The sequence below is a fragment of the Protopterus annectens genome, chromosome 10.part0, assembly GCF_019279795.1.
Source record: "Protopterus annectens isolate FY-2018-M chromosome 10.part0, PAN1.0, whole genome shotgun sequence".
Lineage (NCBI taxonomy): Eukaryota > Metazoa > Chordata > Ceratodontiformes > Protopteridae > Protopterus > Protopterus annectens.
In genome coordinates, this window is record NC_056744.1 from 1,804,186,205 (window position 1) to 1,804,320,545 (window position 134,341).

At 40.0% G+C, this 134,341-nt stretch overlaps 1 protein-coding gene across 3 annotated transcripts; it reads right to left on the minus strand.

Moving 5' to 3' along the window:
• Nucleotides 1–10,625: 10,625 nt before the first annotated feature.
• Nucleotides 10,626–121,677, minus strand: LOC122814047 (zinc-binding protein A33-like). Of its 3 annotated transcripts, none has more exons than XM_044086650.1 (3): nt 121,215–121,677; nt 10,973–11,068; nt 10,626–10,828 (listed from the first exon to the last, which is right to left on the minus strand). In XM_044086650.1, exons 1-3 carry the CDS (start codon nt 121,635–121,637, stop codon nt 10,784–10,786), a joined length of 564 nt encoding a protein of 187 aa, XP_043942585.1. In that variant the 5' UTR covers nt 121,638–121,677; the 3' UTR covers nt 10,626–10,783. The 3 variants fall into 3 exon arrangements, with proteins under 3 accessions (XP_043942585.1, XP_043942584.1, XP_043942586.1); XM_044086649.1 differs by lacking the exon at nt 121,215–121,677 and adding an exon at nt 56,725–57,167; XM_044086651.1 differs by lacking the exon at nt 121,215–121,677 and adding an exon at nt 56,725–57,167 and having other exon boundaries at nt 10,626–10,886.
• Between the last annotated feature and the right edge of the window lie 12,664 nt (nt 121,678–134,341).

Here is a 134,341-nt window from a genome sequence, read left to right on the forward strand (position 1 = left end):
TTCCTGTTGACTTCCATCTTCCAACTCTAGTCTCTGGTTCATTTCCAACGTACTCCCCATACTTCTAGTCAACACTTGTGTTTTCTGTCTCTCGAGCATTTGCTACTGGAAGTTTGGAAAGGACCAGGTTTGAAGCCTACACACAATGTACCCTTTCAATTAACTCCTGCTGTGGAATACCATTCCAGTTGCTTATTTGTACTTTCATAAAATGAATATACTATACTTTCTTTACATGTTCTGTCCTATAATTATACCATTTTTTGAAACATCTCTTTTTCAGCAATCTAGTACTCCAGCCAGCTTTTTCTTAACTTTGACCTCTGATTGTTGCAGTTTTATGAATATCTGTTTAAAGCTTCTTCCACTTTGCCAGCCTTTTGTTATTTGAGTTGATATACACATTCAGGGATTCATTTATTTTAATCAGCTCTGAGCACCTTTGACTTATTTTTGTTTTCCTCTAGATAACTGGAAGCCATATCTTGCCCTAAAGCTGGAGCCTGATGTGCTTTTTTGCTGAACAGGATTTTTCCCAGCCAGTGTTTTCTGCTCATCTTTTGTGGTGATTTTCTTTCAGATTCTCTAAACATCTTCTTTGCTGGCATCCAGGCAGTGTGCTTACTAGCCAGCAACTGAAATTTACCCAAAAAGATAAATTCATGGCTCTCTTTTCTTCATTTCTGTTTCACAGTGGGAGGGATGAAAGTAAGCTGTTACTCAGTGTGCAGCCATCTTGGAAGTCACTAACTTCAGTTGTATCTTATCAGAGACAGGGATATTTTTTTACTTTTATTATGTATACCATTTCCAGAAATGTTTGCCCTTATAGCCCATATATGGTCAGGATTGCTCCATCCTTCCATGCCTACAATGCCTACAACAGCTCCTGCCCTTTTCATAGACTCCAGGCAAGGGAGCCTGCAGGATTTTTTGCAGGGGGGTGCAAACCCAGAGCCCCACCCACACAGTCACACCCCCTCACCCCCTCAGCCCCGCCCCTACTCCACACCCCCTGCAGCCATTCCAGTGTCTTATTACTTGGATATTTCTCACCATTTGTCATAGACACTGTTCAAATCTCTCAGTGTGCATACTGTTTTATGCTTTACTTGTACAATGATTACAGATATTTGGATTTCATTTACAACTTTTATTTCAAATTTTATAGCACAAACACTGATAGACATTTACTAAACCTAAACAAAGCAATAGTCTTGCAATGAAACAGACTTGGTATTAAAACTTCTCTACCTTTGAAACCCACATTCACTGAAACAGCACTGAAACGCACATTCAAAGAAAATGCTTCTGGCCAGTGGCAGGGTAAGTTTACCTTTGGACCGTTTTCAAATCATAGGCTCCTTGCACACATTATTAGAACCATGCAAAAGTTCTTTGATTCACCTTCCTGACTGTGTTAATTATACTATATAATAACTGAATTATACCCCTTGTATAATACAGCACCACTTGTTAGAGTGTGTTTTAAATTTATAGTTCTGAACAGTTTTCCTTTAAGCAATGAAACAAATCATATGAACCAATAATGACAACCTGTCCAATTCAGAACATTTCACCATAAAGGGCCACTCAAACATCTGTCATACAATCAACCAATATCAATCAATATGCAGTATCTCTGCAGAAGTAAAAGTCATCTGAATAATTCCACTTTAAAGAGATCTGAAACCAATGAAGAGGTTGCTAGAAAACAACTTTATATTTCAGTGTTTCATTTACAAATTCAGTGCCTGTTGCCCTTGAAGAATAAATTGCCTATGTTACATTAAAAGAAATGGCAAGCTGGTATATTGCAATAGGGAGTGGGGGGCAAGAAAAACAGGTTCATAGTTATTAGGTGTCTCATCCAAAGGAGGACATACTAAGGACTGCAGTACCATACCCCCTTAAAATACAAATGTATATGCTGTAGGAATAGAACCTACAGCTCTTTGCAACAAGATGCAAGTATGCTACCTGCTGTGCTAACACTGCTTTAAAATTATATACCACAATAATGATACCAGTTGCTAAACAATCTCTCTTTCTCTGACTCTGTCTGTCACACACACACACACACACACACACACACACACACACACACACACACACACACACACACACACACACACACACACATGCACACACCTCAATTTCTTAGTGCAAGAAATCTGGACAAAGCCAAAATTAAACAGGGACAGATTATAAATATTGCTTTTATGAACTTATAAAATTGCTAGAATGACAGGATTTGTGTTGGTACGCATTTTTCTAAAGGATATGATTTCTAAAACTATTTAGCAACTTCCATCTTTTTTAGGAGGAATATGGGGCAAAAATCTGGACATTCTGCAAAAACCTGGACAGCTGAGGGGTATGATACCTCCCTTTTATACACGCACATGCATATATAGTTATCTACATATATAGATATATAAATAGAAATATAAGAATACACACTACATAATCTGGATAATCTATGTGCAACATAAACAAAAAGCTCAGAATCTTCTCTTGAAGTGATGCTCTGTTTGCCTTTATATTTCAGATCTCTTGAACATGCAGGTGGCAAATAACAGAATTCATTAGGCAACCCTTGGTCTCTCTCTTTATCTCTCTCTCCTTCTTCTCCACCCCTGCTCTTCCGTAACCCTTCCTGACTTGCAAAGGTTTATAGTACTGTTGTTTTCTCAGTTTCATAAAGTTTTATTTTAGAAGAAACTGAAGGCAGCATTTTTAGTATCTTTAGCTTAAACCTACAGTTTAAACATTGCACAGAAGAATGCATAGGCTTTCCTCCTCTATGCAGTTCTTATTATCCTTTCTAAATATTCTTTTTTCTTTTAAATGGGAAGGGGTATGTTTTATGTTATTAGTGTCATTGCTGCATGAAACAGATTTGCGTATTGCATTACCTAGTTGAGGTACGTGATTATTGTGTGTGTGTGAGATTTGTTTTTTAAGTGAGATTTATTTTTTTAAGTGAATGAAAGCAGTGCTGAAAACACACCAGTTTTTGTAAGTGGCATAGACACATGTGCTGATCCTTTGGCTTCATCTTCAGGTGGTCATTCCTTTTCCCATAAAAGTTATTCCCTTAAGCAGTAACCTAAGGAGCTGTTTACTATTGCAGAACTGCTTGTTCCTGATTTGCTCCACTTAATCAGTGGTGTGGTAGTCTGTTGCTGTTTTATTTACATAGAAACAGCCAAAATGTATCCTACATCTGATTGTCCAAAACATGAGCATCTGCAGTAAACCATAGCCAACCATGTAATGATTTCATTGCCTTACAAAGAAGGTGGTGGCACAGAGTTCCAAAAAAAATAATGTTTACTAATTTTTTTTTTAATTTTAAATACAAATGTTTCCAGCTCTTGAACTCTAGGTTTTCTTAGCTGGGAAGTACTATGATCAAACAGTGAGATTAAATGTATATTATTGTTTAAAGTCTCTCTCTCTTTTGTGGTTTTGGATACATGAAAGCAAAAATAAATGAATACAAAGCATATAAAATAATAAAAAGTGATAGATACAACAACATGGCCTGGCAAGCATGTCACTTTTAGGCTTTTATAATAATGGTTCCACTGTTAGCCCCTTTGTCTCTGATTAGGTCTCAGTTTGGCTATATATTGGGGGGTTGCTTCAAAAATTCAATGAGCATTTAGAATTTAGACTAAATTATTGGAACTGCATTAATATTCTCCAGACTTCAGTTTAACTAGGCATACAGTGTCTTTTTCTGACCCATTTGCACACTAACCTTCTTGCTGCCACATTTTGATTTTTTTTCTTGTTGCATATATATACAGTCAGATCATTACCTAGTTAACACAAATCAGATCCTTCTGTCACTTTTCTCTCTAAGTAGTTTAGAAGAAAAAAGAAATCAAAACTAATCAATTAAGAACCATGTTGACTTAAATGGAATATTTTCAGTGATTTTTAAGTTCTTAAATGCATTCATCAGTTGTTGGTTTTGGATATTTGTGCAACATTTCATAGGTAGGTACTAGGCTATCGGCCCAAGGGCCTACATAAGCCTAGCCAGCAAGGTTCAATGGCTTACGCCACCCAAGAAAGTTATTTTCCTGTGCCACTGTTGAGCAGAGACACAGAAGTGATCCCCGGGGTGTATTTCCTATTTCCTATCCACTCATCAAGATTTTTCTTGAAGAGTGCTAATGAAGAACTTTGCTTGACATAGATGGGTAGCTTGTTCCAGAGTATAGGAAGTCTCTAGGACAGGAATCTATCCTTCCAGTGTGTCCTGTTTATTGTGGTGACAAGGTTTAGGTCCCTAGAGTGTGTAGCTCGGAGGGATTGGGATTTCTTTAGGTGTAGCATGTCCAACAGCTCTGGGTTTGACATAGCTTTATATGTTAGGCAGAGATCACCTCAGAGTAGGCAATATGCTATGGAGTAAAGCTGGAGTTTTTTGAGGCGGTCAGTGTAGGGCATTTGTTTGAGGCCAGTAATCCTCTTTGTGAGGTACTTCTGTGGCCTTTCCAGCTGCTGCAGATGTCTTGTGAGGTACATTCCAAAAGGGGCGTTGTACTCTATAATGGGTCTAATGAGTGTCGAGTAGAGGGGAACAATGACCTCTTTTTTCCTGGATGAGAACCCTTTTATGATGAGGTGTGAAACGTAGAAGGACTTCCTGACTACTGTGGCGATGTGACTATCAAAGGAGAGACTACTGTCCACCTGGGTCCCAATCTTATCACGCATTTGGTGTTAAGTAGATTGCTGCCTATGTGGTAGTTCATGGGTACAGAGTTTTTACCAAAGGGGATGGCACTGCACTTTTTGTCATTGAGCTTGAGGCCATGGCTCTGACACCAGGCATCAGTCTCAGTGAGGCCCTTCTGTAGGATGTCCACGTCATTTGGGGACTTGACTATGGCTCCTAGTTTGCAGTCATCTGCGAACTTTATTAGCCAGAGGCCTTCTGTGTTAGCCTGTACTTCATTGAAGTAGATACCAAACAGGAGAAGTCCTAGGATGGAACCCTATGGTACTCCACTTGTCACTGCTTTGAGATCAGATTTGGAGTCTGCAACTTTTACAGTGTGGGTTCTGTCAGTGAGCCAGTTGACAACCCATCTTGTGACATAGGGATTTATACCTAGTTTAGTGAGTTTAGCTATAATTCCAGAATGGGGGATGATGTCGAAAGGCTTGGCGAGGTCAAGATAGGCTGTGTGAACCACCTTACCCTCATCCACGGCTTTGGTGACTGCCTCAAAGAAGTCGATCAGGTTCAGGAGGCATGATCTGCGTTTCACAAACCTGAACTGGGTGGGATCCAGAGTTTGGAGGTTACCAATGTCTTTGTTTATGAGTTCCATGATGATACTTTGGTAATTGTGAAACTAACATTATGCAGTCTAGAATAATAGTAATTGGTAAAATTAACTTATTATATATCTCTGCGATATTTTAAAAAATGTGATCCAATAATCTTTGAATTGCTTATGGTAATTCTTTATTAACATAAATCACATCTTATAATCATAAGCTATGTTTTTTGTAATAAAGTATACCTTAAATGATAAATAGGTATATGTTATAATGAGCGTCTGTATGTTTAAATATGGATAGCTACTGTTTTAAAATGAATGTACTTTTGCAATCTCTTTGGAAGAGGTTGCACCTGCCTTCATAATAAATATTGCGTAATAAAATAATAATTATACTAATAGAAATATCTTTAATGATTACATTATATAGTTTTAGCAGTACAAAAAAATGTATTCACTAGCCACTGCACTGTCATTTTTTAAAGCTATTTGATATGCATTTTGTATCTGTATAATACACAAATCTTATAAATGAAGCATAAAACATGCATACAACCCATCTTCTATCACTTTCTGTTGTTGCAGGAAACAGGTTTACATAGCATGCTTTAATTTCAGATCCTGCAGTTGTTTCCTGTCTAAGAAATGTGTAACCATAACATTTAAACTGCGGGAACAGACATACACACACATATATATATATATATATATATATATATATATATATATATATATATATATACATACACATATACACATACACACACACACTGTACACCTCTTAAACACTTAAAAACACACATGCACACACGGGATATTGTAAGGACCAACATGCCTTGGAGGTCACACAACTATTTCAACTGATTTACATATTATTTTGAGAGTAAACACCTGCCATGTTATTTTCCAGTTATGTTACTTCAAATTAATGCCATGCCATCTAAACATGGAAATTAAGTACAGAGGTTTGTTCTGTTAATGCTGATTTTTGCTTCTGCTAGGACATCTTTAGCCTTCCTAGAAATACCATTATCTTGTTACACATCCTCGGCCAGTTATGTAATACCAGTTGATGTGATCACAGAATATTCCATTCCAGAATCAGTCATCTTGGACAAAAAAAAAATGACTTCACTTATAGCCAGTGGATGAAAACATTCACAGATATTCTGGCTAGCATTCTGTTTCCCCACAGAATGTATCTCAAGAGTTCTACAAAAACATTTTGTTAAATGATACATGAAATAATGGCCTGCCACATGTTCACTTATTTTGCAATGAGCCAGGCACTACTCCCTAACGTAGTGCATATAAGCAGCATTAAGTAAAAATGTTTCCTCCTCCATCTCTGTCCTCTGCCTTTTGTTTAATACAAACAACCATTGTTAACTGCAGTAGTATAGCATGCTTCCATATGGATTCAAAGTAACTCATCAAGTTGTCTTTATTCAACTTGTCAACCCAGCACCATGGTGAAGAGGGAAAACACCCTGAATGAGAGACAGACAACCCTCATTTGAATGGTGGCTCGAGCGCTGGAACAGCCAGGGAGATGAGGATGAGAAATGAGTGGCTACTGCTCACTCATCCCTGGGTGTGGAGACTATGGTGGTTTGTTTTGATTTTCAGCTGCTCTAGAGCTACGTGCAAAGGCTCAGTAGCATGGAAAATAGGAAGCAATTGTAAGACAAATGTGTGATGTGTCTACTGTGATAGTAGCCCTTGTCTGAACAGGCAAGGAAGTGCAACTGTACAGAGGGCAGGGTATTGCTGGTCACTAACTTCATCATGGGCATGGTTGGGGTTTACATACATAAAAATTGCTCACATTCAATCCGAATACAAACAGACACAAACTAGCCTCATGGCTGTCTGGATAAAGGATTCCTTTGGATGGCTCATGGTGAGAAATGGCCTGAGTCTCATTAGTAGAGGTTTGTGTTGGCAGGCATGGGGCAAAAAGCATAGACATTTACTGTATTTAATTAACTTGACTTCAGCTCAAACACAACAAAATTTTATTGTAGACTGGTAAACTCCTCTGCACACCCACACATCTCCATCTTTAAATGTAATAATTTATAGATTGTGCAAACCTGGATAAGGAACCCCCCCCTCCTTCCCCAGCACTTCCAGATCCAGATCTCTGTAATGTCAATATACACTATGTGATTAAGCAGGGATTTGGGTAAACATTGTAAACAAATACTGTTATGAGAAGCATTAGCTCACTATAAGTTATCCACCCCATTCTGCAGAGTCACAAATGGATAATACTTGGTTAATCTGCATTATATCTCAATTTTTTTATTGACAATTTATTACATGGTTAAATATGCGAGTTGCATTGTTTTATTTCTGATGCCTTTGGGTGAATACACATAGAGGATCACATAGCAGAGCATGATTATAAGTCTGAACAAGTCAATCAAGACTGGTGGTACTATAATAATGGAGATGGTCCTGCAAAATTGGAATTAAAAACTTAAGGAAAAATTGATCTGATGTATGATCAAATGAATGGGTAGCAGTGGAAACAACCTGAGTGAACCTGAATTTTTTCATAATGTGGAGGAATTCTTTGACAAAAGTCACTGACCTGTCATTGATCCATGAACTGAAGTCCCCAAAGATGAGCCATTGGGAGTATATCAACCCAGATGAGATGAGGAAGTCTGTAAACTTCTAAAGGAATGCCCCAACACTAGTGGATGGATCGTAGATGATGGCACAATTAGAGGTTGCTGGTGTCCAAATGAAAAACTAAAGTGTTGTGTTGCAATTGTCAACCTTGATGTGCTTCAACCCAGTGGCCAACTGATGGAAAATAATTCCACTACCAAAGCAATCAAGCCTCAGATGCTGTACAGCTAAGAAACTGGGAGATATTAAGGCAGCCAGGGTAGGGCCAACATTCCCATCTAACCAGGTCTTAGTGATAAAAGTCTCGTCTTCATCATGCAACAGGTAAGACAAGATAATAGTCTGTTTGCAAGCAGATCTGCTATTATATTACAACAACTAGCTAAAATCTGCAAGAAAGAAAGTCCCACATATCTATCCCTGATGGTTAAGGAGGATGCAATGAGTACCATATGCACCACGGTGCCATATGAGCCACATGTGGTTCTGTCCCATTAGGAGAGCAAAGATATACTAGTATAGGTCGAGTATCAGAGATCTGATGCACCTGACTCTTGCTGTGCATGCTGCCTGCTCTGTGTCTCTTTGAAATACCCAGGCTCTGCCAAGTTATTATAATGGGCCTCAGAAACTTCATCAGTAAAAGAAGGAAAATAATTAGTCTCTGTGATAAATGAACCCCCACAATGTAACAACATACAGTGGGACAAAATAAAACCCAGTACAATTCAAGTGCAAGAAATATTAAAACTTGATATAATCTATACGAATAGATCACTTTCTAAAACTTGACTATTAATTGAATTGTATTAACCATGACATGGTTGAAATCAAGCTAAAAACAATGGGATGTATACTAAGACAATCTAAATAAAATATGAATTAAAACTTGCAAAAAGCTAGAACTGGTCAAAATAAAATTTCTATAAAGTGTAACTGTTGAAAAAGTAACCAGTTAAGTAAAAGTTCAACAATTAAAAGCCAAATTTGCAAAATGCTAATATAGAAGAGAATATATAGTAACAGGTTAAAAAAATCTAACCAATAAACTATATATGTGTACAACGCAATGAACAAATGCCCAAAAAGTCCTATTTTACAGAATGTATGGTAAAATATGCATTAAAATTAGAGTCCAAGTACAGACCTGAACTGAAGAAGAGGATAAAAATAGCATTGCTGTCCCAGTAAGAAAAAAACTTGGTAATTAAGTCCATAATAATGAGTTCTAAATATTCTACAGAAACTTAAAAACTGGCATGTCTAATCTGTAACAGAGTAATTAGAATTGAAAAGCAAACCAAAACAAGCAATGTTAACATATTTAAGTATATAGTAGCAACAGACATATAGGAATACTCCAACAGTTGTTAAAGTCTAAGTCGCTTTAATGGGGCTTAAGGAAATCCAGGCAGCTAATTACACAAACATTTAAAAGGTAGAATGTGGAAGATGGAAGGAAAGGCCACTCCAAATGGCAGAAAAATGGCCAGGACAAACGTAACTAGGGCAGGCCAGTATCACACACCTCCAAGAATAAAAACCCCACAACACGTGCAATAGAGTTACAATAATAAGCTCAGTGCTTTGTAGTAACAGGACGTTATGATGATAAAGTGGGGCAGAGAAGCAGATCCCGGTCAGAGCTTGTGCGGTATAACTACACCAGAGAATATCCAGCTGATGGCTGTAGTCCTTCAACAATAAGATTTACCATATCTAGCAGCAGTGGCTTATTACAGGCAAAGGGACTATTCTTCACACATAAACAAGTACCGACAGCTTCAGCTGAAGCCCCCACACAAGATTAAAGACACACCTACCTCTCCCTTGTACGCTCGGCTCGTCCCAAGTCCAGATGGCTGCTGGAATTCAAATTCTGCACGCGAATGCAGAAGATGAAGACGTAAACCATCGGTCGCATCACACCATGTATGGAGAAGATGAAAACAGGTCGCAAGCACCTGTTCCATTTGTACGACTGGATGCATAGGGCGTTCTTAAAGAAGAACGCCCTTAAAATTTTTTTTTTTAAATTATATGTAAATTTAACTTCTTGCCCACCGATTCCAGGGGGGTGCAAGTGCACCCCCTTGCACCTGCCTGCAGGCGCCCTTGACTCCAGGCCCTCATTCTCATCTTCAAGGTCCTTGGACAGTATGTCTTTTTTTTACCCCCACTCAGCCTGTGGCACCTGTCTTTTAAACAATCCTGTGACCTGTGTAACTGGTGGCATAAGCAAACATCCTATCCCATGGAACCGTGTGGCAGATGGGTCCTCATATGTTTATATACATTCGTTACCATTCTTAATATATTATTTTAGATATTTTATTCTTGTGATTTTGAATCTAAATTATGTAACTACATCCATTTTCCTCGTAAAATATTTTTTGGAACTATTAGCTTCTGACATAAATAAATAAAATTGCTTATTTATTGGCATTTGTTTACATGGTTAGTCTGAATTTGCTTCAAAAGACCCTTTTCAGAGGAGGCCCAGGGAGAAAATTTCCAGAACAAAAAATACAATTTACAATTAATGATTGCATGTGTTAATAGTTATAAAACAATATAGAATCATGAAAGATAACAGTACAAAGTGTAAATGAAAGAAAAATGTATTATATAATGCTGTACAATGCAATTTTAAAGAAACAATGCCACACAATATAATTTTGTGATAATATCTTTTTAATTTAACAGGTTATTGTTGCTCTTCATTATTTTTAATATATTAAAAAGATGCTTATGGTGCATATTTTCTTTTACCGTCATCTGTTTCCTTTCAATTATATTTCAAATTCTTGGCCAGTGAAATGTCATTGGGTTCAGCTGCAGTCTGCAATATCCCAAGCAGGAAACTGGATAAAGCTCTACACCAAAATGTGAACAGTATTACATTATTAGAAAGAAAAATTATCATAAAATTACCTGAAACAGACAGAGAAATATTTTAGTAGCATATTTTGATGTCTTATTCTGACTACAGCTGTTGAGTTAATTGTTAATATACTCACTGAAATTTCAAACATCATCTGCTTTTGTTGGGAGTGAAGTTTGTAGAGCTCTTTAAGTCGTGATTCCAATGGAGTTAAGAGTTCTTTCAGTCTGTCCTGTGAAAATAAATACACCATCAGAAATTAGTTTTGAAATGAAGTAATATGTTCACATTCTGAGTATATCACATATTGATCATCACAATGTCTTTGTTTCTGAGTCATTGAATTGATAGTTTTATATTAGGATACAGACATGTTAAATATAAGAATAATTTACTATTAAAGTGTCACTGCATTAAGATGGCTGCTCCATTAAGTGTGATTAACCCTTTAACGATTGGTACTTAGTATAACAGGATGAATTTCCGAGTCACACCACTGTGGACAAAGTGTGGTCAGTCTGTATGAGCACTTTTGTTATTCAAAAAGACCTTTCTAAGCAGCACTGAGGTGACATAAACATATGTGGCCCTGTGTCAGCTGATGTAACAGTTAGCTTCTTATGATGTCACTGCTCAGTTTCTACCATTTTAGATGTGGCCACGATGACATCACCCAGCATGTAGGTGATGGCGCTAGTCAGGATCTGCTTAGTGAAATATGTAAAATACTGTACCTGGTCATGCATGCTGTTGGTTCATGCATGATAATCTGGCATCATTGTACTTTAATGACACCTGTCAATCATTACTACAGGGGGACCACTACAGCTCCTTTACCTCACTGGTTGAATAGATTTATTTGTCAGCTAACATGCTGCCAATGAGGGACGTTGTTTCATTCTATTACATGTTTCTGTGTAACTCGAGGTTATAACAGCAGCTCTTGTTTAAAATAAAAAAGTCTTTTGGCTTTTCCCGGTTAGGGGTTGGCATAGCAGAACTCTGGTCCGCTCATGATTGGCAGTGGATTTTTACGGTGCCAAGTTGCCAGCCTGACACCCAACCTTTAAAGGAGGCATGCCCATTCACGCTCACACCTACCTGCATGTGTTTAGCATCACTCGACCGCGGTGGGGATATGCAGACTCCACACAGAAGGCGCTCCAGCCGAGAATCGAATGGGAGAACCTCTTCCTGTGAGGTGACAATGCCAACCACTGCACCACCATGGCCATTCTAGCAGCTCTTATTTAAAATCATAGTCTGAAATTAAATACCAAAAAATGCATTATTTTATCCTTTGGGAAGTCATCTACCCAAGGGAACTACCACATTGACAATACTCCCCTAGCAGCTCTTGTTTAAAATCATGGTCTGAAATTAAATGCCAAAAAAATATATTATTTATTCCTTTGGGAAGTCATCTACCCAAAGGAATTACCACATTGACAATACTCCCCTAAGAGTTGACCCAGTTGTTCAGGACTTGGGAACATACGCAGATAGTGACCTAACTTTTGGCCAACTTGTGTCTGTTATTGTAAGAAAGTCTTTCTATATTGCACAGCTTATAAACAAAGGGATTGTGTCTAGATATAGGGATGTCATTGTCCCACTTCACTCAGTCCTCATTAGGCCAGTCATTGAATATAAAGTCCCTTTTGTCATATATCTGTCCAGACACATTTAACAACTGGAATGCCCACAGAGATGTTGTTGTTCTTCTTTCGGCTTTTCCCAGTTAGGGGTCACCACAGCAGAACTCCAGTCTGCTAATGATTGGCAGTAGATTTTTATGGTGCCGCGGTGCCAGCCCAACGCCCAACCTTCAAAGAAGGCACGCCCATTTATGCATGTCTTTCAGATGCCACTCGACCGCGGTGAGGACATGCAGACTCTACACAGAAGGCGGTCCAGCCGAGAATCGAATGAGAGAACCTCTTGCTGTGAGGCGACAATGCTACTGCTGCACTACCACGGCTTCTATGGACTGACATAAAGCCCTGTCACTGTGCTCTGTATCCTACAGACTGGTAAGAGATGACCTGTGTCTGGCATACAAGGTATCCTCTGAGCCATTACTGATGGATTTACTGCACATCAGCAAGTCAAATGACATCCAAAAGACTCAATCTAGGGATCAAGATCTCTTCTGTAACATCAACAGAACTGTTTGGAGGGACAGGTATATCTCACAGAGGATACTACTGCTGTGGGACAGACTTCCCCTCCACATAAAACAAAATTCATCTTTTTCCATTTTCAAACGCAACTTATATCTATGAATGGGAAACAGAAAATGTATCCCATGGCTATCCCCTGTACTACTAATGGACAGAGGCAGCTCCTGAATGCTTTATCCCATGCATGGGTCTGCTCAAATTATCTGTGATATGAACCTAGTTATTCTCATTAGGAGTAATATATAATTATTGACTGTGAAATGGGTAAGGTCATTCTATGACCTAAAGGACGGGTTATTTTAAGCAGGAAAAGGGAAATTGGCTAGGCTTAAAATGGCCCACAAGGGCAGCTAGCCTACTACTTAGCTGTGAATCTATAGCTCCAGGACTTTGCAGCAGGTAGAACATAAAAATATGAAACTGATATAATGCATACTACCTTAAAGTGAACATTGGATAAAATGCTACCCCCTGAAATAAATATTTACGTTTCAGCTTATTAATGCTGGTGTAATAGGTGCTATCAGTGCTCTGTGATTAAATAACATTACTTTTTCAACCAAGGTAAAATCAACCATATACTTCCATTAGTCGCATAATTATACCTCACAACAGTATTGTAGTCTAGAGTTAATAAGGGCATTTACTGTCATTCAGCCTCTGACTGCTGTCAACAGCTCCGTAGGCAAAACTTGCCTTTGTTTCTAAAGGATCTAAAGGTTGTGGGTTTTAGTCCCACACCAGGTGCTTGGATTTATTTCTGGTAGCAACACTGACACAGCAAGAAGAGGGTGGTGCCTTCTTGAGTTGCTATTCCAGATGTTAAATTGAGGTCCCATATGCCTTACAAAAAGAGTAGGGTAATATTTATTTAGTGTGGCACAAACACAAACAGTGCAAGTTGCATCTTCTTTACATTACAGCATTTTATCACAACTTATACAACACAGAGTCTCTAATATCATGTCATGACTAAACCAAACACACCACAAGAGGAACCACAGCCAGGATATGTGGAGCACTTTAGTATGTTTATTAAAAACTTCTGCAGAACAAAAAATGTGAAGCTTACAACAGATAAAAAAAAACCCTCCAGAGATCAAGTCACACCACTACTAATCACATCAAAAACTATAAAATATGTTACAGTGTATTACAATATGTACAAAAATAAAAAAGAATGGAACAGAATTACAGTTTGGCAGTCGTCATTTTCAGGATACACTTAATATTGATGGACTTATTTAATCCAGGTGCAATGTTTGCTTTCAAGTGTAATGGCCAACAGAGTTCTTTAATGTCCAAAAGTGTGTCCAAATCAACTCCCCAAGCATTGTTTTACCCGATCCCAAACAAGAAAGAAAGACTTCTCGACATTATTGCTAATTACAGGATGTTTAAAAAGAGCATTACTGCTTTCTTTATTCTTGACAGAGTGCGTATGTTCATACACCCTGAGCGCCAGCTTATGAGATATTTTACCAGCACAGAACTCCTTGCACCTGTCCCTGCAGGTGAGGTGCGCAACACATATATGAGTTGTAATCTGTTCTGGCCACCCATAACCTATCTAAAGTAGAAAGTGTAATGTATGGGTTGACAATTATGTATCCCACACGTCTTATGAATCCCATGAGCATACGTTATTTTAACTTTGCAAGTATCTTAGGTTGTTTTTGAGTTAGTATTTTTCTTGCACACAACTCTAGGGTTATCCCTTAAGGATATTCCAGTTGCTACTGACAATTTGCTTAATGGCCACAATGTGAACAGTGAAATAGAGTGCCAGTGCCCTATAGAAAACTGAGCCTGCAGAACAATTCCTGCCCCATTTGACAATGGGGGCACACTCATCTTTGCTAACCACCTCAATATCTTTAAAGATGTTACCCCTTTTTGACTACTGTACCCTGTTGCTATAAACATATATTTTAGTACTCTTTGTTTGTATGAGTATCATTCACCTGTAGACGTCATTCTAGAAATCTGGACAGCCTGTCCCTTAATGACACTAACCTTAATGAAGTTAACGTGACTACAGGATACAGGTATATGCATGCTACTGAAAGTGGGTTTTCTATTAACATTCGAGCTTATGGTACCATCCATGGCATCTACATTTAAGATGGTATCCAAGAAATTAATGATTGTTTTCAGACCAGCTGGCCATAAGGAAAAGAAAACTGGTAGTTATTAACACAATTAATACTATACAGGTACTCCCTCACCATTTTAATACCCACATCCTGTGGTATCACTCCATTAAGGTCCTTAACATCAAGGGTGGCTAACAAAATTCCATTGCCAAAATCTACATTCCTAGTAAGCTCCAAAAAGTGCCGGAAATCTCTCACATGACCTACTATTCTGCACTAACCAAAACAAAATATTATCCATTAATCCAGTTAAAGGTTTGGTTTTAGCACATAAGGTTGGAATTCTAAAACAAAAAGAGTGGGAATCAGTGATGGTTTTATGCATTTTTTGAATTCCAAAAATGTTGAAAATTTTAGGGAATTCCAAATACTTAAAATGTGAAATCAGTGTGTATTAATTCCAGCAAGGTTGAATCTGTGTATCTATAGACCTTATTGATATCCGAAGGTGTACTGTTTCATAAGAGTTCTGATCACTTAACATTTCCTCAACTTTGCAAATGTGAGTGTTCGTATTCACTAGTACCCACCCTGCTTTCATGATCCTGATGTCCTTGTTGTGACCTACAAGTTTCTGTTTGTTACTGAGTCTGACAAACGTTTTACTTGTGGGTTTTCTAATAAAGCTTTGATATTGTTCTCTCAGCCTGATTCAAATACTTCTACAGTCTGTTGTAATGAGGGGTTAAAGGAACTGGCACACTTAAATCGACAACAATCGGTTATACTCCCAGCGAAATCAGTCAACACCTGGAGCAGATTTAAATTCCAAAAATACTGTTTCAATTTCATCCAAAACGTGCACTCAAATTAGTAATCTCAAAAACAGAAGGGCAAGAACTAAAAGGATAATACTTCATAATATTACACAATTGGTAACTTCTATAAATTTTTATTTAAATGCAAAGAATTAGTGCTTTGGCAGACTGCCTTTCAAGGTTCTAAAATACATACAAATTCTCCTGTTTATAAAGGAGTAAAAGGAAACACAAAGTCAATGGGAGAGCACTGCAAGTTAATAAATCAACATGAATTACTTCTTTAAAGATGCAATTCCAGAGAACTTGTAGACTAAATAATTAATAATTTATTATTAAGACCTTCAGGAGTAAGAGTATTATACGAGAAAATGTATCATGCCTCTTTTCTCAGAAGAATCTCAGATATGGTGAGAGATAAATCTTGATTTTCATAGTAATACATAATTAAATAAAGTGACCTTTGTTACATCCAGACTGACGTTTAGGGTATCTGAATCCACGTTGTTTAAAGACAATTTGTGCAAATACAAGAATAAGAACTGTATGGTTATATTGCAAGTTGCATATTTGGATCAGACTATGAATTAACCAAATTTATTTGGACATTCACCATGAGAGAAGCTTACCATGCCTATCTCTCAGCTGTACAGATTTTCACAGAATGTCCAGATTTTTGCCTAATATTTTTGGTCTGTTTTTCATAAAATTGTGATTTTCTGACAAATTAGTGGCAAATCATTACATACTGAAGTTTGAAAATAATGACAGACAGTTGAGTTTTAGACTTCATACCCTTCAGAAAATTCATGCTAATAGGTTCATAGGTAGGTACTAGGCTATCTGCCTGAGGGCATTTATAAGCCTAGCCAGAGTGTCGGCTTTTGCCGCCCCATTGATTAATTAACTGATCCTCTGTCAAGCAGAGCCAATTAAGTGATCCCAGGCATGTATTTTCTGTTACCCATCCACTCGTCAATGTTTCTCTTAAAGAGTGTTAGTGAGGGGCTCTGCCTGATGTAATTTGGAATTTTGTTCCAAAGCATGGGGAGTCTCTGTGACAGGAATCTATCCCTCCAGCATGTTCTATTTATTGTTGTGGCAAGGTTTAGCTCACTAGAGCATGTGGCTCGCAGTGACTTGGATTTCTTTAGGTGGAGCATGCCCATCAATTCTGAGTTCGACATGGTTTTGTAATTCAGGCAGAGATCACCTCTGAGTAAGCGATATGCCACTGAGTAGAGACGGAGTTTTTTCAGAAGGGCTGCATTGGACATATGTTTGAGACCAGTAATCCTCTTGGTGAGGTACTTTTGTGGTCTTTCCAGCTGTTGGAAGTGCCTTGTGAGGTACATCCCAAATGGGGCATTGTACTCTATAATGGGTCTAATGAGTGATGAGTAGAGGGGCACTATGACCTCTTTATTTCTAGATGCGAACCCTTTAGTAATTAGATGGGCCACATAGAAGGATTTCCTAATTACTTTGGCATTATGATTGTCAAAGGAGAGATTACTATCTACCTGGGTCCCCAGATCTCTTATTACCTCTTCTGTATTAAGGGGGCTGCCACCTATGTGGTAATTCGTGGGTGTTTTGTTTTTCCCAAATGGGATGACTATGCATTTTTTGACAATTGGCTTGAGGCCATGACTTTGACACCAGGTGTCTATCTCAGTAAGGCCCTTTTGGAGGATGTCCGTGTCAGCCGGAGAGTCAATTATGGCTCCCAGTTTGCAGCCATCAGCGAACTTGGTTAGCCATAGTCCTCCTGTGTTTACCTGTACTTCTGAAAAGTATATGCCGAACAGTAGGGGTCCCAGGACCGAGACTTGTGGGACACCACTTGTGACTGGTTTAGAGTCAGAGCTGGAGCCCGCTATTCTTACTGTGTGAGTCCTGTCTGTAAGCCAGTTGGCAACCCATCTTGTGACGTAGGGGTTTATGTTCAGGCTGGTGAGTTTTTCTGTAATACCCAAGTGGGGAATGGTGTTGAAAGCCTTGGCAAGGTCAAGGTAGGCTGTGTGAACCACCTTTCCTCGTCTATGGCCTTGGTGACTGTCTCAAAGAAGTCAACCAGGTTTAGTAGGCATGATCTGCCCTTAACAAAGCCGATCTGAGATGGGTCAAGTGTTTGGAGGTTCCCAATGTCTTTGTTATTGAGTTCCATGATGATGCGCTCCATAGCCTTGCAGACCAGGCTAGTCAGGCTTATGGGGCAATAGTTACCAGGGTCATTTGTGGCCGCTCCTTTGTGGAGAGGAATAACCATTGCTGTGTGCCATTCTATGGGCATGTAGCCTGTGGAGAGGCTGAGGTGGAACAGCGTATTTAGGTGGGGGGGTTAGTTCATTCTGTAGTTCGTGCAAGACGCAGTCTGGGACACCATCTGGTCCCACTGATGCTGTGTTTTTGGCTTTTGAAAGGGCTGTTTTCACCTGTGCGTCTGTGATTTTTGCGACACTACACTTTTCCGGTATTGTTGTGGGCCCTTTTGGAGGTGAGGGGGGTGAAGTTTGCACTGAATCTATCTGCCAGGATGTAGGCAATATCAGTAGGTTCAGTATATTTTGTGCTATTTTGTACTAGCTCAGAGCATATCTGTGAGTTGCCACTTCGATTCTTAACATAGCTAAAGAAGGCTTTGTGGTTATCTTTTGAATCCTTGGCTATTTTTCTTTCAAAGTTAGCCTTGGATGATTTCATGAGGGACCTCAGTTTCTTACTGATACTGATCAGGGATGTCTTTCCTTCTTGGGATTTGCTTTTTTTCTGAACTAGTTTCCTCCTTCTATTGTATAGCCTGTTTATTGCAGGGTTCCACCAGACTGCTTTCCTTCTCTTAGATGAGTGAGTCTTGGTTTTGCTAGGGATGGCATGATCCATGCACCCTTGTAGGTGCTCATAGAGTGCATTTGTAAAGGTTTCTGCATCTTGGGCAGCGTTATCCTTTGGCGTGGGGGCTGTGAAACTTACCACCTCTGTCTTAAGTAAGGTGAAGTTGCTTTAGAAAAGTTTTTTTACTGTGGTTTCCTTAGTTGGGGGTGGTGGTGGGGTGTGGACAGCCAGAATGATTAGTCTATGGTCTGATCTAACCAGTGATGGGTTGACCTCTGGTGTGGAACACCTGTCGCCCATGTTAGTGATGACCAGGTCCAATATGTTTTCACCTCTGGTAGGGGAGTTTACCAGCTGATCCAGGGCATTTGAGTTGATGAATTCCAGGAAGCACTGGGCCTGGGAATTTGTACTTGAGTAGTTTTCCCAGTGAATGGTAGGGTAATTGAAATTGCCCAATTTCAGGGTATTTGGTAGGACCTTCATATTTTCCAGTGTCTCCAGAAAGGTGGAGTGGTGGTCCTGGGTCATGGAGGGTGATCTGTAGCAGGCCACAATTTGCATTGCAGATTTGCCCAATGTTAGTTGCACATGGATGATCTCAGAGGTATCATGCTGCGTCACTAACCTGGAGGTGTAGGTATATATGGATACTCCCCTCCTTTTGTGTTTCGGTCCGTGTTCTGTGGCCGAAACATGCGGTATGAGTTGTAGCCCAGTAGTGCTGGGGTGCTCTCTGGAGCCTTGAACCAGGTTTCAGTTACTGCACAGATGTCGACGTTCTCCTTACTGAGGAGTGCTTGAGCGCATGTATTTTGAGATTTAAACTCCTGGCATTGAGTAGCATAACCCTCAGTTTTTTGTAACTCATTCCCACCAGTAGAGCTCTTTTAAGTGTGTACCTTTAACTCCCAGTGGGTGTGGCTTCAGTCATTAAAAAATTAAGTTATCACCTCACAGTTCTACTAAATACTAATTGACAGAGCTCATATATGAATACAGTTGTGCTTGCCATCATGTATACTTCAAGATAAAATATTCTGATACCTTGTGTGTAGCATGGTTTTAGAATTATTAATGCAAGTATGAACAAGTAATATATGACGCCTAAAGGAGCAGTAGGAGGTAACTGCAGAAACACCTGGAGACGTCACTCGGCTTTGTGCTGTTTACAGAGGTAGGTTTGACTTTTGAGCCTTGCCTAAAAAAGGCACTATGGGGGCAGCAAGAACCTTGGCCAGTATTCGAAACCCTAGGGGTGACAGGTGCAAGCCATCTCTTGCGAAGCAATGCAGCTTGTTGAGCATGTCGTCCCAGGCTGACAGACACTGGATCCCCTTTGAATGACACCAGAAGCTTAGCTAATTGTTGAAATTGATCATTTTTTCTTTATACTGATGTATCATTCTTGGTGAGGGCAAGATGCTACTCAGGATCAGGGTCATGCCAGCCTGGGCTACATGATCAGAGAGCTCTTCCATGTCTCTTTTCATGTAGTCCAGGGAGATACATCTCAGGTCATTCACACCAACATGAACAATGACAGAGTCATATTTGTACTTGCTCTGGAGTGACCTGAGTGCTTGTGTTATGTGGCGGATTCTGGCTCCCTACAGGCAGCTAACAGTAACCTTCTGCTTGTCCAGCCTAGTGAGTGGGACGTCAGTGTGCCTGACTAAAGAATCACCTATTATTAGTGTGTTGGGTATGTTATTTCGCCTTAAGGGCTGTGACTGTGCAGCACACTGATTTTGTGTTTTATGTGTTGTCTGGTTTGTGACGGGAAGTGCAGGTTGTTTGGGTGTCTGCTTTGGAGGTCTCTGATGCTTTTGCAGGTTTTTATTTAGAGCCTCTGAGTATGATTTTGTGTATTTATGTGTATTTTTTGCCAGTGCTGTTTTAGTAGGTCTGTGTGCGGCTGGAGTTGTGGTGCAGGTGATAACCTTCTCCTCTTGACTGTCTGTTCCAGTCTTGGGTGGAGACAGCTTAGCTTCCAGTTTGGCTGTATAATTGCATCTCTCGCATATGTTAGTGTTTTATGGTAGGAGGAGAGGGTTGTCTGTGTACATCAGGCAGTTGTAACATTGCCTCAGGATACCCGGATTCACCAGCTGGACTGGAAAGTGCACCTGAAGTTGCCCTTTGGTCATGCCTGAATAGTAGGGTGAGCTGCTTAGTTGCTTGGTTGGTGAGGGGTGAATAAAGAGCCTTGCCCTGCTGGGCAATCAGTGTCAGGGTATATTAGTGCTTGCTATTAGGTCTGAGCAAGTGCTGGGCTGTAAGATGCTTTTTGAGTGTTTAGGTTGAGAGTTAGACTAGTTTCAAGGGAAAAACTAAAGAGGAGACTTAGTGGAGCCGGGAATAATTTAACCATAGCTAACTGGCACTGCCCGGTCTGCAAAACCGTGCAAACGCAGTTTTTATAGTAGGGAAATGAAAGAGATGGAAATTAGCCCAAAATGGCCAATAAACTACTAACTTCTGGGCTGGAACCACTCCTCCAGGGACAGATAGGTTGCTCAAAGCTCCCCTCTCTCACAGGTGAACACAGAAACTTCCTTCTATTCAAGTAAGGTATGGGCAACTCAGAAACTAGTATCACAGCCCTGAATTCAGCACTAGCCTGAAAACTGGACTATACTAGCTTAGAAAGGCGGGAAACAAGGACATTTTTTTTTTGTTTTTTTGAAAAGATAAGGCAAAAACAGTAAAAAAAATACACTCAAAACAGCTTTAAACAACTACAAACAATCAGAAAAGGCTATCGCACTTTAGTGTGTAGCCTACAACAGTTAAACAAATTATTTAAACAAAAAACAACTTTTTAAAAGTGCAGGCAGTCAAATAAGTACAATGTGTGAAAAAAAAACAAGCTTTTAAATCACAATAAATGTTGCAAAATCTGCGTTTAGGGTGGAAAACAATCAAGTACAGCAAGAAAGTACAGAAAACTGATACTTAATCACTCCAAAGTCTCTCTCCTAAGCTAGAAGGCTTGTATCAGTTTAAGGCTTTCTAGTGCTACCCAGTAGGTTAGTTACAGGAAAGATGGGAAACAAGTGCAGATGTGGTCTTTTAAACCAGAAAGTTAAAAGAGAAGGACATACTGTCCAAATGGTCAATAAACTACAATTTCTGGGCCAAGAACCTCTCCTCTCATGGTAGACAGGCTACCTAGTGCTTACCACTCCCACTGATAGGCTAAAAGGCTTTCCTCCAACACAGAAAGGCTTGCGGGGCTCAGAAGCTTACCAACAGTCATGGATACAGCAACTCTGTATCTGGACTAGGCTACTTACAGGAAAGGTGGGAAACAAGTGCAAGTGTGGCTTTTAAACCATAACGTAGAAATAGATGGAAAAAAAAACTGCCCAAACGGCCAATAGCTACAATGCACAACCTTTTATTCTATCGACTGTCTAAGTTTGTAAGAGCAGTATTTAAAAAGTGTCCCTATTTTTTGGCCTTAGTCCCACTTTTATTGATGGCTTTGTCCAGATTTCCTGCTCTAAGAGGTTGAGAGGTATGTGCCATGACAAAATGAATACATAGCACACAAGCGCAGAGACAGTCACATGTTAGAGGAGCTCCACTTTGAATGCTTCTTTGACATTCACACGTTTAAAGGGGGCACCATTTTGAAAATCTATTTGCAATTCACGTGTTTGAGGGCACACTGTTTCACATTTGATGGAGGCACCATTTTGAATATCTGTATGACATTCACATGTTTGAGGGGGCTCCATTTTGAATGTTTCTTTGACATTCACATGTTTGAAGGGGTTGCTTTTTGACTGTTTCATTAAATACTGTTCATGAAGCCTACAGTAAATAAAATGCTGGACATGCAGACAGCATGTGTGTTACCAAAGCATGAAGGAAAAGTGCATTGTACAAACTGATAGTCATTTGAGTTTGAGTAGCACATTCATCATTCCATGCAGTGGCATTAAAAATGCAGCCTAGAATACTAACGTTATTACTTCCTGTGTGTGGTTTTAACTCCAAACAGACAGAACTGCCACGAATCTGGAATCTCACTCTTGAATTATATATCACCCCAGATTCTGCTAGCATTTCCCATAGCTGTTTAATTTCCTCACATACTCAATTCATAAGTAATTGGTGTGAATTTGCATTGTCACACCTTTAGAAGCATGACATCTTAGCCCTCCTTTTTTGTACACTTAGCAGAGTTCTGTATCATCTGTGCACTAATCTAGCATAAGCTTACATTTTTTTAAAACTATAAACAATTTAGTGATTTCTGTCCTGCGACATGTTGTCACCCCTAACCAGCTGATGCCCGGGGCAGGCACCACATTTACCCCACCTCTCCTACAGCTCTTCTCCCATGAGATTAAGACAACAGTTTGCTATTTCTCTGTGCTGTTTATTCTAATTTTTATGCTAAACTTTTGTATCATTCTAAATTATTTTTAAAAGCCATTTTGAACATAAGGCACCAATGAGTGTAGTTTTTATACTGCCCTCTCACATTCAGACACCAGTGAGTGTAGTTTTTATACTGCCCTCTCACATTCAGGCACCAATGAGTGTAGTTTTTATACTGCCCTCTCACATTCAGGCACCAATGAGTGTAGTTGTTATACTGCCCTCTCACATTCAGGCACCAATGAGTGTAGTTTTTATACTGTCCTCTCACATTCAGGCACCAATTAGTGTAGTTTTTATACTGCCCTCTCACATTCAGGCACCAATGAGTGTAGTTGTTATACTGCCCTCTCACATTCAGGCACCAATGAGTGTAGTTTTTATACTGCCCTCTCACATTCAGGCACCAATTAGTATAGTTTTTATACTGCCTTCTCACATTCTTGTCCTTGTTGTTTCTAAGGATTCATTTTCTATAAAAGGTCTGTTGGGTCATTTTATTCCCATCTGCCTTTCATCTGTGCCTCTCCCAAACATAGTCAGACTTGTAACATGTCCCATTTATCGTTTAACACTGGTGTCACATTCAGTTTCTTCTAATGTTCTAGAAATCACAAAAACAATATATTTTTGTGGACAATGATCATCTCATATGTGTACGATCTTTCATTTCCAGCAGTTGTAACTACCACATAGGTGGTAGTCTACTTAACACTGAAAGTATGATAAGAGACCTTGGGACACAGGTGGACAGCAGTCTCTCCTTTGATAATCACATCACCACAGTAGTCAGAAAATTCTTCTATGTGGCACACCTCATCACAAATGGTTTCTCATCCAGGAAAAAAGAGGTCATTGTTCCCCTCTACACGTCACTCATTAGACCCATTATAGAGTAAAACGCCCTTTTTGGTATGTACCTCACAAGACATCTACAACAACTGGAAAGGCTGCAGAAATACCTCACAAAGAGGATTACCGGCCTCAAGCAGATGCCCAATGCAGACCGTCTCAAAAAACTTCAGCTTTACTCCGTCGCATATCACCTACTCAGAGGCGATCTCTGCCTAACATACAAAGCTATGTCAAACCCAGAGCTGTTGGACATGCTCCACTTAAATAAATCCCAATCGGTTTACTATCATAATATCTAAAGTTATAATAAAATGTGTACGTAATTGTTTCGCCGAACGTACACATTTTCATATGGCCCTAATGTCGAAAACTTTTAGTTATGTACTCACCATAACTTCAGATGTTTGGGATCCATCTCGCCTACATTCTGAATGATGGGTTCGGAGCCGATCCCTCGGCTCTCCGACTGCACGCTTTATGCCAAAGAGCGAAGTCTCTTATTGGCTGAGCTTACTATATCCCAGGATGCACCACCATCAGTCCCCCAGATCTAGTTTGTCCGCATACATGCACACATGCATACCCTGCTTATATAACATCGTCAGATGAAACAAGATAAAAACAGTGGAACTCAAACCGTCTATCTCTTCTGATCTGCAAGGCAGGGGAAGGAGGAGATGGATCCCAAACATCTGAAGTTATGGTGAGTACATAACTAAAAGATGTTATGTGATCCTATCACATTCTGAATGATGGGACAGCGCCCTAGCACCTGAATCCTGGGTGGCTCACTGGAAAACACTCCTGAGTACCGTGGAACCAAATGAAGCTCGCCCTTTAGATGCCACATCCAATTTGTAGTGGGAAATGAAAGTGTGCGGGTTGGACCAAGTAGCCGCAGCACAAATTTCCGAAATAGCGAGCTTGGAATGAAAAGCTATAGAAGTAGCCATAGCTCTGGTAGAATGAGCTTTGATAGATGATGCAAGTTGCTTATTTGAAGAAGAATAGGCCTGAGTTATGCAATCTCTGATCCATTTTGAGATTGTAGCTTTTGTGATGGTTTGGCCCAATTTATTATCTGAGAAGGACACAAACAACTGGTCTGACTTACGGTTGCTGAGTCCTGTCTAAATAGAAGCGTAATTGCCTGTGAACATCCAATTTATGGAGAGTGTATTCTGCTTCATTAGAGAATTTTGGAAAAAAAACTGGTAGTTCTAGAGATTGTTGAAGACAGAAACTAGAGCAGACCTTCGGGACAAAGGATGGATTAGGCCTAAGAGATACTCTATCTTTGTGGAAAATCAGATATGGTGGTTTAATAGACAGGGCTTGAAGCTCTGAGACTCTTCTAAGTAATAGCCACTAAGAATGCCGTTTTCCATGACAGATATTTTAATTCGCATGTAGCCCCGGTTCAAAAGGGGGATGTTAATGCACTAAATCAAGATCCCACGGAGGTGCAGGATGAAAAACTGGTGGCCTTAACAGACTCGCACCTTTAATGAATGTTTTGCATAGCCTGCTGCTCATCAAAGGAGGATCCGTGGATTCATGGAATTTAGAGATAGCAGCTAGTTGAACTTTAATAGTTGAGACAGAAGATCCCTGATTAAATAGGGATGTTAAGAATTTCAAAACCTCTGGGACCGAGCAGTGATAGGGTCTAAGCCCTTGAGTTGAGCCCAGATAGCAAACCTCTTCCACTTACTGAGGTACAATTTGTTAGTGGTGGGTTTGTGGGTCAAGACAAAATGTGAACAACTTCCGGTCTAGTGTGTGTCTTCTAACTAAGGTCGGAAGTGGAGGAGCCAAGCTGTCAATTTCAGAGATTGAAGGGACTGATGCCAATGTCCCGACTGATGGATTAGCAAATCCGGATCAGGTCTAATGTCCACGGATCGTCCACTGCATGCTTTTTCAGGTAAGGAAACCATATCTGACGAGGCCAGTATGGGGCAATCAGAATCATTGAAGACCTTAGCTGAGAAGCTTTTGAATGACTTTGGGAAGGAGTGGAATTGGAGGAAAAGCATAAAGCAACCCTGTTGGCCAGGGTTGTGCTAGAGCATCCATGGCCGGTACTTCCTGATGTGGAATCAAGGAGAAGAACCTTTGGCACTTGGTGTTTTGTGGAGTCGCAAATAGGTCCCCCATCTCTTGAAAACCTGGGCTGCTACTGCGGTTTAGAGACCATTCGTGAGGAGAGAGAATTGTCCTGCTTAATTTGTCCGCCAATACATTTGACTTTCCCGGGATGTGGGTAGCTACCAAGAAGCGGTTGGTAGCTACAGCCCATTCCCACACTCTCATGGCCTCTCTGCAAAGGGGATACGATCTGGTCCCTCCTTGTTTGTTCAGATACCAAACCACCGACATGTTGTCTGTGTGGATGGCGATGATGCCCTGAGGAAGGAACTTGTGTAAGGCCTGTAGGGATAGAAGTACAGCCCTCATCTCCAAGACGCTGATGTGGAGAAGAGCATCCGGAAGCCAGGAGCCCTGAACTAGCCTGCCCAGACAATGCCCCCACCCTATCTGGGAGGCATCTGTCGTCAGGGTAACCACTGGAGGGGGGAGAACAAAGGGTTTTCCCTGATCCAAGTTGGATGTCTGAAGCCACCAGCGAGGTCCCTTTGCATGTTTCCGTAATCATGATGTGATGATTGAGGGAAGATCTTGAAAGGACCATTGAGTTGATAAGAGCCACTGGAGAATCCTCATGTGTAACCTTGCTAGAGGAACTAAAAGTACCGTGGCAGACATTGAGCCTAGAACCTGTAGGACCATCCTGGCTGGGGCTTTGGATCTCGAGATCAGAGCTTGAACTTGGCCGTGTAAGGTTGGATCCTTTCGGCAGGAAGAAAGACACGCATCAATCTTGAGTCTATCTCTGCTCCTATAAACTTTATGCGCTGAGAGGGCAGCAAGACAGACTTTGACCAATTGAATGTAATCCCCAGGGAAACACCCAGGAGATGGTGGCTTTGAGGTTGTCCATAAGTAGATGCCTGGTGGTGGCAGTCAGGAGCCAGTCGTCGAGATAGGGAAACACTTGGAATCCAAGGCTCCTCAGGTGGGCCGTGACTACTGCCAAACACTTGGTGAACACCCTGGGGCTGTGGTGAGACCAAAGGGCAGAGCACAAAATTGGTAATGACTGGCTCCCAGGCTGAAGCGCAGATACCTTCTGGACGCCTGATGTATCGGTATGTGATAATAGGCGTCCTTGAGGTCTATGGAGCACATCCAAACATCCTTCTCCAACAACGGGAGAATGGATTGCAACGTGACCATTCGAATTTGGATTTCGGATAGGTTCAGTCTGCTGAGATCCAATATTGGTCTCAGGTCCCCTGTCTTTTGGCACTAAAAGAACCTTGAGTAAATTCCTGATCCGATTTGGTCTGTGGGGACCAGTTGGATGACTCCTTTTGTAGCAGCTTTGAAGCTTCTGCGGCTGCAATTTCCCTTTGACTGGGTGGTGGGTCCGGGATTCTCTTGGACGGAGGGGTGAGCAATTGAATGGGATGATGTAACCTCCGCAATTATCCGCACCCATCTGTCCTGAGTGATTGACTCCCAGGCTTTTAGGTGCTTGGCGAACGACACCCGACTGGCTCCGGAGCAGCACAGCCGGGCAATCCCTCATGTCGTGGGAGGCTGAAGAGCCACGAAAGGACTCGCGGTCTCCAGAATTGTGGGGCCCTCTGCCGCCTCTGGGACGGCCTCCCTGAAAAATTTCCCGCCTCTGCCTCTGGACGGGAATCTTCCTGCTGTTGGGAGAAAACTTCATACTGAGATTTTCGAACCACATTTTCCCTCCTTTGGCCTTGGGGTAAGGCGAAAGGGGTGGAATAACGGGCCCCTACGGCAGATAGCGTTTTCCCTCTTGCTCACAGCGGTAAGGGTGTCTTTCACCTTGGGTCCAAACAATGAGGACCCATCAAAGGGAAGACTTGAAGGCCTCCGAACTGACACAAGCGAGCCAGGCCTGTCTAGAGCCACGCCTGTGCCATAGGATATGAGCCTCATGGACGAGTTAGCAATTGACGTAAGGATAGCCAACTGAGAGCTAACGGACTGGGCTAGCTGCTCAGGTAGGTTACCCGAGAGGAGTCTGACAACTCCTTGACCAGATCCCTCTGAAGCCTGGTAAAATGTGCCAAATAATTCAGAGACCTTAAGGTAAAGGCCGCTGAAGTCAGGGTGCCTTCCGTACCTATCCATACTCCTAGACTCCTTATTAGGAGGATGGATGGACGTTGAAGCCTCTGCCACGCCTTGCTGTGTAGCAGATGCCACCACCATGGCATCTACAGCCACGCCTTTAGTAAGGAACTCCTTCGGGGAGCAGATAAGAATTTATTTGGACGAGAAGGGACTGGTTCCACAGTATCGACAAACTAAATCCAGAAGCTAGATACCCAGGAGGCGGAGGGCTGAGCCCCAAAGGCCTTGAGGAGCACTGATAGAGGGGGTTTGGACATCCAGCTTGTTTGAGGATCTCTAAGATGTCTGCAAAGGAGACATCATCCGAGGACGACTTAGGGGACCCTCTGCATCATCCATATCCGTGTCCGATGATAGACTCGGGGAGTCCACGCCTCTCTTGCGCTTCTTGCACCATCTCTTCCTTGGGGTTCCTCTGAGATGACTCGAAGAACCCTCAGGAAGAGGGGAACCCCACTGGGGTAACCTCAGGCCTCGGGGCTGGCTACGGACAGGAACTGCCAAAGACCCAGTCTCCCAGGGATCCCAGGAAGGTGCTGGTAAAACCGGAGAGATGGCGAAGAGGATTTGGCCAAGGCACTCCTCATGGCTCTGAAAGCCGGACCTCCAGAATCCTGGGAGCGCCCAGTCTCCGGGCCATGATAGTAGACGGAAGTCCGCACCGAGAGGGAGGCTCGAGCATCGGTCCCAAACATCACCCTCGGGTCCAGCCAAGAAGTCCGTACCACTAAACTCGGACCCGAGGCCCGGGTTGGAGTAAGGGTCGGAGCCGACCCTGAGATCTCCACCGCCCAAGAGCACCTGCTCACGGAGCCAAGCAGTCGGAGGAGGAATAGCAATGGGGTGGGTCATGGCCATGCCAACTGGGTCGGAGCGAAACAAATTTTTGGAAGACTGGGGACTGGAAAAGTCTTTGGAGCACCCTGTCTATATCAGAATCCGACATTCTCAAGACCGAGAGGAAACAGAACGGGTTCGAAGACCTCTCCCTCGGCCCCAAGAGACTAGGGCGATGAGAATCGGCCGAGGAAACGACACACCAGATTCCATCGGTGCCGAGGTAGACTTCGCCGAGGAGGAAGTGTCTGCCGAGAGCAGTGGAGCCGACGCCTCCGGTGCCCCAGCCATCGAGTCGATACTGGAGGCATCGAGGCAGACCGTTCGACCTCGGCTCCAAGTCTTTGGAGCCGAAGGAGAGGCCTGCCTAGGTCTCTTGGCAGTCGGATCCGACGGACTGGTCGGAGCCAAGCCCTTTTCTTTTGGCAGGAGTCGGAGGAAGACAAGGCTTCTTCAAAAGAAGGTTTAATCAACCCTTTAAGAATTAATTTATTTTTCCTCTCCTGGAGGACCCTAGAGGAAAAAGCGTGACATACGCTGCATGACTCCTGCAAGTGCTTTGCCCCTAAACAATAAACACAAAGCAGATGGTCATCAGTAACAGACATCTTAAAAGCACATTTAGTACATTTTTTAAAGCCCGAAGGCCTAGGGGCTTGAGACATAATGTTAAACAATTTCTGACAGGAAATTTAGCAACTGTAGAATCGCTTATAACAAAAAACCGAAGGCTTGCAGAAACAGTGTAAAAACACAACCTTGGGTGTAATAACCGGGAACTTTAAAACACTAAAAAGTTCAGTTATACAGTTTGACCGAAAAGGCCCTGGATTGAAAGGGGGGCGAAACAAACTCTACTCAATCACCCACAAGAAATACCACTACTCAATCGTACACAACAGGCAGCAAAAGGCAGCAATAGCCGTTAAAACGGCTTTTGTGAAATACAAGCACAAAAACTGACAGAAAAAGTAGTTAATAAAAGCTACTCAGCCCAGCCAGCTCGAGACCACGTCCTTGCAGTTAAGCGGCAAACGAGATCTGGGGGACTGATGGTGGTGCATCCTGGGATATAGTAAGCTCAGCCAATAAGAGACTTCTCTTTGGCATAAGCCGAGGGATCGGCTCCGAACCCATCATTCAGAATGTAGGCGAGATAGGATCACATAACATCAAGTGTTAATTGTCGAAAATGTCACTCGCGACATTTCCGACAATCTGCAGCACTCCCACCCGTCCCATAACTCCCTATCTAACTAGCCTAAACTCACAGTTATGCAGGGGAGCAAGCCCCCCTGCATCCCCCTGTGGGGGGCTGCGTCCCCACACACCCCCAACTTAATATTCCAACTCCGAGATTGCACTACAGTGAGGAAAGGGATGTATTTCCCTAACCACTGTACCACGATCCCCTCACATGAGCGAATGTTATAATTGCGAATGCACAGTCCATTCGCAATGATAACGTTTGCTCACATAACCTGCCAAACTATGAAGTATTCAAACATATGTTGTTCGAATACTTCATAGCCGTGCAATTGCACATTGGCATTTTGATAGTAAACCATCCCAATCCCTCTGAGCTACATGCTCTAGGGACCTAAACCTTGTCACCACAATAAACAGAACATGCTAGAGGGATAGATTCCTGTCCCAGAGACTTCCCATACTCTGGAACAAAGTACCTATCTATATCAAACAAAGCCCCTCATTAGCACTCTTCAAGAACAATCTTGATGATTGGATGGGAAATAGGAAATTCATCCCGGGGATCACTTCTGTGGCTCTGCTCAATAGTGGCACAGGAAAATAATTTTCTTGGGTGGCGAAAGCTAGGGTACCTTTTTGGCTAGGCTTATATAGGCTCTAGGGCCAATAGCCTAGTACCTACCTATGAACTTATGAACCTATTTAACTATTTCCATAACTTATTTTATATACGCTCCTCCCATGTCTTTTTACTTCTGAAATCTCCTACCCACGGCAGGCCTTAGGCATAGGAAAACTAGGCAACTGCCTAGGTTGCCGTACAGTCCAACTTCATAAAGGGCACAATTTTTAGTTATTTATTTTAATGAATATTTTTTTTTTCTGGTCCAACAGTCTATAAAAGTTTGTGGTCTTCTCATTGAGATACTGTCTGGAAAACAGAGACTGTCTGTTACAGCTGAGAAATTAATTTTTCAATTAAAAAAAAAAACAGTAAATTTTTTAAGGACATTCTTCTTTAAGAGCACCCTTTACGGCCGGTCGCACAGATGCAGAAGATGAAAACAGGTCGCAAACACCTACTGTGCCTGTGCAACCAATTTGTTTACATCTTTCTTTTTCGCGCGTGAAATTTAAATTGCGGAAGACGATTAAACTGCACAGTTGACCATAAATGAACAAGTGAGAGCTAAGTGTGTGTGGCAGCAGTGTATGTAATTAATGTTATATGTTTAGCGTTTTTTGCAGAAGTGCATTCCCTTTGCAAGTGTTTACGTATTTTGTTAAGTTTTACTTCTAAACGCTTAAGCCTGCTACATCGTTATGACTCCTTTCATTATGCTTCAGTGTTTCACTCTGCAATTGTTAGCTTTTACTGGTGCTCCTAGGTTGCTATTAGGATTCCCCAGTCCACTCATTTTGTTAGCAAGGCTCACTGTGGAACTGTAAGTTTATTTTATTAGTTGTACTGTTGCCTCCTCGAAGTAAACCCATCAGTTGGGGGGGAGGCAAGGACAACTTTACTGTCCTAAGTTATTTAGTCTGCCCAGATGTTTACCAAGAGAGGCAGCTGTCCCAAGTTATTTAGTCTGCCCAGATGTTTACTCAGAGAGGCAGCTGTCCCAAGTTATTTAGTCTGCCCAGATATTTACCCAGAGAGGCAGCTGTCCCAAGTTATTTAGTCTGCCCAGATGTTTACCCAGAGAGGCAGTTGTCCCAAGTTATTTAGTCTTCCCAGATGTTTACCCAGAGAGGCAGCTGTCCCGTGTTATTTAGTCTGCCCAGATATTTACCCAGAGAGGCAGTTCTCCCAAGTTGTTTAGTCTGCCCAGATGTTTACCCAGAGAGGCAGTGGTCACAAGTTATTTAGTCTGCCCATATGTTTACCCAGAGTGGCAGTTGTCCCAAGTTGTTTAGTCTGCCCAGATGTTTACCCAGAGAGGCAATCAGCAAGTGGTTGCTCATGAGCAGTCTTGAAGTAGGGTGGAGACGGGAAAACACCAGGACTTGAGAAGTGATTGTTGAACATCTTGTTTCATATGAATAAACTGCCTTTAAGTTTGTCCAAGCAAGCACTGAAGATACTTCTGCCTGGTGTCAAGTATGGAAATGTAGTATTTATCACAAAATAAGGACTGATTGGCCCATCTGGTTGTGCCTATTGTTGCTATTAGCAGAATATTATTGTTGTTAGCAGAAAATGCTTGTTAAGTAATGAAAATTGATAAAGTCATGGTGACTTCAGAAGCCCTGATTGGGAGTAAAAGGAACATGAGATTTTGTAAGGCAGTGTTAATCCAATAAGTGAAAATTACTGCATTTGGCATTATTCCCTTAAACAAAAGCTCAGTGTTGCATACTTTAACCTGTGTATATAGTTTCATACCCTGTTAAGGTGTTTGCAATAATTTCTTTCTTCTCACTGCTGCAGAAAACGTTTCTTGTCTTAAAGGTTGACGTAGCAGTTTGAAGCAGCAACAGTCACAGTGGCTTTTGTGGCAACTAACTATGCAAACTTTGTGTGTGTGTATATGTGTGTGTGTGTGTGTGTGTGTGTGTGTGTGTGTGTGTGTGTGTGTCTGTCTGTGTGCATGTGTGTGCATGTTTGTGTGTAGGTTTGCAGTCACTGATGATTTCAAGAGGAGATAGTAACTTAAGTACTACGTTAAGCATAGAGGCTATAAAGATAAGCCTGCCCAGGCTGCCTTGACTGATAGGTCAACAAATCACTTCTGGTTCTGATAACTGTATCAGACAAACCATACTGACAGATTTGATAGAGACCAGATTAGGTTGGTTACTGCTTATGTTGCCAATACATTTAAAATCATTCAAATGAGTGATGAATACTGGCATCCTTTCTGAATTGAATGTCTTTTATATTGTAGTCTTTAATTCTTGCAGGTTTAGTTTTCATAGTGAGATCAAGTTTGGTTCAACAGCTTCTTACATTTTAAGATCCAAACAGAGGTAGTTAGAAATTGTCAGCTTCAACTACCAAACCATGGAGCTATTTCCCTTGAGGTCTCTGAACTTCATGTAAATAAGTGTCTAAATCCAAAATGTTCACATTGGTTAATACTTGTAAAACTTAACAGATTAGACATCTCATTTACTGTACAGTCTAGTGAGTGGTTACCAAGGAAGTTTGCATCTGCAGTGCATTCTATGTTTGAAATGAGAAGGCACTCTTGTAGCCATAACCATCGCACATGATATGATGCAAAAGTAACTGCAGCATCCTTTAATAGCATAGTTTGTAAAGCATGGTTTACTTTTATTTATTTATCTATTTATTTATTTATTTCAGTTTGATTACCGGGGAGGTCCACTGGGCTTGTGGGCCCATTTTCAGTGAAGGCCCGGGGAGAAAAGCTCCAGAAGTTTAATTACAATAAAAAATTACAAAAAGAAATTACATAGAAAATTACATAAAAAAAATTCAGAGGCAATTGTATTTCAAATAACAGTTGTCAATAAAAGAATAACAAGTAACAATTTCAATAGTTCAAGAGGAAATATTGGCTTATGGTTTGAAATCAGGATGTACTAATTAGGAATCTAAGTAGGGAAATTTAAGGAGGTTAGGTAGGAAAATGAGGTTAGCCAGGAGAGAAATGGGTTGATAACTTGAGAGGAATGGGCTTGAGAGTGCAATTGCATTTCCAGTTTTGACGGAGGTAAGAATGAAGATGGTTTTTGAAGATGTTAAGGTTGGTGTAGGACCTAAGTATGTAGGGCAGAGCATTCCATTTTTTGGCTAGGGTAAAGGATAGGAGCAGTTGACCTGCTGGTTGCTTAGGTTTTTGTATGGTGATTAGGTTTTGGTGAGAAGATCTAAGGGAGGTATAAGGCTGTAGAATGTTTGAAAGAGCAGGGCAGTTTGTGGGGTGGAAGAATAATTTGTGGGCTGTTGTGATTTGGTGAAAGTCAAGGTGATTGGGTAGTTCAAGCCATTTTAGGGAGAGGAGGGAGGTGCAGTGATGAGAGGAGGATTTGGCATTTGTGGCAAATCTTGAGATTTTGTTGTAGCATTGTTCCAGTTTGGAGGTAAGTGTGGAAGATAAATTAGTGAGGAGGGGAGCACCATACAGAAAGGAGGGAAGAAGGAAGGTAGAGGCAAGGGTAAGTCTAGTGTGAGGAGAGAGGAAGTGGTTGTTTCTATATAGTAAGCCAAGTTTTATGTGTGTTTTTTGATGTTTAGCTGGATATGGTCATTAAATTTTAGTTGGTTTTTAGTTGGTCATCAATTATAATGCCGAGAAGCTTGGTGGAGGAGACAATCTCAATGGTGGAGGTGTTGTGGCTGGTGACTAAAAATGAGTCCTTATTTGGAGAGGATGATTTAGATGGGGTGAAAAGGAGGATCTTTGTTTTGTTTGCATTTAGGGCGAGATGATTTTGGAGCATCCAGTTTTCAGTGGTTGAGAAGGCAGTCTGTGTTATGGCTTTTAGTTCTGCTAGATTAGGGGCACAACAGATTAAAGTGGAATCATCTGCATACTGCACAATTTTGGTGCTGGGAATGGCTTTGTGGAAGTCATTAATAAAGCTGTTGAATAGTAATGGGCCGAGAATGGAGCCTTGGGGTACTCCAGTAGGTGTAGGAAGGAAGGAAGAGGTAGCTTGGCCCCATTTCACAGCTTGGGACCTATTTGAAAGGTAACTGGAGAAACAAGAAAGAGTTGTTTGGCAGAGGTTGAGATTAGATAGGTGGTTTAGACGGTGGGAATGAGAGATGGTATCAAAGGCTTTGGATAAGTCAAGAAGAAGAGAGGAGACTATGTTACCAGAGTCACGTGCTGAGTTGACAGAGTGCAAGAAGGAAAGAAGGGCGGTGTTAGTACTGTGTCCAGGGCGGAAGCCATGTTGAGTAGGAGAGAGAAGTTGGTGTTTGGTAAGGAATGGCAAGAGCTGCAGGTGGATACATTTTTCAAGAATTTTGGATAAAGGAGAGAGGATGGCTATGGGACAGAAGTTGGAGACAAAACAATTTATGCCACCCTTGTGAAGAGGCAGAATGAAGGCAGAGCGCCATAGTTTGGGTACATAGCCTTTGAGTAAAGACCTATTAATTAGGATGCTGACGTGAATGGCAATAGCGTCAGAAGAAGTTTTAAGGAAGGAGGATGGAATGCTGTCAGGGGCATTGGAACAAGGCTTTAGTTTTTGGAGAAGTTTCTTTATTAGGTTGGTGGATACAGATTTGAGTTCAAAAGAGGGGGCAAGGGATATGGGGACTGAAGCTTGAGCAGGGAGGGGGGGGAGAGTTATTGTTGGTGAAAGTCATGGTTAGATCAGTGATAGAAGAGGTGAAAAATGAATTGAAAAGGGAGGCTATTTGAAGGTCAGATTTGCTGGTATCAGGAGAGGGGTTGTTTTTAGTACCTGGTCTAAGGAGGTAATTAATAGAGTCCCAGAATTGTTTAGGATTTCTTGCATAGTTCTCTTGAAGTTTGATATAGTAAGACTTTTTATCTTTAATGACTTGCTTTTTGACTAGGTTTCTTAACTGTTTATATTTAAGGAGAATTTGTGGATCCTTATGTTTAAGGTGGGATTTCCAGGGTTTATCTCTTTGAAGCGTTATCTTTTTAGTTTCATTAGTGAGCCAGGGGGAGTTCTTTGTTTTGACTCTTTTAGTTCTAATAGGGGCTTGAGAGCTGAGGATAGTTAAGAATGTGGAATTGAAGTAGTCAACGGCTTTGTCTAATGGTAGTATTTTTAGGGGGTTCCAGTTGGTTAGCTTAAGAGAGTCAGAGAAGGAAGTAGGGAGTAGGGTTAAAGTTCGATAAGTTACGAGTATGAATGTAGTAGTGAGAGTGGGGGGATGAGGGAGTAGCACAAATGGCAAAGGCAGGGAAATGGTCTCCGAGTGGGTCAGGAGAGACTCCTGATTTTATAACTTTGTTTGGATGAGATACTAGGATCCAGTCGAGTATTGTGCCAGGGGGGTTGGTTTTGTTGGGTCGAGTAATGGAATTAGTAAGTTGAGTGTATTTGAATAGGTTGATGGCTATTGTGGGATTGGTGTTATTGATTATTCCCCAGTCAATATTTACGTCACCCTGAAGGACGGTTTCCAGGTTAATATTGGATTTTTATTTGGACTGATAAAGTCAAATTAAACCATTTTGACTAGGCTGGGTAGCATGATAATTTAAAAAAAGAAAAGAAGATGTATGTATAAAAAATATCGGGGTTCTATTTCTGATATATTTCAGTGAATATCCAAAAGTCATCTTTTTTTGATAGAAATGTATGGTTGCTTTTTGTTCTGAATACATTTTGCATACCAGATGGCACTGTGGTATTTTTTACATGTTTACAAGCCACTAAAATACTTGCAGTCTTTAGGAATTTTGTATTAGCTCTAGAAAAGTAATCTTTAACACAGACTTTACATTAGAATTTATGACAACAGTCTACTTCAGCAAATGTTATGCCAGTATTGTTCCTGTACAGCTAGTTTTCCTGTTGTGGTTTGAACATGGAATATATTATTCATCCTGGTTACCATCATTATTTTTAGATAAAATTCTATTTTAAGTGTATTTTTCATATGCAGTCTCACCATTTACTGCATTTTATTTACTTATGACCATTTTGGCTTTAAAACTTCATTGATTTGCAAACATAACGTGGTTGGTGAGTAAAATGTTACTTATATTATGCATTTGTTCATGGGTAAGCCCACTGTACACAACTGTCTTATTTCAGGGTGACCGGGAAAAACTGTCTAGTTCAGTGGCTTGCTCAACATAACACATTAGGTAAATGAAGGTGGAATGAATGAACCCTGCACCCTGAGGGTGAAGGTGGAGGGAATGAACCCTGCACCCTGAGGGTGAAGGTGGAGGGAATGAACCCTGCACCCTGAGGGTGAAGGTGGAGGGAATGAACCCTGCATCCTGAGGGTGAAGGTGGAGGGAATGAACCCTGCACCCTGAGGGTGAAGGTGGAAGGAATGAACCCTGCATCCTGAGGGTGAAGGTGGAAGGCATGAACCCTGCACCCTGAGGGTGAAGGTGGAGGGAATGAACCCTGCACCCTGAGGGTGAAGGTGGAGGGAATGAACCCTGCACCCCGAGGGTGAAGGTGGAAGGAATGAACCCTGCACCCTGAGGGTGAAGGTGGAAGGAATGAACCCTGCACCCTGAGGGTGAAGGTGGAGGGAATGAACCCTGCACCCTGAGGTTGAAGGTGGAAGGAATTAACCCTGCACCCTGAGGGTGAAGGTGGAAGGAATTAACCCTGCACCCTGAGGGTGAAGGTGGAAGGAATGAACCCTGCCCCCTGAGGGTGAAGGTGGAAGGAATGAACCCTGCATCCTGAGGGTGAAGGTGGAGGAAATGAACTCTGCACCCTGAGGGTGAAGGTGGAGGGAATGAACCCTGCACCCTGAGGGTGAAGGTGGAAGGAATGAACCCTGCACCCCGAGGGTGAAGGTGGAGGGAATGAACCCTGAACTCTGAGGGTGAAAGTGGAGGGAATGAGCCCTGCACCCTGAGGGTGAAGGTGGAGGGAATGAACCCTGCACCCTGAGGGTGAAAGTGGAGGGAATGAACCCTGCACACTGAGGGTGAAGGTGCAGGGAATGAACCCTGCACCCTGAGGGTGAAGGTGGAGGGAATGAGCCCTGCACCCTGAGGGTGAAGGTGGAGGGAATGAACCCTGCACCCTGAGGGTGAAGGTGGAGGGAATGAACCCTGCACCCTGAGGTTGAAGGTGGAAGGAATGAACCCTGCACCCTGAGGGTGAAGGTGGAAGGAATGAACCCTGCATCCTGAGGGTGAAGGTGGAAGGCATGAACCCTGCACCCTGAGGATGAAGGTGGAGGGAATGAACCCTGCACCCTGAGGGTGAAGGTGGAGGGAATGAACCCTGAACCCCGAGGGTGAAGGTGGAAGGAATGAACCCTGCACCCTGAGGGTGAAGGTGGAAGGAATGAACCCTGCACCCTGAGGGTGAAGGTGGAGGGAATGAACCCTGCACCCTGAGGTTGAAGGTGGAAGGAATTAAGCCTGCACCCTGAGGGTGAAGGTGGAAGGAATGAACCCTGCCCCCTGAGGGTGAAGGTGGAAGGAATGAACCCTGCATCCTGAGGGTGAAGGTGGAGGAAATGAACTCTGCACCCTGAGGGTGAAGGTGGAGGGAATGAACCCTGCACCCTGAGGGTGAAGGTGGAAGGAATGAACCCTGCACCCCGAGGGTGAAGGTGGAGGGAATGAACCCTGAACTCTGAGGGTGAAAGTGGAGGGAATGAGCCCTGCACCCTGAGGGTGAAGGTGGAGGGAATGAACCCTGCACCCTGAGGGTGAAGTTGGAGGGAATGAACCCTGCACACTGAGGGTGAAGGTGCAGGGAATGAACCCTGCACCCTGAGGGTAGGAAGCAGATTATTAACAACTCAGAGCTTTATTCCTCTGAGATAACTGACTTACTCTCAACCTTACTTAATTATCACAAAGGAGTCTTTTCAGTTCATTAAATGCTGTATCTCCCTCAAGAGACCAGGGCATGTTGCAAAAGTAGATGCAAGTGTTCTGCAATATTCATCTAGTCCCAGAAATGCCTTCCCCCTTCTCTCTTTGTGAATCGACAGGGCAGTATTTACGGTTTCTGTCTATTATTACCATCCCTCTTCCTATTAGGTACCCCAAGCACTTAAATTCCACCACACCCAGGTTAATTTTAGTAGCATTTACAATTCTGCCTGTCTTATAGATTCTAAAGGAACCTGCATGTTAGGTAAATGAGCCTCTCAGTATTTTGATTGAAATTTGTTTTTAGATTACTAAACAAATCTGGGTTTTTACATGTTGTGCATGACTTTTTGGAATGTATAGCTGTCCCTTTATTGATCACACACCCACGCACAAGCAGACTCACCCATTTACCCACACATTATTTTCTGCCTTACAGCATTTTAAGAAGAGAAACTGAAAATGAGACAGAAATACGACTGAGGTTACCTCTTATTGTAAACAGTCATGCCTCTCAACTGGCCAGGTTTTTACAGACTATTCAGATTTTTGCCCCATATTTGTCTGTTCCTCATAAAAGGGATTGAAGTTGCTAAATAATGACAGACAGTTGAGTTTTAGACTTTAAATCCTTTAGAAAAATGCATACTAGCACAAATCCTGTTATTCTAGCAATTTTCTAAGTTCATGAGAGCAATATTTATATTCTGGCCCTATTTATTTTAGGTTTTGTCCAGATTTCTTGCACTAAGAGGTTGAGGTGTGTGCGTGTGCATGTGCGTGTGTGTGTGTGTGTGTGTGTGTGTGTGTGTGTGTGTGTGTGTGTGTGTGTGTGTGTGTGTGTGTGTGTGTGTGTGTGTGTGTGTGTGTGTGCATGTGTGCGCGCGTGTGTGTGTGTGTGTGTGTGTGTGTGTGTGTGTGTGTGTGTGTGTGTGTGTGTGTGTGTGTCTGGCTCAGCTGGCTCTGATTTTGAATCTTATTACTTTAATTTTGGACTTCGTAACTTTTGGAAAATGCTTGGTAATGCAAAACCTGTTACAGGTTACATGCATTTAAAAAATTGAAGGAAATAATTGGAGTGGCTTTCATGGGGATTGACCTATCTGTGGGTGTGGCTCAAATAGGGGTGTGTCATGAGTATGGTCTGGGTGGGGCTTAAGGGGCACCAGAGCACTACTTCGCCTAGGGCACCATTTCAGATAAGGCTGGCCCTGCTCCTGCCTATATTATATTAACAATTAAAGTAAAAACACTTATGGCATCAAACAATTCCTTTCTTTCATTTCTTCTTGTCAGTGCATGCATCATTATTATTGCTAGTCTAGAATGTTCCTTATTCATAATCATGTTTAGATCCATTGCTCTGTCATACATAATAACGGCAGCATCTTCAATTGCTATGTTCACCCCTTTCTTTATGAGCACAGCCACTCACTAAAATTCTGCATTTCCTACAACCAGATAACTCCTCTCTGGGATTTCAGTTTTCCTCCTTTTCACATGATTAATAACTTTAATGTCTAATCAACACAGGATTTCACATGGGCATCTTACACACCACAGTAATAGACCCTTTTCCAGTCGTAATAATCCACACTATTTGCAAAACAGAGTAAGTTTCCTGAATTATATTTTCCTTTCACCTTCATATTTTTCATTTTATGACTCATTCCCTTGTGGTATTCATCTGCCTCTCGTTTCTAGATGCCTCTATGCTGTCTCCCTCTTCTTCCTTGTTTTCATCTCGTTAGTGGTCTCTATACAATACCTGATCGCACACAGTTTTCAGCAACACATCCCTTTTGGATAGAAATGAACCTCCCCGTTTTTCTCTGTCTTATTCTTCCCCTTTATTATAATTCAACAGGAAGAAAGAAATTACTTCATTTTGAGAAATGTTATTTTTCTTCTGTTAGCCTTTTAACAGATCTTCCCCAGCTACACTTTCAATGTTTTGCATTTTACAGTGAACCAAATAACCTCAGTTGATTTAAAATGCTTACAAAGTGGTTTGCAGTCCCTTTTGAGTGACATCCCACATTGAATACAGCTTTTTTATCATATTAACTTACTAGGGTTGGAACACCACCACAAAAATGGCAGGTTTTTGTTGCTCCGCATCGTACAACATTCCTTACACAAAAAAAAAAAAAAAAAAAAAAAAAAAAAACATTAGGTAAGTTTGCAAACATTTCATTTTTAGCATAAATCACACCATCACCCTGATCTATATCTCTTTACTTTCCTTCACTTTAGATACTAAATTAATAGCTTTGCACTTTGCTTTTAAACAGTAAAGATGGTCCATTTATGTTTCTGAATCTGTTCTAAATCCTATATCCACCATTTTGTTTCTCACAACACACAAGTTTTTGTAGCACAGGCAACTTCCATGAACTACTCTTTTTCTTTTGAAGTTGGTTAACAAATTGCTCTATCCCTCTACCCAGTTCAAGAATTGTTTAATGAAAGATTACATGTATGTCCCTTACAAGAAAGCCAATTCCTCATAAAATAGATTGTAAAGTTTTGTAAACTCATTCTTTTGAAATACAGGCTCACCACTGGCCTCTGTATATTTGACAACATCTCCGATGCTGGATAATAAATAGTTTCATAAAAAAAGAATAAAACCCAGCAGCCAGGCAATGAAACTGTGCAATTGTTTGGAAATATAAAACTATATATAAAAAAACAATGCACTGAATCAGCACGGTCGTAGGCAAGAACATTTTTACAGGTAATACAAGTAAGCGCTTTCACAATTTACAAATCACTTCATCAGACTAATACACAATAAAAACACTGATATATTTAAAAATGAAATCAACCAATCAGAGAAAAAAATGTAATACAAACATTCCTAAAAATCAATTAACAATTTAAAGTCCTAATACACAATAAATCAAAACATGAAGAACCACTCAATAAGAGAAATATCAGGATAAAAGTATAAAGAGGTCAGTGCATTAAAGGTCGTGCATATAAAAAATAATTTATTGTGTATTAGGGCTTTAAATTGTTACTTGCATTAAACGTTCTTACTTACGACCGTGCTGATTCAGTGCAATGTTTTTTTATATATAATAAACAGTTTCAGCTCTGAATGCCACTGCTGTAGGTCACATTTTCCACCAGCTCAGTCACCTCCTCAGAAAATTGATCTCTGATGTGTAGTCCATTCAGTAGATTTGTTCACTTCAAGTGGTTCTCCTCAATAAAATCACCTCAGTCCTGGGATTATGCCTGAGAAGTGTATGCAGAAAATATGGAAATTAATAAAAATCTGAAAAGGGCAGCATTACCATTCCTTCTCCCATTCTGCCTCCTGCCCAAGCTAATGTTTGACTCAAATATTTAGGGGACTTCTCCTTGAATATTTTCAACTGGCCACTCACTGCAGGACCGAGAGTCAAGCAAGGCCCTACTTCCCTGTTTCCAGCTGAACACATCCCTTTGTTTAGGGCAAACCATGTGTTGAAAGCTGCAGACAGTATAATCATACCTGATGTTTGTTCTAGAAGGAAGGGTACAAATAGCAGCAGACCAAATAATTTATATGGTCTCTGAACTGTTTGTGACAAGATAAACAATTCTGCTTACAAATCAATCGGTGCCATCAGTGCATGATGTTTCTCTACAAAATGCCAGGACTAAGACTATTTTTAATGACCTAGATTTTGGCAGCAAACAAGGACTGTTTGGTTAATATTACCTATCTATTTCCTTGGTCTTTGATAGAAAAGGGCCTCAGGTCCAGTGGACATTTGTCTTAGAGGAGTTTAATTTTTGAACTTGTGTGAATAAAGTTAATTTCATTAGAGGACTGTGATTGTCTCTATATACTGGTTACATTTAATTTCAGTACTTTTCCGGTTTTAAACAAGGATTACGCACATTCAAATTCAATAAATAAAAAGTTCAAAACATCCCCTGAAGAGCAACGTCACAGTTCTATGTCTAAAACTGTTAAAATAGGTTTGGAAAAAAGAGTTGGGCTGTAAGAGGGCTAGCAGGCTGAGAAGGGCGGAGCATTCTACGACTTGTCTTTCTTGGGGTGAACAGTCACAGGCTATCATTGCAGCAACAGCTGAGTGCCTGGGACAGATCTCCTTCAGGGGGGAGACAAGGTCCACCACTGAAGCAACAGCTGAGTGTCCTGGGTCAGATCTCCTTCAAGGAGGGAGACAAGGTCCACCACTGAAGCAACAGCTGAGTGTCCTAGGGTCATGTCTCCTTCGGGAGAGATAAGGCCCACCACTGAAGCAACAGCTGAGTGTCCTGGGTCAGATCTCCTTGGGGGGAGGACAAGGTCCACCGCTGAAGCAACAGCTGAGTGTCCTGGGTCAGAACTCCTTCGGGGGATACAAGGCCCACCACTGAAGCAACAGTTGAGTGTCCTGGGTCAGATCTCCTTCAGGGAGGGAGACAAGGTCCACCACTGAAGCAACAGCTGAGTGTCCTGGGGTCAGATCTCCTGGGGGGGGGACAAGACACACCACCAAAAGAAGAGCTGAGCATCCCAGGGAAAGCTTGTCTTTCAGAGGGTGGAGGGGGACATGGAGAATCAGTGATGGGGGACTGAGCATCCTTGGGAGGGAAAGACTAAACAGCCTTCGGAGAGCTTGTCATCCCTGGGGTGAAGGGTGTAGTAGGGAAAAGTTAATTATCCTAAAAGCAGTTCTCCTTCTCTGTAGGTAGGGAATAAAGCAAGTGAGTGTCAAACTTGCCCCTCCTATGGAAGTATGGGTGGCTGTGAAGAAGTGATTCAATAATCTGGAACAACTCCCCTTCCCTATGGAGAGGAAGGAAATGACTGGTTGCCCTTTGGATGTGGTACTTTGAATGAGATATAGTTACACTGATAAACAAAAAAGAGCACTGGCTAGCTGTTTCCACCAGTTTATTAATACACAGCACACCACAGCACAAGAAACAGGATTAGTGCTGACACACAACCAGTTGGTTTTCGTTACACCCCTTCACCAGATAAAACAACCCCCCACACCTTCCTCTTTATATACCCTTACCAATGAGCAATTAATCAATTAAAAACTCTCTAATCCATTAACCCTTCATTGACCTGGTCACATTATTACACACATAAAAGTTCCTAACATTCACTCTGTGGTATTAAAATACATACAAATGCATCCAATAAATGTTTTAAATATTTTAAATAAATATGAAATGTAAAATAATAAATTTAAAATATTTAAAATATATAAATTACCATCATAAATACATATATTAAAATGTTAAAATGCATTGAAAATGTTAAAATGTATTAAAAATATATCTTTTAACTAAACACAGGGGTATAATGAATAGGTCTAAAGCTTAGCTGCTCTTAACTTCAAGATAGGGGTAAGGGAGATCATCTCATTCAAGCCCGACCATTTACTGGCTTCTAACATCACTTGCCAGTCCACCTCTCAGTATTCCAACTTAATCTCCCATGATCCACCCGTTTTATCTATAGGCACCTCATCCACCACAAAGAATGTAAAAAAAGCAGCCTCACATATCTGAGTGTGTTTGTACAAGGCATTTTTAATGTAACCCTCTTAATATCATAAAGGTGTTCATATATCCTTCTCTTTAAACACCTTTTGGTTTTACCTGTGTAAAATACCTCACAATTCCTGCACATCGTAATATAAACCAGGCCTTTACTATCACAATTGTAATGTGATTTAGACCATATATGTTTACCCCTGCTACTAATAAATATTTCTGAGACATTAGATATAAAAGGACACTGCTGACATGCTCCACACTTGAAAGTCCCAACCTTCTTGTTAACTAACTCCCCATGTTTATTCTCTAAAAGGTCCTTAACATTTCTACCTTTCCTATAAATAAATTTCAGAGGAACATCAAATCTTAAATTCAGATCCGATAACTTGGAAAACTTATCCCATTCCTTCTGAACTAGATCCCTAATAATATAGGAATCCCCATTATAATCTGAAATAAAGGCATTCCCATATTTACCATCTACACTGATGTCAATATTCCCTTTTTCTACTATAACTGAATCATTTGAACATAAAATAGGTACAAATCTATCTTTTCTATGTAAAAGCACTTCGCCCTGAATCCCACATATTAACAGTTCTGGATACCCTCTTTCTAAAAACATTTGTTTTAACAAATCACATTCATCTTTAAAATCTTTTTCCGCAGATGTTATCTTATTACCTCGGATATACTGACCCTTTACTATTTTATTTTACTTTATTTATTTATGATGGTAATTTATATATTTTAAATATTTAAAATTTATTATTTTACATCACATATTTATTTAAAATATTTAAAACATTTATTGGATGCATTTGTATGTATTTTAATACCACAGAGTGAATGTTAGGAACTTTTATGTGTGTAATAATGTGACTAGGTCAATGAAGGGTTAATGGATAAGAGAGTTTTTTAATTGATTAATTGCTCATTGGTAAGGGTATATAAAGAGGAAGGTGTGGGGGTTTGTTTTATCTGATGAAGGGGTGTAAAGAAAACAAACTGGTTGTGTGTCAGTGCTAATCCTGTTTCTTGTGCTGTGGTGTGGTGTGTATTAATAAACTATGTTTGTGGTGGAAACAACTATCCAGTGCTCTTTTTTTTGTTTATTGGTCCTGGTTTGAGCACTTTTCCTCTTGAACTTGTTTACTAGTTATACCGATGTCTTTAAACTGGCCTAAACATGTATAATGTATAACATTGTACCGTTTTTAAACCTTATCCCTAGAGGTATGCAGTGGTAGTAAAATATGGTTGCACATGCTATAGACACTGTCCATTCCCTGTAAAGCACCACCAAATCAAGTCTACTGTCTGACCTGCAGCCCAAGAAAAACAGTGATCGCACTGATACAGGAGTATCAACAGATGTCCTACACGTTGCTTTTATCTCCTGTCTACTACTATACTTTGCTTCTTCATCAGCAGGTTAGTATTACACAGTCCAGAACAGCTTATCCCGCAGACACACATTTACTTTAAGGTACAAATAGTGTAACATAGTATCATAGGATCTCCTTCATCAGCAGGTTGGTATTACACAGTCCAGTACAGCTTATCCTGCAGAACACACATTTACTTTAAGGTACAAATAGTGTAACATGGTATCATAGGATCTCCTTCATCGGCAGGTTAGTATTACACAGTCCAGTACAGCTTATCCTGCAGAGACACATTTACTTTAAGGTACAAATAGAGTAACATAGTATCATAGGATCTCCTTCATCAGCGGGTTAGTATTATACAGTCCAGTACAGCTTATCCTGCAGACACACAATTACTTTAAGGTACAAATAGAGTAACATAGTATCATAGGATCTCCTTCATCAGCAGGTTAGTATTACACAGTCCAGTACAGCTTATCCTGCAGAACACACATTTACGTTAAGGTACAAATAGTGTAACATAGTATCATAGGATCTCCTTCATCAGCAGGTTAGTATTACACAGTCCAGTACAGCTTATCCTGCAGACACACATTTACTTTAAGGTACAAACAGAGTAACATTGTTTTATAGGATCTCCTTCATCAGCAGGTTAGTATTACACAGTCCAGTACAGCTTATCCTGCAGAACACACATTTACTTTAAGGTACAAATAGAGTAACATAGTATCATAGGATCTCCTTCATCAGCAGGTTAGTATTACACAGTCCAGTACAGCTTATCCTGCAGACACACATTTACTTTAAGGTACAAATAGAGTAACATAGTATCATAGGATCTCCTTCATCAGCAGGTTAGTATTACACAGTCCAGTACAGCTTATCCTGCAGAACAGACATTTACTTTAAGGTACAAATAGTGTAACATAGTATCATAGGATCTCCTTCATAAGCAGGTTAATATTACACAGTCCAGTACAGCTTATCCTGCAGCCAGACATTTACTTTAAGGTACAAATTGTGTAACATAGTATTATAGGATCTCCTTCATCAGCAGGTTAGTATTACACAGTCCAGTACAGCTTATCCTGCAGACACACATTTACTTTAAGGTACAAATAGAGTAACATAGTATCATAGGATCTCCTTCATCAGCAGGTTAGTATTAGACAGTCTAGTACAGCTTATCCTGCAGAATATACATTTACTTTAAGGTACAAATAGAGTAACATAGTATCACAGGATCTCCTTCATCAGCAGGTTAGTATTACACAGTCTAGTACAGCTTATCCTGCAGAATATACATTTACTTTAAGGTACAAATAGTGTAACATAGTATCACAGGGTCTTAGGGGGTTACTAGGTTATCAACATGGAGGTCATTTCAAGTCTAGCCATTTCATCCCAATGTAATACCATAGATACTCTAGTCAATACCCAGGAATGTATTTAGTAATGACTGCCCATGTCCAGGAGGGAATCAACCCTACACCGCAGGAACTACAGCTCACTGTACCAACTGCCAGAACATTAACCTCCCCCCTTAGTCTTATAGGTTCAAAGGTTCATAATTACTAGGCTAGTTGCCCTTGTGGGCCATTTTAAGCCAAGCCACTTTCCCTTTTAGTGCTCGAATTAACTTATCCCGTTCGTCAGTAGATTGGAATTACCCATCCCATGGCTGATATTTATTACCCCTAGTGGGAATTACTGGGTTCATAACATAGATAATTTGAGGGGACCCATGTTTGTGTGGGATGAAGCTTTGAGGAGTAACCTCTGCCCATCAGTATTACAGGGGACAGTCCTGGGGCAAATTTTCTATTATCTGTCCATAGATCCAAGTTGTGATTGAATACGGACAGGGATGAGCTTTCTTTTACATGGCTGGGAGTCTGTTCCTGAGCAGTCTTATGGTCTATGAGATACATGTCCTTCCGAACTCTTTTGTTTATATTGCAGATGAGGTTTAGTTCCCTGGACTGAATATTTCTGATGCCATTTGATTTGTTGATGTGTAGTATTGTTTAGACCTTGTATCCTTTTAGTAAGGTATCTCTGTGGGCTTTCTAGTTATTGCATGTGTCTGGACAGATACATGCCAAAGTGGGGGGACATTATACTTATTAGCCTAATGAGGGCTGAGTAAAGGGGGCAATGACATCATTAGGTCTAGACACAATCAATTTGTTTATAAGCTCCATAATACACTTAAAACAGTGGACACATGTTGGTCAAAAGTTAGGTTATTGACCACATATGGTCCCAAATCCTGAATTGGGTCAGCTCTTGGGGGTGTATTACAATTGTGGTAGTTCCCTGGGTAGACAACATACCAATGGATACTATAATTAATTTCTGGCATTTAGTATCAGTCCATGATTTTGGCACCAGTTATTTATTTGGGACAAATCTCCCTGCAGGTTGCTAAGTCATTTGGGGATTTAATGACTGCTCCTAGCTTGCAGTCATCTGAAAACTTAGTCAGCCAGAGCCCTTGTTGATTAGTTCTTGGTGTGTCTTTGCATGGCTTTGCATATGAAGCTGGTCAGACTTATGGATCTGTGGAAGGTCCTTCCTTATGTAGGGAAATGACCGTAGCTGTTTGAAAATTCATTTGGTACAAAACCTGTATGGAGTCTGAGGTTAAACAGTATTGCTGGGAGGGTGGCTAAATCATGCTTCACGTTATTTAAGGTACATACAGAAATATTGTCCTGACCCATTGATGCAGTATTTCCAGCTTTTGATAGGACTTATGGGATGTAGTCTAGTGGGATAGCCTGGAGGCGAGTTGGTTTTCGGTTTATCTTATAGGACATATGGAGGGACGAGATGGGTAAAGTGTGAGATAAATTTACCAGCCAGTAGGTTCACTTTATCTGGAGCCTCTCAGTGTAGGTAGCATCATTCACAATCAGCTCAGTGCACTGCTACATTATGCTTCTGAAATTATGAATATGACTACAAAAGGCCCGATAAATGCAGTTTGGCTTGGGTGGCTATTTTGAATTTAAAATTGGCTATGGTGGCTTTTATTAAGCTCTGCAGTACACGGGAAATGCTCTTCTTATGTTTGGTCAAAATTCTCTTTCTTTTATCGTCAAGCGTGTTGCTTTTATGTTTCTCCTTGGGGGTTGTTTCTGATGTTTGCACTGGACTTGTTTCTATAGGGTACAGCTGGACCTCTCTAGCTGTTATTATCTTGGTATACTTTAATGTTGTATGTTTCCATGTATTCAGCAGTGGGGTTGTTTCTGATGTTTGCACTGCATGTGTTATTACAGCGTACAGCTGCATTGATGTAAGTGTTTCCATCTTGGTATAGTTTGATGGTGTGTGTTTCCATGTATTCGGCAGGGGGGGGGTTAGTTCTGATGTTTGCACTGCACTTGTTTCTATAGGGTGCACCTGGAACTCTGTAGTTGTTATTATCTTGGTATAGTTTGATGGTTTATGTTTCCATGTATTCAGCAGAGGCATACCTCTCAACTCTCCAGATTTTCACAGAATGTCCAGATTTTTGCCTCATACTTTTGGTCTGTTCCTCATAAAATGTTGTTTTTCTGGCCAATCTTTGGCAAATTAATGAGGAATGAAGTCAGAAAATATTGACAGATATTTGAGTTTCAGAAAATATACCCTTCAGAAAATTCATGCTAATGCAAAACCTGTTTTTCTATTAACTTGCTACATTTGCAGAAGTAAAAAGTTGCGAGGAAGAACAATACCAATAAATAAAATACACTGCGCTATCTTCTCTAGCAACAAAATAAGAGGAAACGCAGTGTATACAGCAGAACGTTCAGAAAGTTCTGAAGAAGCCTACATGGGATAGGTGAAAGCGTTTAACCTTGGATTATATTTTTGTGATCGAGTGTTATTGTGAGTTGCTGTATTAAATATCTTGGCTGTTTTTGCTGTATACACTGCGTTTCCTCTTATTTTGTTGCTAGAGAAGATAGCGCAGTGTATTTTATTTATTAACTTGCTACATTTATAAGAGCAATATTTTAAAATGGCCTGTATTTTTGTGCCTTTGTCACCTTGTTATTTATTTCTTTGTCCATATTTCTTGCTCTAAGAGGTTGAGGGGTATGAACAGTGGTAATAAGTTTGGTGGGATTTGAAGCTTGCTAATATATCACGTAGAAGCACGTAGTTTATTTAAAATAAATTTTTAAGGGTACTTTGGGTGGAAGGGGGGTCTGGTTTCAATTTTATTCAGAAGGAGAAGGCTTTATGGTCAGAAATGATAAGTGATGAAAATATGCAAGGAATAGTGCAAGACGCCTTCATATCAGTGACAAGAAGTTGGTAAGGCTATGGAAGAAGTTACACAGTTACGAACCAGTAGAGTAAAGCCGTCTTTATTAGAAGTTCATACTGCTAGCACTAAAGGGAATGAATTTAGGAAGGTAGAAAAACTGAAAGCACCTCTACATTACTCTAGCGATGTGAATTCTTATATACAGGTGATTAAAAAGTATTGACGTGTATTGACCACTGATGATGAGATCAAAGAACTACTAGACACTCATCCTAAGTTTTTGTTTAAAAATATGAAATCTTTGAAAAGGCAATTTGTTATTCCAGGGGTAATGTTTAATCCATCAGTATGAAAACAACTAAATCATGTGGCAAATGTCCAGCTTGTAAATATATTGATACCACAGGAACTTTTATGCATCCAGACCAATGTAAGAAGTATACTTTGAATGTTCATGCTACACGTGATTCTGTACGTGTAGTATGTTTAGCTCACTGTTCATTATGTCATAAATTCTATGCTGGAAAAACTCACAGGGCTTTAAAAGACAGGATAAAAGAACATGTATATCATATTAGTAAACCGAGCGTTTCTAATGCTTTATCTCGACATGACAAGGAGACCACCAGTGAACATAGTTTTAAATTTATGGCCATTGGTAGAGTGTATGAAAATATATGTGGGAGGGGGGATTTAAGGAATCTTACTGAACAGCTAGAGGCTAAATTAATAATTATATTAAGAGGAGACTTTGGACATGGTCTTAATAAGGTTCCCATTAAACCCATGCTTAAGGCCAAGCCGCTGCTTAGGTGAAGTTGTATTTATAAGTGTTCTTTTTTAGACAGATTTAATATCATATACATATAATAAATGTAAAATTATGTTTTAATGTTTGCTCTAAGTTAGATGGTAGTTTAGGCATTAATCATTATGCTGCGGTCTTATTGTTTATTACAAACGTAAGTTTGTATTTTATCTATATTCAAAAAGTTTTACACATTTCATAGTATCTTTAATTCTGATCGCTATGTGATTGGTCAATTACAGAAGTAATTAGTATTTAATGAGATGCATTTCCTTGTTCTATCTCATCTGAAGAAGCAGGTATACTGTGAAAGCACTTATGTGTGTTATTTTATAATAAACGGAAGATATATTGGATTTTTTGGCTATTCCTAAGTCCACTTATATTTTTGGGATTTTGTCGTCTCACAGTAAGACGTTGTCCGGTTCGATTCTCAGCTAGAATGTCTTCTGCATGGAGACATGCATGAATGGGCGTACCTTAGTTGATGGTTGTGCATCAGGGCTGGTAACTCGGCACGTAAAAATCAACTACCAATCATTAGCGGACCGGAGTTCCGCTGTGGCGACCCCTAACCAGGTAAAGCCGAAAGACACACACACACACACACACACACACAATCCAAGATATTGTTCCCCCTAGTGGGTAGTCAGACTAATTTCTCCAGGGCATTTGAATTGACAAAGTCCAGGAATTTCTGTATTTGTGCAGGTGGTGTATGTTTTCCGATTTATAGTTGGATTCTTTAGATCCCCTAGGAAAATGGTGTTGGATTTAATACTGAGTGATACCAGTTCATGCAAACAGGCATAGTGGTTTTATTGTGTCATACAGACAGTTCTCTAATTAGCTAAGATATGGTATATAGACAGTGCACTATAGAGTGACTTCAACGATGGACATGAAGGTGCAGTGATACATCATTCTGTCCACTATAGAGTGACCCCAATGATGGACATGAAGATGCAGTGGTACATCATTCTGTCCACTATAGAGTGACCCCAATGATGGACATGAAGGTGCAGTGATACATCATTTTGTCCACTATGGAGTGACTCCAATGATGGACATGAAGGTGCAGTGGTACATCATTCTGCCCACTATAGAGTGACCCCAATGATGGACATGAAGGTGCAGTGGTACATCATTCTGTCCACTATAGAGTGGCCCCAATGATGGACCTGAAGGTGCAGTGGTACATCATTCTGTCCACTATAGAGCGACCCCAATGATGGACATGAAGGTGCAGTGATACATCATTCTGCTTTACTCGTCTTGATGTGGGTCTATTTCTGGATGAAGACTGAGACACCTCCACCTGTTTTCCTCTGCTGTGCAGTAGCTGGTCTAAACATGTTGAAGTTGTTGTAGCTCTGAATAGCCAGAATGTTCTCAGCCATTTTAAACCATGTCTCAGTCACTACACAGACATCGACACCCTCCCGAGTGAGAAGGGCTTGTTGGGAGTGGAGTTTCTTGGCTAGGCTCCTGGCATTGATCAGTAACAGTTTTACATTTTACATTTTTTTTATTTTGCTTTTTTTTTTTTTGTTATGCTGGTAGGTTTATCAGACTGGCATTACCTAAAAAATACATTGTGGGGGTGGACAATGTATTTGTGAATAACTGAAACCATAGATGGGGCAGATGCAGGCAATTCCTGGTGAAGCAGAGTGGTCTGTTGATCATAGCCTCCCAGGATGACAAATATTGGACCCCTTTGAATGACACCAAAAACTTTACTAATTATTGACATCAATTATTTTGTGCTCATGTTTTGGCATCATCCTTGGAGCAGGTAGAATGCTGCTTAGTGCTAGGCTCATACTTGCCAAGGACACACAGTCTGAGAGGTCAGTCATGTCCCTCTTCATATAGTCCAGTAAGCCACATCTTAACTCACTGACATCCATGTGTACTATGACAAAGTCATACAGGTACTTGTTGTCCAAGGACTTCAGAGTGTGTGTGTGTGTGTGTGTGTGTGTGTGTGTGTGTGTGTGTGTGTGTGTGTGTGTGTGTGTGTGTGTGTGTGTGTCATCTGATGGATCCTGGCACCAGACAGACAACTAATTGTCACTCTTTCCTTGCCCAGCCTGGTAAGAGGTACATTTGTATGCCTTAAAATGGAATCACCTATAATAAGAATGTTTGGTTGGGTAGATGCCTGCCTTACGGGGTCAGCATCCATGACTTTGGGACGCCTCATGTTACATGTTTGTGGTAGGCTTAACTTGTTGCATGTGCTTTGCACCTGTGTTATGTTCTAGAGGTCTTTGAAGTTTAGACAATTTAATCTTGAAAACCTCAGCATAGGATGGATTATGTCTAGTATGATGGCCTTGGTGAGGTGTGGGTGCGTACTATTGATGATTGTGGTGTCTGAGTTTTCTCTGTGTGAGAGTTTTGCTTCAAGGCCATTATATAAGTACATGTCTCACACACTGTGTTATGTTGTTTGAGTAATAGATGATCATCAGACAGCATGAGGCAATGTGTACACTGTCTCAAAATACCCATCTAAATCAGGCTGGCTAGAGAAGTTGTGGGGAAGTGCTGGTCCATGGTTTGGACTGAAATGACTCGGGGGGGGGGTTGAATATAACTGTTTGGGCTTTGGTTTGTTTTAGATAATGTTTGAAAGGACTTACTTCTAAGGAAAAGGGAAATGCCTGTTATCTTGTCAGGGGTGTACTGCAGCTCAAGGTTTGTTTGTTTGTCTGTTTGCAATTTGTAGGAGTTAGATGAGTCTCCGACCTGAATTTCTAAGGTTGTATAGATTTTGCAGGTCTCTTATAGAGAAAAAAGGTCTTACATAGAAAACCCACTATGAAGTAAGTCCAGCGATGGCGGTGTATTGAGTCCAGTTCCGTGTAGCCTTTTTCCCTTACCTTTTTGATGAAAAGCTCTTTTCTCATACTCCATACTTATCAGAATCTTGAATAAAGACCCTGGGTGGGTGCAGCTCTGTGCAGATTATTTCAGATGTGATAGAGAGGGATCCAATCAAGTGAAGCCAATAGTGGAGCTCTGTGGCTTCAGGACCTGTAGCAAATCAAAGTTCACTTTGCCCTGTGACTCTGAACTACAGGTGAATGATCCCAGCTACATTAATATTTCAGAAACCTTTACAGTAGGGCAGGAGAAAACTGTAATTAGTGCCCAAACAGTAAGAGCAGCAGGACAACAGTACTTAATGTATCAGTGGGGGCTGGGAGGGTTGTAACAATGTAGCGACACAAGAATAGGGGAAAAACAGTAGCAAATGTTTACTAGCTAATGTAACAAAGAGAGAGGCACTGGAATGTAACCTTCAGCATGCAAATGGTTCGTAGAATATAAGGCTGTAGCAGCAAAGATAAAATGTAAACAGCTGTAGAAACACAGAAGCTCAGATCCTGCAACAAAAACTACAATACTGCCACTATTGCAATCCAAACTACAGTCTAAGGCACCAGGCAAGAGATTTACCAGTACCACTGCTTATGGAAAGTGTAATAATAAATGACTAAATGAGGCTTAGATCCTGCAGTAGTTCACAATTCTCCCACACTTCTGAATAAAAGTACAAGACCAAAGTCCCGGTCTGACTTAAAATACAGTTACTTATGGAGGTAGGAGTGCAGTATAATATAAAACAATGCTCAGATCCTGCAGTAATTCACAATTATCCCACAACTCCAGCTGAAGCTACAAGAATGAGGTCCCAGAACAAGTTACTGTAATACAAAATAAGACGAGTGGCAGAAACTACAGAAATAATGAAGGTGACTCTAGATACAATTTAAATAGGCTGTAAGAACCAGGAATGTATGAACCAGATGCTAACTCAAATTTTAACAGTCAAAAGAGAGGGCATTCCCAATTTTATTGGTCAGTGCCCATCTCTGGGGGCTGACATGAGCAAATGCATCACTGTAGGGGCTTCCTCTGCCCTCATCCTGTGTATATGTGCTACCATGCTCATGCTAGTTACCTTCACTGGCTTAAGATTACCAAACCCTCATCCCCTGGTACTATAGCCATTACTATCACACAAGCCCCTACTTGCACAGGAGCAAGTGACTGACTGGAAACCAGCTCTCCCTGCCTCCAGGGTGGGCTTGTGTGAGACTCTCACTTCTGCTAGCCATTGCCTGGTTCTTTCAGCACCAGAACCACTACTTCGAATTGAACTGGGATCACCTGAGTTAAAATTAAGACTTTATCTGTCTATGCCACAGATCCAGGTAATGAATATCAGTATCCTGTCGTATCTGTCAGCGGCTACTGCAACCATAGCAACTATGGAATGTCTGCACTAGGATGTAGTACTCTGAATACAATGTAGCTATATGTTTCTAAACTAACCCAGGACTTGTATAACCTATAACACTGTACTGTTTTTAACCTTATTTACATGCATTGCAGTTCACCATCAGCCATGTATGTTCAGACAGCTTTTGTAACATACTTATTTTGCCCCAGGCCTCCCTTTTAAAAGGTCCTCTGCTCAGTTGGTTATTCCTAATAATAAACAAATAACATAATTTTATTTATTTATTTGCCTTTGGTTAATGGAGCAGCTAAAATCACTGGACCCTTTATCTGTCTATTAATGGTGATTTGAGGTGGCATTTTACAATTCGTGAAAGACACTCACTAAATGAGAAATAATAAAATTAAATTCTAAAAAGAATGGTGGTATGGGTGTACAATGAATGATAAGATGAACCTGTTAACATCAGTTTCAAGTGAAGTCACATTAAAACAAACTGTAAATGATACCCACAGAGTACTCATAGGAGTATCGTAACCGAAAGTGAAAATTTGTCATAGCAAACACAGTTTTCATTTTTTATTATAGTATATTTATATTTTTAAGAATAAACTGAAATGCAAAATGTTTTTTTCTTTTAAGGACCCACCCCACCCATCAAGAAAAGTGTCCTGGGATAGTTAGCTTTAGTTCGAATTACAAGAAGTGGCAGATGGGACCTCAACAATATTAAGAACAGGCAGTTCATTTACAAAGGTTTTGTGTCAGTGTGGATCCCAGATATGCACATGTCCCAGTAAGAAGACAGAGTTGGTATGTATATAGTGCTTCTTGTTAGTAAAAGAATGCAAAATCAACTCTTAAGTGTAGAACACGTACTGAAAAACAGTATTTCATGCACACACCAAAACCTAATGCAGAAAAACAGAAGCATTAAACAACACTGCTTAGTAACAATGTGGTATACAGAAGATGAAGGAATATGGGGAAAGAAATAAGCATATTAGAATCCTTGCAAAAATAATATACTTGAGTGAAAACAAAAATACACTACTGTGACATCACTGCATGCCAATATCTCATCAAAGGTAGCAGCTACCTGACTAATTTACTCCAGAATATCTTAAGCAAGGTCATTACTAATAATGACTGCGAAAGTGCTGTTTTTTTAGAAGAGACTGGCCTGCTCGAGAAAGATTCATCCGGGTCACTTGAGGATGGTTTTAATATGGGTGATGTGAGATACTTTGTTCTTAACCTTTAAAAGAGGGAGTTCCAATATGAGGAATGCATGCCAGGAGACTGCTACACAATGGGGCACATGATGTAAAGATCTTGAAATGCATGCACCTTCTCATCCTGCATGTAGGCCTTTGTTGAACTACTTTAATATACTAAAATACTTTACAAGTGGTGGTGATGTTGCAGTGGTGTTGCTAATAAAGTGACTATGAGGACAGACTGACCAGTTACAAGGTCAGCGATAAACAAATATATCAGACTTTAATGTCGCTTCTACTTTTTGTTTTGATTCTTATTTATCAAGGATATTAACGTTTGCCAGACAGCTGAGGGTGGGGGGAGGGAGGGAGTTGGTGGAGAGGTTGGTCTACATGTCCATACAAATCTTGTTGTAAATCTCTCCCCGTAGAAAAATCATCCTATATTTACTAACTAATTGAACTCACCTTATATGGAACGACTGCATCATTAAGAGGCAGAAAGTTATGACCAGAGTGTTTAACTGAATCTCGACATATGAGACAGATGGGGATCTCTTCCTGCATGCAGAATAACTTCAGTTTCTCCTCGTGTTCCTTACAAAACTGATTTACATTTTGTGTAACATGAGCTTCAGAACTCTGAATAGATTTTTTTCCTGTTTTCACCACCACGTTAGCCAGTTGTTTGTTGACAGCATATTTCCTGGTTTGAAATTCTGCTCTGCACTCAGGACAGGATGGAATGTTGTTAGTTTTCCAATTTCTGTCGATACATGATCTACAAAAGTTGTGTCCACACTCCAGTGTCACTGGATGTTGGAATAAATCCAGGCAAACAGAGCACGTTAGTTCCTCTACAAGGCTAGAAATGTCTGCAGTAGTTGCCATTTTTACAAAAACTTGATTTAGTTTCGTTTTTCATTGTTACTTTTTTCACATGAACTTTGAACTTTGGATGTAAAGATAAACAGCGAGCTACTGGCTGAGGGGACAGTGTTACAGGTTTGAAAATCTGCATTTGCCTGGAACCCTTAAACTGTGAATTTTTGTTTGCATCTTACAGAGTTTACATATTTATATCAAAGGTTTTCCTTTTAATTGTCAACAGCAAAAAACTAATCACTTTAGAAACAAACTTTATAGTTTCTTGCAGTATAAACAATGCTATGGTACCTTTGTGTTGACACATGTCCTGATAAGACAAACGTGCTTTGCTTTGATGTATAACTGGTAACAATCTGCTGGTGGGGAACAGGCAGGACTGTGCAGGTTTCCACATCACTGAGTACCACAAATGTAAAAGCCAGTATCATAGAGTAGGAACACTTACAGTGGTTCACATTAATAAAAACCACCGTGAAAAACTTTTCAAAAGCAAATTTCACATTACTTAAGACCGAGGTGAAAAGTTTCAAAGCCCCCATGCTGAAGGATAACACTGTCCAAGCTGCAAAATCCTTTACTAATGCATTCTACGGGCAGCTATAAGAATGCATGGATCATGCCATCCCAAGCAAAACCAAGACTCACTTCTCCAAGAAAAGGAAACCAGTCTGGTGGACCCCTGACATAAACAAGCTATACAATAGAAGGAGGAAACTAGTACAGAAAATAGTAAAATCCCAAGAAGGGAAGACATCCCTGATCAGTATCAGCAAGAAACTACGATCCCTCATAAAATCATCCAAGGCGAGCTTTGAAAGAAAAATTACCAAGGACTCCAAAGATAACCACAAGGCATTCTTTAGCTATGTCAATAATCTAAGTGGCAATGCTCAGATCTGCTCAGAGTTAGTGCAGAATGGCACAAAATACACTGAACTGACCAATATCACCAACATCCTGGCAGACAGGTTCAGCGTAAACTTCACCCCCCCTCTCACCCCCAAAAGGGCCCATAACCATACCAGAAGAATGTAGATCCCCTGAAATCACAGACACTCAGGTTAAAACAGCCCTCTCCAAAGCCAAAAACACAGCATCAGTGGGACCAGACGTTGACCCAGGCTACACAAGCTCAAAGACGAACCAACCCCTCACCTAAACACACTGTTCAAACTCAGCCGCTCCACAGGCTACATACCCATAAAGTGGCACACAGCAACGGTTATTCTGCTCCACAAAGGTGGAGCCACAACAGACCCCAGGAACTATCACCCTATAAGCCTGACTAGCTTGGTCTGCAAGGCTATGAAGCACATCATCATGGAACTCATTAACAGAGACACTGGGAACCTCCAAACACTGGCCCCTACCCAGTTTGGCTTTGTTAAGGGCAGATCATGCCTCTTAAACCTGGTGGACTTCTTTGAGACAGTTACCAAGGCTATAGATGAGGGGAAGGTGGTACTCACAGCCTACCTAGACCTCGCTAAGGCCTTCGACACCATTCCCCATTCTGGTATTATAGACAAGCTCACCAGCCTGAATATAAACCCCTATGTCACAAGATGGGTTGCCAACTGGCTCACGGACAGAACCCACATGGTGAGAGTTGCGGGAGCTAGGTCCGACTCTAAACTGGCCCCAGGGCTCAGTCCTAGGACCCCTCCTGTTTGGTATATACTTCTCAGAGGTACAGGCAAGCACAGGAGGACTATAGCTGACCAAGTTCGCAGACGACTGCAAACTAGGGGCTATAATTGACTCTCCGGCTTACACAGACATCCTCCAAAAGGGTCTCACTGAGACGGATACCTGGTGTTGAAATCATGGCCTCAAGCTAAATGCCAAAAAGTGCATAGTCATCCCCTTTGGAAAAAACAAAGTACCCACAAACTACCACATAGGTGGTAGTCCCCAAAATACGGAAGATGTAATATGGGATCTGGGGACCCAAGTAGATAGTAATCTCACCTTTGATAATCACATTGCCAAAGTGGTTAGAAAATCCTTCTACGCATGGCCCACCTAACCACAAAAGGGTTCGCATCCAGATCAAAAGAAGTCATTGTGCCCCTCTACTCATCACTCATCAGACCCATCATAGAGTACAACACCCCCTTTGGGATGTACCTTACAAGACACCTGCAACAGCTGGAAAGACCACAGAAGTACCTCATCAAGAGGATCACTGGCCTCAAACAGAAGTCCTATGCAGCTCGACTGAAGAAACTCCAGTTGTACCCAGTTGCATACCGCCTACTCAGAGGTGATCTCTGCCTGACATACAAGGCCATGTCCAACCCAGAATTGACGGACATGCTCCACCTAAAGAAAACCTTATCCCCTTGAGCCACATGTTCTAGGGATCTAAACCTCACCACAACAATAAATAGGACATGCTAGAGGGATAGATTTCTGTCCCAGAGACTTCCCATGCTTTGGAACAAGATCCCAATCTACATTAGGCAGAGCTCCTCGCTAACACTCTTCAAAAGAAACTTTGACGAGTGGACGGGAAAGAGAAAGTTTACCTCAGGGATCACTTCAGTAGCTCTGCTGGACAGAGGCATAGGGAACTAATCTAAGGGGACTGCAAAAGCCAACACATTCTGGCTAGGCTTATAAATGCCTTCGGGCAGATAGCCTAGTACCAACCTATGAACCTATAAAATAAACCAAGATTTATGTACAAACAGATATAAGCATTAGAGACAACACAGGAAATGCGCAGGTAGCACACTCATCTCTGATGCTAGAAAGATCAGTAAGCTGTAGGCTCTATCCCCACCTGCTGCTTGTATAAGCATTCCAGCACTAACATTGCTATGGAGCAAGGGTGGGGTTGCTGCACTCCTGAGGTGCCATCCTTAGGTTAAGATGTTAATCTGAGGTTCCATATTCCTGCATTGATGGTGGTTCAGGTGGGTGTTAAAAGCCCCCTGCATTTCTGATGAAAGAGTAGGCATGTTTCCATGGTGTCCATGTCAATGTTCAGTGTAAAATACTGCACTGGGTTCCTCCTAAAAGAAAAGCCAAGAAGTTGTAATGGAGTTGGTATAATGGTTAAGTTGTTTACCCCCTAGACACAAGCTGAAGGGTTTGATTCTCATACTTTGACTAGACATTGGCCAGGCCTAAAATAGCCTGCAAGGACAGCTAGCCTAGTACTTACTTAACCTTCTTAACAAAATGAAATAAATGCAACTGACTGTCCTCTGAAGTCATGTCCAAGTACAGACCATTTTCAAAGCTCTTACAGAAAATGGTCTTGTCCTTATTAGCCCAGTTAGTGTCCATCACTATTTCTAATCTAAGTTCAACGGGGTCCATTGCAGTATTAGGATGCACGTGAATTTTATGCACTAATGTTAGTTGGCTCTTTTCCTGTTTTTTTTTCCCCAGCAATACGTGTATCCATGTATCCATCTGTTGAAATGTAACATACACCTCATGCTGTGAGTTTTAGCTGATGTCCACCAGTGTAAAAAGGTAACAGTTCTTCAGTCTATGTCTGTTCTTTCCACCCTACTTTCATACTTTTAATCAGATGACTAAGCTTTCTATCACAGATAGTTTGTCAGCTATTATCATCAGACATTCCTGGTTAAGAACTACATTATGATTTTATTTGGGAAGGGTCAGTGTAACAGGAAATCAATGAGTTTGCCCACCTTTTGTTGCCCATGGTCCTGATGGACATTCCTTAGTTGCCCCTTTTTCCTGTGAGGACCAGTGCTGGTCTCCTGCATCCATTGCTACTGACTCCTGTAGCATAAGCCTCCCACAAAATACTGATGCCATCCTGTTTTTTTCACTTCTCACCATCTAATCACTGCTGTTAGTTCAGTTTACACCAGAATAACTTCCACTTTGCAGTGGTTTGTGCACCAAAGAAAGCTGATAATTTTGAAACAAAAACAAGCTTTCCTCTATCACCATCATCAAGAACGTATTACATGAACTAAAAACTAGGTTTTTGCCTCTTATTATCTATAATAGGCATGCTGATGGTATGTAAATTACCTCAAAAGATTGATCCTTATTTATTTATTTTTTTTTGGTCCCAGGTGCATTTCTAATTGTTTTTCTCTTTATGTTAAATTTAACAAAGTTGCCAAGCTGAGGAAAAGTAATGTATTAGCTTCATTTTTTGAGGAAAATGTTAAATCCTTCAATAAACACTGCCAATAATTCTGCAAATAAAAGAGGTTCCAGACCAGGACTGCTTCATAGCAGAGAAACCAAAAATTCCCAGGCTTCTTCAACAGAGCATATGCTGCAAATACTCCAACTGTTTCTATTCCAGAGTGTATAAAGAATACAAATACTCCAGTTGTTTCTACTCCAGAGTGTATAAAGAATACAAATACTCCAGCTGTTTCTACTCCAGAGTGTATAAAGAATACTCCTACACGGTATAAAAGACCATTAGTCAGTAGCATAGATCTGCAATGGATCGGAGAAGATCTATATTTCATATGGAAACGTAAACCTTCATCAGTACCAGCAACAGAGCTATAAGTGAAATTAATCAGAAAAAGGAGCCCATCTTGCATGTTGTCTTAGGAGGAAGAGGAGTTTTATTGGAGCCTGACTGGCTTTTCTTCTTATCCTGTTTCTGACCTTGTCAACATTGAGTCCCAGTCCCCTCTTTCACCCCCAGAAGACATTTCCTTCTCAATGTCTATCATCATCTTGGGGGAAGATATTTGACCTGGCCTGCTGATAATCCCTCTTCAGACAAGAAACTACATTTAAAAATGATGAGTTTGCCAGACTTCAAATGGAGTATTGAATCCTTTGTCTGAAACATTTTCAAAATATATTAAATGCACAGTCTATTTATGACCCCTGTTTCCAACTTTAAAGATGCAGCAGGACATTTCTCCTAGTAGGTTTCCTACATATACTACTGCTAAACTTATTCAGTTCAGATTTCCTAACTATTGCATCCAAGAAATTAATCTCAGTTGTGGAGTGTTGATACGTAAATCTTAAAAAATCTGTAGTAGTTATGTAAATAGTTCACAAAATCAGTTAACTTGCTTATAGTGCCCTTCCACAACATAAAGATGTCATCCACAAATCAGACATACCATAAAATATTTCCAATGAAGGGATTAACATCCGACAATAGAGAGAGTTGTTTCCAACATACCAGCACCAGGTTGGCGTAGCTATTGGCACAAGCAGTGCCCATAACCACGCCATCCTTCTGAAGATAAAATTCATTTTCAAACACAGACATTATTTTCTAAGATAATCTCTAGTAGACTGCAAATAAGTTGAACCTTGATATTTTCATAACATCTGTTCATAGTAAGAAAAACTCTAATCATGTTAATGCCCCATGTATTTGGTATTGATGTAAAAAGTGATTTGATGTCCATAGTAACAAAGATATATTCACTCTCAATTGTCATTATTCTATCATGTAGCCTTTCTAGGAACATTTTTGTGTCTCTCAGTATAGTATGGCATCCATCTAATAATGTGTGGAGCTTACCCTCCACAAAAATGGAGAGTGGTTCAGTACACCACCCCGCACCTGAGACTATTAGTCTCATAGGTGGCACTTCAATGATTATGTGTATTTTCAGGAGACCATAGATTCTTGGGACAACTGGGGTATTGGTGTTAAAATACTTAAATAAGTCTTCATCAATTAAGTTTGTCATCAGCAGATCAAAAATCAAAAAAGACACCTTTTCCATCACTGCATTTACAACAAATTTAGTGACACATTGATAAGTATCAGTGTCTTGTAGTAAAATTCTCATCTGTCTCAAGTATAACATCTTACCTAGTATTACTATGCCTCCACCCTTATCTGCCTGTTTAATTTCGATGGAGTGCATGTTTTTCAGTTCACGTAGAGCAATGCTCTCACAACTAGACATGTTATGAAAACTATTACGTGACTTTTCTAATTGCAACTGTTTAAAACTAGTCTCACAGACATTAATAAAAGATTGTATTCCTGGATGAATAGCTGGGACAAAAGTACTTAGTTTGTTATACCGTAAAATATCAACATTGTTATGTCCCTCTGTCAGAAAACATATTTTCTAAGGATAAACTCCTGCCAAGGAGCCTAAGGTCCTTTAACATTTCAACAGGATTGGCCCGTTTGGCAAGGATAAAGGATAAACCTTTATTCAGTAGTCCAGTTTGTTCTTTATTTAAAGTTATTGAAGAGATATTTATAACCAAACCTGTATTCAAGTCCACCTTCTCTTCAGCTGATGTGCTGTAGGTTCCAAATTCTATTGTTTCTGTATCTTCCCTTGATTATGCTCCTCGATCGTGCTTTGAAGGGTAATGAATTTCTCAATGTGAAATCTCCCTTGCCGTTCAGATCTAAAAAATATTGCTGTTCGAACTGTTTTCTTCTTGGTGTTGAACCTGTGAAGTCACTGGTACACTATTAAAGGAGTCTGCACTAGTGCTAGCTTCGCTTAGGCACTTATTATTCTGTTGTTCAGGTATATTATTAGTTTTAAAGCCTATAGTGGCATTGTCAGAATGCGCCGCTATAATAGTTGGCTCTCTGCCCAACTTCCATAAGGTGGGCGTACTATCAGAGCTTCCAGACGTGGTAGCTGATTGGATATCATGATGGCTGACGTTCTCTTGAACTACAGACCTTATTCATTCCCTGGGCCAAAGAAAAGACATTATTATGTTCAAAATTATGCTTGTCTCACTGCAATTTCTTTAGTTTAGTTTGCTGCAGTCTTCTTTCGCAGGAGGTGATATTTTCTTGCAGCTGATCCAGGCGAAAAACTGTTGGAAATTTTCTTTTCCAGCGTGATAATATCAGCTTTAAGCTCATCTTCCATAGGTAAAAAGAAGTAGATCAGCAATTCTACATATTTAGAATTAACAACACAATGATGAAAACAAAAGTAGTGAACCAACCACCAGGACCATTCAGCAAACTGTTCTTGTGGCTGAAATAACTAAAGTTAATGATGAAATGTCACCTAAGGCGTTAAACAAAACTGTCCATAGACTGCACGAAAGACTGCAATGCCTTCAATGATGTAAAAAGATGCTGCTCCGTCATAAAATCAAGCAATCTTTTATTAGTGAACAGAAAAATAAGCGCTTTCACGTGGTAAAACCACGCTTCTTCAGATTTCATTTATTCAGTATGCAGACATAGTTATTTATAATACCAAGCGCGGGAAATTAATCAATTAGCTAAGCACTTACAAAGTTAATTGAATTTAATACACGTTGCTAAGCATCCATTGTACTGCAAGCACCTCAATACTGTATATACATATATCACAAAGGGACATGAATAGCCACATAAACATCAGCTAAAAACCATAAAGTCGTACCATATTTCTTTCAATCTAATTTCATGCTAATACTCTCTTTATATACACATAACATTGACTTCCATTTATACCGGCTTAAAAAGCTAGCCCAAAATCTAGGCTCCTGAATAGTATATTAAAACTGAAAAGCCATGAACAGCAAACCTAATTCAACAAGGGCATAGTAATCGAAACAGTTGTATTGATCAACTCGTTCTTGCAGAAATTGATAATATATCTTCAATAAACACAGAATCGTTGATTAGACCCTGTTCATGCAGTATTAGCTCCAAACATTCCTTCATGTTAAAATACACATATTAAATTCTATCCTAAAGGATATAAAAAATCTGAAAAAACACAAAAAACTCATTTAACCTATAAACGGACATATAGTCTAACTAAAAAAGGGGGTTGAACAAACAAACTAACTATAGCATTCCATCAAACGACATTCTTAGGAAAACTAATCCTTAATTTAAAACATGTCAATAATATGCAGGATTTCTTATGTCAAGGATTCTTATCGACAAAATAGTAAGCCACAATTATACATGGGGCTTATAATCCTTCTACATAGCTAAACTAAAATCGTTAATCGTACCTGCATCTGCGCAGTATGAAAAGATGTACATACCATGAAATATATTACTTATCTCAAACATCGAAGTCAATAAATAATTAAATGCAGACAATTCATGCTACAAATGTCACTAAAGCACAAAGATGTAGGGATATAAATAACTGAATCCTTAGCTGATTGGATATCATGATGGCTGACGTTCTCTTGAACTACAGACCTTATTCATTCCCTGGGCCAAGAAAAGACATTATTATGTTCAAAATCATGCTTGTCTCACTGCAATTTCTTTAGTTCATTTTGCTGCAGTCTTCTTTCGCAGGAGGTGATATTTTCTTGCAGCTGATCCAGGCGAAAAACTGTTGGAAATTTTCTTTTCCAGCGTGATAATATCAGCTTTAAGCTCATCTTCCATAGGTAAGTAAAAAGAAGTAGATCAGTAATTCTACATATTTAGAACTAAATTGTGGATTCAGTTTCTGCCATTTGCGAAGTAACATGGGGTAGGTCTCTCCATAGCTGGGCGTGTTTAAAATTCTCAAGCCTCGAGGAATAATCTTATGTTGAAGAGATGCCTCCAGATGCAGGCATCGCCATTGTAGCCTTTTGTACTTATACATTTTGTTTTCAAGGTCCCTGTAACGTTTCAAAAATGCAGGTACCTGAGTGTTAATGGGGAGCTCATGATCCATTATATTGGCAGAATTAATGTCAAGTAACGGATTATCCTGTACATCCAAGATTCGTAGGAAATGATCATTAGTAGCTTTTGTAGCGCATTCATTAGTTAGAACATCCATGTTGAGGTGGTGTGCCGCTTGGCGCCAAATAACAACAGAGGAAATAAAAATACACTAAATGGCTCAGGGTGCAGAGAGGTGCAGAACAGCAAGACCAACTGAAAAAAAGGAACTGCACCAAACTTACACAACCACAACATTTATTTGCAAAGAAATAAAAGGTAAAATAACGTTAGCGCTTTCACGACTGCTCCTGTCGCTTCATCAGACAAACTAAGCATCTCTCCAACCAGTTTATATCACGTTAGCTATCAGCTGAAAAGAATCAGATGTTCCAATTATATGATTAAGAAAAGCTAATGCTATAGTTAAAAGTACTTTAGTAAAATGCATCTAAAATTTTTCTAAAAGCAGTCCATAAATGTGCATAAGTGAAAGTATATATGAAAAACATCTCTAAAATACATGTGTAAGAAAACTGCTATATAAAGGTAGCCTCATAAAAAATAATTAAAAGTCATATTAGAGCATAAAAACTTCAGAAAAGGCTCATATAAAACTCATAAAAGTACATATTAGAGCATAAAGAGACACGTCAGAGATATATATAAAAAAAAAAATATATATATATATATATATATATATATATATATATATATATATATATATAGATATATATATATGTGTGTGTGTGTGTATAGGAAAAACATATTGTGCTTACATAGATATCTCTCGGCGTTCAGAGGGAGGACCCATTTTTGTTCAATACTTTCAGTTAAATTTTCTATGTCACCTCCTCTTGCATTAAGGTAGACAACTTGAATAACAAAAAATTTAAAGTAATGTGTGCAATCTGTTTCCTTAATATGTGTAGCCAGGACATTATTGTCTTTACAGTTGTTAATGTCCCTAATATGTTCAAGGATCCTGTCCTTGAACATTCTATTGGTTTTACCTATATAGAATACAAAACATTTCTGACAGAAAGAAAAATAGACAACATTCATTGTTCTGCAGTCAGCATAGCCATGACTTGTGATGGTAAATTTATTCATGTTTTTGCTGACAACTTGATTAATGGACACAATGTGAACAGTGAAATAAAGTGCCAGTGCACTATAGAAACCTGTCCTGCAGAACAATTCCTGCCCCATTAGAGAATGGGGGTACACTCGTCTTTTCTAACCACCTCAATAGCTTTAAAGATTTTTTTTTATTATTTTGTTATTTACATTTGTTGACCAGGAGAGTCCGACTGGACACAGGTCCGTTTTCAGCAGAGGCCCAGGGAGAAAATCTCCACACTCAAATGTTTAAGACATTAGAGAATTAGAGAAATATTAAATAAAATAGTAGACACTGTTTCAGTTGTAGAGCATAATACAAGATTAAACAAAGTTGTAGAACAGTTGTAGAGCAAGAATTGACATTTTAAGCCATAGTGACAGATGTTAGACATAGTTACAGAAGTAGAACAAATTAATAACTTGGCAACTGAAACAAGTTCTTTGTGAGGTACATAACAGACAAATTGTTGCAATAAGAAGGAATTATTGTATAGTAAGTAGATTAGGTTAAAGAGAAAACAAGGTTGCTATTATCAGGTAGTTAGTGGGGTGCAGAGAGAGGTAGTGGATGGGTGTTCATTGAGGGGGAGTTGCAAGGGCATTTTCTGCAAGTAAGCAAGTGTGCTTTTAGTAAAGATCTGAAGTGGGTGCATGAGGTTGCAGAGGTAATTGAGGGTGGGAGGGAGTTCCATAGTTTGGCTATAGCACAGGAGAATAATGCTTCTCCAGCACAGTTATTGGCTCTTGTGACCTGTAGGAGGTTTTTGTTGCTGGATCTTAGAGGTCTGGTGGTAAGATAGGGTTGGAGTAGATTCTGAAGGAATGGTATTTTTAGTGGATGGTTTATTAGTTTGTGGGCAAGTGCCAGCTGGTACCATTGAAGGAGGTGAGGGAGCTCTAGCCAGCCCAATTCTGCTAGTGAGAGACAGTGGTGAGTACAGTAGGATGCCCCTCTAGCAAACTTGGCTATTTTGTTGTAGTAGTTTTCAAGCTTATTTAGATTTCATTGTCTTAGGTTTGTATATATTAGAGAGGCGTAAAGTAGGGTGGAGATAAGGTGAGAATTTGCTACTGAAATCTTTGCAGCTTTGGTAAGTAGTCGCCGATTTCTATATAATGCTCCTAATTTTTTGTGGACTTTTTTATGGTCATGGATATGTGAATTTCAAAGTTCAGTTTATTGTCTATTTCCACTCCTAGCAATGTGGTGTGTTCAGTAGGATGGATAGTGGTGTTGTCTTTTGCTGTGATGTTAGAATGTGAGAGGTTTTGGGTAATTTGGTGGGTTGGAAAATTAGTAATTTAGTTTTGTTTGGGTTGAGTATTAACTGGGAATTGGAAACCAAGTTGCGACAGAGGAAAAGACATCTTGTGTGACTTTTTGCAGTTCGGGAAGGGAGTGGGCTGAGCAGATGATGGTAGAGTCATCTGCATATTGTATGAGTGAGCCAAGTGTTGTGGCAGAGGCTGGATTGTTGGTAAAGGTAGAGAAGAGTAGGGGTCCAAGGATGGACCCTTGGGGAACCCATACGGAGACAGGTAGTTTGGGGGATAGGTTATCCTGCCATACAATGGATTGTTGACGGTCAGTCAGGTAGCTTTGAAACCAGTTGGTGACTGTTTGAGAGAAGACTAGGTCATTGAGAAGAGAGATGAGTTGTTTGTGAGGTACCATGTCGAAAGCTTTAGATAGATCTAGGAAAATAGCTGAGGAGAGGTGACCAGTGTTAGTGAAAGAGAGTAAGGCAGTGGTGGTGCTATGGTTTGGTCGGAAACCATGTTGGGTATAGTTAGTGAGGAGGTGATCTGAGACCTGAGAATGGATGCATCTTTCTAGTATTTTGGAGAGTGGAGAGAAAATAGCTATGGGGCAGTAATTGGTTAGCTCTGTGCAGAGGCTACCTTTGTGGAGGGGATTTACATGTGATACTTTCCAAAGTGTGGGAGCATAACTTTCTGATAGAGATCCGTTAATTAAGATGGATGCTGGGTAGGCTAGAGCGTCAGCTGCGAGTTGCAGGTAAGAACAGGAGAGAATGAGAAGCTAGTGCGGAGCTTGCTAGCTGAAGGTGTGAGTTTGGGGGGGTTGGGTTGTCTAGCTAGTGATAGTATGCTTTGCGTGAAATGTGTGTTGAAAGAGGTAGCAATATTTTCAGTGGAGTGAGTGATGTTAGGAGTAGGGGTACTAACTTTACCTGGGTGGAGGATGGAGTTTATTGAGGACCAGAATTGTTTGGAGTTATGCTGGGAGGAGGTAAGGGCAGACTGGTAGCATTGAATTTTGTCCTGTTTTATTAGCTTTTTGACTCTGTTGTGAAGTTTTAGAAATTTCTGTCTAGTAGAGGGGTTTTTGGTTTTGCACCAGTGCTCCCAGGCTTTATCTCTGATTTTCATTTCGGACTTAGTGGTTTTCTGTAGCCATGGGGATGGTTGAACTCTGGTTCGGGAAATTCTTATGGGGACATGATAATTAAGGATGCCCAGGAAGGTAATATTAAAGTAGTCGACTGCATCACCTAGACTGAGATGTTTTAGAAGGAAGGTATTTTTAAAGTAGTCTACTGCATCATCTAGACTGAGATGTTTTAGAAGGAAGGTATTATTAAAGTAGTCTACTGCATCATCTAGACTGAGATGATTTAGAAGGAAGGTATTATTAAAGTAGTCTACTGCATCACCTAGACTGAGATGTTTTAGAAGGAAGGTATTATTAAAGTAGTCTACTGCATCACCTAGACTGAGATGTTTTAGAAGGAAGGTATTATTAAAGTAGTCTACTGCATCACCTAGACTGAGATGTTTTAGAAGGAAGGTATTATTAAAGTAGTCTACTGCATCACCTAGACTGAGATGTTTTAGAAGGAAGGTATTATTAAAGTAGTCTACTGCATCACCTAGACTGAGATGTTTTAGAAGGAAGGTATTATTAAAGTAGTCTACTGCATCACCTAGACTGAGATGTTTTAGAAGGAAGGTATTATTAAAGTAGTCTACTGCATCACCTAGACTGAGATGTTTTAGAAGGAAGGTATTATTAAAGTAGTCTACTGCATCACCTAGACTGAGATGTTTTAGAAGGAAGGTATTATTAAAGTAGTCTACTGCATCACCTAGACTGAGATGTTTTAGAAGGAAGGTATTATTAAAGTAGTCTACTGCATCACCTAGACTGAGATGTTTTAGAAGGAAGGTATTATTAAAGTAGTCTACTGCATCATCTAGACTGAGATGTTTTAGAAGGAAGGTATTATTAAAGTAGTCTACTGCATCACCTAGACTGAGATGTTTTAGAAGGAAGGTATTATTAAAGTAGTCTACTGCATCACCTAGACTGAGATGTTTTAGAAGGAAGGTATTATTAAAGTAGTCTACTGCATCACCTAGACTGAGATGTTTTAGAAGGAAGGTATTATTAAAGTAGTCTACTGCATCACCTAGACTGAGATGTTTTAGAAGGAAGGTATTATTAAAGTAGTCTACTGCATCATCTAGACTGAGATGTTTTAGAAGGAAGGTATTATTAAAGTAGTCTACTGCATCACCTAGACTGAGATGTTTTAGAAGGAAGGTATTATTAAAGTAGTCTACTGCATCATCTAGACTGAGATGTTTTAGAAGGAAGGTATTATTAAAGTAGTCTACTGCATCACCTAGACTGAGATGTTTTAGAAGGAAGGTATTATTAAAGTAGTCTACTGCATCACCTAGACTGAGATGTTTTAGAAGGAAGGTATTATTAAAGTAGTCTACTGCATCACCTAGACTGAGATGTTTTAGAAGGAAGGTATTATTAAAGTAGTCTACTGCATCACCTAGACTGAGATGTTTTAGAAGGAAGGTATTATTAAAGTAGTCTACTGCATCACCTAGACTGAGATGTTTTAGAAGGAAGGTATTATTAAAGTAGTCTACTGCATCACCTAGACTGAGATGTTTTAGAAGGAAGGTATTATTAAAGTAGTCTACTGCATCACCTAGACTGAGATGTTTTAGAAGGAAGGTATTATTAAAGTAGTCTACTGCATCACCTAGACTGAGATGTTTTAGAAGGAAGGTATTATTAAAGTAGTCTACTGCATCACCTAGACTGAGATGTTTTAGAAGGAAGGTATTATTAAAGTAGTCTACTGCATCACCTAGACTGAGATGTTTTAGAAGGAAGGTATTATTAAAGTAGTCTACTGCATCACCTAGACTGAGATGTTTTAGAAGGAAGGTATTATTAAAGTAGTCTACTGCATCACCTAGACTGAGATGTTTTAGAAGGAAGGTATTATTAAAGTAGTCTACTGCATCACCTAGACTGAGATGTTTTAGAAGGAAGGTATTATTAAAGTAGTCTACTGCATCACCTAGACTGAGATGTTTTAGAAGGAAGGTATTATTAAAGTAGTCTACTGCATCACCTAGACTGAGATGTTTTAGAAGGAAGGTATTATTAAAGTAGTCTACTGCATCACCTAGACTGAGATGTTTTAGAAGGAAGGTATTATTAAAGTAGTCTACTGCATCACCTAGACTGAGATGTTTTAGAAGGAAGGTATTATTAAAGTAGTCTACTGCATCACCTAGACTGAGATGTTTTAGAAGGAAGGTATTATTAAAGTAGTCTACTGCATCACCTAGACTGAGATGTTTTAGAAGGAAGGTATTATTAAAGTAGTCTACTGCATCACCTAGACTGAGATGTTTTAGAAGGAAGGTATTATTAAAGTAGTCTACTGCATCACCTAGACTGAGATGTTTTAGAAGGAAGGTATTATTAAAGTAGTCTACTGCATCACCTAGACTGAGATGTTTTAGAAGGAAGGTATTATTAAAGTAGTCTACTGCATCACCTAGACTGAGATGTTTTAGAAGGAAGGTATTATTAAAGTAGTCTACTGCATCACCTAGACTGAGATGTTTTAGAAGGAAGGTATTATTAAAGTAGTCTACTGCATCACCTAGACTGAGATGTTTTAGAAGGAAGGTATTATTAAAGTAGTCTACTGCATCACCTAGACTGAGATGTTTTAGAAGGAAGGTATTATTAAAGTAGTCTACTGCATCACCTAGACTGAGATGTTTTAGAAGGAAGGTATTATTAAAGTAGTCTACTGCATCACCTAGACTGAGATGTTTTAGAAGGAAGGTATTATTAAAGTAGTCTACTGCATCACCTAGACTGAGATGTTTTAGAAGGAAGGTATTATTAAAGTAGTCTACTGCATCACCTAGACTGAGATGTTTTAGAAGGAAGGTATTATTAAAGTAGTCTACTGCATCATCTAGACTGAGATGTTTTAGAAGGAAGGTATTATTAAAGTAGTCTACTGCATCACCTAGACTGAGATGTTTTAGAAGGAAGGTATTATTAAAGTAGTCTGCATCACCTAGACTGAGATGTTTTAGAAGGAATATTATTAAAGTAGTCTACTGCATCACCTAGACTGAGATGTTTTAGAAGGAAGGTATTATTAAAGTAGTCTACTGCATCACCTAGACTGAGATGTTTTAGAAGGAAGGTATTATTAAAGTAGTCTACTGCATCACCTAGACTGAGATGTTTTAGAAGGAAGGTATTATTAAAGTAGTCTACTGCATCACCTAGACTGAGATGTTTTAGAAGGAAGGTATTATTAAAGTAGTCTACTGCATCACCTAGACTGAGATGTTTTAGAAGGAAGGTATTATTAAAGTAGTCTACTGCATCACCTAGACTGAGATGTTTTAGAAGGAAGGTATTATTAAAGTAGTCTACTGCATCACCTAGACTGAGATGTTTTAGAAGGAAGGTATTATTAAAGTAGTCTACTGCATCACCTAGACTGAGATGTTTTAGAAGGAAGGTATTATTAAAGTAGTCTACTGCATCACCTAGACTGAGATGTTTTAGAAGGAAGGTATTATTAAAGTAGTCTACTGCATCACCTAGACTGAGATGTTTTAGAAGGAAGGTATTATTAAAGTAGTCTACTGCATCACCTAGACTGAGATGTTTTAGAAGGAAGGTATTATTAAAGTAGTCTACTGCATCACCTAGACTGAGATGTTTTAGAAGGAAGGTATTATTAAAGTAGTCTACTGCATCACCTAGACTGAGATGTTTTAGAAGGAAGGTATTATTAAAGTAGTCTACTGCATCACCTAGACTGAGATGTTTTAGAAGGAAGGTATTATTAAAGTAGTCTACTGCATCACCTAGACTGAGATGTTTTAGAAGGAAGGTATTATTAAAGTAGTCTACTGCATCACCTAGACTGAGATGTTTTAGAAGGAAGGTATTATTAAAGTAGTCTACTGCATCACCTAGACTGAGATGTTTTAGAAGGAAGGTATTATTAAAGTAGTCTACTGCATCACCTAGACTGAGATGTTTTAGAAGGAAGGTATTATTAAAGTAGTCTACTGCATCACCTAGACTGAGATGTTTTAGAAGGAAGGTATTATTAAAGTAGTCTACTGCATCACCTAGACTGAGATGTTTTAGAAGGAAGGTATTATTAAAGTAGTCTACTGCATCACCTAGACTGAGATGTTTTAGAAGGAAGGTATTATTAAAGTAGTCTACTGCATCACCTAGACTGAGATGTTTTAGAAGGAAGGTATTATTAAAGTAGTCTACTGCATCACCTAGACTGAGATGTTTTAGAAGGAAGGTATTATTAAAGTAGTCTACTGCATCACCTAGACTGAGATGTTTTAGAAGGAAGGTATTATTAAAGTAGTCTACTGCATCACCTAGACTGAGATGTTTTAGAAGGAAGGTATTATTAAAGTAGTCTACTGCATCACCTAGACTGAGATGTTTTAGAAGGAAGGTATTATTAAAGTAGTCTACTGCATCACCTAGACTGAGATGTTTTAGAAGGAAGGTATTATTAAAGTAGTCTACTGCATCACCTAGACTGAGATGTTTTAGAAGGAAGGTATTATTAAAGTAGTCTACTGCATCACCTAGACTGAGATGTTTTAGAAGGAAGGTATTATTAAAGTAGTCTACTGCATCACCTAGACTGAGATGTTTTAGAAGGAAGGTATTATTAAAGTAGTCTACTGCATCACCTAGACTGAGATGTTTTAGAAGGAAGGTATTATTAAAGTAGTCTACTGCATCACCTAGACTGAGATGTTTTAGAAGGAAGGTATTATTAAAGTAGTCTACTGCATCATCTAGACTGAGATGTTTTAGAAGGAAGGTATTATTAAAGTAGTCTACTGCATCACCTAGACTGAGATGTTTTAGAAGGAAGGTATTATTAAAGTAGTCTACTGCATCATCTAGACTGAGATGTTTTAGAAGGAAGGTATTATTAAAGTAGTCTACTGCATCACCTAGACTGAGATGTTTTAGAAGGAAGGTATTATTAAAGTAGTCTACTGCATCACCTAGACTGAGATGTTTTAGAAGGAAGGTATTATTAAAGTAGTCTACTGCATCACCTAGACTGAGATGTTTTAGAAGGAAGGTATTATTAAAGTAGTCTACTGCATCACCTAGACTGAGATGTTTTAGAAGGAAGGTATTATTAAAGTAGTCTACTGCATCACCTAGACTGAGATGTTTTAGAAGGAAGGTATTATTAAAGTAGTCTACTGCATCACCTAGACTGAGATGTTTTAGAAGGAAGGTATTATTAAAGTAGTCTACTGCATCACCTAGACTGAGATGTTTTAGAAGGAAGGTATTATTAAAGTAGTCTACTGCATCACCTAGACTGAGATGTTTTAGAAGGAAGGTATTATTAAAGTAGTCTACTGCATCACCTAGACTGAGATGTTTTAGAAGGAAGGTATTATTAAAGTAGTCTACTGCATCACCTAGACTGAGATGTTTTAGAAGGAAGGTATTATTAAAGTAGTCTACTGCATCACCTAGACTGAGATGTTTTAGAAGGAAGGTATTCTTAAAGTAGTCTACTGCATCATCTAGACTGAGATGTTTTAGAAGGAAGGTATTCTTAAAGTAGTCTACTGCATCACCTAGACTGAGATGTTTTAGAAGGAAGGTATTCTTAAAGTAGTCTACTGCATCACCTAGACTGAGATGTTTTAGAAGGAAGGTATTATTAAAGTAGTCTACTGCATCACCTAGACTGAGATGTTTTAGAGGTTCCCAGTTACATATTTTAAGGGATGAGCTGAATGAGAAAGGGTTAAAGTTTACTTTTTTGCGTATTTGATGGTAGATGACAGGTTTTGTTTGGTGTAGGTGTTTTCTGAGTAGGGATGTTGGGGAGTGATCACTGAGGCTGTCTGCGAGGCAGCCTGCTATATATGACTGAGTGCTCTTATTGACTGGTATCCAATCCAGGGTAGTGTGTTTGTTGGACCTTTTATTTATCCTAGTAAGTGACTGGACTAGCTGGGTGAAGCCATGAAGGTTTATATGATGGGTTGGGCAGTCACTAGAACAGGATTGCCAGTCAGTCTTGAAGTCTCCGAGAATTAAAGTTTATTGGTGTAGGTGGTGGGTAGTCCAGCTGAGGAGGGTTTCAAGTGGAGGGATGTTGTGGCCAGGTGGGAAGTAGCATCCTATTATGCTGATGGTTTTATTTTGATTTATTTTAAGGTTGGTATATATTATTCCGTCCTTACCTATTTGGGGAGCTGCTATGTTTAAGATCTTGATGTTTAAATGTTGATATATTGTAGCAATACCACTTCCTTTCTTGTTTAGTCGGTCTACTCTTGGTATATTGTAACCGGTGGGGAGGATTTGCTCATTGGTGATGTGTAGTTTTAGCCATGTTTCTGTAAGGATAACTATATCAGATGAGTACAAGTCTATTGTGGCATGGAGTTCATGCACCTTGTTGGCTATACTTCCAATGTTTAGGCCTAGCAGAAGGAGGTTGTTTGTTTTTCTATTGGATGTGATTTGAAAGAAGTTGTGGTTTTTAGTGTGAGTATGAGGGGTGGGGTTGGAGAGTGAGGGGCTGGGATTGGGGTGGATGTCTCCACTGAGTGCCAGTTTAGATATGGATGAGATTATTGGTTTTATCAATTTGTGAATATGCTCGTTTATAACGGAAGTTCTATGATTGTGCTTTGTGGGTCGTAGGTATGGTGGGAGGGTTGTTATGTTGAGTTGTGGAGTTGGTTTATATTTAGGTACTGTGGTTGATAGGCTATGGGAGGGTGCATAGGTATGGTTTTCTGTGTGATGGTAGAGTAGGGGTGAGGTATGAGTTGTGGTGAGTGTAGTAGTACAGTGGTAGTCGTTTAGTGGGGGAATGGTGGAGGTATGGCAGGATGTGATGTAAGCTAGGAGTGTACATGTGGTGAGTATAGGTATAGTGTGCTTTTGGGGGAATGGTGGAGGTATGGCAGGATGTGATGTAAGCTAGGAGTGTGCATGTGGTGAGTACAGGTATAGTGTGCTTTTACATGTTAGTAGAGTGGGATGGATAATAGTGGCAAGATGGTGGAGGTAGTGGTGGTATAGAGATGTTGTTGGCTGTTTGAAAGATGGGAGTGGTTATTGTTACCAGTAAAGTTAGGACCAATGGGGGTGGGTGAGAATTGGGGGCAGGGTGGGGAGTGAAGCGGGCAAGAAACCCTGTTCATGAGATCACACGCAGCCAGGAGGAAATCAATCAGTGAGTAATGGCTGCTTAGGGCTTTTTGTAGGTGTACAGAGGGTAAAATAAAAGTTAAGGACAACTTTTGGTATGGAGCCTCTAGGTCTAAGGGCAGAAGGGGTACCTAAAGCTACAGAGGTGTCCTTTAGTGGTCAGGGAACCAGGTTGGCTGGCTAGATTCCCACTTGAGGTAATTAGCATTCCTGGGTAGCGAGCACTTGTAGGTGAAACTAGATTAACACTTTTAGGTGAAACTAGATTAACAGTAGGTTGAAATAAATATGTCCCATACTTTGTTTCAAGGAGTTGTTCTGTGATTCTTGCTACTTTCTTACCACTTTTTTGACTACTGTACCGTCTTGCTATAAACATGTATTTTAATACTCTGTTTGTGTGAGTATCGTCCACCTGTAGATCTGGACAGCCTGTCCTTTAATGACACTGACCTTAATGAAGTTAACATGATTACAGGATACAGGTATATGCATGCTACCGAAAGTGGGTTTTCTATAAAAGTTTGAGCTTATGGTACCATCCATGAAATCTACATTTAAGATGATATCCACAAAATTAATACTTGTGTCAGACCAGCTGGCCATAAGGGAAGGAAAACTGGTAGTTATTAACATGATTAATACTATACAGGTACTCCCCTATCATTTTGATAGCCACATCCTGTGGTATCACTCCATTAAGGTACTTAACATCAAGGAAAGCTAACAAAATTCCATTGCCAAAATCAACAGACTTAATAAGCTCCAAAAAGTGCCGGAAATGTCTCACATGACCTACTATTCTGCACTGCCGAAAACAAAATCTTACCCATTAATCCAGTTAAAGGTGCGGTTTTAAAACATAAGGCTGGAATTATAAGACAAAAATAGTGGGAATCAACGACAGATTTATACAGGTTTGGAATTTCAAAGAAACTGGAAATTTTAGGAAATTCCAAATACAAAAAATAGTACAAGTAAAAGGAATCTTATCAGTGTGCATTAATTCTAGCAAGACTGAATCCGTGTAAGTAAAAATAGTACAAGTAAAAGGAATCTTATCAGTGTGCATTAATTCTAGCAAGACTGAATCCGTGTAAGTAAAAATAGTACAAGTAAAAGGAATCTTATCAGTGTGCATTAACTCTAGCAAGACTGAATCTGTGTAAGTAAAAATAGTACAAGTAAAAGGAATCTTATCAGTGTGCATTAATTCTAGCAAGACTGAATCCGTGTAAGTAAAAATAGTACAAGTAAAAGGAATCTTATCAGTGTGCATTAACTCTAGCAAGACTGAATCCGTGTAAGTAAAAATAGTACAAGTAAAAGGAATCTTATCAGTGTGCATTAATTCTATCAAGACTGAATCCGTGTAAGTAAAAATAGTACAAGTAAAAGGAATCTTATCAGTGTGCATTAATTCTAGCAAGACTGAATCCGTGTAAGTAAAAATAGTACAAGTAAAAGGAATCTTATCAGTGTGCATTAATTCTAGCAAGACTGAATCCGTGTAAGTAAAAATAGTACAAGTAAAAGGAATCTTATCAGTGTGCATTAACTCTAGCAAGACTGAATCTGTGTAAGTAAAAATAGTACAAGTAAAAGGAATCTTATCAGTGTGCATTAATTCTAGCAAGACTGAATCCGTGTAAGTAAAAATAGTACAAGTAAAAGGAATCTTATCAGTGTGCATTAATTCTAGCAAGACTGAATCCGTGTAAGTAAAAATAGTACGAGTAAAAGGAATCTTATCAGTGTGCGTTAACTCCAGCAAGACTGAATCCGTGTAAGTAAAAATAGTACAAGTAAAAGGAATCTTATCAGTGTGCATTAACTCTAGCAAGACTGAATCTGTGTAAGTATCTGTCAGCCTTATTGATATCACAAAGTGGACCACTTCATAAGAGTTCAGATAACCTAGCCGTTTCTCAGCTTTGGTAATGTGACTGCCCACATTCAATAGTATTCCACTTCCCACTTTCATGATCCTGATGTCCTTGTTGTGACCTACAAGTTTCTGTTTGTTACTGAGTCTGACAAATGTTTTACTTGGTGGTTTGTCTAATAAAGCTTTGATATTGTTCTCTCAGCCTGATTCAAATACTTGTACAGTCTGTTGTAATGAGGGGTTAAAGGAACCAGCACACTTAAACCAACAACCATCAGTTATACTCCCAGCGAAATCAGTCAACATCTGGAGCAGATTTAAATTCCAAAAATACTGTTTCAATTTCATCCAAAACATGCACTCAAATTAGTAATCTCAAAAACAGAAGGGCAAGAACTTAAAATGTAATAATTCATAATATTACACAATTGGTTGTTGTTGTTGTGTCTTTCGGCTTTTCTCGGTTAGGGGTCGCCATAGCGGAACTCCAGTCCGCTAATGATTGGCAGTAGATTTTAACGTGCTGAGTTGCCAGCCCTGATGCACAACCTTCAATGAAGGTACACCCATTCACGCATGTCTCCACACAGAAGATGATCTAGCTGAGAATCGAACAGGACAACGTCTTACTGTGAGGCGACAACGCCGTAGCACCATCACTGCAGTACAATTGGTAACTTCTATAAATTTTTATTTAAATACAAAGAACTAGTGCTTCGGCAGACTGCCTTCTAAGGTTCTAAAATACATACAAATTCTCCTGTTTATAAAGGAGTAAAAGGAAACACAAAACCAAGGGGAGAGCACAGCAAATTAATAAATCAACATCAATTACTTCTTTAAAGATACAATTCCAGAGCACTCTTAAACTAAATGCTTCATTGATAATCCTTTATTAAGATCTTCAGGAGAGAGCATTATATGAGAAACTGTAACATGCCTCTTTCCTCAGAAGAATCTCAGATATGTTAAGAAATAAATCTTGACTTTTGTGATATACATAATAAAAAAGTTACTAATTCACTATATCCATTATGTTGCTCTTAAAAATGGACTACAACAGTATTAACGCTGTATGCATTTTAATATCTCTAATACGTTCCTGAATACTTTTATGTACAGGCCTCGTGGTCTGACTTGTGTAATATTTATTAAAAGGACATCTAAGACCATACACTGCAGCACTTTGATAACTTTTATTCCTAGGTGGTTTGAACTCAAACCTGTTTATAATAAAAGTAGCCCTTTTATCAATCAAAGTGTTTACAAACAGAACCACCCTTGCATTCAGCAAGTGAGCTCTTATCAGTTTTCATACACATATTAACTGCATAATCACCTAATCTAGAAGACTTATGATAAGAAATTTTCAAAGTTAGCTTTTAAATACATCATCTGATCTAATAATATGCCAGTATCATTTTAAAATACAAGCCACTCTCTCTATAAAGGGAGTATGCTGTGTAGCAAAATAAAAATCTTCTTTTTGTATCTGATTCTTAATCTACCTAATATATATTTTATTACGAGTCAAAGCCTCCCCCCTCAGTTATAACTTTGTCTTAGAGGCTTCCAACTGCCTTTCAGTACAAAGTTTGTTTGTCTTTCGGCTTTTTCCTGGTAAGAGGTCGCCACAACAGAACTCCGGTCCGCTAATGATTGGGAGTAGATTTTTACGAAACGCTGAGGTGCTAGCTCGATGCCCAACCTTCAATGAAGGCACGCCCATTTATGCACACATGTCTTTCGAATGCTACCCAACCGCAGGGAGGACATGCAGACTCCACACAGAAGGCACTCCCGAGCCAAGCTGAAAATTGAATGGGTGAACCTCTTGCTGTGAGGTAACAATGCTACCGCCGTACCACAGCGGCAGACACCTTTCAGTACAACCCCCTACTCAAAAACCTTTGTGTCACTTCATATATAACCCTATCAAATTCTTGTTCACAGCATAACCCCTGCACCCTAAAAACTTGATTATGGAAGTGAGTCTATAAGGTGCTAAAGGTGAGAGCTAGTTGATTGCAGAAAAGTATTAGCAGCATTAGGCTTCCTGCACAAAGTGGAAGGTATTAGAACAGTCGTAGTATAAATCTTACCATCAAAATAACAAATAACTTGTGCTTGAACCTCATAAGTAAAAATAAACCAACATGATTATTGCTAATCCTACCCATAAACTCAGAAAATAACTCCCCAGGACCTTTTAAAATAACAAACAAATCATCTATAGAACGGTTATAAAATACAACATGAGCATCAAAATAAGAACCATCATAAATAAATAACCTTTCAAACCATTCCATAAATAAATTTGCATAACTAGGAGCAAACATTGCTCCCATTGCAATCCCATGAATTTGTCTAAAAAAGTGTTCAGAAAAAGTAAAAGAGTTAGACAATGCAAGCTTCAACTAGTCTAAAATATCAGGAGGTAACTGTACCTCTTTCAAATAATACTGACAGATTTTAAACCTACATCATGTTGTAGAGAACAATTCAAACAGGAAACATCCACAGTTGCCATCAAGTAAGACTCTTCCCATGTCCCCTGCTTGACTATATCTAAAAAATCATATTCGATACTGTGCCCACTCTTTCCCATGGACTCCTAACTTGTGATAAAATTGGCCTCCCTAGAAGGCCACTGATGTTATTTATTTGACATTTGTTGACCGGGAAAGCCTGACTGAGTCAGAGCCCTTTTTCAGTGGATGCCCAGGGAGAAAAGCTCTACTTGAGTACAAAGTACATTTTACAAAGGGAGAATGCATAGTTTCATACAGAGTTTTCATTACATTCATCCCCCAGCTGGGGGAAGCCCCAAGGGATGCACTGGTGCACAATTGGCCCCTGGGTCTCCTTTACGCATTTCCCCCTTTCCCTCTGATTCCCAAGGTATTACAGAAAGCAAAACTACTAGGAAGGACCATGATACTAATAGCCCCTTACTGGCCTCAGCAAATTTGGTTTCCCTTGCTCCAGCTTCATCTTTTGTAAGAACCCTGGATCCTGGACCCAGTTCTGGATCTGTTGACCCGTTCTCTTTATCCTTCACTTCATTCCCTCAAACCCGCAGCTTTGCTGCTCTAATTCCCACAATAGCCAGGATTTACAACTTCTCAGCTGAGGCCCAGCATATTATAACATCCTCTCATAAATCATCTACCAGAAAGTTATATCTTAGCAAATGGAAGAGATTTTCTTTATGTGCCTCTCAGAACGATGTTGATTCTTACCTAGCTCCGATCCCATCTATATTGGAATTCCTGACTAAACTTTTCAACGAAGGAGCGGCTGCAGCTACCATCAGAGTTCAATTAACAGCGATATCAAATTTTCATTTTGGTTTCCAAGGCTGTAATGTCAGGTTGCGTCAACTTGCTAAAGCCTTTCTTAAAGGTGCCATTCATTTGAGGCCACCAATCAGAGCTCCAGTCGTGCCATGGAATCTAAATTTTATTCTATCCAGAATCATACTACCACCTTTCGAACCAGCCTTGTCCTGTTTTTTGAAATTCCTTTCATGGAAGACTATTTTTCTGATAGCCATTACTTCTGCTCAGTGGATTTCTGAGCTGCAAGCCTTAACCATCAAACCTCCTTATCTGATTTTCCATAATGATAGAGTTTCGTTCAGAACTAATCCATCCTTTTTACCAAAAGTTTGTTCAGAGGCAAATCTTAACCAATCTATTGAGTTGCCAGTTTTCTTTCCCCAATACACAAATAGGATGGAACACATGCTGCACAAACTTGTTGTTCATAGACAACTACAATTTTATCTAGACAGAACAAAATAATTCAGGTCAATGTTTTAACTATTCATTTCCTTTTCAGAGTCAAAAAGGGGTACCTCAGTGACAAAAGTAACCTTGTCAAGGTGGCTATCAGATGGCATTTCCTTCATTTATAATTCACAAAATGCCCCCTTCAACAAAAAGTAAAGGCCCCCTCTACTAGAGCTAGTTCAACCTCCTTAGCCTTTTCTGCAAGGTTACCATTAGACTCTATTTGTGCAGCAGCTACCTGGTCAACACCTAATGCCTTTATCACTCATTACAAAGTAGACAAGGCCTCCAGGGACAGGGCTTCCTTTGATTCAACAGTTCTGAGGAATATACTCCTGTGAGCTACCTGAGAAGATGGTGCTTGGGACGCCACCCATCAGTAAAGAAAGAACAGCGAGATAGAACAACGAAGTTATGTACTCACCATAACATTCCATGTGAGCTGCTCATCGCACCTTCATTCTTACGTCCCACCCTCCAACCCCCGTCGGGGTGCATCATGGGATGGGGAGTTGGCATCAAGCTGGTTGAAGACCTCAAGCTTTTGCAGCTGGCCGAGTCGGAGCCGAGGATCAGCTCTGAACCCATCAGTGAAGAATGAAGGCGAGATGAATAACTCACATGGAACGTTATGGTGAGTACATAACTTCTTTTTCAGCAACTTTCATAATGGCCTTTCACATAGCTCATTGTAGTTTTTACTTTACTGATGCAATAGCTAGAGCAAGCAGGGCCAGGAATCAGGGGGTGAAGCTCTTGCAGTTTTCTTTCTATTTTGGGAAAGAAATATCCAGGGAATTGTTATGGCTAGGCTTGTGTAGGCCCTAGGGCCAATAGCCTAGTACCAACATATGAACCTATGAACCTATTTTCCAAAATATATTGTATAAATAGTATTTTTTTTCTTTTTTTTAGGATACTTTATTGTAAAAGGAACACAGGAAGAGAGGGGTGGTCAAATAGGATGAGTGAGGGGTGTTTAAGACAGAGTAAAGGAGAGCAGTAGGTGGCAGCAGGGAAGAGGAAGAGGAAGAGAAAAGTGTAAGAAAAGTAAGATTTAGGAGTGAAGGTGAGAGGGCTTGTGATGGGTTAGGCGTCATCAAGATTACTATTAACTCTTTAGTAAACTGGTGATGTTCAAGGAGGGTTTTACAATGCCATGTCCAGGAGTTTTCGGAGGTGTTCTTTGAGTGCTTATTTGAACTTCAGTGCATGGGGTATTGTGCAAATGGACAGCATGGGGTATTGTGCAAATGGACAGCATGGGGTATTATGCAAATGGACAGCATGGGGTATTATGCAAATGGACAGCATGGGGTATTATGCAAATGGACAGCATGGGGTATTGTGCAAATGGACAGCATGGGGTATTGTGCAAATGGACAGCATGGGGTATTGTGCAAATGGACAGGGGAGTATGTTGCAGCTAAGGGCTGGGGTTTGACTGTATACATTTGGACCTATAGATCTTTTAGGTTTGTATATGTCTAAAAGTAGTTGTTCGGAGTTCCTGAGGTTTCTATTCGGTGTATGGACAGAGGTGAGAGAGGAGATGTTAGGGCAGGAGGAGGGCTTATTTAGGATATTAAGAATGATGAGCAGCTGTGAGGACAGAAGTTGGTGTGAGAATTCTAACCAATTTAGAGCCTTGAGTGAGGGTACAGTTGAGAGAGATAGATTTGGTTTGTTGAAAACCTAGCATTTTGTTTTTTGTAGGTGATTTCAACTTTTCTTAGTAGGCCTGTTTGCAAGTTGGTAAGGATGTGTGAGCTATAGAGAAGGCTGGGTAGGAGGTAGGCATGAGCAAGAGTGATACGAGAGTCTTTAGTAAGGCATTGTTTATTCCTGTAGAGAAGGCCTAGTTTTTGATATTTTTATACAGTGTTGAACATGGTTGAATTTTAGTTGATCATCTATTATGACTCGAAGACGTTTGGTGTGTGTTTCAACACTGATAAGAGTGTTAAGTTAAGTTATGGTGAAGTTAGGTTTGTGGTGGTTGAGTGATTTTGGGAGAAATAGCAGAAGTTTGGTCTTTTTGGGATTCAGAATCAGTTAGTTATTGGTAAGCCATTTTTCTAGAGTTGAAGGTGTTTTGGGTAAAAGTGTGCAGGTCAGAAAGTATTGGAGGTAGAGATGATGATTGAGTTATCTGCATATTGAATGAAGGTAGACTGTGGACAGGATGTAAAGAGAAGATTTGTGAAGATGTTGAACAGTAGTGGTCCAAGGATTGAACCGTGGGGACACCCATCCTGATTGGGGGGGATAGCGCAGAGTGCCATTTGATGGATTGTTGTCTGTCTGAGAGGTAGCTAAAGAACCAGTTGAGGGTGGGGGTTGAGAGGCTAAGGTTGGAGAGTTTAGAGAGGAGATTGGGATGGGAGACTGTGTCAAAAGATTTAGAGAGATGTAGGAAGAGACAAGAAGCAAGTTTGCTGTTATCTCTAGCCAGGGATATAGCGTGGGTAAAGGAGATGAGGGCAATAGAAGTAGTGTGGTTGGGGCAGAATGTTGGATGGGGGTGAGAAGGTTTTTCTGGAGTAGGTAGTTGAGTATTTGTGTGTGTACACACTTTTCTAGTATTTTTGAGGAGGAGAGTGTACCTATAGGTCATTAGTTAGTTAGTTGGTTGGTTGGTTGGTTGGTTGGTTGGTTGGTTGGTTGGTTGGTTAGTTAGTTAGTTAGTTAGTTAGTTAGTTAGTTAGTTAGTTAGTTAGTTAGTTAGTTAGTTAGTTAGTTCTTTTTTATGCTCTTCCCAAAGATTTTTATGAGGGAATATGCGGATTTACCATAATTAAACTATCCCCATTCTAGCAGAAAGTACACCCTTCTACACCATAATCACACTTTTAACAATGATTTCAGACTGTGTTTTACATATAGGGTTATCACTCAATTACAAACATTCCTCCTTATTATGCAGAAGCGTAAAGCACATATTTTATAAAAGTCCTTGTGCATTACTACCATATTACACCTTATCTGCAGGTTTCACAACCATAGACTTAGTAATGCAAAACCATTCACCTCTAGACATATTAAACTTCACAAACTATTTACAGCATTTATCAATATACATATAAATATCTAGTTTTACTAAATAATAAAATACCATTGATGTACAATTTTTAAAGGGTGGAACAAAATTCTTCTGACTCCTAAAGCTTGTTTTTTAACAGCTTTATCTAAGTCAATCTCATTTTCATCCATCATTGAATCTCTAGAAACAAAATAATGTGTTAACTGTAATTTCCTAAGCAATGGCCAAATGTCCATGTTAATTTCAAACTTTGACATAATAGATGTTGGAATAAATTTCAATCCCCTTTGTAGCATTTTCTCAACATTTTCTGAAATGCTGCCAACACTCAATACAACAATGCAGTGCTCCCCCACCTGCTGCCAACACCCAATGCAACAATGCAGTGCTCTCCCCCTCCCAATACAACAATGCAGTGCTCTCCCCATCCTGCTGCCAACACCCAGTACAACAATGCAGTGCTCTCCCCCTCCCAATACAACAATGCAGTGCTCTCCCCACCTGCTGCCAACACCCAATACAACAATGCAGTGCTCTCCCTCCTGCTGCCAACACCCAATGCAACAATACAGTGCTCTTCCCCTCCCAATACAACAATTCAGTGATGTCCCCCTCCTGTTGCCAACATCCAATACAATGCAGTGCTCTCCCCTCCCAATACAACAATGCAGTGCTCTCCACTCCCAATACAATACAATGCTCTCCCCTCCTAGTGTGAACACAGTACAACAATGCAGTGCTCTCTCCCTGCCCAATACAACAATGCAGTGCTCTCACTCCTCCTGCTGCCAACACCCAAGACAACAATGCAGTTCTCTCCCCCTCCTGCTGCCAACACCCAGTACAACAATGCATTACTCTCCCCCTCCTAATACACCAATGCAGTACTCTCCCCACCTGCTGCTAACACCCAAAGCAACAATGCAGTGCTCTCCCCCTCCCAATACAACAAAGCAGTGCTCTCCCCCTCCTGCTGCCAACACCCAGTACAACAATGCAGTGCTCTCCCCCACCCAATACAACAATGCAGTGCTCTCCCCACCTGCTGCCAACACCCAATACAACAGTGCAGTGCTCTCCCCTCCTGCTGCCAACACCCAATGCAACAATGCAGTGCTCTCCCCTTCCCAATACAACAATGCAGTGCTCTCCCCTCCTGCTGCCAATACCCAATACAACAATGTAGTGCTCTCCTCATCCTGCTGTGAACACCCAATACAGCTATGCAGTGCTCTCCCCCTCCCAATACAATAATGCAGTGCTCTCCCCTCCTGCTGCCAACACCCAATATAACAATGCAGTGCTCTCCCCTCCTGCTGCAAACACTCAATACAACAATGCAGTGCTCTCCCTCCTCCCAATACAACAATAAAGTGCTCTCCCCCTCCTGCTGCCAACACCAATACAATGCAGTGCTCTCTCCCTCCTGCTACAAACACCCACTGCAACAATGCAATGCTCTCCCTCCTCCCAATACAACAATACAGTGCTGTCCCCTCCTGCTGCCAACACCCAATACAACAACACAGGGTTCTCCCTTCTCCCAATACAATAATACAGTGCTCTCCCCCTCCTGCTGCCAACACCCAGTACAACAATGCAGGGCTCTCCCTTCTCCCAATACAAGAATGTAGTGCTCCCCCTCCTGATACAACAATGCACTGCTCTCCCCCTCTTGCTGCCAACACCCAATACAAGAATGCAGTGCTCTCCTCTCCTGCTGCCAACACCAATGCAACAATGCAGTGCTCTCCCCCTTCTGCTGTGAACACCCAATACAACAATGCAGTGCTCTCCCCCTCCCAATACAACAATACAGTGCTCTCTCCTCCTGCTACAAACACTCAATACAATGCAGTGCTCTCCCTCCTCCCAATACAATGCACTGCTCTCCTCTCCTGCTGCCAACACTCAATACAAGAATGCAGGGCTCTCCCTCCTCCCAATACAAGAATACAGTGCTCTCCCCATTCCTGCTGCCAACACCAATACAGCAATGCAGTGCTCTCCCCCTCTCAATACAGCAATGTAGTGCTCTCCCCCTCCTGCTAACACCCAATACAACAATGCAGTGCTCTCCCCCTCCACCTGCACTACCAGATTAACATTAAATACACCTTCATTTACTGTTGTAGGTACTTTTGTTTTTGTAATAATTATTCCCATTATGAGCACTTTCAGTATTTACAGACTTCTTAAATTGCTCCACAATAGGCAGTGTCCCATCAGAAGCATCAGTAATGCCCATATTATCATCTTTCTTCAAAGCAAGCTGTTGTTTTTTCCCCTGAGAAAACCATGAGTAAATCTTGTCATTTTGTTCCACTTCCTTCAACTCTCACTGTGACTCACATCAATGTTCAGGTCTGCAATGAGGTCTCATGGTTTGTTCCCATGGGAACCACAAGCCCTCTGCAGAAGTTCTCATAGCTCCCTGGAGTTTCCAACACTTCAAAAGTATTATTTTCTCCTCCAGTTCACAGACCTCAGAAAACAGCTTTCCAGTCATGTAGTCCACATATGTCACGGTTCCACAAACCTGCTTAGCATCTAATAAACTCTTGATCTTAATGATATACAGCTCCATCTTTCTCTTAGAATACTCCAACTAAATCCTGATAAACTCCTGGGAACAATTCAAAACAGTTTGTTCCCATCGCTTCTTGTCTAATGAGTCATTGCCAAATGGGAACAAAGATTTTACTGCTATCTGCAAGCCCTGAGGAGAAGTGCCATGCAATGAATATTGTTGTAACAGCACTGAACTGGCAAAATGGTTCACTTCCTCCTTCTTATACTTCATAGCTAACAAAAAGTCACTCACTGCCCGTTGTCTAGCATTATCACCCATTATTTTAGGCAATATTTCTGCTCCCATCACAAAGACCAAATTCGGGCTCTACTCATGCTCCAAAATAAATGAATTTCACATTTCTCATAATACAATCAGGCAAAGAAAATACTACCAAGAATAGAAGTTGAGAATAAAAAAAATCAAAGAGCTTGTACAAACAGCCCTTCAATCACATAAAATAACACAAACTCATCCTCTGTACACTAATACTCATAGGATCATCCTCTGTGCACTAATACTCATAAAATCATCTTCTGTGCACTAATACTCATAGGATCATCCTCTGTGCACTAATACTCATGGGATCATTCTCTGTGCACTAATACTCAAAGGATCATAGGTTCATCCTCTGTGCACTAATACTCAAGGGGTCATAGGATCATCCTATGTGCTCTAATACACATAGGATCATAGGATCATCCTCTGTGCACTAATACTCATAGGGTCATAGGATCATCCTCTGTGCTCTAATACTCATAGGATCATAGGATTATCCTCTGTGCACTAATACTTATAGGATCATAAGATCATCCTATGTGCTCTAATACTCATGGGATCATAGCATCATCCTCTGTGCACCAATACTCACGGGATCATAGGATCATCCTCTGTGCACTAATACTCATAGGATAATCCTCTGTGCACAAATACTCATGGAATCATAGGATCATCCTCTGTAAACTAATACTCATAGGATCATAGGATCATCCTCTGTGCACTAATACTCACATGATCATCCTCTGTGCACTAATTCTCACAGGATCATCGGATCATCATCTGTGCACTAATACTCACAGGATCATAGTATTATCCTCTGTGCACTAATACTCACAGGATCATGGGATAATCCTCTGTGCACTAATACTAATAGGATCATAGGATCATCCTCTGTGCACTAATACTCATAGGATCATATGATCATCCTCTGTGCTCTAATATTCATAGCATCATCCTCTTTGTACTAATACTCACGGGATCATAGGATCATCTTCTGTGCACTAATACTCATAGGATAATCCTCTGTGCTCTAATACTCATAGGATCATGGGATTGTCCTCTGTGCACTAAAATTCACAGGATCATAGAATCATCCTCTGTGCACTCATACTCATAGGATCATAGGATCATCCTCTGTGCTTTAATACTCATAGGATCATAGGATCATCCTCTGTGCACTAATAGTCATAGGATCATAGGATCATCTTCTGTGCTCTATTACTCATGGGATCATAGCATCATCCTCTGTACACTAATACTCACGGGATCATAGGATCATCCTCTATGCTTTAATACTCATAGGATCATAGGATCATCCTCTGTGCACTAATACTTATAGGATCATATAATCATCATCTGTGCTCTAATAGTCATAGGATCATAGGATCATCCTCTGTGCACTTCATCCTCTGTGCACTAATACTCATAAGATTATATGATCATCATCTGTGCTCTAATAGTCATAGGATCATCCTCTGTTCTCTAATACTCATGGGATCATAGCAGCTTCCTCTGTGCACTAATACACACGGGATCATGGGATCATCCTCTGTGCACTAATACTCATAGTATAATCCTCTGTGCACTAATACTCATAGGATCATCCTCTGTGCACTAATACTCATAGTATCATAGGATCATCCTCTGTGCTCTAATACTCATAAGATTATGGGATCGTCCTCTGTGCACTAATACTCACAGGAGCATAGGATCATCCTCTGTGCACTAATACTCATAGGATCATAGGATCATCCTCTGTGCTCTAATACTCATAGGATCATAGGATCATCCTCTGTGCACTAATACTCATAGGATCATAGCAGATTATTAGGCTATCGACCCAGAGGTCATTTTAAGCCTAGCCATTTCATCCCAATGTAATGCCATAGAAATGCAAGTCAATACCCAAGATTGCATTTAGTAATAACTGAACATGTCCAGGAGGGTTGTGGGCTCTCCTGGTGAGAATTTATGGTGCCCCATCCACTTGTTCAGGTTCCTCTTGAACAGTGTCATAGAGGTGCTCTGTTTTGCATAAACTGGTAGCCTGTTCCAAAGATGCATCAGTCATTGGGAGATAAATCTGTCCCTCCAGCATGTCCTATTTAAGTTGCAGACCATATTTAAGTCCCTAGAATGGGTAGCCCTAGTGCAGTTGATGTACGGATATGCAGCAAGTTCATTAGGTTTGGGTCTTGGATTGCTCTGTAGGCCAGGCATAAGTTTCCCCCTAAGAAGTCTACATGATATGGAGTATAGTGACAGGGACTTTAGTCGGTCTGTGTAGGGCACATGCTGGAGCCCCTTTATCTTATTTGTTAGAAACCTCTGAGGTCTCTTTAATTGCTGTAGGTGCATAGTATGTTACATGCTAAATGGGGCATTATACTCAGTTTATGGGCTGGATAAGTGCCGAGTATGGGGGGGGGTTATAACTTCTTTTGCTCTCGAGGCAATGTCTTTACTAATCAAGTGTGCTGCATAGAAAGCTTTCCTTACTACAGGAAATACATCGTGGTAGAAGTTAAGGTTGCAGTCAGCTTGTGATCCCAGGTCCCTTATCACTTCATGGGTATTTAGGGTATTGCTGTTGATTTGATAGTATGAAGGGACATTGTGCAGACAGGAATTATGATGCATTTCTTTGCATTCAGTTTGAGACCTTGACTAATACACCACTTGTTGGTCTGCATGAGACCCTCTTGGAGTATGCTGACATAATTTGGGGATTCAGTGATTGCAGCTAGTTTCCAGTCATCTGCAAACTTGGTCAGCCACAACCCCTTAGTTTTGACCCTGAACTTCTGAGAAGTATATACCAAATATTAGGGGGTCCAGCGCTGACCCCTGCGGCACCCCACTGGTAATAGGTTTGCTGGCTGATGTGGAGTCAACCACTTTGATAGTGTGTGTCTGGTTTGTGAGCCAGTTGGCATCCCATCTTGCAATGAAAGGGTTTACATTCAGTTTGCTAAGTTTATTGGTAATGCCCGAATGTGGGATTGTGTTGAAAGCCTTTGCCAGGTAAAAGTATACTGTATGCAAAGATTTGCTCATTGATGGCCGTGGTCAACATTTTCAAAGAAATCCACCCGATTTAACAGGCAGGATCTGCCCTTCATGAAGCCGAATTGGATAGGATCCAGGGTTTGGAGGTCACCTATGTCTTTATTTATGAGGTCCATAATGATATGTTCCGTGGCCTTACAGATGAGACTGGTTAGGGTTATGGGTCTAATTCCCTGGGTCTGTTGCTAGGCCATTTTTGTGGAGGGGAATAATTGTTGCTGTTCTCCATTCCTCTTGAAGAAAGCCTGTAGTTAGGCTGTGATTGAAAAGGGTACTTAGTGGTGATGCTAGTTCATGTTTTAGCCTGTTTAGAAGACATCCTGGGATGTCATCTGGTCCCATAAAGGCTATGTTTTTTGCCTTGAACAAGGCTTTGAGGACCTGCTCTTCAGATATGTAAGGTGGGGTGGGGTGGGGGATGGTTTGTTGTAAGTTAGGAAGGGATAAAGGAGTGAAATGTTAGCCAAATGTATCCACTAGCAGGTTTACTGTCTCTGTGGGGTCAGTGTGTATGACAACATTGGCCACTAGATCTGCACATGCTTGGTTTCTACCCTTTAGATTACGTATGTGGCTGTAAAAGGCCTTATGGTCATGCTTGGCTGTACTTGCTAAGTTTCTGTCAAAGGAGCCCTTGGAGGATTTTACAAGTTGTCTTATTTGCTTGTTGAGATTGAGGAGGGTGCTTTTCCATTGTTGGGGCCTTGTGTTTGTTGTCCTGGACAGCAACGTTTTGTGTTTATTGTAAAGTTTGTTGATGCTGGATGTCCACCATGGCAGCTTGTTTTTACTTGGGGCTCTGGCTTTGATTCTTTCTGGCATACACTTATGCAACTGATTGTACAAGGCTTTAGTGCAAGCTTTGGTGCAGTTACCACTTCCAGCTTGGGGTGGAGCTTGGAATGCATTTATACCTTCACCTAGGATGGAATAGTTTGCCTTGGTGAAGTTTTCTAGTCTGATTTCACCCATTATGAGTTCTGGAGTTAGTGCCAACTGGAAGGTGACTGACTTGTGTTCAGGTTTAACTAATAAGGGTCTGACAGTTGTGGCAGTACATCTGTTTGACATGTTGGTGAGGACCAAATTTAGTATGTTTGCTCCTCTTGTTGAGGTATGGACAATTTGTTCCAGGGCATTATTATTAACAAAGTCAAGGAACTTTTGTGCTAGCAAGTTAGGGCTCGCATGGTTTTTCAGTTGATAGTGTGATAATTGAAATCCCCATAACCAGTTTTGTCAAGTAAGCTTTTGGGGCATCATGAGTCATAGAGAGGGATCTATAACTGGCTATGACTTGAATGGGGGTCTTATCCACTGCAACGTGGACCTGGAGTAACTCCATGGAGTTGTCCAGTCTAACTAGATGGGAGGTGAATTTATTTCTAATATAGATTGAAATATTACCTCCTTTGGTTTTCAGATGGTCATTTTGCAGACTAAATGTGTGGAAAGCATTGTAGCCTTGAAAGGCCGGGGTACTCTCTGAGGCCTTGAACCAGGTTTCTGTGACTGCACAGACATCTACATCTTCTAGTGATAGAAGTCCTTCCAGGGAGTGCAATTTTTTGGTTTAGCTCCAGGCGTTTTGCAACATGACCCATATTTTGTTCTCATTAGTTAATTTCATGTTGGTTATGTTTTCAGACCTTGTCTAAGAAAAGCACTATGGGGGAGCCAAGAGCCTTTGCCAACAGCCAAAAGTCTAGAAGTGCCAGGTGGACATTGTCTCTGGTAAAGCAGCAAGGTTTGTTGGCCTTCCCAGGAAAACAAGAACTGATCCCCTTGGAATGACACCAAAAACTAAGCCAGTTATTGAACTCAATCATTTTTTGTTTATTTATTTATTTTTATTTATTTTATTATTTATTTTATTTAACATTTGTTGACCGGGAATGTCCAACTAGGTTCCACCGAGCCTGTTTTCAGCGGAGGCCCGGGGAGAAATGCTCCAGATGCATGTCTTTGGAATATAATTAATTTATAATTTTATAAATTTATAATTTATACTGTGGCATCATTCTAGGTGAGGGTAGTATGCTGCTCAAGGCTAGGGACATACCTGCCTGAGACACATACTCAAGAGAGCTCAACCATGAATCTCTTCATATAGTCCAGTGAGGTATATTTCAGGTCATTCACACCAACATGAACTATGACAGAGTCATAGCGGTACTTGCTGCTGAGAGACCTGAGTGCATGGGTGACTGTGACTTCCTTCTTGTCCAACCTGGTGAGTGGGACATCCTGGTGAGTGGGACTTGGATTACCAAACTTTCGCCATTAACTCTTAATATTACAGACATTGGTAACCTCTATAAATGTTTATTCAATTTCTGTATAATATTTCAAATTATATTTTTTTATTATTTTATGACTTAGGACGGGTTTAAGTTTGCTACTTCTACTACCATTATCTGATCTAATTAATATACAGTGATTAACTACCTATATATGGAATGAAAATCTTACACACAGAGAAGTTTCTTAGACTATTTTGTTTTTGGACCCACTATACTTGTTTAGTGGGTTGTTTGAGACTTCAGGGATATCACAGAGATTACTTGTTTCTTCTTTAACATCACATGTTTAAAGGTGGTACCATTTTGAAAATCTATTTGGCATTCATGTGTTTGTGGGCACACTGTTTTGAATATTCCTCTGATATTCACATTTGAGGGAGGCACCATTTTGAATATCTCTTCGACATTCACGTGTTTGAATGGGCTCCTTTTTGACTGTTTCATTAAATACTGTTCATGAAGCCTACAGTAAAGAAAATGTTAGACAGACAGACAGCATGTGTGTTATCAAAGCATGAAGGAAAAGTGCATTGTACAAACTGACAGTCATTTGAGTAGCACATTCATCATTCCACACAATTGCATTAAAAATGTAACCTAGAATACTTACATCAATTCCTATGTGTGGTTTTAACTGCAAACAGACTGAACTGCCACAAATCTGGAATCTCACTCTGAATTATAAACCCCAGATTTTGCTAGCATTTCCCATAGCTGTTTAATTTCCTCACATGCCCAATTCATATGCAATTGGTGTGAATTTGCAATATCACTCCTCCAGACACATGATGTGTGAGCCTTCACTTTTTGTACCCTTAGCAGAGTTCTCCACCATCTGTGCAGTAATCTGGCATAAGCTTACATTTCTTTACAACTATAAACAATCTAGTGATTTCTTTCCCGCTACCACTTGGCACCCCTGACAAGCTGATGCCCGGGGCAGGCACCACATTTACCCCACTTCTCTTGCAGTTCTTCTCCCATAAGATTAAAACAAAGGTTTGCTATTTCTCTGTGCTGTAAATTTTGGTTTTTATACTAAACTTTTTGTATCAATGTAACTGCTTTTAAAAGCCATTTTGAACATTAGGCACCAATGAGTGTAGTTTTTATACTAGTCTCTCACATATTTGTCCTTGTTATTCCTAATAATTCATTTTGTATAAAAGGTCTGTTGAGTCATTTTATTCTCTCCACATTGCCTTTCATCAGAGTCTCTTCCAAACATGGTCAGACTTGTAACATGACCCAATAATCCTGTAACACTACTTGGAACATGACCCAATAATCCTGTAACACTACTTGTCACATGACCCAATAATCCTGTAACACTACTTGTAACATAACCTAACACTACTTGTCACATGACCTAATAATCCTGTAACAATACTTGTCACATGACCCAATAATCCTGTAACACTACTTGTAACATAACCTAACACTACTTGTCACGTGACCTAATAATCATGTAACACTACTTGTCACATGACCCAGTAATCCTGTAATACTACTTGTAACATGACCCAATAATCCTATAAAACTGCTTGGCACATGACCCAATAATCCTGTAACACTACTTGTCACATGACCCAATAATCATGAAACACTACTTGTCACATGACCTAATAATCCTGTAACACTGCTTGTAACATTACCCAATAATCCTGCAACACTACTTGTAACATGGCCCAATTATCATTTAACACTGGTGGGGCATTCAGTTTCCACTACTCTTCTAGAAAATACAAAATAATATACTTATGTGCAAAACGACCATGTCTTATGTACACAATATTTAATTTCCAACAGTTGTTTCATCATTTAACTATTTATAACTTATTTTATATGCCCTCCCCCCTCGACTTTTTACTTCTGAAGTCTCCTACCTATATTATATTAGCTATTAAAGCAAAAGTATTTAATGGCATAAAACAATTCCTTTTTCATTTCTTCTCATCAGTGCATGCATCATTATTATTGCTAGTGTAAAATGATCCTTATTATAGGTTCATAGGTGTGTACTAGGCTAACGACCACAAGGGGCTTTTTAAGCCTAGCCATGCATTCCAAATCTCTGAGATGTTCTTGTACCCTTGGTAAGTGTAAGCAGGGACTTGGGAGGTAAAAAAATTACAAGCAGGGGTCTGGAAGATTATTGATAATCACATCTAGATTCATTGCCCTGTCATTCATAATAATGGTAGCATCTTCAATTGCTATGTTTGCCCCTTTCTTTATGTGTACACCCACTCTCTAAAGGTCTGCATTTTCCTACAACCAGATAACTCCTCTCTGGGGTTTCAGTTTGCTTCCTTTTCACATGATTAATAACTTTAATGTCTAATAGACACAGGATTTCATGTGGACATCTTACACACCACAGTAAAAAACCCTTTCCAGTCATAATAATCCACACTATCTGCAAACGAGAGTAAGTTTTATGAATTCTATTTTCCTTTAACCTTCATCTTTTTCTTTTTAAGACTCATTCCCTTGCGGGATGCATCTGCCCCTCGTTTTAAACGCCCCTATGCTGTCTCCCACTTCTTCTTCATTTTCATCTAGTTAGTGGTCTCTCTGCAACACCTGATCCATCACAGCAACACATCCCTTTTGGATAGAAACGAACTTCCCCCTGCTTCTCTGTTTAGTTCTTCCCCTTTATTATAATTCAACAGGAAGAAAGAAGTAACTGCATTTTGAGAGACATGATTTTCCTTCTCGAGTTACTTTAACAAATCTTCCTCATTTACACTTTCAATGTTTTGCATTTTACAGTGAATCAAATATCCTCTGTTGATTTAAAATGCTTACAAAATGGTTTGCAGTCCCCCTCTGAGTGACATTTTCCCTTCATTGAATACATCTTTTTTATCATATTAACTTACCAGGGTTGGAACACCACCACAAAAATGGCAGGTTTTTGTTTGCTCCACATACTACAACATTCCTTACACTTTTTTTAAAGAAAACATTAGGTAAGTTTGCAGACATTTCATTTTAGCATAACTCACACCGTCACCGATTTATATCTCTTTACTTTCCTTCATTTTAGATACTAAATTAATAGCTTTGCACTTTGCTTTTAAACAGTAACGATGGTCCGTTTATGTTTCTGAATCTGTTCTAAATCCTATATCCACCATTTTGTTTCTCACAACACACAGGTTTTTGTAGCACAAGTAACTTCCATGAAACACTCTTTTTCTTTTGAAGCTGGTTAATGAATTGCTCTGTCCCTCTACCCAGTTGAAGAATTGTTTAATGAAAGATTATATGTATGTCCCTTACAAGAAAGCCAATTCATCATAAAATATATTGTAATGTTTTGTAAAGTCATTCTTTTGAAATGCAGCCTCACCACTGACCTCCGTATATTTGAAAACATCTCCAATGTTGGATAATAGTTTCATCCCTGAATGCTACTACTGCAGTTCACAGTTTCCCACATCAGTCACTTCTTCTCAAAATAGATCTCTGATGTGTAGTCCCTGCAGTAGATGCACCACTTTGCCCACTTCACATAATTCTCCTCAGTAAATTCAACTCAGTCCTGGGATTCCGCCCATGAAGTATATGCAGAAAATAAAAAAAATCTGAAAGGGGCAGCATTACCATTCCTTCTCCCATTCTGCCTCCTGCCCAAGCTAATGTCCGACTCAAATATTTAGGGGACTTCTCCTTGAATATTGTCAACCGGCCACTTTCACTGCAGGCCACAGAGTCAGGCAAGGCTGTAATTCCTTGGTTCCAGCTGAACACAACCCTTTGTTTAGGGCAAACCATGTGCTGAAACCTGCAGACGGTATAATCATACCTGATGTTTGTCCTAGAAGGAAGGGTACAAATAGCAACAGACCAAATAATTTATATGGTCGCTGAACTGTTTGTGACAGAAAAACAAATTCTGCTTACAAATCAGTTGGTGCCATCAGTGCATGATGTTTCTCTACAAAATACCAGGACTAAGACTATTTTAGTGACCTAGATTTTGGCAGGAGACACGGACTGTTTGGTTCATATTGCCTATATATTTCCTTGGTCTTTGATAGAAAATGGCCTCAGGTCCAGTGGACATTTGTCTTAGAGGAGTTTAATTTTTGAACTTTTGTGTGTAAAGTTAATTTCATTAGAGGACTGTGATTGTCTCTAAATACTGGTTACATTTAATTTCAGTACTTTTCTGGTTTTAAACAAGGATTACTCACATTCACTTTCTTTTTCAGAGGCTGATTGCTAGAGTCTAAATTTTAGGAGAGATCAATAAAACTTTCAAAACATCACCTGAAGAGTACAGTCGCAGGTCTATGTGTAAAACTGTTAAAATACGTTTGGAACAAGAATGGGCTGTATTGGGGAAGCAAGCTGAGAAGGATGGAGCATTCTACGAAGACTTCTCCTTCTTGGGGTGAAGAATAACAGGCTATCACTGCAGCTACAGCTGTGCATCCTGGGTCAGAACTCCTTCTGGGGAGAGACAAGGTCCACCACTGAAACAACAGCTGAGCCTCCTAGGGTCAGATCTCCTTCAGGGGGAGACCAGGTCCACCTCTGAAGCAACGGCTGAGTGTCCTAGGGTCAGATCTCCTTTGAAGGGGTCATTGTCCACTACTAAAACAACAGCTGAGCCTCCTAGGGTCAAATCTCCTTCGGGGGAGAGAAGATCCAACACTGATGCAACAGTTCAGAGTCCTGCATCAGATCTCCTTTGGTGGGGGGAGACATTGTCCATCACTGAAGTAACAGCTGAGCATCCTGGGTCAGATCTCCTTTAGGGGAGATGAGGTACACCACTGAAGCAACAGCTGAGTGTCCTGGGCTCAGATCTCCTGGGGGGGGACAAGACACATCACCAAAAGAAGAGCTGAGCATCCCAGGGAAAGCTTGTCTTTCAGAGGGTGGAGGGGGACATGGAGAATCAGTGATGGGGGGGCTGAGCATCCTTGGGAGGGAAAGACTAAACAGCCTTCAGAGAGCTTGTCTTCATTAGGGTGAAGGGAGTTGAAGAGAGAGAAAAGTTAATTATCCTAAAACAGTTTTCCTTCTCTGTAGGAAGACAATGAAACAAGTGAGTTTCAAACTTTCCCTTCCTATGAAAGGATGGGTGGCTGTAAAGAAGTGATTCAAAAAACTAGGGACAGCACTCCTTATCTGTGGAGAGGAAGGAAATTACTGGTCACCCCATGGATGTGCTATTTTGAATGAAAACTAGTTATACTAATGTCTTTCAACTGGCCTAAACATGTACAATATATACCGTTGTACCATGTTTTAACCTTATCCCTAGAGGTATGCAGTGGTAGTAAAACAATGGTTGCACATGATATAGACAGCTTCTATTCCCTAGGAAACATGGATAACATATAACATTGTACCATTTTTGAACCTTATCCCTAGGAGGTATGCCGTAGTAGTAAAATAATGGTTGCACATGCTATAGACAGCATCCATTCCATGGGAAGCACCACCAAATCAAGTTTGCAGTCTGACCTGCAGCCCAAGAAAAACAGTGATTGCACTGAACCAGGAGTATCAACAGATGTCCTACACGTTACTCTTTATTTCCTATCTACACTATACTTTGCTCCTTCATCAGCAGGTTACTATTACACAGTCCAGTACAGCGTATCATGCAGAACACACATTAACTTTAAGGTACAAATAGAGTAACATAGTATCATAGGATCTCCTTCATCAACAGGTTAGTATTACACAGTTCAGTACAGCTTATCCTGCAGACACACATTTACTTTAAGGTACAAATAGTGTAACATAAAATCATAGGATCTCCTTCATCAGCAGGTTAGTATTACACAGTCCAGTACAGCTTATCCTGCAGAACACACATTTACTTTAAAGTACAAATAGTGTAACATAGTACCATAGGATCTCCTTCATCAACAGGTTAGTATTACACAGTCCAGTACAGCTTATCCTGCAGAACACACATTTACTTTAAGGTACAAATAGTGTAACATAGTATCATAGGATCTCCTTCATCAGCAGGTTAGTATGATACAGTCCAGTACAGCTTATCTTGCAGACACACATTTACTTTAAGGTACAAATAGAGTAACATAGTATCATAGGATCTCCTTCATCAGCAGGTTAATATTACACAGACAATTACAGCTTATCCTGCTGACACACATTTACTTTAAGGTACAAATAGAGTAACATAGTATCACAGGATCTCCTTCATCAGCAAGTTAGTATTACACAGTCTAGTACAGCTTATGCAGACACACATTTACTTTAAGGTACAAATAAAGTAACATAGTATCATAGCATCTCCTTCATCAGTAGGTTAGTATTACACAGTCCAGTACAGCTTATCCTGCAGACACACATTTACTTTAAGGTACAAACAGAGTAACATAGTATCATAAGATCTCCTTCATCAGCAGTTTAGTATTACACAGTCAGTACAGCTTATCCTGCAGACACACATTTACTTTAAGGTACAAATAGTGTAACATAGTATCATTGGATCTCCTTCATCAGCAGGTTAGTATTACACAGTCAGTACAGCTTATCCTGCAGACACACATTTACTTAAAGGTACAAACAGTGTAGCACTGATTCATAGGATCTCCTTCATCAGCAGGTTAGTATTACACAGTCCAGTACAGCTTATCCTGCAGAACACACATTTACTTTAAGGTACAAATAGTGTAACATAGTATCATTGGATCTCCTTCATCAGCAGGTTAGTATTACACAGTCAGTACAGCTTATCCTGCAGACACACATTTACTTAAAGGTACAAACAGTGTAGCACTGATTCATAGGATCTCCTTCATCAGCAGGTTAGTATTACACAGTCCAGTACAGCTTATCCTGCAGAACACACATTTACTTTAAGGTACAAATAGTGTAACATAGTATCATATGATCTCCTTCATCAGCAGGCTACTATTACACAGTCCAGCACAGCTTATCGTGCAAACACACATTTACTTTAAGGAACAAATAGAGTAGCACAGTATCATAGGATCTCCTTCATCAGCAGGTTGGTATTACACAGTCTAGTACAGCTTATCCTGCAGAACACACATTTACTTTAAGATACAAATAGAGTAACATAGTATCATAGGATCTCCTTCATCAGCGGGTCAGTATTACACAGTCCAGTACAGCTTATCTTGCAGACACACATTTACTTTAAGGTACAAATAGAGTAACATAGTATCATAGGATTTCCTTAATTGGCAGGTTAGTATTACACAGTCCAGTACAGCTTATCCTGCAGAACACATATTTACTTTAAGGTACCAATAGTGTAACATAGTATCATAGCATCTCCTTCATCAGCAGGTTAGTATTACACAGTCCAGCAGCTTATCCTGCAGACACACATTTACTTTAAGGTACAAATAGTGTAACATAGTATCATATGATCTCCTTCATCATCAGGTTAGTATTACACAGTCCAGTACAGCTTATCCTGCAGAACACACATTTACTTTAAGGTACAAATAGTGTAACATAGTATCATATGATCTCCTTCATCATCAGGTTAGTATTACACAGTCCAGTACAGCTTATCCTGCAGAACACACATTTACTTTAAGGTACAAATAGTGTAACATAGTACCATAGGATCTCCTTCATCAGCAGGTTAGTATTACACAGTCAGTACAGCTTATCCTGCAGAACACACATGTACTTTAAGGTACAAATAGATTAACATAGTATCATAGGATCGCCTTCATCAGCAGGTTAGTATGATACAGTCCAGTACAGCTTATCCTGCAGACACACATTTACTTTAAGGTACAAATAGAGTAACATAGTATCATAGGATCTCCTTCATCAGCAGGTTAGTATTACACCGTCCAGTACAGCTTATCCTGCAGAACACATATTTACTTTAAGGTACAAATAGTGTAACATAGAATCATATGATCTCCTTCATCAGCAGGTTAGTATTACACAGACCAGTACAGCTTATCCCACAGAACACACATTTACTTTAAGGTGCAAACAGACTAACATTGTTTCATAAGATCTCCTTTATCAGCAGGTTAGTATTAAGCAATCTAGCACAGCTTATCCTGCAGAACAGACATTTACTTTAAGGTACAAATAGAGTAACATAGTATCATAGGATCTCCTTCATCAGCAGGTTAGTATTACACAGTCCAGTACAGCTTATCCTAAAAAACAGACATTTACTTTAAGGTACAAATAGAGTAACATAGTATCATAGGACCTCCTTCATCAGCAGGTTAGTATTACACAGACCAGTACAGCTTATCCCACAGAACACACATTTACTTTAAGGTGCAAACAGACTAACATTGTTTCATAAGATCTCCTTTATCAGCAGGTTAGTATTAAGCAATCTAGCACAGCTTATCCTGCAGAACAGACATTTACTTTAAGGTACAAATAGAGTGACATAGTATCATAGGATCTCCTTCATCAGCAGGTTAGTTTTACACAGTCCAGTACAGCTTATCCTGCAGACACACATTTACTTTAAGATACAAATAGAGTAACATAGTATCATAGGATCTCCTTCATCAGCAGGTTAGTATTACACAGTCCAGTACAGCTTATCCTGCAGAACACACATTTACTTTAAGGTACAAATAGTGTAACATAGTATCATAGGATCTCCTTCATCAGCAGGTTAGTTTTACACAGTCCAGTACAGCTTATCCTGCAGACACACATTTACTTTAAGGTACAAATAGTGTAACATAGTATCATAGGATCTCCTTCATCAGCAGGTTAGTATTACACAGTCCAGTACACCTTATCCTGAAGACACACATTTACTTTAAGGTACAAATAGAGTAACATTGTTTCATAGGATCTCCTTCATCAGCGGGTTAGTATTACACAGTCCAGTACAGCTTATCCTGCAGAACACACATTTACTTGAAGGTACACATAGTGTAACATAGTATCATAGGATTTCCTTCATCAGCAGGTTTAGTATTACACAGTCCAGTACAGCTTATCCTGCAGACACAAATTTACTTTAAGGTACAAATATTGTAACATAGTATCACTGGATCTCCTTCATCAGCAGGTTAGTATTACACAGTCAGTACAGCTTATCCTGCAGACACACATTTACTTAAAGGTACAAATAGTGTAACACTGATTCATAGGATCTCCTTCATCAGCAGGTTAGTATTACACAGTCCAGTACAGCTTATCCTACAAACACATTTACTTGAAGGTACAAATAGAGTAACATAGTATCATAGGATCTCCTTCATCAGCAGGAGTATTACACAGTCCAGTACAGCTTATCCTGCAGACACACATTTACTTTAAGGTACAAATAGACTAACACAGTATCATAGGATCTCCTTCATCAGCAGGTTAGTATTACACAGTCTAGTACAGCTTATCCTGCAGAACACACATTTACTTTAAGATACAAATAGAGTAACATAGTATCATAGGATCTCCTTCATCAGCGGTTTAGGATTACACAGTCCAGTACAGCTTATCTTGCAGACACACATTTACTTTAAGGTACAAATAGAGTAACATAGTATCATAGGATTTCCTTCATCGGCAGGTTAGTATTATAAAGTCCAGTACAGCTTATCCCGCAGAACACACATTTACTTTAAGGTGCAAATAGTGTAACATAGTATCATATGATCTCCTTCATCAGCAGGTTAGTATTACACAGTCTAGTACAGCTTATCCTGCAGAACACACATTTACGTTAAGGTACAAATAGTGTAACATAGTATCATTGGATCTCCTTCATCAGCAGGTTAGTATTACACAGTCAGCACAGCTTATCATGCAGACACACATTTACTTTAAGGTACAAATAGTGTAACATTGTTTCATAGGATCTCCTTCATCAGCAGGTTAGTACTACACAGTCCAGTACAGCTTATCCTGCAGACACACATTTACTTTAAGGTGCAAATAGTGTAACATAGTATCATATGATCTCCTTCATCAGCAGGCTAGTATTACACAGTCCAGTACAGCTTATCCTGCAGAACACACATTTACGTTAAGGTACAAATAGTGTAACATAGTATCATTGGATCTCCTTCATCAGCAGGTTAGTATTACACAGTCAGCACAGCTTATCATGCAGACACACATTTACTTTAAGGTACAAATAGTGTAACATTGTTTCATAGGATCTCCTTTATCAGCAGATTAGTATCACACAGTCCAGTAAAGTTTATCCTGCAGAACACACAATTACTTTAAGGTACAAATAGTGTAACGTAGTATCATTGGATCTCCTTCATCAGCTTAGTATTACACAGTCAGTACAGCTTATCCTGCAGAACACACATTTACTTTAAGGTACAACTAGATTAACATAGTATCTAGGATCTCCTTCATCAGCAGGTTAGTATGACACAGTCCAGTACAGCTTATCCTGCAGACACACATTTACTTTAAGGTACAAATAGAGTAACATAGTATCATAGGATCTCCTTCATCAGCAGGTTAGTATTACACAGACCAGTACAGCTTATCCCACAGAACACAGATTTACTTTAAGGTGCAAACAGACTAACATTGTTTCATAACATCTCCTTTATCAGCAGCATAGTATCATAGGATCTCCTTCATCAGCAGGTTAGTATTACACAGACCAGTACAGCTTATCCCACAGAACACAGATTTACTTTAAGGTGCAAACAGACTAACATTGTTTCATAACATCTCCTTTATCAGCAGGTTAGTATTAAACAGTCCAGTACAGCTTATCCTGCAGAACACACATTTACTTTAAGGTACAAATAGAGTGACATAGTATCATAGGATCTTCTTCATAAGCAGGTTAGTATTACACAGTCCAGTACACCTTATCCTGCAGACACACATTTACTTTAAGGTACAAATAGAGTAACATTGTTTCATAGGATCTCCTTCATCAGCAGGTTAGTATTACACAGTCCAGTACAGCTTATCCTGAAAAACACACATTTACTTTAAGGTATAAATAGTGTAACATAGTATCATAGGATCTCCTTCATCAGCAGGTTAGTATTACACAGTCCAGTACAGCTTATCCTGCAGACACACATTTACTTCAAGGTTCAAATAGTGTAACATAGTATCATAGGATCTCCTTCATTAGCAGGTTAGTATTACACAGTCCAGTACAGGTTATCCTGCAGACACACATTTACTTCAAGGTTAGAGTAACATAGTATCATAGGATCTCGTTCATCAGCAGGTTAGTATTACACATTCCAGTACAGCTTATCCTGCAGAACACACATTTACTTTAAGGTACAAATAGTGTAACATAGTATCATAGGATCTCCTTCATCAGCAGGTTAGTATTACACAGTCCAGCACACCTTATCCTGCAGACACACATTTACTTTAAGGTACAAATACTGTAACATAGTATCATAGGATCTCCTTCATCAGCAGGTTAGTATTATTATCCTGCAGAACACACATTTACTTTAAGGTACAAATAGAGCAACATAGTATCATAGGATCTCCTTCATCAGCAGGTTAGTATTACATCCTGCAGAACACACATTTACTTTAAGGTTAGTGTAACATAGTATCATAGGATCTCCTTCATCAGCAGGTTAGTATTACACATTCCAGTACAGCTTATCCTGCAGAACACACATTTACTTTAAGGTACAAATACTGTAACATAGTATCATAGGATCTCCTTCATCAGCAGGTTAGTATTACACAGTCTACTACATCTTATCCTGCAGAACAGACATTTACTTTAAGGTGCAAACAGAGTAACATAGTATCATAGGATCTCCTTCATCAGCAGGTTAGTATTACACAGTCCAGTGCAGCTTATCCTGCAGAACACACATTTACTTTAGGGTACAAATAGTGTAACATAGTATCATATGATCTTCTTCATCAGTAGGTTAGTATTACACAGTCCAATACAGCTTATCCTGCAGACACACATTTACTTTAAGGTACAAATAGAGCAACATAGTATCATAGGATCTCCTTCATCAGCAGGTTAGTATTACACAGTCCAGTACAGCTTATCCTGCAGACACACATTTACTTTAAGGTACAAATAGAGTAACATAGTATCATAGGATCTCCTTCATCAGCAGGTTAGTATTACACAGTCCAGTACAGCTTATCCTGCAGAACACACATTTACTATCTCCTTCATCAGCAGGTTAGTATTACACCGTCCAGTATAGCTTATCCTGCAGAACACACATTTACTTTAAGGCACAAATAGAGTAACATAGTATCATAGGATCTCCTTCATCAGCAGGTTAGTATTACACAGACCAGTACAGCTTATCCTGCAGAACACACATTTACTTTAAGGCACAAATAGAGTAACATAGTATCATAGGATCTCCTTCATCAGCAGGTTAGTATTACACAGACCAGTACAGCTTATCCTGCAGACACACATTTACTTTAAGGTACAAATAGAGCAACATAGTATCATAGGATCTCCTTCATCAGCAGCTTAGTATTACACCGTCCAGTACAGCTTATCCTGCAGAACACACATTTACTTTAAGGTACAAATAGAGCAACATAGTATCATAGGATCTCCTTCATCAGCAGGTTAGTATTACACCGTCCAGTATAGCTTATCCTGCAGAACACACATTTACTTTAAGGCACAGATAGAGTAACATAGTATCATAGGATCTCCTTCATCAGCAGGTTAGTATTACACAGACCAGTACAGCTTATCCTGCAGAACACACATTTACTTTAAGGCACAAATAGTGTAACATAGTATCATAGGATCTCCTTCATCAGCAGGTTAGTATTACACAGTCTAGTACAGCTTATCCTGCAGAACACATATTTACTTTACAGTGCAAATAGTGTAACATAGTATCATAGGATCTCCTTCATCAGCAGGTTAGTATTACACAGTCCACTGCAGCTTATCCAGCAGAACAGATATTTACTTTAAGGTACAAATAGTGTAACATAGTATTATAGGATATCCTTCATCAGCAGGTTAGTATTACACAGTCCAGTACAGCTTATCCTGCAAACACACATTTACTTTAAGGTACAAATAGAGTAACATAGTATCATAGGATCTCCTTCATCAGCGGGTTAGTATTACACAGTCCAGTACAGCTTATCCTGCAGACACACATTTACTTTAAGGTACAAATAGAGTAACATAGTATCATAGGATCTCCTTCATCAGCAGGTTAGTATTACACAGTCCAGTACAGCTTATCCTGCAGACACACATTTACTTTAAGGTACAAATAGAGTAACATAGTATCATAGGATCTCCTTCATCAGCAGGTTAGTATTACACAGTCCAGTACAGCTTATCCTGCAGAACACACATTTACTTTAAGGTACAAATAGTGTATCATACTATCATAGCATCTCCTTCATCAGCAGGTTAGTATTACACAGTCCAGTACAGCTTATCCTGCAGACACACATTTACTTTAAGGTACAAATAGTGTAACATAGTATCATAGGTTCTCCTTCATTAGCAGGTTAGTATTACACAGTCCAGTACAGCTTTTCCTGCAGAACACACATTTACTTTAAGGTACACATAGTGTAACATAGTATCATTGGATCTCCTTCACCAGCAGGTTAGTATTACACAGTCAGTACAGCTTATCCTGCAGACACACATTTACTTTAAGGTACAAATAGTGTAACATTGTTTTATAGGATCTCCTTCATCAGCAGGTTAGTATTACACAGTCCAGTACAGCTTATTCTGCAGAACACACATTTACTTTAAGGTACAAATAGAGTAACATAGTATCATAGGATCTCCTTCATCAGCAGGTTAGTAATACACAGTCCAGTACAGCTTATCCTGCAGACACAAATTTACTTTAAAGTACAAATAGTGTAACATAGAATCATATGATCTCCTTCATCAGCAGGTTAGTATTACACAGACCAGTACAGCTTATCCCGCAGAACACACATTTACTTTAAGGTGCAAACAGACTAACATTGTTTCATAACATCTCCTTTATCAGCAGGTTAGTATTAAACAGTCTAGTACAGCTTATCCTGCAGAACAGACATTTACTTTAAGGTACAAACAGAGTAACATAGTATCATAGGATCTCCTTCATCAGCAGGTTAATATTACACAGTCTAGTACAGCGTACCCTGCAGAATACACATTTACTTTAAGGTACAGTTAGAGTAACATAGTATCATAGGAGCTTCTTCATCAGCAGGTTAGTATTACACAGACCAGTACAGCTTATCCTGCAGAACACACATTTACTTTAAGGTACAAATAGAGTAACATAGTATCATAGGATCTCCTTCATCAGCAGGTTAGTATTACACAGTCTAGTACAGCTTATCCTACAGAACAGACATTTACTTTAAGGTACAAATAGTGTAACATAGTATCATAGGATCTCTTTCATCAGCAGGTTAGTATTACAGAGTCCAGTACAGCTTATCCTGCAGACAGACATTTACTTTAAGGTACAAATAGAGTAACATAGTATCATAGGATCTCCTTCGTTAGCAGGTTAGTATTACACAGTCCAGTACAGCTTATCCTGCAGACAGACATTTACTTTAAGGTAAAATAGTGTAACATAGTATCATAGGATCTCCTTCATCAGCAGGTTAGTATTACACAGTCCAGTACAGCTTATCCTGCAGACACACATTTACTTTAAGGTACAAATAGTGTAACATATAGGATCTCCTTCATAAGCAGGTTAGTATTACACAGTCCAGTACAGCGTATCCTACAGAACAGACATTTACTTTAAGGTACAAATAGTGTAACAGTATCATAGGATCTCTTTCATCAGCAGGTTAGTATTACAGAGTCCAGTACAGCTTATCCTGCAGACACACATTTACTTTACGGTACAAATAGAGTAACATTGTTTCATAAGATCTCCTTCATCAGCAGGTTAGTATTACACAGTCCAGTACAGTTTATCCTGCAGAACACACATTTATTTAAGGTACAAATAGTGTAACATAGTATCATAGGATCTCCTTCATCAGCAGGTTAGTTTTACACAGTCCAGTACAGCTTATCCTGCAGACACACATTTACTTTAAGGTACAAATAGTGTAACATAGTATCATAGGATCTCCTTCATCAGCAGGTTAGTATTACACAGTCCAGTACAGCTTATCCTGCAGACACACATTTACTTTAAGGTACAAATAGAGTAACATAGTATCATAGGATCTCCTTCATCAGCAGGTTAGTATTACACAGTCCAGTACAGCTTATCCTACAGAAAACACATTTACTTTAAGGTACAAATAGTGTAACATAGTATCATAGGATCTCCTTCATCAGCAGGTTAGTATTACGCAGTCCAGTATACCTTATCCTGTAGACACACATTTACTTGAAGGTACAAATAGAGTAACATAGTATCATAGGATCTCCTTCATCAGCAGGTTAGTATTACACAATCCATTACAGCTTATCCTGCAGACACACATTTACTTTAAGGTACAAATAGAGTAGCATAGTATCATAGGATCTCCTTCATCAGCAGGTTAGTATTACACCATCCAGTACAGCTTATCCTGCAGAACACACATTTACTTTAAGGTACAAATAGTGTAACATAGTATCATAGGATCTCCTTCATCAGCAGGTTAGTATTACACAGTCCAGCACAGCTTATCCTGCAGAACACACATTTACTTTAAGGTACAAATAGAGTAACATAGTATCATAGGATCTCCTTCATCAGCAGGTTAGTATTACACAGACCAGTTCAGCTTATCCTGCAGACACACATTTACTTTAAGGTACAAATAGAGTAACATAGTATCATAGGATCTCCTTCATCAGCAGGTTAGTATTACACAGTCCAGTACAGCTTATCCTACAGAACACACATTTACTTTAAGGTACAAATAGTGTAACATAGCATCATAGGACTCCTTCATCAGCAGGTTAGTATTACACAGTCCAATACAGCTTATCCTGCAGAACAGACATTTACTTTAAGCTACAAATAGTGTAACATAGTGTTATAGGATATCCTTCATCAGCAGGTTAGTATTACACAGTCCAGTACAGCTTATCCTGCAGAACACACATTTACTTTAAGGTACAAACAGAGTAACATAGTATCATAGGATCTCCTTCATCAGCAGGTTAGTATTACACAGACCAGTACAGCTTATCCTGCAGGCACACATTTACTTTAAGGTACAAATAGTGTAACATAGCATCATAGGATCTCCTTCACCAGCAGGTTAGTATTACATGGTCCAGTACAGCTTATCCTTCAGAGACACATTTACTATAAGGTACAAATAATGTAACATTGTATCATAGGATCTCCTTCATCAGCAGGTTAGTATTACACAGTCCAGTACAGCTTATCCTGCAGAACACACATTTACTTTAAGGTACAAACAGAGTAACATAGTATCATAGGATCTCCTTCATCAGCAGGTTAGTTTTACACAGTCCAGTACAGCTTATCCTGCAGAACACACATTTACTTTAAGGTACAAATAGTGTAACACAGTATCATAGGATCTCCTTCATCAGCAGTTTAGTATTACACAGTCCAGTACAGCTTATCCTGCAGACACACATTTACTTTAAGGTACAAATAGAGTAACATTGTATCGTAGGATCTCCTTCATCAGCAGGTTAGTATTACACAGTCCAGTACAGCTTATCCTGCAGAACACACATTTACTTTAAGGTACAAATAGTGTAACATAGTATCATAGGATCTCCTTCATCAGCAGGTTAGTATTACACAGTCCAGTACAGCTTATCCTGCAGACACACATTTACTTTAAGGTATAAATAGTGTAACATAGTATCATAGGATCTCCTTCATCAGCAGGTTAGTATTACACAGTCCAGTACAGCTTATCCCGCAGAACAGACATTTACTTTAAGGTACAAATAGAGTAACATAGTATCATAGGATCTCCTTCATCAGCAGGTTAGTATTACACAGTCCAGTACAGCTTATCCTGCAGAACACACATTTACTTTAAGGTACAAATAGTGTAACATAGTATCATAGGATCTCCTTCATCAGCAGGTTAGTATTATACAGTCCAGTACAGCTTATCCTGCAGACACACATTTACTTTAAGGTACAAGTAGTGTAACATGGCATCATAGGATCTCCTTCATCAGCAGGTTAGTATTACACAGTCTAGTACAGCTTATCCTGCAGACACACATTTACTTTAAGGTACAAATAGAGTAACATAGTATCATAGGATCTCCTTCACAGCAGGTTAGTATTACACAGTCCAGTACAGCTTATCCTACAGAAAACACATTTACTTTAAGGTACAAATAGTGTAACATAGTATCATAGGATCTCCTTCATCAGCAGGTTAGTATTACGCAGTCCAGTATACCTTATCCTGTAGACACACATTTACTTGAAGGTACAAATAGAGTAACATAGTATCATAGGATCTCCTTCATCAGCAGGTTAGTATTACACAATCCATTACAGCTTATCCTGCAGACACACATTTACTTTAAGGTACAAATAGAGTAGCATAGTATCATAGGATCTCCTTCATCAGCAGGTTAGTATTACACCATCCAGTACAGCTTATCCTGCAGAACACACATTTACTTTAAGGTACAAATAGTGTAACATAGTATCATAGGATCTCCTTCATCAGCAGGTTAGTATTACATAGTCCAGCACAGCTTATCCTGCAGAACACACATTTACTTTAAGGTACAAATAGAGTAACATAGTATCATAGGATCTCCTTCATCAGCAGGTTAGTATTACACAGACCAGTTCAGCTTATCCTGCAGACACACATTTACTTTAAGGTACAAATAGAGTAACATAGTATCATAGGATCTCCTTCATCAGCAGGTTAGTATTACACAGTCCAGTACAGCTTATCCTACAGAACACACATTTACTTTAAGGTACAAATAGTGTAACATAGCATCATAGGACTCCTTCATCAGCAGGTTAGTATTACACAGTCCAATACAGCTTATCCTGCAGAACAGACATTGACTTTAAGCTACAAATAGTGTAACATAGTGTTATAGGATATCCTTCATCAGCAGGTTAGTATTACACAGTCCAGTACAGCTTATCCTGCAGAACACACATTTACTTTAAGGTACAAACAGAGTAACATAGTATCATAGGATCTCCTTCATCAGCAGGTTAGTATTACACAGACCAGTACAGCTTATCCTGCAGGCACACATTTACTTTAAGGTACAAATAGTGTAACATAGCATCATAGGATCTCCTTCACCAGCAGGTTAGTATTACATGGTCCAGTACAGCTTATCCTTCAGAGACACATTTACTATAAGGTACAAATAATGTAACATTGTATCATAGGATCTCCTTCATCAGCAGGTTAGTATTACACAGTCCAGTACAGCTTATCCTGCAGAACACACATTTACTCTAAGGTACAAACAGAGTAACATAGTATCATAGGATCTCCTTCATCAGCAGGTTAGTTTTACACAGTCCAGTACAGCTTATCCTGCAGAACACACATTTACTTTAAGGTACAAATAGTGTAACACAGTATCATAGGATCTCCTTCATCAGCAGTTTAGTATTACACAGTCCAGTACAGCTTATCCTGCAGACACACATTTACTTTAAGGTATAAATAGTGTAACATAGTATCATAGGATCTCCTTCATCAGCAGGTTAGTATTACACAGTCCAGTACAGCTTATCCCGCAGAACAGACATTTACTTTAAGGTACAAATAGAGTAACATAGTATCATAGGATCTCCTTCATCAGCAGGTTAGTATTACACAGTCCAGTACAGCTTATCCTGCAGAACACACATTTACTTTAAGGTACAAATAGTGTAACATAGTATCATAGGATCTCCTTCATCAGCAGGTTAGTATTATACAGTCCAGTACAGCTTATCCTGCAGACACACATTTACTTTAAGGTACAAGTAGTGTAACATGGCATCATAGGATCTCCTTCATCAGCAGGTTAGTATTACACAGTCTAGTACAGCTTATCCTGCAGACACACATTTACTTTAAGGTACAAATAGTGTAACATAGTATCATAGGATCCCCTTCTTCAGTAGGTTAGTATTACAGAGTCCAGTACAGCTTATCCTGCAGAACACACATTTACTTTAAGGTACAAATAGTGTAAAATAGTATCATAGGATCTCCTTCATCAGCAGGTTAGTATTACACAGTCCAGTACAGCTTATCCTGCAGAACACACATTTACTTTAAGGTACAAATAGGGTAACCTAGTATCATAGGATCTCCTTCATCAGCTGGTTAGTATTACACAGTCCAGTACAGCTTATCCTGCAGAACACACATTTACTTTAAGGTACAAACAGAGTAACATAGTATCATAGGATCTCCTTCATCAAAAGGTTAGTATTACCCAGTCCACTACAGTTTATCCTGCAGACAGACATTTACTTTAAGGTACAAATAGTGTAACATAGTATCATAGGATCTCCTTCATCAACAGGTTAGTATTACACAGTCTACTACATCTTATCCTGCAGACACACATTTACTTTAAGGTACAAATAGTGTAACATGGTATCATAGGATTTCCTTCATCAGCAGGTTTGTATTACACAGTCCAGTACAGCTTATCCTGCAGACAGACATTTACTTTAAGGTACAAATAGAGTAACATAGTATCATAGGATCTTAGGAGGTTACTAGGTTATCGACTCGGAGGTCATTTGAAGTCTGGCCATTTCATCCCAATATAATATCACAGACACTCTAGTCAATACCCAAGAATGTATTTAGTAATGACTGCCCATGTCCAGGAGGGAATCAAACCCTACACCGCAGGAACTACAGCTCACTGTACCAACTGCCAGAACAATAACCTCCCCCCTTAGTCATATAGGTTCGAAGGTTCATAAGTACTAAGCTAGTTGCCCTTGAGACCTATTTTAAATCGAGTCAGTTTCCCTTTTAGTGCTTGAATTAACTGATCCTATTCGGCAGTGGATTGGAATTTCCCATCCCATGACTGACAATTATTTATTACCACTAGTGAGAATAACTGGGATCATAACATTGAGATAATAACTTAGATAATTTGCGGGGACCCATGTTTGTGTGGGATGAAGCTTTTAGGCGTTACCTCTGTCCATCAGTATTACAGGGGCAGTCCTGGGGCAAATTTTCTATTATCCATTCATAGATTCAAGTTTTGATTGAATATGGACAGGGTTGAGCTTTCTTTTACATAGTTGAGAGTCTGTTCCTGAGCAGTCTTATGGTCTGTGAGATACCTGCCCCATCCAAACTCTTCTGTTTATATTGCAGAAGAGATTTAAATCCCTGGACTGAGTATTTCTGATGCTATCTGATTTGTTGATGTGCAGTAAATCCATCAGTACTGGGTCAGAGGATGCCTTGTATGCCAAACACAGGTCACCTCTTAGCAACCTGTAGAATGCTGAGTATAGTGTCAGGGCTTTGAGTTGGTTAATGTAGAACATATTGTTTAGGCTTTGTATCCTTTTAGTAAGCTATCTCTGTGGACGTTCTAGCTATTGCAAGTGTCTGAACAGACACATGCCAAAGTGGGGGGCATTATACTCATTAGCCTAATGAGGGCTGAATAAAGAGAGGCAATTACATCACTAGGTCTAGACACAATCAATTTGTTTATAAGCTGCATAATACACTTAAAACAGTGGTCACATGCAGGTCGAAAGTTAGGTGATTGACTACATATGGTCCCAAATCCTGAACTAGGTCAACTCTTATGGGTGTATTGCCAATGTGGTAGTTCCCTGGGTAGAAAACATACCAAAGGATACCATAATGCATTTTTGGCATTTAGTATCAGTCCATGATTGTGGCACCAGTTATTTATTTGGGACAAATCTCCCTGCAGGTTGCTAAGTCATTTGGGGATTTAATGACTGCTCCTAGCTTGCAGTCCTTTACAAACATAGTCATCCAGTGCCCCTGTTGATTAGTTCCTGATGTGTCTTTGCATGGCTTTGCATATGAAGCTGGTCAGACCTATGGATCTGTGGAAGGTCCTTCCTTATGTAGGGAAATGACCGTAGCTGTTTGAAAATTCATTCGGTACAAAACTTGTATTGAGTCTGAGGTTAAACAGTATTGCTGGGGGGGTGGCTAAATCATACTTCCTGTTATTTAAGGTACATACAGAAATATTGTTCTGACCCATTGATGCAGTATTTCCAGCTTTTGATAGGACTTGGATGTAGTCTAGTGGGATAGCCTGGAGGCGAGTTGGTTTTCGGTTTATCTTCTAGGACATATGGAGGGAAGAGATGGGTAAAGTGTGAGATAAATTTACCAGCCAGTAGGTTCACTTTATCTTCAGCCTCTCAGTGTAGGTAGCATCATTCACAATCAGCTCAGTGCACTGCTACATTATGCTTCTGAAATTATGAATATAACTTAAAAAGGCCTGATGAATGCAGTTTGGCTTGGGTGGCTATTTTGAATTTAAAATTGGCTATGATGGCTTGTATTAAGTTCTGGAGTACATAGTTTATTTCAATGACAAGAGCTCTATCATTCTGGGAAATGCTCTTCTTACATTTGGTCAAAATTCTCTTCCTTTTATTATCAAGCTTGTTGCTATAATATTTCTAACATGGGGAGTGTTTCTGATGTTTGCACTCCAGTTATTTCTATAAGGTACAGCTAGAACTATGTAGTTGTTTCCATCTTGGTATAGTTTGATTGTGCATGTTTCCATGTATTCAGCAGAGGCATACCTCTCAAATGTCCAGATTTTCACAGAATGTCCAGATTTTTGCCTCATATTTTTAGTCTGTTCCTCATAAAATTTTGTTTTTCTGGCCATTTTTTGGCAAATTAATGATGATTGAAGTCAAAAAATATTGACAGACATTTGAGTTTTAGAATTCATACCCTTCAGAAAATTCAAGCTAATGCAAAACCTGTTTTTTCTATTAACTTTCTACATTTATAAGAGCAATATTTTAAAACTATCCCTATTTTTGGGCCTTTGTCACATTATTATTTATTAACAAAGAGAAGATTATTTTATTATTGTGTGTTTAAACTGTGGAATAAACCCTGTGTTTTCAATATAAAAAGTGACTTTTTACTTTATTGGAGTCCTACATTATTATTTATTGTTTTGTCCAGATTTCTTGCTCTAAGAGGTTGAGAGTTATAAGCAGAGATAATAGGTTTGGTGGGATATGAAGCTTGCTAATGTATCACTTAGAGTACATAGTTTATTTTAGAGAAATTTCTAAAGGTACTTTGGGTGGAGATGGGGTCTGGTTTCAGTTTTATTCAGATGGAGAAGGCTTTATAGTCAGAAATAATAAGTAATGAAAATACGTAAGGGATATTGCAAGATGCCTCCATATTAGTAACAATAAGAACCAAGATATTATTCCCCCTAGTGGGTACTCAGATTAATTGCTCCTTGGCATTTGAATTGACAAAATCTAGGAATTTCTGTATTTGGGCAGGTGGTGTAGGTTTTCCAGTTTATAGCCGGATTGTATAAATCACCTAGGAAATGGTACTGGGTTTAATACTGAGTGATACCAGTTCATGCAAACAGGCGTAGTGGTTTTCTTGTGTCATACAAGGAGTTCTCTAATTAGCTAATCTATGGTACATAGACAGTCCACTATAGAGTGACTCCAATGATGGACATGAAAATGCAGTGATACATCATTCTGTTCACTATAGAGTGACTCCAATAATGGATATCAAGGTGCAGTGGTACATCATTCTGTCCACTATAGAGTGACCCCAATCATGGGCATGAAGGTGCAGTGGTACATCATTCTGTCCACTATAGAGTGACCCCAATGATGGACATGAAGGTGCAGTGGTACATCATTCTGTCCACTATAGAGTGACCCCAATGATGGACATGAAGGTGCAGTGGTACATCATTCTGTCCACTATAGAGTGACCCCAATGATGGACATGAAGGTGCAGTGATACATCATTCTGTCCATTATAGAGTGACCCCAATAATGGACATGAAGGTGCAGTGATACATCATTCTGTCCACTATAGAGTGACTCCAATGATGGACATGAAGGTGCAGTGGTACATCATTCTGTCCACTATAGAGTGACTCCAATGATGGACATGAAGGTGCAGTGGTACATCATTCTGTCCATTATAGAGTGACCCCAGTGATGGACATGAAGGTGCAGTGGTACATCATTCTGCCCACTATAGAGTGACCCCAATGATGGACATGAAGGTGCAGTGGTACATCATTCTGCTTTACTTGTCTTGATGTGGGTCTATTTCTGGATGAAGACTGAGACACCCCACCTGTTTCCCTCTCCTGTGCAGTAGCTGGTCTAAATGTGTTGAAGGTGTTGTAGCCCTGAATAGCCAGAAAGTTCTCAGCCATTTTAAACCACGTCTCAGTCACTACACAGACATCTACACCCTCCAGGGTGAGAAGGGCTTGTAGGGAGTCGAGTTTCTTGCCTAGGCTCCTGGTATTGATCAGTAACATTTTTACATTTTCCTTTTTTTTTTTTTTGTTATGCTGGAAGATTTATCAGGCTGGCATTGCCTAAAAAAGACATTGTGGTGTGGACAATGTATTTGTGAATAACTGAAACCATAGAAGGGACAGATGCAGGGCATTCCTGGTGAAACAGCATGGTCTGTTGATCACAGCCTCCCAGGCTGACAAATATTGGACCTCCTTCGAATGACACCAAAAACTTAACTAGTTATTGACAATTTTTTTTGCTCATATTATGGCATCATCCTTGGAGAAGGTGGACTGTAGCTCAATGCTAGGCTCATACCTACCAAGGACACATAGTCTGAGAGGTCAGTCATGTCCCCCTTCATATAGTCCAATGAGACACATCTTAACTCATTGACACCCGCATGTACTATGACATAGTCATACAGGTACTTGTTGTCGGAATCACCTCAAACAAGAATGGTTGATTGGGTAGATGCCTGCCTTATGGGCTCAGCATCCATGACTTTGAGACTCCTCATGTTATATGTTTGTGGTAGGCTTGACTTGTTGCATGTGCTTTGTGCTTGTGTTGTGTTTTGGAGGTCTTTGACGTTTAGACAAATTAATCTTTACAATCTCAGCATAGAATGGATTATGTGTAGTGTGACCACTTTGGTGAGGTATGGCTGGGTACAGTTGATGATTTTGGTGCCTCACTTTACTCTGTGTGAGATTTTTGCCTCCAAGGGCATTATATATGTACATCTGCCATGCACTGTTTTATGCTGTTTGAATAATACATGATTGTCAGAGAGCTTGAGGCAATTCGTACACGGTCTCAGGATATCCATCTCAATCAGGCTGGCTAGTGAAGTTATGGGGAAGTACTGCACCATGGTTTGGACTGAAATAACTCGGAGGGGGTGAATATAACTGTTTGGACTTCAGTTTGTTTAGGATAATGTTTGGAAGAACTTACTTCTAAGGTGCAGGGAGATGCCTATTATCTCATCAGGGGTGTACTGCAGATCAAGGTTTGTTTGTTGTTTGTTTGCAATTTGTAGGAGTTAGATGAGTCTCAGACCTGAATTTCTAAGGTTGTATAGATTTTGCAGGTCTCTTATAGGAAAAAAGTTCTTATGTAGAAAACCCACTATGAAGTATGTGCAATGATTGTGGTATATTGAGTGCAGTTCAATGTAACTTTTTTTCACTTACCTTTTTGATGAAAAGCTGTTTTCTCATATTCCACACATCAGAATCTTGAATAAAGACCCTGGGTGGGTGCAGCTCTGTCCAGGTTATTGCAGATGTGATAGAGAGGTATCCAATCAAATGAAGACAAAAGTGGAGCTCTGTGGCTTTAGAACCTGTAGCAAATCACAATTCAATTAGTCCTGTGACTCTGAGCTACAGGTGAATGATCCCAGGTACATTAATATTTCAGAAACTTTTACAGCAGAGCAGGGGAAAAACTAAATAGTATACAAACAGTAGACAGCAGTAAGATAATGCTACTTAATGTATCAGTGGGGGCTGGAAGGGCTGTAACAATGTAGCGACACAAGAATTGGGGGGACAGTAGCAAATGTATACACTAGCAAATGTAAAAAACAGAAAGGCACTGGAATATAACTTTAAGCATGCAAATGATACGTAGAATATAAGACTGTAGCAACAAAGATGAAATGTAAACAGCTGTAGAAGCACAGAAGCTCAAATCCTGCAGCAAAAACTGCAATATTGCCACTATTGCAATCCAAACTATAGTCTAAGGCACCAGACCAGAGATTTACTAGTAGCACCTTTTATGAAAAATACAATAATAACTGACTAAATGAGGCTCAGATCCTGCAGTAGTTCACAATTCTCCCACAATTCTGAATGAAACTACAAGTCTAAAGTCCCGGTCTGACTTAAAATACAATTAACTTTCATAAGTAATTCTGCTTATGGAAGTAGGAGTGCAGTATAATATAAAACAATGCTTAGATCCCGCATTAATTCACAATTATTCTACTACTGCAGCTAAAGCTACAAGAATGAAGTCCCAGAACAGGTTACTGTTTATACAAAATGAGACGAGTGGCAGAAACTGCAGAAATAATGAAGGTGACTCTAGATGCAGTTTAAATAGGCAGTAAGAACCAGGAATGTATGAACCAGACGCTAACTCAAATTTTAACACTCTAAGGAGAGGGCATTTCCAGTTTAATTGGTCAGTGCTCATCTCTGGGGGCTGACATGAGCAAATGCATCACTGTAGGGGCTTCCTCTGCCCTCATCCTGCGTATATGTGCTACCATGCTCACGTTAGCTACCTTCACTGGCTTAAGATCACCAAGCCCTCATCCCCCGGTCCTATAGCCATTAATGTCACACAATCCCCTCCTTGCACAGGAGCAAGTGACTGACTGGAAACCAGCTCTCCCTGCCTCCAGGGTGGGTTTGTGTGAGCCGGTCACTTCTGCTATCCATTGCCTGGTTCTTCCAGCACCAGAACCACTACTTGGAATTGAACTTGGATCACCTGGGTTGCAACCAGGACTTTATCTCTCTATGCCACAGAGCCAGGTAATGAATATCAGTATCCTGTCGTATCTGTCAGTGGCTACTGCAACCATAGCAACTATGGATTGTCTGCACTAGGATGTAGTACTCTGAATACAATGTAGCTATATGTTTCTAAAGTAGCCCAGGACTTGTATAACCTATAACACTGTACTGTTTTTAACCTTATTTACATGCATTGCAGTTCACCATCAGCTATGTATGTTCAGACAGCTTTTGTAACTGACTTATTTTGCTCCAGACCTCCTCTTTAAATGGGCTTCTGCTCAGCTGGTTATTCCTAATACATAAATAACATAATTTTATTTATTTACTTGCCTTTGATTAATGGAGCAGCTAAAATCACTGGATCCTTTATCTGTCTATTAATGGTGATTTGAGGTGGCGTTTTACAATATCTGAAAGGCACTCACTAAACAAGAAATAATAAAATTAAATTCTAAAATGAATGGTGATATGGGTGTAAAAGGAATGACAAGACGAACCTATTAACACCAGTTTCAAGTGAAGTCACATTAAAACAAACAGTAAATGATACTGACAGAGTACTCATAGAAGCATTGTAACTGAAAAGTGAAAATTTGTCACAGGAAGATTGTAACCGAAAGTGAAAATTTGTCATAGCAAACGCTGTTTTCATTTTTATTATACTATATATATTTTTAAGAATAAACTGAAATGCAAAATGTTTTTTTCTTTTAAGGATCCACCCCACCCATCAAGAAAAGTGTCCTGGGATAGTTAGCAGTAGCTCGAATTACAAGAAGTGACAGATGGGACCTCATTTTAACACCTTAATGGCATCTAATGAGTGCATCTTTCTCACATGATGGTGTACAATGTGAGTATGAGAATTACAACCTGATATTATCAACAATATTAAGAACAGGCAGTTCATTTACAAAGGTTTTGTGTCAGTGTGGATCCCAGATACGCACATGTCCCAGTAAGAAGACAGAGTTGGTAGGTATATAGTGCTTCATGTTAATAAAATAATGCAAAATCAACTCTTAAGTGTAGAACACGTACTAAAAAACAGTATTTCATGCACACACCAAAACCTAATGCAGAAAAACAGAAGCATAAAACAGCACTGCTTAGTAATAATGTGGGATATACAAGAAGATGAAATAATATGGTGAAATAAATAAGCATTTCAGAATCCTTGCAAAGATAATATACATGAAGTGATAAAGACAATACAGAACTGTGACATCATTGTATGCTAAGAGCTCATCACAGGTAGTGGCTACCAGACTAACTTACTCCGGGGTGTCTTAGACAAGGTCATTGCTAAGCCGTGCCCAGAAATGACTCGACTGCATTAAAAATAATGACTGCAAAACTGCTGTTTGTTAGAAGAGACTGGCCTGCTCGAGCAAGATTCAGCCGAGTCACCTGAGGATGGTTTTAATATGGGCGATGTGTGATACTTTGTTCTTAACCTTTAAGAGAGGGAGTTCCAGTATGAAGGATGCATGCCAGGAGACAATGGGAAACATGATGTAAAGATCTTGAAATGCATGCACCTTCTCATCCTGCATGTAGGCCTTTGTTGAACTACTTTAATATACTAAAATACTTTACAAGTGGTGGTGATGTTGCAGTGGTGTTGCTAATAAAGTGACTATGAGGACAGACTGACCAGTTACAAGGTCAGCGATAAACAAATATATCAGACTTTAATGTCGCTTCTACTTTTTGTTTTGATTCTTATTTATCAAGGATATTAACGTTCACCAGACAGCTGAGGGTGGTGGTGGGGGGGGGGGAGTTGGAGGAGAGGTTGGCCTACATATTCATACAAATCTTGTTGTAAATCTCTCCCCGTAGAAAAATCATCCTATATTTACTAACTAATTGAACTCACCTTATATGGAACGACTGCATCATTAAGAGGCAGAAAGTTATGACCAGCGTGTTTAACTGAATCTCGACATATGAGACAGATGGGGGTCTCTTCCTGCATGCAGAATAACTTCAGTTTCTCCTCGTGTTCCTTACAAAACTGATTTACATTTTGTGTAACATGAGCTTCAGAACTCTGAACAGATTTTTTTTCTGTTTTCGCCACCACGTTAGCCAGTTGTTTGTTGACAGCATATTTCCTGGTTTGAAATTCTGTTCTGCACTCAGGACAGGATGGAATGTTGTTAGTTTTCCAATTTCTGTCGATACATGATCTACAAAAGTTGTGTCCACACTCCAGTGTCACTGGATGTTGGAATAAATCCAGGCAAACAGAACATGTTAGTTCCTCTACAAGGCTAGAAATGTCTGTACTCATTGCCATTTTTACAAGAACTTGATTTAGTTTCGTTTTTCATTGTTACTTATTTCACATGAACTTTGAACTTTGGATATAAAGATAAACAGCGAGCTACTGGCTGAGGAACAGTGTTACAAGTTTGAACATCTGCATTTGCCTGGGGGCCTTAAACTGTGGATTCTTGTTTGTCTCTTACAGATTTTCAAATTTATATCAAAGATTTTCCTTTTAATTGTCAACAGCAAAAAAAATAATCACTTTAGAAACAAATTTTATAGTTTCTTGCAGAATAAACAATGCTATGGTACCTTTGTGTGTTTACACGAGTCCTGATAAGACAAACATGCTTTGCTGTGATGTATAACTAGTAACAATCTGCTGGTGGGGAACAGGCAGGACTGTGCAGGCTTCCACATCACTGAGTACCACAAATGTAAAAGCAAGTATCACAGAATAGGAGCACTTACAATGGTTCACATTAATAAAATAAACCCAGATTTATGTATAAACAGATATAAGTATTAGGGACAACACAGGAAATGCAATAAAATATTATGCCAGTAATTAAGCAGGTAGCACACACATCTTTGAATTTAGGAAGATCAGTAAGCTGTAGGTTCTATCCTCACCTGCTGCTTCTATTAGCATTCCATTACTAACATTGCCATGGAGCAAAGGTGAGGTTGCTGCACTCCTGAGGTGCCATCCTTAGGTTAAGATTTTAAGCTGAGGTTCCATATTTCTGCATTGATGGTGGTTCAGGTGGGTGTTAATAGCCCCCTGCACTTGCTGATGAAAGAGTAGGCATGTTTCCATGGTGACCATGTTAATGTTCCCCAGTCAGTGTTGAATACTCCACTGAGTTCCTTCTAAAAGAAAAGGCAAGAAGCTGTAGTGGGAGTTGGTATAATGGTTAAGTTGTTTACCTCCTAGACACAAGGTGCAGAGTTTGATTCTCATCATTGGACTAGAAATTGGCTAGGCCTAAAATAGCCTGCAAGGACAGCTAGCCTAGTACTTACTTAACCTTCCCAACAAAATGAAATAAATACAACCGACTGCCCTCTGAAGTCATGTCCAAGCATACCTCTCAACCTCTCAGAGCAAAAAATCTGGACAAAGTCTAAAATGATGGGAGGACAAATAGGGACATATTTTAAATATTGCTCTTAGAAAGTTGATAGAATAATAGGTTTTGCATTAGCATGAATTTTCTGAAGGTTGTGGAGTCTTAAACTCAAATATTTGTCATTATTTAATTATTTCAATCCTCAGCTTTTGCCAGAAAGGTACAGATTTTGGTAGGAACACACCAAAAATATGAGGCAAAAATCTGGACATTCTGTGACAATCTGTACAGTTGAGAGGTATGTGTCCAAGTACAGACCATTTCAAAGCTCTTACAGAAAATGGTCTTGTCCTTATCAGCCTAGGTAGTGTCCATCATTATTTCGAATCTAACTTCAGCAGGGTCCATTGCAGTATTAGGATGCACGTGAATTTTATGCACCAATCTTAGTTGGTTCTTTTTTTTTTCCCAGCAGTACGTGTATCCGTGTATCCATCTGTTGAGATGTTACACCTCATGCTGTGGGTATTAGCTGATGTTCATCACTATAAAAAGGTAACAGTTCCTCAGACTATGTCTGTTCTTCCCACCCCACTTTCAAACTTTTAATCGGTTGACTAAGCTTTCTATCACAGATAGTTTGTCAGCTATTATCATCAGACATTCCTGGTTAATAACTACATTATGATTTTATTTGGGGAGGGTCACTGTAACAGGAAATCACAATGGGTTTGCCCATCTTTTGTATCTCATGGCCCTGCTGGACATTCCTTAGTTGTCCCTTGTATCCCATGGCCCTGCTGGACATTCCTTAGTTGTCCCTTGTATCCCATGGCCCCGCTGGACATTCCTTAGTTGTCCCTTGTATCCCATGGCCCTGCTGGACATTCCTTAGTTGTCCCTTGTATCCCATGGCCCTGGTGGACATTCCTTAGTTGTCCCTTGTATCTCATGGCCCCGCTGGACATTCCTTAGTTGTCCCTTGTATGCCATGGCCCTGCTGGACATTCCTTAGTTGTCCCTTGTATGCCATGGCCCTGCTGGACATTCCTTAGTTGTCCCTTGTATCCCATGGCCCTGCTGGACATTCCTTAGTTGTCCCTTGTATCCCATGGCCCTGCTGGACATTCTTTAGTTGTCCCTTGTATCCCATGGCCCTGCTGGACATTCCTTAGTTGTCCCTTGTATCCCATGGCCCTGATGGACATTCCTTAGTTGTCCCTTGTATCCCATGGCCCTGCTGGACATTCCTTAGTTGTCCCTTGTATCCCATGGCCCTGATGGACATTCCTTAGTTGTCCCTTGTACCCCATGGCCCTGCTAGACATTCCTTAGTTGTCCCTTGTATCCCATGGCCCTGCTGGACATTCCTTAGTTGTCCCTTGTATCCCATGGCCCTGCTGGACATTCCTTAGTTGTCCCTTGTATCCCATGGCCCTGGTGGACATTCCTTAGTTGTCCCTTGTATCCCATGGCCCCGCTGGACATTCCTTAGTTGTCCCTTGTATCCCATGGCCCTGCTGGACATTCCTTAGTTGTCCCTTGTATCCCATGGTCCTGCTGGACATTCCTTAGTTGCCCCTTGTATCCCATGGTCCTGCTGGACATTCCTTAGTTGTCCCTTGTATCTCATGGCCCCGCTGGACATTCCTTAGTTGTCCCTTGTATGCCATGGTCCTGCTGGACATTCCTTAGTTGTCCCTTGTATCCCATGGCCCTGCTGGACATTCCTTAGTTGTCCCTTGTATCCCATGGCCCTGCTGGACATTCCTTAGTTGTCCCTTGTATCCCATGGCCCTGGTGGACATTCCTTAGTTGTCCCTTGTATCTCATGGCCCCGCTGGACATTCCTTAGTTGTCCCTTGTATGCCATGGCCTTGCTGGACATTCCTTAGTTGTCCCTTGTATCCCATGGCCCTGCTGGACATTCCCTAGTTGTCCCTTGTATCCCATGGCCCCACTGGACATTCCTTAGTTGTCCCTTGTATCCCATGGCCCTGCTGGACATTCCTTAGTTGCCCCTTGTATCCCATGGCCCTGCTGGACATTCCTTAGTTGCCCCTTGTATCCCATGGTCCTGCTGGACATTCCTTAGTTGTCCCTTGTATCCCATGGCCCTGCTGGACATTCCTTAGTTGTCCCTTGTATCCCATGGCCCTGCTGGACATTCCTTAGTTGTCCCTTGTATCCCATGGCCCTGCTGGACATTCCTTAGTTGTCCCTTGTATCCCATGGTCCTGCTGGACATTCCTTAGTTGCCCCTTGTATCCCATGGTCCTGCTGGACATTCCTTAGTTGTCCCTTGTATCCCATGGTCCTGCTGGACATTCCTTAGTTGTCCCTTGTATCCCATTGGCCTGCTGGACATTCCTTAGTTGTCCCTTGTATCTCATGGCTCTGATGGACATTCCTTAGTTGTCCCTTGTATCTCATGGCTCTGATGGACATTCCTTAGTTGTCCCTTGTATCCCATGGCCCTGCTGGACATTCCTTTGTTGTCCCTTGTATCTCATGGCCCTGCTGGACATTCCTTAGTTGTCCCTTGTATCTCATGGCTCTGATGGACATTCCTTAGTTGTCCCTTGTATCCCATGGTCCTGCTGGACATTCCTTAGTTGTCCCTTGTATCCCATGGCCCTGCTGGACATTCCTTAGTTGTCCCTTGTATCCCATGGCCCTGCTGGACATTCCTTTATTGTCCCTTGTATCCCATGGTCCTGCTGGACATTCCTTAGTTGTCCCTTGTATCTCATGGCTCTGATGGACATTCCTTAGTTGTCCCTTGTATCTCATGGCTCTGATGGACATTCCTTAGTTGTCCCTTGTATCCCATGGCCCTGCTGGACATTCCTTTGTTGTCCCTTGTATCTCATGGCCCTGCTGGACATTCCTTAGTTGTCCCTTGTATCTCATGGCTCTGATGGACATTCCTTAGTTGTCCCTTGTATCCCATGGTCCTGCTGGACATTCCTTAGTTGTCCCTTGTATCCCATGGCCCTGCTGGACATTCCTTAGTTGTCCCTTGTATCCCATGGCCCTGCTGGACATTCCTTTATTGTCCCTTGTATCCCATGGCCCTGCTGGACATTCCTTAGTTGTCCCTTGTATCCCATTGGCCTGCTGGACATTCCTTAGTTGTCCCTTGTATCCCATGGCCCTGCTGGACATTCCTTAGTTGTCCCTTGTATCTCATGGCCCCGCTGGACATTCCTTAGTTGTCCCTTGTATGCCATGGCCTTGCTGGACATTCCTTAGTTGTCCCTTGTATCCCATGGCCCTGCTGGACATTCCCTAGTTGTCCCTTGTATCCCATGGCCCCACTGGACATTCCTTAGTTGTCCCTTGTATCCCATGGCCCTGCTGGACATTCCTTAGTTGCCCCTTGTATCCCATGGCCCTGCTGGACATTCCTTAGTTGCCCCTTGTATCCCATGGTCCTGCTGGACATTCCTTAGTTGTCCCTTGTATCCCATGGCCCTGCTGGACATTCCTTAGTTGTCCCTTGTATCCCATGGCCCTGCTGGACATTCCTTAGTTGTCCCTTGTATCCCATGGCCCTGCTGGACATTCCTTAGTTGTCCCTTGTATCCCATGGTCCTGCTGGACATTCCTTAGTTGCCCCTTGTATCCCATGGTCCTGCTGGACATTCCTTAGTTGTCCCTTGTATCTCATGGCTCTGATGGACATTCCTTAGTTGTCCCTTGTATCTCATGGCTCTGATGGACATTCCTTAGTTGTCCCTTGTATCCCATGGCCCTGCTGGACATTCCTTTGTTGTCCCTTGTATCTCATGGCTCTGATGGACATTCCTTAGTTGTCCCTTGTATCCCATGGCCCTGCTGGACATTCCTTTGTTGTCCCTTGTATCTCATGGCCCTGCTGGACATTCCTTAGTTGTCCCTTGTATCCCATGGTCCTGCTGGACATTCCTTAGTTGTCCCTTGTATCCCATGGCCCTGCTGGACATTCCTTAGTTGTCCCTTGTATCCCATGGCCCTGCTGGACATTCCTTTATTGTCCCTTGTATCCCATGGCCCTGCTGGACATTCCTTAGTTGTCCCTTGTATCCCATTGGCCTGCTGGACATTCCTTAGTTGTCCCTTGTATCCCATGGCCCTGCTGGACATTCCTTAGTTGTCCCTTGTATCCCATGGCCCTGCTGGACATTCCTTAGTTGTCCCTTGTATCCCATGGCCCTGCTGGACATTCCTTTGTTGTCCCTTGTATCCCATGGCCCTGCTGGACATTCCTTAGTTGTCCCTTGTATCCCATTGGCCTGCTGGACATTCCTTAGTTGTCCCTTGTATCCCATGGCCCCACTGGACATTCCTTAGTTGTCCCTTGTATCCCATGGCCCTGCTGGACATTCCTTAGTTGTCCCTTGTATCCCATGGCCCTGCTGGACATTCCTTAGTTGCCCCTTTTTCCTGTGAGGACCAGTGCTGGTCTCCTGCATCCATTGCTACTGACTCCTGTAGCATAAGCCTCCCACAAAATACTGATGCCATCTGTTTTTTTCATTTCTCACCATTAATCACTGCTGTTAGTTCAGTTTACACCAGAATAACTTCCACTTTGCAGTGGTTTGTGCACCAAAGAAAGTTGATAATTTTGAAACAAAAACAAGCTTTCCTCTATCACCATCATCAAGAAGGTCTTACATGAACTAAAATTACATATATGAATAGGTGTGCTTGTTCAGAGGTTCATAGGTAGGTACTAGGCTATTGGCCCTACAGCCTATATAAACCTAGCCAAAAAGGTACCCTGGCTTTCGCCACCCAAGAAATTATGTCAAAAGGTGCATTTCTAATTGGTTTTCTGTTTATGTTAAATTTAACAAAGTTGCCAAGCTGAGGAAAAGTAATGCAATACCTTCATTTTTTGGTGGAAAAAAGTTAAATCCTTCAAGAAACACTGCCAAAGGAAGAATAGTTCTAAACACAGAAACAGTACACCAATAGTGAGAGGGTGAAAGGAAAAGAGAGAAAGAAAAAACAATCTGACAGGGTCAAATGTTTAGAAAGGGGTGAGGACATTAAGAAGGCATACAAGGATTCTTCCAAAAATGTGAATCCTTCACCTCTGCCATGGAAGAGGGAACCGCTTCAGTAACAACTCACAAAAACTGGGCTCTGAAGCTGGTCACTCAAGTTCCCTCAAAGCATCCACCACCCTGATGTGTCAGTCTGTAAGGTCAGAAATAGTGACTCCCCCTAATAGACCTAGGATTGCATTAAAGAAACATACTAATAGCTGGTCTCAAGGGGGCATTTCATTTCCAGACTTTAATCTATACACTATCTCTTCTATTATAAAAGTTATTACTTTGTTAATAGATCAGTCATATGTTGCAAGATGGAAAGATTACTGGGAACTAATTAGCATTCACTTCATGAAAATCTCTTTAATACATAAAAATATTATTGTAAATAACCCCATGTTATGGTTACTAAAAGAATTTTGTACTTCATCCATTACACCAAAATATACAGTTAGTTACCCATTAAACATTATTATCAGTTATCGTAATTTTATATTCATGCATCCTAAGTATAAGGAATGGAATTTTATTCTATTCCCTATAATGTATACACAAGGTATGCTTTTGTCAACCACCTCTGAAAGAACTCTTTTAGTCACAGAGAATTATCTAAAGTATTGGCATCAGTTGCTGTCTGATAATAAAGTAAAACATTTAGACTTCTTAAAGCAAGAATTTGACTTGAGAGAGACATGTTGGTTAGAAGTTCAGACTTTTAGACAACATCTTATTAATAAAATTGATTTAATGGTAAAGGTAAGCTCTCATACATACATAAAATTATCAGAGAAGAAACTCATTACAGTTCAGATACCTATTGGAATTATTTCATTTCCATTAATGGTGAATCACCAAAACAACAAGATAAACAATATATATTGGAATCTGCTTATAAAACTACTTCTTCCATTAATTGGAGACTTTTTACTTGGAAATTTTTACATAGATCCTTCTATACACCTTTAATGATGAATAAAATAAATAATAAAGACAACTTATGTAAAAGATGTAATGTAGAAATAAATGCTGATTGGGCACATATGTTTTATGACTGTATAAAATTGAAGGAATATTGGAAGTTAATCAATGATTTTTTGCAGGCCCTTTTCACAGATAATTTCATTGTTTCTAAATCACTTATATTATTTAACACACATGTTCCTAAAAGTGTTAACAAAGTTAAACTTCCCTTATTATGGTCTATTCTAGCAGTGGCTAGAAAAATAATAACCAGAAATTGGATTTCAGATACCCCTCCTTCATTTAATGAATTTAAAAATGTTATGACTGAAGTGTGTCATATGGAATTGATGACAATAAAATCAAGAACTACTAGAAAAACATCTTATTATATTATATGGGATACTTTACAAAACCTGTTAAAAAAATCTTAGTCTCAGTAGCATGACATTATAGTTTAATCAATTGATTTGATTTGTAGTGGATGTCTTTGCAAATACTTTGGTTATTTTATTGAATGTTATAACTATTTCTATTTTAATTGCTTGTATAAAATTGTTATAATATTTATTTTGTATGTTAAAAACAATAAACTTGTTTTAAAAAAAAAAGAAATAGTGACTCCCCTGTGACTGATCAAAGCAAGAATGTTCAAGAAGGTATTCATTGGTCATAAGTGATCCAGACCGCAACTGAGCTAAAGTGTAGATGTAGTCACTGGAATCAGCACTTCTGCAGAAGAGCATGCCACCCTGTTGTCCCATAACTTTATTACTTATATATACCTACACCATGGCTGTATAACAGGTGAGGCAGGAGGAAATCCCCAAAACAGCACAGTAGTCTCACACAAACAAAAATACCACACCACACAGACTACAGTGATACATGCTTCAAAGAATTATAAAGCCACAAAACATGATTGGAAAGTTGGAACTTTACCAGTTTGTCCTCAAATAGTGGTGGAAAAGCCAAAAACAGCACCCTCATTGGTACCTACTTTGGATCACCCTAGAATAATTCTGCAAATATAAGAAGTTCCAAACCAGGACTGCTTCATAGTAGAGAAACCAAAAATTCACAAGCTTCTTCAAGAGACCATGTGCTACAAATACTCCCGCCATTTCTACTCCAGAGTGTATAAAGAATACTAATACTCCAGCCATTTCTACTCCAGAGTGTATAAAGAATACTAATACTCCAGCCATTTCTACTCCAGAGTGTATAAAGAATACTAATACTCCAGCCATTTCTACTCCAGAGTGTATAAAAATACTAATACTCCAGCCATTTCTACTCCAGAGTGTATAAAGAATACTAATACTCCAGCCATTTCTACTCCAGAGTGTATAAAGAATACTAATACTCCAGCCATTTCTACTCCAGAGTGTATAAAGAATACTAATACTCCAGCCATTTCTACTCCAGAGTGTATAAAGAATACTAATACTCCAGCCATTTCTACTCCAGAGTGTATAAAGAATACTAATACTCCAGCCATTTCTACTCCAGAGTGTATAAAGAATACTAATACTCCAGCCATTTCTACTCCAGAGTGTATAAAGAATACTAATACTCCAGCCATTTCTACTCCAGAGTGTATAAAGAATACTAATACTCCAGCCATTTCTACTCCAGAGTGTATAAAGAATACTAATACTCCAGCCATTTCTTTTTCATATTTATTAATGTATTTATTACTTGCTATATTTATATTATATCTGATAGTCTTCTTTCGGCTTTTCCTGGTTAGGGGTCACCACAGCGGAACTCTGGTCCGCACATGATTAGCAATGAATTTTTACGGTGTCGAGTTGCCAGCCTAACGCCCAACCTTCAAAGAAGGCACGCCCATTCACGCTCGCACCTACTTGCATCATGTCTTTAATGTCAATCGACTGCGGGGAAGACATGCAGACTCCACACAGAAGGCACTCCAGCCGAGAATCGAACAGAAGAACCTCTTGCTATGAGGTGACAATGCTAACCGCTGCACCACTGCGGCTTATTATCTATTTGATATAAATGTAAATGTATTTTATACGTATTTTAATATATTATATATATATATATATATATATATATATATATATATATATATATATATATATATATATATATATATATATATATATATCTGTTGTTAATTGATTTTTAAATATATGGTTTTAGGATTAGGTAAGAGGGTTAAAGTGATGATTTTTATTATTAGAATTCATTGCTTTCATGTCTTTTGTACTAGATGTTGAAAAAATGGTTTTATTCAGTCTTAGAAATATATAATGTATTATGTTTATAGCCACTAGATGGCAGTAGTGTCTATGGAATTCCAATGCTAGGGACTGACATAGGTATTTTGTATTGATTTTAGAGGTTCATAGGTTCATAGGTTGGTACTAGGCTATCGGCCCCAGGGCCTATACAAGCCTAGCCATAACAATTCCCTGGATATTCCTTCTCACAATATTTACTTCTCTGGACCCCCGTCTAGCAGGGCAACTGACATGATCCCCGGGATGAATTTCGTATCTCCCATCTAATCATCAAGGTTCCTTTTGAAGATGGTCAAGGAGGCACTCTGCTTGACATGTATGGGCAGTCTATTCCAGAGTATGGGGAGTCTCTGGGTCAGGAATCTATCCCTCCAGCATGTTTTGTTCATTGTGATGACAAGGTTTAGATCCCTGGAGTGTGTGGCTCTGAGGGATTGGGATTTCTTTAAGTGGAGCATGTCCAACAGCTCTGGGTTTGACATGGCCTTGTATGTTAAACAGAGATCGCCTCTGAGTAGACGATATGCCACAGAGTATAGCTGGAATTTTTTTAGACGGTCAGCATATGGCATCTGCTTTAGGCCTGTGATTCTTTTAGTGAGGTATTTCTGTGGCCTTTGCAGCTGTTGCAGATGTCTTGTGAGGTACATACCAAACGGGGCATTATACTCTATAATGGGTCTAATGAGAGGTGAGTACAGTGGGACAATGACCTCCTTTTTTCTGGATGAAAAGCCCTTAGTGATGAGGTGTTCCACATAGAAAGCTTTCCTGACTGTTGTGGCGATGTGGTTATCGAAAGTGAGACCACTGTCCACCTGTGTTCCTAAGTCTCTCATCACACTTTCGATGTTTAGTGTACTGCCACCTATGTGGTAATTCATGGGTACATGTTTTTTTCCAAACGGTATAACTATACATTTCTTGGCATTAAGCTTGAGCCCATGGCTCTGGCACCAGGCATCTGTTTCTGTAAGGCATTTTTGTAGAATATCCACATTATTTGGGGATTCAATAATGGCTCCCAGTTTGCAGTCATCTGCGAACTTTGTTAGCCAGAGTCTCTTAGTGTTGGCCTGTACTTCAGAGAAGTAGAAGACAAACAAGAGCGGTCCCAGGACTGAACCTTGAGGTACTCCACTTGTCACTTGTCTGGAGTTGGCTTTGGAGTCAGCTACTTTTACAGTTTGAGTTCTGTCAGTAAGCCAGTTGGCAACCCACCAAATGATGTAGGGATTTATGCCCAGCTTAGTAAGTTTATCTATGATTCCAGAGTGGGGGATGGTGTTGAAGGCCTTGGCGAGGTCCAGATAGGCTGTGTGGACCAACTTACCCTCGTCCAGCTCTGGAGACTGATTCAAAGAAGTCAATCAGATTCAGGAGACAGGATCAGCCCTTCACAAACCCAAAATGGGTGGGGTCCAGTGTTTGAAGGCTGCCAATCTCTTTGTTTATAACTTCCATGATAATGCATTCCATGCCCTTGCAGATCAGGCTTGTCAGACTGATGGGATGGTAGTTCCCGGGATCCAAGGCAGATCCCCCCTTGTGGAGTGGGATAACTGTAGCTGTGCGCCACTCAGTGGGCAAGAAGCCTGAGGTGAGGCTATGATTAAACATGACACTTAGGTGAGGTGCCAGTTCATTTTGTAGTTCATGTAGTACACAGCCTGGGATGTGATCTGGTCCCATGGATGCTGTATTCTTAGCTTTGGAGATTGTGGTTTCTACCTGTGTGGCCTTGATTACCGGAATTTGGCAATCTTTTGGTATTGAGATGGGCCCTTTAGGGGGTGAGAGGGGAGTGAAGTTGGCACTAAATCGATCTTCCAGGATATTGGCAATATCCTTTGGATCAGTATATTTAATGCCATTCTGTTGTAGCTCAGATTGAATCTGAGCATTGCCATTTAGATTCTTGACATAACTATAGAATGCCTTGTGGTTGTCTTTGGAATCTTTGGCAATTTTATTTTTGTAACTAGCTTTTGAGGATTTTATGAGGGATCTCAGCTTCTTACTGAGGCTGGTGAGGGAGTTTTTTGCATCCTGGGATTTTTCTCTTTTCTGCAACAGTTTCTTCCTTCTGTTGTATAGTTTGTTTATAGCAGGGGACCACCAGATTGGCTTCCTTTATTTGGAGAAGAGCATCTTGGTTCTATTTGGGATGGCACGATTCATGCACGAGTGGGTGTACTCGTACAGTGCCTTAGTGTAGGATTCTGCAGTCGAACTTTCAGGTCCCGTCTGAATGGGTGTCATGAAGTTTGTCACTTTTGTCTTCAGTAGCATGAAGTTGGCTTTGCAGAAGTTTTTTAAGGAGGTTTCCTTACTGGGGGGTGGGGGTGAGATGTGGATGTCAAGGGTGATTTGCTTATGGTCAGACCTGACCAATGAGGGGGTGACCACTGGTGTGGAGCATCTATCTCCCATGTCGGTATTGACCAGGTCTGGGATATTGGAGCCCCTGGTGGGACAATGGATTAGTTGATCCAGGGCGCTGGAATTTATGAATTCCAAGAACCATTGGGAAAAGGAGTTGGTACCCGAGTAGTTTTCCCAGTTAATGGCAAGGTAGTTGAAATCACTCAGTATTAGGGTGTTTGGTTGTATCATAATATTTTCCAGTATGTTTAGAAAAGTCTAGTAAGAATCTTGGGGCATGGTGGGGGATCTGTAGCAAGCTACAATTTGGATTGCAGTCTTACCTAGTGTTAGTTGCACCTGGAGAATTTCAGATGCATTGTGTTGGGCAACTAGCCTGGAGCTGTGAATATCCTGGGTGAATATGGACACTCCTCCACCTTTAGTGTTTCGGTCTTGGTTTTGTGGCCGAAAAGTGTGGTAAGAGTTGTAGCCTGGTATTGCAGGGGTGCTCTCTGAAGCCTTGAACCAGGTCTCAGTTACTGCACAGATATCGATGTTCTCCATTTTTAGGAGTGTCTCGAGAGAGTGCATTTTGAGGTTTAGACTTCTAGCACTGAGTAGCATTACCTTCAGATTTTGCATGCTTGCATCTGTTATGGTGGTGGTTTTAACTTTGAACCTTGCCTAAAAAAGGCACTATAGGGGTGGCAAGAGCTTTAGCCAGTAACCTGATTCCCAGGGGTGACAAGTGCAGACCATCTCAGGCAAAGCATCGTGGTCTGTCAATCATGTCATCCCAGGCAGACAGATACTGGATCCCCTCTGAATGACACCAGAAGCTTAGCCAATTGTTGAAGTCAATCATTTTGTCCTTATACTGTGGTATCATTCTGGATGAAGACAGGATGCTGCTCAGGGCTAGGGTCATGCTTGCCTGGGCCACATGATCCAAGAGCTCTTCCATGTCTCTTTTCATGTAGTCCAGGGAGGTACGTCTCAAGTCATTCACTCCAG

Bases quoted from the DNA above. Each gene is read 5' to 3' on its own strand.
- LOC122814047 (XM_044086650.1), bottom strand. From the start codon at position 121,637: ATGGCAATGAGTACAGACATTTCTAGCCTTGTAGAGGAACTAACATGT. The intron at 11,069-121,214 runs GTGAGTTCAATT...TTATTTTCACAG, and splicing joins ATGCAGTCGTTCCATATAAG to GACAGACTGAAAGAACTCTT. The intron at 10,829-10,972 runs GTGAGTATATTA...ATTTTGGTGTAG, and splicing joins AGATGATGTTTGAAATTTCA to AGCTTTATCCAGTTTCCTGC.